This window comes from Buteo buteo, chromosome 26 (assembly GCF_964188355.1).
Source record: "Buteo buteo chromosome 26, bButBut1.hap1.1, whole genome shotgun sequence".
In the NCBI taxonomy this organism is placed as follows: domain Eukaryota; kingdom Metazoa; phylum Chordata; class Aves; order Accipitriformes; family Accipitridae; genus Buteo; species Buteo buteo.
Window position 1 is genome coordinate 3,565,368 of NC_134196.1, and position 109,110 is coordinate 3,674,477.

General features: G+C 37.6%; 1 protein-coding gene across 4 annotated transcripts; it reads left to right on the forward strand.

The window, feature by feature from the left end:
• Positions 1-10,970: 10,970 nt before the first annotated feature.
• Positions 10,971-106,013, forward strand: CDK17 (cyclin dependent kinase 17). 4 transcript variants are annotated; one of them, XM_075057855.1, is made up of 18 exons: positions 10,971-11,520; positions 50,162-50,310; positions 54,872-54,910; positions 64,578-64,742; positions 71,211-71,344; positions 88,007-88,132; positions 92,077-92,133; positions 92,737-92,851; positions 93,381-93,475; positions 94,331-94,393; positions 97,534-97,657; positions 98,451-98,571; positions 99,116-99,213; positions 99,528-99,633; positions 100,433-100,475; positions 101,672-101,762; positions 101,997-102,074; positions 102,501-106,013. In XM_075057855.1, exons 2-18 carry the CDS (start codon positions 50,193-50,195, stop codon positions 102,536-102,538), a joined length of 1,611 nt encoding a protein of 536 aa, XP_074913956.1. In that variant the 5' UTR covers positions 10,971-11,520; positions 50,162-50,192; the 3' UTR covers positions 102,539-106,013. The 4 variants fall into 4 exon arrangements, with proteins under 4 accessions (XP_074913956.1, XP_074913958.1, XP_074913957.1 ...); XM_075057856.1 differs by lacking the exon at positions 10,971-11,520 and adding an exon at positions 12,304-12,479; XM_075057857.1 differs by lacking the exon at positions 54,872-54,910 and having other exon boundaries at positions 10,978-11,520.
• The last annotated feature ends 3,097 nt before the right edge of the window (positions 106,014-109,110 follow it).

Sequence of the window (109,110 nt, forward strand, 5' to 3'; positions counted from 1 at the left end):
AGAATCAAGCTCTGCAATCAAGCTATTTCCTGATACGCATCTCTTCATAGCTCATGTCACATGAGTATGTTTTAACAGGATAAATTGAAGCAAAACAAGTATCTTAATTTTACTTCTCTGGGTTTTGAGAGAAACAGGAAATACAAAAGGAAATTAATACATCCAGCACTCTTGGGTAATAATTATCATAGGAGCTTGAAAAACAGTCACACAGAGAAGAATGTATGCAGAGTCAGAGACCACAGTGACTTCCCACACTGTGAAGTTCTTTAGAATTACTGAAATTATACACAAAGTAAAAGCTCTTCTTTCTCAAACAGCCGCCTCGATGTCACTTGTTTCCACATTCTGGCTTCTGTCGCTGCATCCCACACTCTCTCTGTTGCTAAGTGCTTTAGGCTTCTGCAATATGTTCCAGCAGCTCCCTGTTTCTCTCAGATCTCCAAACATGCTATCATCTGAGAGCAGAATGTCTAGGTTTATCTGACATGGTAAGAAAAAAAGATTAAACTGTACAAATCACAGCTTCCTGAAGAACACGAGAATTTTCCATACCAAAAAATGTCTTTGTAATCTTGCATGCTCTTTCATAACATTTTGTTAGAACATGTTTTCAATTCACAGTAGGATATGTGAGGGATGGGGGCACATTATGGCTCCTAGGAGTAGCTACAACTAAACCTTGACTGTGACAGTAGCAGCACAGAGCACACAGGACTTGCAGGAGCTTAGATCAGTGTTGTCACTGAGCTATGCAAATAAGGAAGCTCATAAATAAATGGAAATCATAGGAAAAGTGAAAAAAGAAGAAAATACAACAGTTAAGAATTTATATCGTTTTGTAATTATATTAGTAAGTATTGACTGCTACATCTATTCATCATTCTGGCTTAAGCATTGTTTGGTTTCTTTTACTCTTGTAGCAGGCATGTAGTAGCTTCCATTTAGGAGACAATTATATTGTCACAGTTATTCACGCAGCAATGCCTGTCTTTTTTTTTTTTTTTTTCTTGGTGGATAGGCATCTTACTAAATGCAGCTTTCAGTCCATGTGCCTTTACCCATCTTGGGGTACAATTCCACAGCTCTCCCTGTATCCTTGGCTATGGTACCAGCATGCCTACTACTGTGATTGCTGGCAGATTTTCCTGTAGCTCTTCCATTCAAGTTAAGATAAGCAACATTAATAATGATGAAAGCACTGTCTTAAAAGCTAACATATATAATGAAACTTGGTGCACATCCCTCCTACCAGATGCAAGAAACATTCTAGGTACATGTTTACGTTAGATTTGCCATATCCCAAAGCCAGCTCAAGGTACAGGCAAAATAGGCAGTATTTTCGTGAGAAAGTAATTCAGCACATTAGGAGTGGATCAGTAGAATGAAACAGTTGATACCGAGGCACCTCATTTTTCCATGATATGTGTTTTGGGGGCTTATTCTGGATTATATTTAGCCTGGTCCCTGAAGCCAAACACCTCCGCTACACATGTGTTTCAAAGCTTTCTGAGGAGAAGAAGTGTTAGGTATGTGCTGGAGGACCTTGTGACTGTGCAGCTCACACGCTATTTTGGAACCTACTGTCCCCATTAGCACTAGGGTGCATGTGGAGCAGATTTGAAGCAGAGCTTCTGTTTTAATTTCCTCTTTAAGGAGTTTAGTTTGTATGCACCAAAACCACTCTGAGAACTGACACACCACCTGGTAAATGGAGACAATGACAGGATTTTCCTCCAAACTGCACTATTGCTTTGAGACAAATTGCTAATGTAGACACAGCCTTTGACAGCTGCTGAGGGCAGCAATCTGCCAATTCCGCTAAGGGCCTAGGAGAGGAGACCAGCTGCTTTAGGCTGAATCTCTTCCCTTCATATAGACCACCTTTCAATATCGCTGCGGGCCTTCCTGCTCTCCTATCAGTGCTCTGTCTTCTTCCTTTTCCCACATCCATGCTCACCACCAGGAAAAGATCCCTTATCTGCCCCATTACCATCCGTGTGGAAGGTAGAGGAAGCAAACTGTGGCTGCTGAACGATGATGCAGGCTGTAGAGCGAGGACTGACAACTGCAGAAGACCTGAGCATGGAGATGCCGTAGCCAAAGAGAACTGAGGGAAGAGCATCTCTAGGCTGGGGTGGGCAAACATAGGTTGTGAGAGAAGGGTGTAAAAGCCCCCCGGCTTCTAAAACTCTTCTGCTTTTTTTCACACCTCAGCCTCCTAAAGCATCAGCGGCGGTTCATAGTACCCTAACATCCCCCTGGAACAAAAAAAAAGACCATTCCCAGTGTCCCCATTTCTTATTCTGAAATAGCTCGCCTGCCAGTGCTGCAAACTTTGATTAACTACACAAATACAGAATTTTTAAAACCATGCTTCAGCAGATGCTTCCTCTCTGCCTCATTCTCCCCACAGAGAGGGAAAGAGAGTTTCTTTTTAAATTGGCCTGGCTTCTCCTGGTTCCTAGGCCTCTTCTTTGCCTCCAGACATGTTCTTTTAATAACTGCATGCTGAGACAAGAGATATCTTGACTCTGTCTTCATTCCCTCAGTTAGTCCGGGCCTGAAACCAAAACTGATAACTACTCTTCCCCTTAATCAAAACCTGAGGTAGGATGTTCTGTTGCTTGACATCTTAAAAGCCTCTGTGGAGGGCCAGGATTAGGACACCCTCTCCTCTACAGTAGTGTTAAATAGCCTGGGTTATTCTGAATCAGAGAAGAATACCAGCCAAGGCAGACATTACTCTCCGCTGGGATGCAGCAATTAATAAACTAAAAAGCGGTCTAAGAATCAGCTGAAAAGCATGTCTTGTCCCTTTCTAACTGGACAAAATAATAGCAGGGCTCCCACCCAATCTGGGGCTAAGGCCTAGGTCAAACACGTAAGGTACACATAGCCCCTGCACTATTCTTTGCTTCCTGCTTCTTTTCCCCTGACGCATCGGTTAAACTAAGTAGGTTTTACAGTGTAGTCATATGCTTAACTTGCTAATAATCAGCTCAGTGTAAATATCGACGCGGTGCTGCAGAGAAGCTCAAATGTCATTGTAATCGTTGCCCTGGATCAGTTCAGAGAGCACGCTGCGCGGGGAAGGAACAGAGAGAACAAAGTTAAGTGCCAGAGGACAAACAGGGGCCCTACAGCAACCACGGGAGAGCAAAAAGGAGAGAGGGAAACCAGTAAGAGAGCTGGTAAAGCTAGGGTCATCTGGAGTCGTCCAGCTGGACTCTGACAGGGTGGAAAAGTAGTGCCCAACAGAGCAACTACAGATCCGCACGGGGTGACACCAGTGATAAGATTGTCAAGATTTTTCTATGTAGAAAGACTAGGAAAAAAATCAGGCAGTAGCCCAAACAGTTTTGAATTCAGCTGACAATGGCCAAAAGCAAAGAGTGTCTGTTTAGTTCATTCGCTAGTATCCAATTAAAACAAAACCAAAAAATAAAACCTCAGCTGTAACGGACAGCAGTTTGACATCTTTGCTGATATGCTCCCACAAAGGCCAAGGAATAACGCAGGTAGAAGTGACCTGTATCTCACATGTAAGGAGATCAATCTAGGAAGCACCGAGACATGTTGCGTTGCAGCGCTGTGCCCACTACAATTGTGGAAAGACAACCTTCCCTTTTAACTTTCCCTTTATTCCCTTTAACAACTACAAGTGTCTCTTTAAGGGTAGTATACAGAGATGCAGTGTATTCCCTGAACTCTATTCTTGGTATGTTACTAAGATACGACTGTTTCTATGGAGAGCTTATTGGTGGGCAAAATAAACTGTTTTGATGAATTATAAAGAAGGTAAATTCATTTTTAAAACAAAATATTGCATGACAATGCTAATGACACGAAGTCACGCTAATATCGAACTTCAAGTACATACTTCCCTCCTCTTTTTTATTATTTTTCTTTTTAATTTCTAGTAGACATTTATCCTAAATTCTGTATGGTCTACAAACTGCTGGAAGTTAATATCTGTCCTGCAAAATACTTCACGAACTGTAACAGCCACCTATGTAGTGGCTACAAAAGCTCCAACTGAACATTTGCTTGTTTTTAAAAGCTAAGTATAACAGTACAGCAATTTATTGTGGATTATAAGTATCTACATGACCATGAATATGCCATGTTGTGAAGTGAACAAAAGAGCTTTGAAACAAGAATGGTAAAGGCAAAGAAGGAGAGAACAAATAAGTATGTTAAATAAAGCTCAGCATTTAATTTTAACATGCTTCTGTGGTAACAGCTAGACTCTACAGATGACAAGTAATAGATATGTGGGGGTTTGTGGCATTCCTGCTTCTTTCTTGTTTATAGCTCTAATTATTTTATACTGTGCTGAAACAGACCTTAAAAAATGCTGTGCTTGACTTAGAGAACAGTTTAGTTGATCAATCAACGATTTGGCAAAGTAAGTAACAAGAAGCTACACAAAAAGAAATCAGTGAGGAATTCCACGATTAAACCAATTGGAATTTATGAGTGGCCTCTTTTTTTTTTTTATCTTTACATCTGTCAAAATTATTCATCTCATTTGATGGTGCACTTTGATCTTCTCGATGTCAGAAATATTCCGTATGTTACATACTAGTTTAATCGTCTCTTTTTTTTGGTTCTCCATAAGAAAGCCAGCCCAGGATCAAAATTCAACCTTAAATGCACATGCAGAAATGTAAAGTTTCTCACTGGCACCTAAGAGAAAGCTTTTCTTTCCATGAGCAGGCAGAAGCTGCCACCTATACCCTTCCATTTCTATGCCACCCTTTTTTCTCTCACTTGGTTGCAGCCTTCCCAATCTAGCACCAACATATGAATATACACACGGCTGCCTTAAAGCAGGGCAATTCATAGGACAGCAAAAATTAGTGAAGAGAAGCCTGACTGATCTGGCTGTGCTGATTTAAAAAAAATTACAGACTACACCGCGTTGTCCCTCCCATCTGCCAGAGGGTACCGTCCTTGTAGGAGGTGTGGCAGAAGAAACTATAGGCATCTGACTCACCTGCCTCACTGCCCTCACTAGTGGTTAAAGCTAATTGCCACGCTATACAGGGAAACAGGTATGGTTCCCGTCTCCTCTCCCTCAGGGTGTAACAACTTCCAGCAGAAGGGTAGGGCAACTAGCTGGGGCAGTAATGCATTAAAAAGTAACGTCTTAATTCTACCTATCTACCCTGCATAGTTAGTGTTGCTAAGATTGTAAGAGAGTAAAAGCCTTTGGCCTAGACTGCCAGATAAAGCCCTACATCTACTTACCTCCTAATTTCCGGCATTCTTTTTCTGTATCTTTTCTCTTGCATTCTCTTTCATCCATCCTGCCCCCCTTCTCTTACCTTAGTGCTTGTTTTGCATAGACAATCTGCCACTGACATCTCAAAAGCTGCCATTATAAACTTGAAAGCAGTCCTGACAGCCAGCTGCCAGTGCACAAAAAACTCCAAAAAGTAGCTGCTCTGAGCATGCACAGGGATCTCTAGAATATATAAGGAATTGTCCGCACATCAACAACACAACTATCGTGTAGCCTTGACTTGCGGTGCACAGAACAATGTGCGCAGTACTCATTCCTCCCTACAGTAACCTATGTTTCCCTCAACCCACTTCACTCTGTCCCCAGATTTCCTGTACTTAATGTTATCTCCAACATCCACTATGTATACTGGTTCTATTTTCATGTGCCTTTTCTCATACTCTTCATATTCTCTACATCACATTTTAGCTCCAGTCCCACTTCTTTTATTCCCGTGTCTCTCCACACCCTCCTGTCCAGGCTTAAAAACATAAATTTGAGAATGATCTGGTTTCATCTTCACTGGAATAGATACCATCTTTGCTAGAACAAACTTCATTTTTATATAACAGGATTATAGGAAATTAACCAGGTGTCATGACTGAAAGCAATTTCACTTAAGTCCTAAAACTCTCTGGAGAGAGCAACCATTACAATAAGGAAAAAATCAGAACTTTGACACCTATAATCTTGTAACTGCAGGAGCCTCTGTGTATTTTGTGCTTTATTTTCAAAGCCACTAAGTACTTTGAATTGGTAACAGCACAAATGTTCTGAGACACACTGATGGCATTTCTAATCAATTCAGTGAGTAATGACTGCAAATTTCTATGAAGCAATTTACTTGCAATGAAGAAGAGATGCTTGCTATTCTGTCCAAGACACTGAACCTGCATGAAAGAAACAGAGGAGCAGAATAGAAGCCTCTTCCCCTGCCATTTCAGATTTCTGTCTCATAAAGGGAGAAGTGAATCCCTGAAAGGTACTTGAAAAGGAGCAGCAGCAGAGGTGTGCATACACAAGTGACCAGCTTTCATTACCTGCAGATCTTCATTGTTTTGCTGAAATTCTTTTCACTGGTTTTAGTCTCCATCACAAAATATAAATGAAATATCAAAAAAAAAATCTTTCTTTCACGAGGCTAGTGTTTCACAGTGACCTATGCTTTACTGCAGAAACCTCATTTTTAGACAATCTACAGAAAAAAACTCACTATTTCCTATCTGAGTATGATAATTGTACTGGGTTGGGGTAGGCCTAATATCTTTGGTTTTGAAAAGCAGGATGTCCTGCCTTTCAGAGCAGCAGCAGAGAAATAAAGGAGTGTCTAGCCATTTGTTTGCAACCTGGGCAGAAATATACAGAAAGAGTCTCTCTCCGTGCTATTAACTTCCTTCTAAAAGGATTAACCTGACTCTTGCTGAAGTCAGTGGAAAGACTTCATTTATACTAGTTGGAGCACTCTCGAACTACAGAAAAACAAATCAAGAAAAATCAAGCAATGAAACTAGATTTTCTCCTAAAACAATGCCCCATATCCTAAAAATATGCACAACCGGTAGATACTTTATATGTCCAAGTCCCAGAAATGCCAGATATAAATAAAAGCATCCACTCAGATATTGTAAAGGCATAAATTATTATCTATATGAATGACAAATAATCTTCAAAATTTAGTGATATGATGTGTAAGGAAATGAGAAATAATATTTAAGTAGCATTTTGATAGGATGTGAAGTTACATATGGGAACTGAAAAGTTAAGCAACATAAAGGAATAGGAAGAAAAGAGTGACAATGGTATGTCATATGTATATGTCATGTCATATGTAATAAATATTTATATGCTATAAAATGACAAAATAAAGAGATAAGGGACAAGCACAGGGTGACATAGACCTTCCAGTAATGGTAATTTCTCCAGCAGTTGGTCAGTCCCCAAAGACCAGCATAGCTACACAAATGCAAATCTCAAGTGTAGATGCTGAACACCCCATTATTTGCACGTTGGGAATTCTTTCCTGCTTGCCAAACAAGCAAGGTTTACAAGAACAAATAGTAGCTTTCCCTGTTTCTGTCTGAAATGTACAGTGCAACTAAGTCAATGACCAGTTATCAGTTACTCAAATCATGGCAGAAATGGCTACAGTTCTTGTTAGCAGAAGTAGTATATCACTTTTTGTTTCTTGCAAGGGTGACCGCCTTCTTGTTGCTACTTCCTGCTTCCATTCATTTAAAGAGGAAGGGGTTTGGTCTTTCAGTGACATTACAGAATTGTGAGGATTTTTTAGCCTAGAGGCCTGCAAGTATTACTTCGTCCTAAATCCAAGTAACCTGGACGATACTTTATATGAATATCAGCTGGGTATAAGAAAGCAAGAAACTATCTTCATTTGATTATTTTAAATGGATTGGAGACTTGCTTAGGTGGAAGATGATCATTACAGAAAGGAGTGCAACACAGACTAATATATAAATAGCTCATGCTGTGAGCAGAACAATAGCTCTGTTTCTTCCCTCAGAGCACAGATACAATTAGTTAGAGGATATTGCTTTCTTCAGAAATTTTTGGCATCCAATAGACAAAAACAATTGCATTTCAAAACAAAATATTGTATTTGAAAATCATTTCCCCTTTTAATTACCTGCCAAGACTTTCAGTCTTTCCCCTGCAAATGAACACATCCCTTGTAGTTGAGCACAATGCTTTCCCACACTGCTGTCTGGTTGTGAGGTTGCTGCTGCGACACCAAATCCTGAACTTCGCTCTTGGCAGGAAGGTAACGGCTTTCCACATATGTTGTGTTAAAAATACATATGTTGCTGTAAGGTTTCCATCTACCATTATGTGAACTTCACCGATTTAACTCCTATACTTTTACTGTCACAAAATAACTACGTCCTTCTGTTCAATAAATGCAGAGGCAAAGCCAGTGTATTCATATTCAAAGCAGGAAATCTCGGTCCCCTGACAGCACTGTATTCCTACTGCTGGATTTATATTCTAATGGCTGATGTAGATTTCATCAGATTGTCCAGTGGCAATAATTCATTCCATGTAACCTGGGCATACTCTGTTCTCGCTGGCTTAGAGAGCAGACCCATTGCACTCACCAGCCAATCCATCTTAAAACTAGTTTAAAATATTAATAATCATGGTTAGCTAGATGGAAATATGATTGATTGCTACATATTCCACTAAATAATAAAACAAATCAATAGCTATAGTTATAAAACCAGACTCAAGGGATAAATTAATCAAAATCAGTGCCTACGTTTCAAACTTATGTCTGTCACTCAGTCTTGCTTCTGCACTGTCTTTTGCCCAGATGTGAAAATCTTTCTCTGAGGGCACCAGGTAGTGGTAGATACAAAGGCCAAATGGATATCAAGTGTTACACCGTTACAGACTCTTCCCTCTTAACAACTCATTATTCTCTTCATTACAAGTGGAAAACCTTAAAATACTCTCATTGCACTGCAATCAGTGTTGACCCCTTATTTCTTGGGTGACTCATCCTAACTGCTCATTTTTTAGTTTCTTCTTTTGTTTGTCATAATTGTTTTTCCTGTCATAACAGAAGTATCAATGGCAGACACGGATATGTATAAAGTAAAACAAGCTATTTTACTGATATTTTTAATACTTGAAAACAAAACCACACCTTCATAAACTTCCAACCCACCTTCTCCCCGTACTGCGTTTGTGGAACATAATTTACTTGGACGTGCTGCAATAAATGCACTCACTGCTGCGCTGTCTCAAGAACCTGTTTTACAAATCATGTATATAATAACAAACTTGCACACAATCATTTACAATGATATTACTTACCCCAAATAGCCTTCAAATTGAATAAGATAAAACACACATCATCTTGTTAGCATTCAAAGATCAGTAGAACTGGCAGGTCTAGCAAGAACTGGTAGGTACTGAGCTTTAAAGGAGATCCGTAAGGGCTATCTTTGCATTACCAGGAAGTTCAAAGCTTGAATGTCTGCTTTCTCTGTGTTATTAACAATCCCACAAGGTTTGCAAAGGGAAGGTAGCTATCCAACGCCTTGAAAACATTAAAAAAGACCTCAGTAATCATGTTTCGTCTCTATAAACATCAAGTTTGTTTCTGAGTCATATTTACTTCTTTTTATCCTAAACCGATTTCACCGAAAGTCTACATCAGCATGAGCAACGTGAATTTCTGTGCATGTAAGAAGTCGTTTCCTACTTGCACTCCTTTTTTAGGCAAGAGCAAGTGACTTCTGTTTACTGGGAAACATACTTGTCTGTGTTCTGGTTTGCTTGTGCTGCTGGAAGAGTGCAACGGAGCTGGAAGCAGGGGAATTTTCAGCTGGCACTGCTCCTGCGAAGACAGCTCCCACTTGGCCTTACTGTGGAGAAGGACTGGCTAGAATGAGCTGCGCGTGGAGATCCTCAAGATCAGGGGCTGCTGCAAATTAAAATACGCTCTGTTCTCCACCTAGACACAGCATAGCGCAGACCTGCCTGCAGAGCGACGGAGCTTTGGCCTCCCTCAGCGTATACAGGAGCGCGGCGAAGCGAAGACTCGGAAGACCTGTGAGTTAGTTCCTCTTCAGGAGCCCGTGACGTGGCCTGACACAGTCAGTCAGGAACCCTGCGGTCTGCACGATGTCGGGAAACCCGTTTTGAGAGGAGGCCCTGTGGTCGGTCGTGACACTGACCTTCAGCTGACAGAGAGTAAGCAGGCATGCAGCGAGGATTAGCAGATGTCCAAAAGGAAAAAAAAACCCAACAATTTGCCAAATTCTGCCCCAAGTGTACCTACGACCTGGTACTTGAAGTTCAAACCCGTGTCGCTAAAATCACTTAAGATTTAGCCTTCCTGTTATATGTTGTTCTTTGTGTGGTGGAAATATGAAAACAGCAGATAGTGCAGAATAACTGGCTCACGAGACTAGTTTTTAGCTTTTGGGTCTTGTTCAGAGCCTGAGAAATTTAGGGGTGGAAAGGGCTGAGAAGCGAGGGAACGCAGGCTGGATCACTGAGGGGAAAAGGATTCTAGGCACAGGAAGGAAGCGCAGTCGGTGCTGGCAGAGCGATGGTGAGGAAGACAAGAGGGATGGTACAGGCACCGCCAGTGCAGGAGACAAAGGAAAGAAAATACCACAAGAATAAATACGGGAAGGATGAGTTAGAAATCGATCTAAAAACCCCCATGGCTTCCCTTAACTTCAGCTACCGACTCCTCAGCCGGCGGTGGGGGGAGCAGGAGGGGATGCCTTTTACCTCAGAGATGAGCTCAATCCCCCCCCCCAAACCAAACCCAAGCGGGAACACCGCCGGCACCCGAGGAACACGAAGGGACCACACGCCCCTTCCCACACTGCGCTCCCCGGGGAGATACCCCCCCCCCCGCCTCAGACGACCCCCGGCGGGCGGCCTGCGGGGCCGCGGGAGCCCCTGCCGGGCAGATCCCGCTTCCTCCCGCGGGAGAAGGAAAGACAGCGCAGGGCAGGGCCGCCTGAGGAGAAAGACAGCAGCGACGCCCGCCTCATCCCGGCCCGCTTTGGCGGGCTCCCGCCCCGCCGGGGGCATTCCCCACAGCGCTGCCTCCCCCCCCCCCCCCGGCGCTCCGCCCCCCACCCCCGCCGGGCCGCTCCCCGCTCGGTCACCGGCTCAACCGGCGCCGGGGACCGCCGCCACCGCTAGGTGTCACCGGCGTCCGGGCCTCCCCCGCGGCCCCTCCTGCGCTCTCCGGCTGCCGGCGGGGCTGCCTCAGTACGAGCCTCCGCGCTGCGAGCGGGCGGAGGCGTCAGCCCGCAGCGGAGACGCGAAGCCCGGCTCGGTTCGCTCCTTTCCCCGCGGCCCACGTTTAACGTGAGGCCCATTTCGGGCCGTTCTCGGCACCGCCAGCGACCCGGCGGGCGGTTCCCGAGCACGGCCTGCGGCCGCTCTTCGGCGGCGGGGAGCCGCGGCAAGGCGAAGGCTGCGGCGGCGGCGGCGGCGGGGGGAGCAGCCATGTTGGAGCGGGGAATAAAGTGACTTTCCTCGGGGAGGGAGCGCGGCCGGCGGCCCGGCGGAGGCGGCGGCTCTCGGGGCAGCGAGGGGAAGGGAGCGGGGCGGGGGGGGGGGGAGCAGCTCGGCTCCCGGCGGCCGGATACCGCTCCCGGGCGGAGGAGGAGGAGGAGGAGAAGGGAGAAGAAGGGGAGAGAGGAACCGCCTCCCGGACTCACGAAGCTCCGGCGTTGCTGGTGAGTTGTGGCTGCTCATTGTCTCCCGGAGTCGGGGTGCGGGTCCGGCCCGCGGGGTTGGAGCCTGGGCCCGCGGGGGGGCCCCTCGGCCTGCGTCTGCGTGGGACGGTCGCGGAGCGGGCTCTGTGTGTGGGTGTGAGGTGAAAACGCGGCCCCGGAGGAAGGTGATGGGAGCTGGGGCGGGGGTGCCCCGTGAGAGGGCCGAGGGGCTGCTCGGGGAAGGGAAGGAGCTGGGGGGGGGGGCCGGGGCCGGCAAGGGCCGCTCTGCGCCCCCGGGCCGGGCCGTGGGGGATTTCCGCTGCCCGGTGGCGGCTGGGAGCGGTTCCGCGGGGGCCGGGGCAGCCCCGGAGGGGCGGCTGAGCCCCGTCTGCGGCGGGGGTTGAGGGGGGGGGAAGGCGAGGGAAGCCGGGCCTGAGGGTTGAGGCGAGGATTTGCAGCTGGTGAGCACCGCGGGGTTTTTTTGGGGGGTGATCCTGCGTTGGTAACCGTCCTTTCCTCACCGCCTCCTCCCCTTCAAGCGAGGCTGCTTTCTCCTGACAGCTCTTCTCCTCGCAGCCTCCGCACGTATGACACATTCGCTCCTATTGCAGGTCTGTCCCCCGTCCCCCACCCCCCGCACACCCAAAATATGTGTAGGCTTCTGTGCGTGGCTTAAGAGTTGTTGTGCCTTGAGCTTTGAGTTCGTAGATGACAGGATACGTGAACATTTGCTGACCCTGAACTTCTGTGAACTCCTCCCTCCCCTTCCTCTCAGATAGGTAATGGCTTGAGCCCAGGGAGAGCAAAATGGTTCTTGTCTCGCAAGGATGAGGGAAATGAGGTGGCATTAGGTGTATTTTACATTTCATGGCAACGTACTACACCCACCGGCTCCAGGACGGTGTTCATACGAGTGGATTAGCTGCTGCGTTAGAAGAATGCTGACCTTGATCCCCTTTGTCTCTTCTGCAACAATTTCGGTAGCTGGCTGGAATTGTTTTAAACTCGTTGCTGTCTTTGGCACTTTGCTAGTGGTGGTTAACAGTATTATGGGTGTCGTGAGGGAAACAGGGCTGAGGTATATCGTAATCCAAACTAAAAAAAATTTAATTTCGGTGAATATATGCGGTTTTTTTCTTTTTGTAATTTAACAGAAGATCAGTAGCAACTTTCTTGTAGCTATCGTGGCATAGATATGAGGAGAGGAAGCCTGGTTTGACATTTTTCCATTCCCACCCCTACCTCTCCTTTTTTAGTTGTATTAATTGAACTGGAAACTAGATGACCAAAGCTTAAATACTCAGAAGATGTGGGGCAGAAGAAAACATTTATGAAAGTAGACTTAGCACCAAATTCAGGTTTGTTTTCTTAAAAAGTGAAGTTGGTGATCTGGTATTTTATGAACTGATGATGTTAAATAGATCGCCATATTGCTTTGTTGTAGGAATTCTGTATACTCATACGCAGCTCTTGTTATTTATGTCTGCACTTCAATAAGTGGTGTGAGAGACTTGTTTTGAATAATTCACACAAAAGTAACCGGTATGAAAACGTGAAATCATATGTTTGAAATGCGTAGTGAAAAATTTCCTTAAAAGTTATCTCTGCTTGAAAGAACAAACTGAATTTTCTTCAACATAGAGAAACCATTATAATGTTAACTTGGCATTAAAAGGGCCACTTAAATTGGAAAGATGAAAGTATATTTTTTGATGGTGTTATTTAAATACTGCTTTGACAATAATGAGTCTGGCGTACAGAAATCTTTAGGAAGGATAACACAGTGAAGTTCATACCTTGCATTTGCATATTGTCTGGTGTAGCCCTGTGTTTACCTGGGATTGAGCTCTACACAAATCAGTAGGTGGGGTCTGCCTACATCCATATCGAAGAGTTTGCAAATTGGAGCCTGTGTTGCCTGAAGCAAATTATAGTTTGAAAGTGGCGAGTCATTTATTTTAAGCTTGGCTAAGGATGTAGTCCATTAATTGATCTTTTTAATATGTAAAATGCCACTAATGTGTAGTGAAATACTTGATTTATAATTCCGCATATAATTAGATTGAGAATAACTGAAAACCAGAACAGGGCTGTGTTTTTCCCCTGAATGGCTCTGGCTTCAATTTCTGCTTAACGCTGCAGTGTGAAAATATGATATAGCTTATGACACGGATGTTAAGATGTTCCGTATGCCTGTGTTATTGTTACAATGTGGAGCTCTTACAGTAAAACTATGCAGAATTTTTTGAACAGCTTACTAACATACAAAGTCTTCTAATTTGTTAAATGACTACCTGCTGCTAGAAGAAAAAAAAAGAATGTTTCCCTAATCTTAATAAGTTTTGGTACAGTACAGTGTATTTGAGTAACTGCACCTAAAAAGTGTAATCAGGAAGGGCTTCGTTGGAGACTGATTCAATGAACAGTCTGCATTAAAACCTTTCCAGGAATTTGCTTTTCACCCTCTTTTCACATTTAATGGAAGCTGATGATGTTTTGTGTACTGATCAGCTTTTATTTGTTGGCCAAGAACGCTGATCAGCTGTATTTTAAAAAGGCATATGTACTAGTTGTGTCCTTATTGAATGTGTGATCTGGTGCTGTGTGAAAATAGACAAGATTATGTCTAAAAATCAATATTAATAAAGCTTTTCTAGTGTAAACTTACTACAAGTTGCTTACAATTCTTAAATTACAGGTATCTTAACTTCTTAGCTGCATGCTTTTAATGCTTGCTTTTTTTATTTTTGCAGCAAGCTTTGAATATGTATCTGCTGAGGCAGCTGGACACCACTGTAATCAGTGGCACTTCAGAATTTGATATAAAACACTACTCCAAAACTCTAGCATGTAAAAATGCTTTTAAAATGCCAAATGTTTACTCGACAGTTATGCTTCACATCTAAAGAACAAACTAAACCAGTGTATTGCTGGTGAACATTGTCTTTTTTGCGATGCACATAATTACAGCAATGACTTTTTCCTTCTGAGCATAAGAACCGGGAAATTTTTTTTGTGCCTGTTCACAAGCTGATGTAGAGGCTACCTGAATTGGATGTTAGAGGTAAAAGCATTTTATATTTAAATATTCTGATCGCTAGGCAGTAATTCTGATTTACTTTTTAAAAACTTTAAAAAGTCTAAGACTAGGGGGCTTTTTAATAAACTTACTGCTGTGTATACCTTTTGGGGCCTAGTAATATTTTTCTCCATGAAGCAGGGAAGAGCAGATACTGCTTCCTCTGGAAATATTGGATTCCCAGAAATGCCCACTAATGGTGTGGGATGTTTTCTTTCTCCTGTGTATTTTGTGAAGAGTCGCGACACACTTTTGACAAAGTTTCTCTGAAGAGTGAGAGATAATGTTTGTTTAGACAAACGACTATTTATAGTTCTGTGTTGAATAGAAATCCATACACGCGCGCTCTTAACTAACCTGATGGATTGGCAATTCCTCCAGAGTTGTTGGTTTCCTGAACTCCTTTTAGCGGAGATGTCAACTGCAGAGTTCAGTAGAAGTGGCTAATTAGAACATCAACAAACAGTGGTTTAAACCTTGAGTGTTCAACCACTGATGTTGACAGTCACAAGGAATAAACAAAACTGGAACTTGAGCTAGTTTGCCAACTTGGAGCACAAGAACGTAAGAAGAATAGAAAAGAGTTCTCCTTTAGTTCTGTGATACGATTACATGGAAAACAGTAACCTTAATGGATGCATAGATCAGGTAATTTGCATCAGACCAGCTTTTGATACGTCAGTCCTTGGATAATAAGGCTTTTGCCACTTCCTTGGAGATCATTATACCCTATATCTGACTGTATTATAAAATACCATAGACACACTGATACTGGAAATCATTGTAACTCTGTGCTTCACTGGCATATTTGGGCTTTAGTGATCTAGTGCCTGTTTTTAAAGGATTAGAAATTTCTTATAATAGGGAACATCAGGTTACCAGGGGTACGATGTTTAAGCACAAATGTTAGAGAAAAAAGAAATGTGTGAGTAGCATCATTAAAAAATGCAGCAGCAAAAGAAATAAATGTCAAATCACATTTTAATTTTTCATGTGGTGGGGCAGAATTAGGCATAATGGTTTTAAGAAAAGGGAAAATACCAACTTTGTAACATTTTAAATAAACACTTGAAGGCTTCTCTGAATTTCAGAGCAATTTTCTGCTTGCTTATTTCTCTAATACCTTGAAAATACAGTAAGCTGAAGAACAGTTTTATCCTAGGTTTTGATTATGACCTTTTTTTCCTTATGTTTTTATTTATCTTTTCTGGAACACCTAGTTGTGCATATATTACAATGAACGAGGCTGCGTTATTATACCAGAACAAAGAAACGACATGTCTTTCATTTACACTGTTAGCTACAGTTCTTGCCTGTCTTTGTATTTTAGGTTGGATTTGCTAGGTATCTTGCATAAGTGAAGGTTACTCTGTGCCTTCTAATCATATTTCATTTAATTATAATCTATACCTTGTAATTGTACGCCTTTCTCTGCTGCTGTTTTCAAGGCTTGGTAAAGTTGCACGATGGTCTCTGATTTTTAACATCTGCATTTTGTCAACTTCACTAAAGATACTTGCATGCTTTCAGTTTGTGTTAAAGTTGGCAGGATCGTGACTTTCTCTTCTGTGCTCAGTGGACTAGGGCACTTTGCAGGCATGTAGCTGTACTGATATGCTTATATCGTAGTGAACTGCCATAACCTGCATAGTCATATTTCAGAAATGTTTCTTTCCAAGTATTTTTGACTTCCTACTCTTACCTTACTGATTTGGAAGTATCTTGATTTGTTGGCATTTTGTTCAGGAATGTGCAAGATGTTTTTATACAGCAGTCATTAAAGGTAACATTTAATGAGGTTTACAGTAATGGGTGCTAATTGGTGCTCACTAAAATAAAGATCTTTGGGAAGTATGGATTTCTGAGAATTAACAAAGAATATTGCTTACCGGCAAACCCATTGCCCTGTAATTCAAAAACTGTTTGGCTTAAAAAAAGACAGTGGCCTGTAGGAGTAGAGAAGCCAGTTCACAACAGTGTAAAGAAGCTGAAGTTGAGTTACGTGCATCTCATTCATAAGGGAAGCTGAAGCCTGCAATGAGGAAAACCCATGCTGTCATGGACTATGACAATAAGGCAAAGCGTGTTTCAGGAGGAACATGAATTCTAATAAAGCCTTTAGCCTGTTACATATGATAAAGAAAACGTTAGCATTTGATGATCTTCAGAAGAGGTCAATGTTTATTAAATACTGCTATATTCAGACATAAGCCAGATGATAGTCCTACCTGATGCTCTGAGACACTTCCTAAGAGAACCTGAGGGTGTTAAACAGCTGCCACTGAAGTTGTATGGTACGAATTGTAAAAGCTGATAGGGCGCTTTCTGGAGCGTTAATGCTGATGGTGTTTTTCAATGTGTTTTGGAACACTGAGAAATTATGTAATTTAGCACAACTTAAGGTTTCTTTCAGTGGTTTTAAAAGTTAGTAATATGCATAATAATGGTTACTGACAGAGCAGGAGTTTAAGTACAGGAAATAACTGTTGTTCAGCATATGTTTATAGAAGACTGATCTTGTGGAATTAACTTCTGGTTCTCTTGATTAAAGACTTTGTGTGGTATAATTTTGTTGATGTTGCAAACAGGCTTCTCTGAAACCTTTTGCTTGGCTGTTACGTAATGTTTTGATTAAGGAACTAAAATGATAGATCAAGTGTCTACATATGAAATGGTTTAAAACCTGGCGGATAATGTGAATCAAGTGGTTAACTATAAATAGTTGCCGTTACGTAACTGCATATGATGAGGGCTCCTCATCGACCAAGTACGTTCATGAAGGAGCACTGGGAAACCTGCTCCGTGCCTGCTGTTGGGCATTGCCACTGATGAAGTGAAAGCCAGTGAAAATTGCTGATCGTTGTTGTAGCACGCAGAAAACTGGGAAAACATAGAGGTACTGCAGAACGGGTCATTAGCACAGGGTGGATGCTTGGAAAAATGGCAGTTTCCAGGTTGTTTACTTGGTGTGGCATTTTATATCAGGCTTTAAAGGATTGAATACAGTCTATTAACTTTATAAATAAGCTAGTGATGTTTTGTAATTAACACAAATATGACCAGCTATTATTTGCTTTTAGTTGGGAATTTATTTTATAAAGCTTTGGAATAGTTTCTCATGTATAATGCAGAACAGATATTAAGTGTTGATCTGCATTCAGTATGTGGGTTTTAGGGAAAGCTTTTATTTTTAAAAGGTACTAATAATATAATTAATAATTCATTAATAATATACAAGAGGAGGATAATCAGTTATGAAATAATAGATTAAATTTTATTATATTTCCACCAGTTTTCTGTATATCTTGAAGCAAAGTTGAATTTCTAAATGCAGAATTCGTAAACATTCTGTGTAGGCCAAAATAGTTGTGGTCATATATGTGTTCAACCGGGGAAAATTAAAAGCCTTTTTTTCAGTCTGTCCTTAGTTTATTGCAAGAGCAGCTTCCTCTGTTCTTTCTCTCTTCGTCAAGGTCTGGTTGTCATAAACAGCAGTAGAGTATTTATATATGCAGGGGACTTGTTTCCTTCTTAAGTACTATTCAGTCTTAAAGCTCTGTCATAAATATCTTACTAAATTGTATAAGTGTCTGCTTGTAAAATGTGAAACTATTTCATAATTGGCCTTATTTATGTTTGCTCTGAAAACAAAATACAAAACTTAAGTCTTCCTGTAGGACTGTGGGAGACTAAGCTTGGGCTGGTGCTGCCTGTGAATAACTTTGTGGCTCCCCAAACAGTTTAAACTGGCATAACTTTGGCCCTGTTGCTTACAGCTGTGGTTATTTTCCCTTTTGCTGGCTGCTGCTGTCATCCCTGCGCTCCTGCCTTTGTACTAGCAGGTGTCTTGTGACCATTTGACTGTATCAGGGAACCGATGGAGGTTATAATAGGCATTTGGGTTCAACTTTACTTTTGTTTTTACACAAATAATGGTCACTTTCTGCAGAACCGATGGAATAATGGAAGTTTGTAATTATTTATTTTTTTTAAATATCCTGAGCAGATGGGAGGGGAAACTTCCTATTGTACAGAGAGGAAAGGTGGTCCTCAACTGCTAAATATATCAAACATATATGCTCCACTGAAGTCTTTTAAAATTATGTGTAACAGCAGCTCAGAAGCTTATTTTGGTACTGAAGAAGAAGGGACAGTGGGGAAATAATTACTGATAAATCTTATAAAATGTATTCCTAATTTTAAATATGGGTACCTCTTTGAGGTGGGACTTATGAAAGGAAATAGGAATTTTGGTGTGGAAATTGTTAGTGTTGGAGGAAAGAAATCTAAGGAAACTGAAAATGATATTTTTTTCTTGAATATAATATTTTAAAACTGAACTACATAAGCTGAAATAGAGCTATGGTAGGAGTTCAAAAACATTCTGGAATAGGCAACAGTGAAAAAAAAAATATCTGTTAATAACTATAGTGGTCATATTTTAAAGGGGCCCAGTAAGGGAGTTGTGCAGGGTCCTTGTGTTTTCTGAAGAAGTGATCACCTCAGGGGAGAGACAAGATGAGATCTTTGGCTTCATTGAAGCTACAGTTTGGATTTAAATCACTGAAATTTACACTAAGTGTTCTTGAGAATAATGTCCTGTACAATATTCGGATAAAGCAATTTCAGAGGCAATTCCAAAAGTTTAAGATTCTCCATAGTATTTCATTACCTTTGTCAGTATGATTCAGTAGGTTGTGGCAAAGAAGCAAAATATTTTAAAGCTTATGCTATTTACCTTCAGGATTAAACAAGATAAACAGCTTACAGTGTTCCCATTTGCACAAGTCACAGTATTTTTAAACCTGCTGCTTGTAATTCTGGGTTGTTTATCAGGGAATGCAGTTAACCTAAATGTTTTATTGTGGCTTGTTTCTGATACATCTCAATATAATTCTCAAAAGCAAAATGTTTGATCCATAAGCAAAAAAAATAGCTTTAAAGTGTGTTTAGGCAGAAGGCCTTTTGTTATTAAGCATACTCTTTTTTTTCTGGGCAGCACAGGAGAAACAACGTGATCGTGTATAGTAATTAGTTTGCTCAGTAGGTATATGCTTTTCTTGAATTATGCATTTTAGTATTTTAGGAGCAATACGAAGTAGATTATGCATTCTGAAGGTATGGATTTGATATGCTTTGGTTTTAAGCTTAGCTACTGCATTTTAAAACATGTTTGGTTTTAGTTTGCGTATAAAATGCAAAGTGTTGAGTGTTTTTAACAGCGTGTTCTGAACCTGCTTCCTTTAAACTGGGCTCCTTTTTTTGCTGGGCAGGGGGGGTGTCTTACATAATAGGAGTTTTGGTTTCCTGGTATTTATGAATATTGCTAGTAGTGGAAGAGGTAGACATTACTTGAAGGATTTAAGTCATAAGTTTTGTCATTGTTAAAAGTTATTTTGGGGATGAATGGATAGCCAGTGATGATTTGCACCTGTAGCTATGTCTTAACAAAACACCTATATTGTTTTTAATCATCTCTTTCTAGGAGTGGGTAAGTGTAACAGTGAAACCTGGATTTTTTTTCAGTAAATAATTTATTCACATCTAAAATACTAATTGTGCTAGATTGACTGATTTGGTGTTTGGTTTTGGGGTTTTTGGGTTTTTTTTTTTGTTGTTGTTGTTAAAATGTTCATCTCTGTAATCAGTAGAGAAAAACAGGTTCAGAGGGTAATCCAAAGATCTTCATATAGAGCTGCCTCTCTTTCCACATTTACCTTGGAGGGAGCCCATCACAGTCATTGTTTTTATATTACAACATTACAGTTTAAGCTGAATTAAGTGCTTGCTTCAGAATAATTTTTGCTGCATGAGTAAGCTGAATAGGTTTCCACTACTATCTGGAAGGTCCTGGAGGGAAGAGAGAGGGCAGGAATTACACAGTTGATGGTGAAGAAGGAAGAGAGGGTGGCTGGGAAATGGAGCCAAGCATTTTCTTACTGGTGGTGGGAAACTGTGAACTGACCCCAGAATTGGTATGAAACTTTCTCCTAAGTGCCTCAGGTGCCTAAAGATGAATAGTGTGAATACCCCCTGCAATTTATGCAAATGGGTCTTTAATATGTAAGCAAGAAAACATGCAGGTTTTTCTTTATTCTCCACTTCTGCTTGCAGGTGCTTAGCGTGAATTAAAATGCCAGTCATGTGAGTAGTAGTGATAGTACATTTTAATGTTGAAATAGGTTTCTGAATGATCTGTTTTCATTTTATGTCTCGTGGCAATTTCAGAAACTAGGGTTGCAAGGACAAATAAAAATGGTCTGGTTTTTTGTATTATGAGAACCTGGTTCTTAGAATATATATGCTCCATCATAAAATAAGACTAGTGAAGATTTGAACAGATACTACACCTGCAGTTGATGTTCATTTTTGACTTTGTAATGACATTACACTGCATTAAGTTAGTTGTAAATTTACATCTTTGATTGGATTGTCATATCGGCTTTTGGTAACTGAAATTGTATCTTAGTTCAGAGTTTGTTTTTTGTTTTTTCTTGGAAGATAGGATGTGAAATCTCTATTTTACTTGTATATTGAGAATTATTTCCTTGGGTTGGTTGACATTATTTGCCAAGTTTTATGCTAGTTTAGATAACCTGTTGAAGATGTTATTTTAGGATATAGCTGCAACAGGTTTTGTGTAGTGTCCTTGGCCGGTTTTCATGGAAAGTAATGCATCACTAGCTAAAGAAGTATGTAGGGATGGATTATGTCAGTTTTTGATTGGTTAACTTCAGGCTTCTTTAAGATACTAATCTCCAGGGTGTAAGTGCTGAGGACATTTTGAAAATCAGCCTTAACAGTGTTGGCTGCAGAGACATGTCAACAGCAATAATACCCTGACAGTGTCTGAAAACCTAGTGGTATAGATTCTGGTAAGCATTTCTAAGAAACAACTGGAGGAGAAGCAAAGATGGATCTGTAAGATACTGGTAAGCCAGCTCTACACTAACACAGTAGGCTAGGTTTCCCTTTTCTATGGCTAAGTGGTAACTTGCTCTCTGTCTTTTTACACCAATGTAAATGAATCTATCCTGGACTATTTAACCTACATTAATGCTTTACGTTTCAGTCTAGGTAATTTCACTGGTGCCTTTCCAGTTGTATGTCAGACAGAACTAACACATACGTAACCTCACTGCTTCCAGACAGGCCTGAAACACAGACTTGGAAAGCAGTCCTGTTGACTGTCTTCTACAGGCAATATTCTCTCTCAACTATATTGTGTATACAGAGCTTCCAGTAGTAGACTATTTAAAAAAAAAAAAAAAAAAAGTCTTTGTCGCCTAAGAAGGAAAAAAACCTTAATTCTCTGATAAAGCACAGGAAGCAAAATTGTTGACAGAGAAAATTCCTTTTCTGTATAGTCACTTTTATGAGAAGAGCCACACCCCAAAGGTAATATATTTAACTGTTAGTAGATCCTAGTGACATAATAGAATTTTTTTCACTTGTATTCAGAGGTTTAAAAGTGATAAAGAAAATAAGTGGGTTAACATCCTTTCGAAGTTATTTGTGGTAGTTGCCATGTTATTTGTGTTATGTTAATTTAAAAATATTTGTCTGTCTGTGATCGTAAGAGGCTTTGGAAAAATAACATGTTCCGTTTTGTGCAAAAGTGGGAGATGTTTATGATGGTTCTTTCATCTTGTTTAACTCCTGACAAAGCTCCTTTCACAGTGTGCACAAGCCTTGCTTTTTCTGCTAGGTAGTAATATTATTCCAGTTGGATTGAGCTATCATGGCTCTTTATCATAAAGTTTAGGAAGCTTTTTGATTAAGCAGTCTGAAATGCAGAGAAGCTTCACTCTTTTACAGCATAGAGATGGACTTGTATTTTTAATAATGTCCCTTTCCTTCCTTGGGTGAATAGCTTTGCTGTATTTTTGAACCAAACCTTAGGGTTAGCAGTGGTTTTGTTGGGTAGCAAAGGGGATGAATTCAGGTGTCAGAAGTGAGAGAAGGAGTGCCTAGCTAGGACAAAAGGAGACCTTTCCAGGTAGGGCCTGGCATTCTGGCACGCTGCATCCAGAATCAGATATTGCTGGAGTGTGTTCTCATGAAATATTGGGAACCTGGTGGGGCTTTTGTTTGGTTTTGGTTTTAAGCCAGAGGAAGGCCTAGAGGTTGTGTTAGGGCTTTGCTGTCTATGCCGTCAACAATATTTTGATCTCAAAAGTCAGACATCTGTGTTTATGTAGTGAAACACAGCGTATGTAAATCTGCTCTTAGATCCCTGTACTGCAGGTTTTCTTTGAGAGGATATGCTTACAGTATTATTCATGATACATGCTGATTATGTGTTCTAAGGATAATTAAATGTTTTGAACTTTAGTAGGCCATAGGGATGTATTCAGGTATCCAGGTTTTTTTAAATTCCAGTCATGAAACACTGTAGATTGCATAATATAATGTTGTAGAAAAGCTAGAGGTGATTACTGGATGGTGCTGTTCATTACTCTCAAACACATGCTCTGCAGCATCAAAAGTTTTATGACAGAGGAGATTGGATTGAAGCTAAGAAATGTTTTGGATGTCCTGACATGTTGTCTTGTAGTGATACTAGTTTAATCTTATCCATGGTTGTGATGCAATTTTTCGTTGACCAGGCCTTCAGTAGAGCACTCTTCACTTCTGTGCCTCTGTACCCATGAACAGAGTGCTGGTCTCAGAATTATGCTATGAAATGCTTTGTACCACTTTTTTTTTTAAATACCTTGAAGCTTTAAGTGTATGAAAGTTAAATATTGGGGATTCCAATAATAAGGTTTAAACTTCCTAAAGGCAAAAAACAGCCTTTCTCCTTAATTTCCAATATAGTTTTGTAATCTTTTTTGTCCATCAATATTTTCGGAAGTGCTGTGTTTCCTAAAAAATGTAGTAGGGAACATCACAAGAGGCATGCTACATTGTTGTTGGACATTTTTATATGTTTAAGTCTTTGCAGCTTATCTATTTTTTTGTCCTTGTCTTTTTTAGTAATTTGGATACTACTAGAGATTATTAATATTTGAATTTTATATTTTTAAATTTAATTTTAGATTTTTTTTTTAAGAGCCCTTTAGAATAATCTTCATCTGCCTTGCTCATCAGATGGCAAAGCTGATGGTTGGTGTTATTTCACGCATCCAAGATCACTGAGTGGTAAAGTTAGCCATAGAATCTTATTCTCAGCCCAGATTTTCCTTGCTTTTTCTGTCTTTCCTACATATGTGGTGCAGAAATTTATTTAGTCAAATAATTCCATGAGATCAGCTGTAAGAATTTGTATTACTATAATAAAGATTGAAACTTGTAGCTTCTGATCTGTTACTTTGCTGGCTTAATTTTTGGTTTGATTTATTTTAAATGATTCGTTTTAAAAGGATACTGATGTTTCAGTATGCAGTAATACAGTATTTAGGGCTAGAGTCTTCATTGGAAAATTATGTATTTTAAACTAAGTTTATAATTGATCATGTGTATTTCTTCCACCTTGCGTAATTTCCTAGAGTGGAGAAGCTATGTTTGAAAACAGTGGAAGATTGGCCTGTAGAATGATTTAATTCTGTGTCATTTTGAGACACTACTTAGAGACAGCCTATCTATTATATTGAAGTTTTTTAAATGTTGAATTTTGTTTTAAAAGTGGTGTGCAATTGTCGTGGTTTAACCCCCAGCTGAAACCAGGACAGCAATCTAACTCTAAATTCAAACAAATAAAAAGAGAAAACATCATCTATATTAAATGTTAATTAAATTAATAAAAAATAGAAAGGCAGCTGATGGGTAGAAGGACATTATGACCTTGTCGGAAACAGAAGGTATTTAGGATTATAATAAGCATTAGTAGGCTTTCTGTACCATAGGCCTTTGTACATTTTGTTTAAGAGATCTGGAAGTAACTTTAATAAATGTGACATGGTTTTAGATTTAGTTTGTCTTTTGGACTAGTGAAAGTCCTGCTTGTGATGTATTTGGAACTGTTTTTACTTGAAAGGTGCAACAAAAGTTTCAGATATTTCTTTAGTGAAACACTCGCATATATTGAGAGGAGGAGATTAAAAATGCAATTTTATGGCTGGGTGAAATTTGTATATAGCAAATGAGATGTAAAGAAATGCAACTACATTTTCTTCACACATGCAAAGGCATGTTCTGTAAGCAATTTCTGCAGTTACTTCTGTTGTGCACCTCATGATTAGTTAATGTACATTGGGCATGTTATAAATGCACGTCTGACATATCAGAAATCATAAATACTTTATTCAGTATTTTCACTGCTCATTACACAGAATTGCATAGCAGCACTTGAGAGAGTAAATGAATTCTCTTAAGACCTAAGTGCTGTCACCAGCAATATCTATGTGTTTGTATTCTCAACTGCATGGGCCATACATGGACCACTTTTTAAAATAATCCACTGTGTGAATAAAGAATATTCAAGTCTTTGTCATGCTAAAGTAGAAGTTTAATACAAGCACTAAATCAGTTAAAAATACTGATCTTTTTTGATAGTGAAACTGCCTCTCAAATTAGACATCCTGTCTCAAAACACCAGTATTAATCATTTAGTAGGGTTTAAAGAGAAAGTTCCTTTTTAACAGCTCTTTGTAATTATTCAAAGTTAATTGTTTATTTGAAAGGGTGAAGTGAACTTTCGTTGTATGAAATGGTGTACAATGTTAAAATTAACCTGATCTGTAGCATGTGATGTACTGCTTATCAAAATGATGCACTGTAATTTAGGATCTTTCAATGAAAATAGCAGTATCTTCAAGGTGGTTTTATTTATATAATCAGATCATCATAAATAATCTGAATTAAAAACAAAGTTTGAGGCCCTTTTACAGAAGGTTGTGCCTCTCTAGTAGTACAGGTATCTGGAGTGGCATAGCTGTCCCCGGGGTGTAAGGCTGACAGGGGTCAGGGCATGGTGGGTACCAGGCTCTTTGTAGCTTGGCTGTGCCAGGGAGTGCTGTGGCCACCATCGCTCCCCTTCTGGTGGCTCTAGCAGGTACGTTCTTTAATGATAAAACTAGCTTACTACCTCAAAGCTCAGAAAAGCGTCTTAAATTGCTGCATTAATCCTCTTCTTTCTAAGAGCAGTATTTGGTAAATTCCTGTGTTCCTGTCTGTATTCTCACTAACGTGGTCATTTGGTTTTCCTAGTCGGCAGATGTACGCTATAAAAACTTAATGTTGGTACCTGTCTCTAGGGAAGAGATCAGGTTGACAATATTGTGAGCTACAGGCGAATGAACATTCATATTTCACCTGTTTGTACCGTGTCTGTTTTAAGGATAAAAAGAAATTGCTGTTTAAGAGTAAAAAAGCTTTGAAGTGAAAATGTATTACTGTCACCTCCGAAAGTCATTACTGACTAGATAATATACCAATATGGATGGGATCCTTTTGTGGTAAGATATTTCCTTAGTTAACTCTAGCTGTCCATATAAAAGCTAGTAAATCTGTGTGTTCTTCTGACATCTATTTTTAGTTCATGAAGTTGTAAGGTGAGGCACAAACAAAAACTTTGCTTTGATACTCTAAAAAGGGTTCTTGAACTGAGGATTTGTGCCTGGCATTATCCCCTGCTATTTGACAGATCCAGTGGAAAAACTGATTGTAAGTCAGGTGTGGTAGCACTGCTAAATGTCTTCATGTATGAAGTCTGGATAGATCTGTGTGTGTTCAGGACCAGGCTGTTCTGAAGCTGAACCAACTTGAGTAATTTCTTTTTTTCCCCTGTTGTACGGTACATGAGGTTGAAAGTAACGGTAGACTTTTTCAAAAGTGAACTGGAAATAGCCATGCATAACACTAACTCTGTTTGCTTTAGCCTTGTCCCCGCGCTGTGTTTTGCGTGCAGTGTGGTGGTCATGAGGCTGGAGTAGAAGAAAGATGGCCTTTTCCATCGCCTGGTGCTCCAGGGCAGCTTTCCTCCTCTGCAGACTTCACCAAAGGAGGATTCCCACAATAGGGCTGCCAACAGGGTGGTAAATACCCAATGCTTTTCTCTCTGGGTGGTAGCTTAATTGAATGCCTTTTAGAAGAGTTTGTGATTAGTCATCTCTTTCTCCTACGTCAGTGATTTGCTGTGAAGCTATCTGCTGTATATGCTCGTTGACCTAAGCATTAATGTGTTGAACTGCTGTTCATCAAACATGTACATTCCAAAAAATTGCACATTTTCAATTTGTCCTCTAAGGTGTTTTGCAAAGCATGTGTAGTGTTTACATATTGAAGGGAGATGGTTAGGTCTTTCAGTTGACTTGGTGACTAAATTAGGTAATTCTCACAGAGGATACTTTTAACACTGGTCATAAATGATCACATTAAACCTGTTTGTTACAAGCCTAATTAACAAGAAACATTTGTTCTGCACCTACCCCTCGCATCCTCATTGTGTTTTACTAAATGTCAGTTAGGATAATACATAATTAAAACATTTTGAACAATTTCTCAAGTACCATAATAAACTGTGAAACAAATGATGTCAATCCTGTAAGTTATAAGAAAACAAGCTGCTTTTTGGCTTACTGGGCTGTCTTGAGGAAATATATTCAATAAGAATTTTTGCTGGTGGTTTGCAAAATGTGAGCTGCAGTAGAAATGAAGTTCCAGGATACGTTTGTTGAGCAGTAGGTAGAATAATACTGTTTTGGTAGTAGTAGAAAGACTTTGATCCTTATTCTTGCTTTTATTTTGTGAAGACTGAGTATGAGGGGTTCAGCATGGTACTTAAAACTAGATGTGGTTTTGCTACGCCTGAGAATACAAAGTTGAGCAAGGCTTCTTGCTAGTATGAAAGGCAGTATCTTAAGTTTCAATTCTTTGCCTCCCCTTATTTTTTTGATGTTCACTTTGCTCTGTATTACTGTGAAGAAAATACAGTAATGTGTATTTTAAAGAGATGATACAAGGTGTAGGGTATATTTCAAGTGCTCAGAAATAATCAGATTTGGCTTTAAAAGTGTACTTGGCCTCTGCTTATACCAACTGCCTTGGGATGCCATGTGTATGTAGCTTAGTTTAATAGTCTTTAGATTTCAGCTTGGTTTTTCTCTCAAAAAGCTGTGTTCCTTCTACCAAATAAGAGTTTAGTTTGACCTACTATATTTTGATATTTTACATCGTCTTGATGGGACACACATGAGCCTTTAAAAGGTTGATTTTCTTTATATTGGAATTTCTAATCAACTAGAAGTCTCTTCTGCTTGGCTTTCTTACTTGTCTCTTACGCTGTCATGTTTGAATGGTAAGCAAGAGCTAACCTAGTCTGGAAAGAAGCAGGATAGCTGGTTTATGTAACTCTGTTGTAATAGATTTATGCAACATGCAGAGAGAATGTGTAGCAAGAATAGGCTTAAAAAGCATTGGTCCCAACCTTTCTTTGCTTTGTAAATCAGATTTGAATGTTTAACATACAAATTTAATGACAAATATATATTTGAAAAACAAATCAATGTTAATTTTATTAACCCTGTAGATAGGGTATGCTTTAAAGGGATGAGAGAGGTTTTTATTGTGGAGTCTTGTTGGAGTGATCAAGAAGTGAGGAAGGTGGATGTGGGGAAAAAGGACAGCTTGTATAGATCAGTCAGTCTCATCCCTAGGGCATCCTGACTGTGCGTATGTGTCTGACATCCAGCATGTGAACTCTGCATTTTTTGCCCTCTGATGTCTAATATGGGACAAGTAGTAAATTTCATGTTAATTTTTAAATCTTTCAAGTTTGAAATTTAGAGCTTTTTCTAGCAGATTGTCAGGTACTTGTATATTTAGTTGCTTCAGCTCAGAAGTTAAATGTGTGAATATGTTAATTTGTTCCCTGTTAAAGGGAGAAGGTGCTCTTCAGGCATCACTTTATCAGGTACCGTATAAATGTAACGGCATGAGTCCTGTTCTCTACATGAGTCTTAAGATCTTGTATGTGTGTAGGTATGCAAGCTGCATATAGTTATGTTTGCATGTTCAGTTTTTTTTTTTTCTAGTCTCTTGACACTTTGTAAAGTTCTTCAAGCTTATTCCAGGTACAGACTGATTCTTGGGAAGGTAGCTGATCCATACCGACATAATTTATGTTGCATGTGGGAGGTGTGTGATCTTTGTTACGGAGCTGACTGGAGTTCATGGAAGCACATCATGGGGAATTACGTGCTGGGAAAAGAGGTACCTCCATGCTTGGTTTATTTCAAATTTGCCTTGGTAATGTTTGAATGCCTTTGCTTTTTTGCTGTCAAAATGTCATTATTTGGATCTTTCCCAATGTTTTTGTTCAAGTGATAGGAAACAGAAGGGAAGGAACTAATTGGTATGAGTCTGGAAAACATGCTCTGAATACACGTACAAGCATTTGTACTTTCTTATCCAGCCTTCCAGCGTGTGAGATATGTGACGGCAGAAGCATCATTCTGGGAATGTAGTTAGAGCTCTTGGGGAGTCCAAAATGTATTTTCATCCTTATTGCCGCCGAAGGAAAGTGTGGGTATTTCTCTCCTTATTCAGATTCTCTTAAAATCTTGCTTTATAATGAAGAGCTTGACTTGCTAGTTCATTAGTAATTGCTACCTCCTACCATCTCTTTTGCCTGAGGGGGGTAGGATTGCCTCCTACACCAAGGAAAAAAAAAAAAAGAGAAAATTAGGTAGTGATAGAGGCTAAAATTAAAAGAAATTTGAGAAGAAATAGGCCAGGTTAATCTCTAATTCTTTAAGAGAGCAATTTTTTCTTTAGATTTTAGGTGAAAAAAAATCATTCGTTTCTTGATAGTGGTATCTTTAGGGGGCCGGGCAACACCGATGTTGCTAGGCAGAGAATATTTCCACATAGGTCATCTGCTTGTAGTTGGACTAGCTAGCATGTATTGACGTTACACATTTGATTAAGGCATTTCTAAGTGGAAAGGTACCTGCAGTTCAGAAGGAGTTGCACCTGGTACCCTGGTTGCCTCGCAGCAAGAGGCCAAGGCACTTGCAAAACTTAGTAAAAACCTAAACTGTGAAAGCTTGTAATTCTGTTTGTGCTTTGGCATATTGTGAGGACAGTATAGGTAGCAAAACTTGAAACAAAACCATGAGCGGAAATAGTTTGTCACAACTCTAATGTGTTGGCTTGCATATCTTTTTCATTATCTCGGCTTTCTCTCTGCACTGCAGTCACAGCAGCAGTGATACTTGAGCTGCCTATAAAGTAATTGGTTTGCATACTGCTACCAACAGCAACAGCTTGTTGGAATTAGTTGTGAAAAATGTTATAAAACTTTCTCTGAAGTTTTCCAGTCACCTCTGAGACTTGAAGCTTTTTATTCCCTGCAGCTTAAAAACCTTTCCCTTTCACTTTTCCATGTTCTATTTGACTTCACTGTTCGGCAACAGGAATAATTGTTTTTTCAACAGTTAATCTGTTTCTTGGTTTGTGAATTCAAGTGATCAGTGAATGTTTATTTCCCCTTCACCCCAGGAATTTGCTATAGAATTTGAAAATACAATCTAAATATGGAGAATAAAAATAGTCTATGATGTGCTGAAGTTGAGGTGTTTGCTGAGGCTGTGTGAAGCAAGACCTTGTTTGGAAACTGTGTGTTTTGTTGGATTGTCATCACCTGTTGTCACATTACGAGTTTTCAAAACTAAAGTAAAAGTATTCCTCTGTCAGTACTGAAATACAGTATAACAAAATGTTTTATGGGAAATAATATTTTATAATCATTGTAATATTCCTCTCCCTCTGCTGTTGTCATGCTAGTAGGGTGTTTTGTTTTTTTTTCTTGTGGGGGTAGACAGCTTATAACTGTGTTCAGAGAAGTGTATGAGCTTAAGTGGTCACGATCTCTGTTTGAATCATCAGTAAGAGTTATGTTATAAAACAGGTTGTGTGGCATTACCGACACTTTATTCTGGTGAACTAGAAAATTGCTTGTAACTTCTTGCCTTTATACCAAGCCTTCTTTTTTTTTTTTCCGCATCTGGAAAGTCAGGTAATTGGTTTTTAGGAAGTAACTTCTGCCTTTTTTCTTCTTTATTTCTTTAATAGCTTAATTATTTTGCCTCTTCCCTAGATGACAGGTGTCCACAAGCAGGATGACCATTAGCATTAATTGACTTACATATTGGCAGTCTAATGGCAAGATTGAGGTATAAGTTCATATGGAAAAGACAAATAATATTCATCAAAAATAGAGAGGGAAGAAAAAGCAATGCATTTCTAAATGTGAAGACTATGAAGTTTATTTGTTTAGATTCGGATGACTCCTAAGATTTTTAAGGTTAAGGCGTAACATGAATACATTTGTGTTGATTCTCCAGTCTATATGATAGATCAGTATTGATTCTTGGGGATGAGTACTTGGGGTGAATATTTTGATGGTTGATAAAGAAATTGATTCAATTCAATATTTCAGATTCACTATTGATGTGCAAATTACAGAGTATAGCCAGAAAAGCTAAAGCAAATGTGGTCTTTATTTTTCAAATGACTTAATTGTGTATATCTTTGCTATGATCCCTGTTCATTTCTTCAGCTTTTCTTTACAATAACTTACTTAAGTTTGGGAACTTCAGAAAAATGATATGATTTCTTACATGTTTCTTATGTATCCTGAAACAGATAGGATTTCCTACGTAATTCACTCAGCATCTCTCAAGATTAAAAATAGATCTGTGAAATTCTTTCAGTTTTTTGGCAATTTCTCATTGTAAACGTGCAACATTGGATATTTTCATTTCAAATACAAATTGTAGCCAGTGTTTAAACAAACTTTAGCCTAGCTTGAAAGTGGAAATTTTTAAAATCAATGCTAGAAGAGGAAAAAATCAGTACTAAAAGTATTTGTAAAGATTTCTGCCTTATAGTAGGTAATTTCTGATGCTTTCAGTAGAAACCTCAGTCACAAATTACTATTTTGTTCTTTAGATTTCAAATCTTCATTGTAGCTTTGCTTATTTGGCTGTGTGTATTTATTTACATGTAGAAAGGTTACCTTAGGCAGAGCAGGAGAACTTAATGTCTCATGTATCTAGTGCAATCAAGAATAAGCTGTGACACACAAGGAAGAGTAAACTAAAGAGCAGAAATGCATATTAAAGTACACTTACATAAGGAGAATATTTTTAAACTATGCTGGCTTAGCGATGTGGATTTTGTAAAGGCACTCATATGGTCTTGTAAACACATGCAGTTAAAAACTAAGATGGTCTTATCTTGAGCACGAGACTTGATTCTGTAGAGATCATGGAGGGCTGAGACACTAAATCCATTGTCAATGCTCTTCCTTATTTTGCTTCAAAGGTTTGAGGGTTATTTACTGGGGTTTTTTGTTGCTGTTTTTACTTCAGAGCCAGATTCAACTTGCATGCAGTTTGCAAGAGCTTTCACATTTTCCTTTTTTAATGCTTTTATTAAAAAAAAAAAAAAAAAAGAAAAGAAAGAAAGATAAACACACACAAAAAAATCCCACTACCTCTAAGGCATACTCAAGATTCTGAAAATGCTTTTCTGAGCGGTGTCCATCATAATGGAATCTGGATCAGACCAGAAGCAACTGTAAAATGCATTTACTTCCTTCCATTGTTAGAATAGCAAGATGTGAACTTCTAAATATGGCTTTAATATTTGATTATACTATTACATAAGATAAAATAATCATAGAGTAGGTAATGGGGAAAAAGATGGAAAAACGGATTCTAAAACCACATTCACATGTTACGCTTTGAATCTGTAGCAAGGTAAACTGTCCTGAAAATTGTCAGGAAAAATGGGTATGTTTCTGTAGTATTGACTTACTGACCACTTTATACTGTTCCTTTTTTGATGTTTAACTATTCTGAACTTGTTTCATGTTTCAACTCCTTGAAAACTTTTCATGCCAGCATTGAATCCCAGTTTGTCTACTGCATGACTTAAATGATCCCTACAGAGAACTGGAGATTGCCACATACATTTGTCCTGAGCAAATCCTTCTTTGAAGATTAGTATATGAGTATACTGTTTACATTATTTTCTTTCCAGAAGTACTGGTTTGATTGCATACTTTTCAACAGTAGCCATGCAAATACAATGACGGAAGTTATGATTTTTTTCATGTTAATATTTTTCTTGTTAAATTTATCCATTTGAGGCAAAATGGTGAGACTATCTACCTTCAGGGGTGAAAGCATCGAGTAGCTGGTTAATGTCAGTGTCTGTACTGCTATATATTTTTTCCATTCTTTTACATATCTATTGTTTAGCCATACCTACTTTTATATATAGTCAAATACTGCAAATGTTTTAAATAACTGTACCTTCAGTAATAATACATTTATTTCCAAGCAGTCTTGTTTTGTCTCTTGCTGTTCACTGAGGCTAAAATAGTAAAAAAAAAAAAAAAGTTAAGCATTGAGAAAACAGAAGAATCAACACTAATCACCATATAGCCTTTAACTCCAGCGTATTGCTTTTCATAGTAAAGAGGAATCTTTCTTGCTCCCAAGAAATCAATTCTGTTGTTAATATTTAGGCTTAAGGACTGTGTTATTGTACAGCTGTTAGTGTATTTATCTTATTTTAAGGATTTAAAAAAAAAATTGTTGCAGGTTAGTAGTTTATTGTATTGGAAATTTTAGTTGTAATTGCTTCAAAACCAGATAGGAATATGCATTGTGACAACTCTGAATTATGTAAAATATCAAACCTTCCTGTCAAATTGGCTGAGTCACATATTTCTTTCAACTGTGGTTTTTTTTAAGCTATTTCAAGTTTAAGAAAGTCCTATGCAGGGTGCAAGATAATTAGAAATAATAGCACACTTCAGTATTTTTACTTGAATAGTTTCAGCTGCATGAAATTTAAATTGGCCATCTAGGCTAAGGGGCTGAACACAGGTGGCAAAGGAAAATGATCTACTTCCTACTTGAAAGGACTACTCTGATTTTACAGGCAAGGAAATACAGTTTTAAAAACATAGACTAGAACAATTCAAAATTTTTTAGAGCAAGCTGTTTAAGAGCAGTAGAATACATGATATTAAAACTTAAGTGGTTTGCCTTTGCTTTAAGTTATATCTGATTTAATAAAAAAAGTAAATTTTCTTGCAGCACACACTGAAAATGTTAGCTAGGCCGTGTAAGAAAAGTTTGCGTACTGTTCTGTTTCTTATTCTGTGTAAGAGTTGTCATTTGTTTTTGTGCTAGCATCCTCACATAAATCATGGCATGTGTCTTTTGCTGTTTCTGAAAAGGAAAGAAATTGTTGTTCTCCCTGCAGGGGATGAGTTACAATTAATTCTGTTAAGGAGCCATTTTGAATATTGTCTTATTTCTGAATACAACAAAATTACTTTTTGGGTTTTCAGGGCTTTTGATAAATCTGTTCTTAGACTTTATTCTTTACTGCAGTTTCCCATGGGCTGACTTCTGGTTTCATCGCACTTTTGTTTTTTTCACCTTCTTTGAGGATGGGATAAGTAAAGAGAGGAACAAAATAAACTTGCACAGTATATTTGTGTCTCTGAGGAATTAGACCATTTTCTGTGGTATCAGTAGGCATCATTCCTTTGACTAAATGTTCAAGTGTTTTTTAGATAGTAACACTACATTGACTTAAGGCTTCCTTTGTGTACAGTAAAGGAAAGCAGAGATCTTTGAAGCTCTGAAGATCTTGTGTCTCATTCCCTTTTAAAGATTAAAACCTGCCATAGGCACTTAAGCGTTCACTAAACTGGATGTGGCAAGTCATTAGCATGTTTTGTGATAGAGCAAAACTGATGATAAATCTTCAACCTTTCTTGCATTATTTTTATAAGAAGACTTCACAGCTACAAACTAGCCCAAACTTTGTCCTTTACTCTTCTGTGTCCTTAGGAGTAATTTCTGAAGGAACAACCCCTTGAGACTAGACACTTCATAGGTATCTGACTAATTTTGCAAAGTTAAGTAAGAAGTAATAAACATGGCATTGAGTAAAGAGGGGAATGGTATCTTGACTGAATGCTTCAATTCTTGCTCCTATGCAAGACAAAGCCTCAGTTTCAAGATGGTCCTGTGGAATAAGAGGTGTGGTTCTTAAACTTTTCTTTCTTGAAAACACTCGAGAACTGGGAAAGTGAACGTTTGGGAAGTAGACAATTTCATATTTTACTATGAAAACTTCCATTCACAAGTGAAATTTAAAGCAAGCCTTTTAGTCTCTGAGGTGTCTTACATTGGCCTGATGGTTCTCCTGGAAGTCGTTGGGAGTTTTAATGTCTTCAGTGGGAGAGTAATTCTGTCTATGATAGAAATCAGAAAGAAAAAAAAACAAAACCCACAAACAAAACTTACTAAATCAGGTCATGATGGAAAGATTTCTTTAAACAAAATACAAACTAACCTGTAGTTGGACTTCTTGAAAACAGTTGTTTCTTTGATGCCTAGAATAAGATTGTTTAGGGGGCCATAGGGTTTTTTGGTTGCTGTTTTACTCTGGAACGCTGTCTGTACAGCTAGTTCGATGTGGGCTCCTGTACCTCAGATTGGAGCTTCACCTCTAGCAATAGCGGGTTCATTCATTACTCTCACTGTGGGATCACCCATCAGTACAAACTTGATCCAGATCAAGCGTAAGCAAATAATAACACTTCTGTTGACTTGATCAGAACATGCAACAATGCTGCTTTTCAGCTTTGTGGTGGCTGTGGTGGGACAGCTGATCCTCTGTTCAGCGTAGGTTTGGAACAGAATTACACTTACGAAGTGTTTTGAACAGATTTGTAGAGAAGCCGGAGAGCTCTGGTTCTTTGCATCATGTGAATGTGTGGGTTTTTGATCTAGTAATTAGGCAGCCTAATACCCGGGTTACTGTCTTGAGATGTAGATCGAATCTCTGTCTTTGTTTTCCCTTTTTATTCGTGAGAGAATTTGTTGCGCACAGCTTAGTCCAGTCCTTTCTCTCACTTCTTTTCTTTTCAGTACCTTGTGAGTCTCCTCTGTACTTTGGTTTCTCCTCTCTTGACATTTCATAGTTTGTATCTGTCATTCATTGCCCATTGCAGTTCCTTGCTCAAGCTTCATTTTCCAGTGGCTCTAGTTGCTTTATCATGGAAACATGAATGTATTTTTAGCCTTTAAAATTGTAGATTCTGGAGTAACTTCCCTAACAAGAGCAAGCTTGTATGTACTGCTTCTGACATGTAATTTGCTAACAGTCTTTTTTAGTAGACGTTTAAATACTGGTAGGATACTAGCAATGAAAATAGCTGATACTTTTTTTTTTTTCCTAGGACTGCATGGTCATAGAACATAATTTCTCTTCAGTAGCTCATGTGCTTTAATGTAATTGAAGACTGATAAGCTGAACAGACAATTGAAGTAGCTTTCACATAAATTATAATGTGGACAGCAAAGTACAGGTTGAGCTGTTAAACAATAATCATCACAATGAGGTTAGAGTTGTGCTTTGATCTTTATAACCTGTGCAGTTCCTCTATGTTTATTTGGTTGCTTGCCACCTTCAGAGATTTCTGTATGAGATTTCAGGATCAGTTTCTTTTATGTTTGTTTGGTTTCAGTAACAGTATTTTTTTTCCTTGTTACTTCTCTGAAAATTGAAATGGACTTTTTTAGCAACGCCTCTTTAATTTAGCAAATTCAGTCTTGATTCTTGGAAACCACCTTTGCTTTCATTAACTTGAGTATGTTTTCTATTTTTGTGTAAAGCAAAAGTGAATGTGCTTCTGCTGCAATTTTAGTCAGACAGAAGGCACTTCATGCCTACCACATTCGCTGCCATCATCAAGTTTCTCCTACAGCTCTTTTCTCAAGAAAGTTAATGAATTCAGAAGGGAAATATTTCATAATCACATAACAATTTGTATGTGTTTTTTCTTTCTTTGTGGTCAGTAACTACGTTTTGGACCCTGCTTCCAACAGCAGAGATAGCTAAGTTGTGAAGAACCAAAGCTCTCTTGATTTCTGCAACAATTTTGTAAACATTCATCATCTTACTATATTATGTCATTAGTTTAGTTCTGTAGTGGATTCTATTCTCTACTTTTAGTTTTTCATAATCCAGTTGATGTCCTGAGCTCTTAATCTGCGTGCTGTTGGAACCTCTCCAATAAGTACATTCATAGAGGTGGAAAGTGTAGTTGTTGGGATAGTCTTAAGAATTAACAGAAATGACTAAAGTATCTGTGTACCTCCTTAGAGCTCTTGAAATTGGCTCACTTGTGTTTTGTGGGCAGCAGAAAAAATAAGGTAAGGTGTCCTGAGAAGTTCCAAGCTGAGGAGTTACTGACTGCAGTAGAGGAAAGAAGGAAAATTAAAAAAAAAAAAAATGTGGTTCTTTATTATGCAGAAGGCAAGTTTATGCATGCCTGACCAGATAAAGGAAAGAGGAGAGTGTCAACCTATAGTTCTTCTTTGGCAGGGAATCTTACAGTCTACAGTCACCATAGCAGTACGGTGACAGAAGAACCTGAACTACTAAACTGCTGAGGCAATGAAGATCATCTAGAAGAGCTAGGAAACCCCCAGATTATGTCAGAAGTGCTTCTTTAAATACTCTGGTAAAAATCTCTTCAAAAAGTGTTACTGATCACCTCTACTAGGGACATACCTGCATCAGAGATGGACAGTGGAGGAGTGGTGTATTAAGTTTCACCTGCTGTAGGGAATAGAAGATACGAATATCCCAAAAGGCTGTTGGAGCAGTGATATGGTCCCAATTGTTTGAAATGACAATTAAAAAAGAAGAGTCCATAAGATTAATCCAGTCAACTGATACCTGACTGTAGTATTTTTTTAAGTGAAATATCTTAATTTAATAATTTTTAAAGCAACAGGATCTGGAAATAGAACCTCAATTTCCTCTCAATTCCAGTACATTTAGTCAAAGGGTATGGCTTGTTCCAGTGACTCATTCTGATGCAAGAAATGGTACTGCTTACAGGATTACTGTTAGAAATCGCACCTATATTATATGTACCATGTCGGGAAGAAAAAGGTGAGGGTTTATTATGCTGTGTAAGTATACAATATACCTTTAGGTGGGTTATCAACTGGACTGCAATCCAACTGTTTCTTTCATATGATTAAAATCAGAAATGGCAGGAACAAGAATGCTTCTGAACAGTTCAGCTGAAGGAAGCATGCACAGTTCAGTAGGCAGAAATAAATCACTTCTCTATTTCCTTGTTGTGTGGTTGCTATAACCAGGCCTTCATTAAAACTACAGTTTCTTTGTTACTAGCAAAGTTTGCTTATTGTTATTGCACACAAACGTAAAGTTGTCTTAATTGTGTATGTGTATCTTGTCTCTATGGGAAGTAAACCTATAGTTTACTGCAGTAAATAGTAATAGTGAAAGCCTCTCCCATTCTGATTTACTGTTCAGCTGATGAGAATTTTCAATCTCAAGTCTTGTTATAAAGGTGTACTGAAAACATAGAGTCCAGGGATATAAAAAATTAAGGCTCACTGCATGGCAACAGTCTGGCAGATTTTTTTTCTGAAGTTTTCACCAGAATGTAAGAGTGCAATAATTGTGTAAGGAGAATCTTAAAGGGGATTTTTTTAAAGCTACTTAATTTAAAAAAAACTTCTTCAAAAGCAAATGCAGTTCAGTTTTCATAATAAAAATAATTTAAGAGCTCGTTTTATTTTCTTCACAGATAGATCTGGTTACCAGGTGTCCTGAAACTGCATTCAAGATGCACGACTTAAATTTCAGTATGATAGTACTTGATTATTTTGTGCTTTTACAAATCACTAATGAGGCATAGATGACTAGTCCTTTTGAAGACTTGCTCTTGGGTTCCCTTCTATTAAATAGAAATGTAGACTAATTTTAGAGAAAGCCAAGCTATAGATCTAAATTACAAGTACTGCAAGTGACAGCTAGAAGCTTCTTGGACTGTTTAATTTCAAGCTTAAGGATCCTAGTTATCAAAAGGAAGTAAACTGCAGTGGGAGGATTCTTCTGGTTATTCTTTAGCATACTTGGGTATGTTGAAAAGTAGCATACTTGGAGGTAAAACGGATGCAAACTTCCATTAGAATGCAGATAAATTTATTTTAAACAATATTTTGGAAAAGGATACTGTTTCCCAAGGCTGTTGAACTGGGTAATTCAAGAACAGCTCAAGTACTTGACATAGAAACAGTAGTTTGGTGAAAGAATAGCATATCCTAAAGTTTTAAAGAAATAGGCCTTATGTTATAGCAATCAAAATGCCGTCTGTCACTCTTAGAGATGACAGATGACATCAATTGGACTTTGTATCTCAAAGGTTGAAAGACAGCATACTAGAGCAGGGTTTTCCGAAGGTTAAGGAACAAAGCTCTAAATAGCTAGTGAGGAATAAATAAATAAAATATCCAAATTAATTACTAAGATAACATCTGTTGCCTTTAAAGCTTGCTATAACCAGGCCTTTGCATACTAATTTTGAATGTTCATGGTGCTTTAACCTGGGTTTTCTAATATGTGTATCTTCATCCCAGCACATAGATTCCAGAAATTAAAAAAAAAACACATTATGGAAACCAAGTAACTGAAAGAATGTAATGGGGGAGGGAGGAAGGAATTAGAGGAGGTTGGACGGCTCTTTTGCTGTAGAGAACTAGGGGTCCCACATGTCCTTGAGCAACTCAGTTCTGCCTGTAGTGATAGGACAAGGTGTAATGGCTTTAAACTGAAAGAAGGTAGATTCAGACTAGATAGAAAGAAGGATTTTTTTACGATGAGGGTGGTGAAACACTGGCACAGGTTGCCCAGAGAGGTGGTAGATGCCCCATCCCTGGAACCATTCAAGGTCAGGTTGGACAGTTGAGCAACCTGATCTAGTAGAAGATGTCCCTGCTTGTTGCAGGGAGCGTGGACTGGTTGACCTTTAAAGGTCCCTTCCAACTCAACCCATTCTACAGTTCTCATGGTACTGGACTGTTTTGAGGGTTATCTCATCTGTTGACATAATAATAACAGTTAGGGCTCTTTTTTTCTCCCCTGGACTTTTACAGCAAAACTGCTTCAGTACTTCTAAGTGAAAAACTTATTTTCAGTACAGATCTGTATCAGACTATAGTACTAAATGTTGCTGAAGATTCTGTAGGGAATGTTGAGTCTCTGTAGAGTCAGTGATTTAAATTCACCTTTTCATAAAACACTGTCTGTTTGTGAGACAAATCTTACGGTTTGGCAGATTTATCCAGGTCACTGACAGCAGTAGCAATATCAGCCTCTGCAACATGATTAAGATCCAGAATGGGAATTAGTTTGCTGTGGAAGGGATTGGCCCACTGTTAGCCCTTGGCAGGATGAGACTGCATAAGCGTTGGGCTCTAACAGCAGAAGAATGATAGTGTTTGTAATTCAGAAGAAATTATGTTGAAGACAAACATAAAATTTGACTTCTTTATTCTGCCAGAGAAACAAAAGAGAGCAAATGGGTCTGCCCAGTACCAATACGTATTTGGGAACAGTGCTCTGTACGTATTGTGTGATCCGTTTGCTGCTGCTTTACAGAGATTTCATAATAAAATACCCAGTTGTCCTTACTCTGCCTTTAAGCTGTAGCTTACAGGATCCTAGAGAAATTCCGCTTTGCCATGTGTGTGCGCACCTGCTTTTGTTGACAGTATTGGTGTTGCTTGCCTGGTATTAGTCACAGTTATTTTACCTTTTTCAATTCTGTTAAAAAAAATTCTGGAGACCACTTGACTTTCAGGTTTTGTTTGCTAATTATTCATGTCTGGTTTAATGTTATTGACTGACACTAATAGTTGTTACTTTCCCAGGTTTCCTGTGTACTAATGCTGCCTTACTAATCTGTCCTTTACTTACAGATACTTATTTTTCCACTTTTACTGGTTGCCATTTTTCTCCTCTTCACTGAATCTAGCTCACATCTTGTCACTGTCTCAATTCTGTATAACCTTTTTTGTTGTTGTTTCTTAATTTTCCACTGGTCTCTGTCCAAGGTCCAGTAAACTTGCTTGGATACCTTCAAGTAGAGAATTGGTTACACTAGGGGAAGGTAATGTAAAGTTTGAGTAGTGTCCTTTGATGTGCTAGATTGTTTGCTTAGTCTGGGAGGGAGGTGGCCTCTCAAACTGATTAACCAGTCTCACCCAAATTATGTATTTGTAATTTAGTTCTGCTTAGTTTCAGAATTTGGGAACCCTTGGGCAGCCTCAGTTACCTGGAGGAAGAGCAATATATAAGATTGTGTGTAAAAGACAAGCAGGGGAGAATTATCTGCTGAGGCAAAGAAAAGGAACATCCAGTGATATAGAATGATCTTCAGTCTCCAAATCTGTTAGTCTCCATGTAGGGTTCTTGGTTTTGAGCCAACAGTGACAGTTGTGACAGCTTGATGCATGGCAATTGCCTTATTTTGTATGTTTAAATGAAGATGTACCTTTTTTTTGTTCCTGCCCTCCCCCGCTCCTTGGAAGTACCCTGAAAAATACCTTTTGTGAGGCTTGGCAGGACAACTTAATTGGGGAGTGGGATGTTGCTGCAGGAGAAGCATAGAGACAGAAAAAGAAGAATCCGCATGTGCCTGTTGTGCAGGGGGAATCATAATGGCCTGAACCTATTGCAGAGGATAAAGGCACTAGCGCTGAATGCTTTTACTTTATTTCAGATCCACTGGTTCTTGTTTTCCTGTGTCATCTTGCCTTAACAGCATTTGCTGTTGTCCTTTATTTTGTTCACAGATTGCATTTATTTCAGATCTCTGTTTTTGAATAGCTAGGCTAAACAAGCTTAAGGCAAAACTCCGCAGTTTTTCAGGCTACTTTTCTGGTACACAACAGTTATATTACACTGCTCCCAGTGAGGACAGTCTTCCCTTGCATTTGATGTGCACTAGTGATCAGTGTTCTACTTATGTGGAGGTATTAAATTGGCTTAAGCAGGCTCTTGCTTTCTTCTCTGCCTTGTAGGGCATGTTGCCACCACCTTTTTGTTGCCAACATAACTATTTGTAAAGCCACTTGGCAAACATATGTCAAAACTATTCTTTCTTTCCCAGGTTGTCAGCTAGATAATCATTTGCATTAGGAATAGTGTCTTTCTTATGTGTTTAGTATCCTTGGCAATGGATACGGAAATGATCCATGTGTGCATATCCAGTTGACCATTAAATGGCAGCATGAACACTTCAGATGGATGTAGCAACATTTGTAACAGAACAAATTGGTCCCATGCTGGGACATCTTGACTGCTGTGTAAAAATTAATACAGCAGAAAAAATGGTAATTGACTCATTGTTCAGAGGTTTTCTGTTACTGAGGAATCTCTGAAGTTGTACCCAGTTAGAGGATTGGAGAAGGGAAGAAAAGACAATAATTTGTGAGTTTTTAAAAAATACCAAATCAGAGTAATTTATAAGTTTAGGTGAAAGACATTCATTAATTCAAACAAATTTTTGAACCATAGTTCAAAGATTCTTCATTACAAGAACAAGTTTGTTTACTGCCCCTTTGGAATTGTCTTTAAAATATCTCAGTAGGAGTATTACAAGTACTCAGCCTGACTCTGAGAAACTTGTTTAGGCTGTTGTTTCAGTCAGTAGTTACGTTTTTAGTTGTAACCAAGGTATTCCACCTCTCTATTGTTTCAGAAATAGTAATAGTACCACAGCTTATTATTGTCAGAAATCTCTAGAAAAATACAGAAAACAGAGGACACTGTTAAATCTTATGCATTAAGTAAGTCTCCAAAGAGTCTGTTTTATCATAGCAGTTTTTTCTTAATGTCTTGTTTTGTGTCTCAATATAATGCCTTTAGTGCATCAGATCTTAAATGTGCCTTGGTATTCATGGGAAAAATATGCATGTATGTTGTCAGTACTGTAGAGCGTGATCTAGACCATGCTGCTTACGGTGGCTTTTATTTGCCAATTGAAAATTCTCCCTGTGTTGCTATGTTATGCTTGCTTCCAAAAAAACCCAACAAAACAAAACCCTCAATTACTGTGAAACAGCTTTGTTTCTCTTGCCTTTTTTTTTGTCTTCTGCATGCACATAGAAGTGTAAGAGGAATGCATCCAAAGCTGTCTGTTTTTAAACTGTTCCTGAGTCTTTGATATTACACATATGCACAGATACGTATACATACAATAATTATGGAAAGGTTTGGTTTTACTTTTGCCTTATAGGTTTTAACGTAAGACCTTTCTGAGTTGTTTGGTGGGGGTTTTTGTGTTCACACTATACAGAATGTGTATTGAGGTTCAACAAGTAATGAACCCAAAAATTTGACATGTGGAGGAAAAGTTGTGAGCTGTAAATCTACAGCAATTGTACCAATTAACCATAGAAAATTAATTTTTTATGATGGTCTTCATTTTGTCTGCAGTTTTAATAATTACAAAGCTTTTTTCTTGGGATGAACTCTGTTACAGCTCTCACTTGGTGGTTAATTTCTAGGCAGGCCATGATAAGGTTCTTCAGCAGCTTCCTCAGTATAATTAATTTCTGTTTTAAGAGAAAAAGGCCAAAATCTTTTTTTATTTTGTTTAGAAACTTGTACCACTGATCTTTGTTTATCCAAATCAGGAGTGTCTTTAGTTTTTATCTTAGTTTATATTGCTATGGTGTATTTATTGTGTCTCTTAGTGCTTGATTCAAGAATATTGAAGTAAGTTAAAACCTTTTCATTGCCTCAGATCTTGGGCTGTAAATGTAATTTTTTTGTGAGCACAACAAGAAGCAATGGTTGAAGACTCTGGTCATGGAAGTTCAGATGGTTATAGGACAGGTGATGCTAGGCTGAGAGCTACTGGAGGGTGAGAGAAGGTTCTTCAGTATAAGATTCTTTGAGTTGGTGCCTGAATCGGGGGGGGGGGGGGGGGGGAAGGCAAGCCTTTAGTTTTTGAAAGTCCATACCTTTTATTGAGAGAATTGCTCAGGCTTTCAAAAGATTGCAGATACTTTTCAGTCTTAGAACTAACATTGTTTTCTTGAGCCTAAAAGAGGTTTTCCACTCAGTTTTCTTCCAAAGACTGGCTCGTTTGCAAGAATGAGGAAGATGGTCCCAGAAGTGATGACTGCAACGTTGTAAATCTGTCACTAAAATAATCTTGGTATTAGGGAGCAGCAAGCTTGGGTATTTTTATAAGGGTTTTTTTCCTTCTGAAAACTATATTAAGGCTTTATGCTTATTAATCAAAGCTAGTAAAATTACAGACATTGGGTTTGGTTTCCAGTGCTTATCGTATCTTTTGAGATGGAAAGTTCTGTGGCTCTTTGGAAGTATATATGCTGCATTAATGTAACCTTCTGGTTTTTGCCTTCCCCTTCAAGAGAAAAAAAGACTTTCAGTTTATAGGTCTGACAGCAAATGCAAGAAGCTTTGCTACTCAGCTCATTCGCTTTGTTGGCTTAAATGTCAGCCAATTTAACCAGACTCACACTGTGTTTTTTCACTTGGCTGTTGAGAGAACAAAACCTTTGATAATTAAGGTGGATCTATTCATCAGTACAATCTATCTAATTTAGGGAGATGTATCAAATAGATCTATGATTCTATCTATCAAATAGAATGTCTCTATTGATGTTGCTATTTGATATTGCTTGTATATATATGGGGGAGAATACGTGTGTACATTTTAAAGAATGTAAACTTGCTGTCATTACCTAAGTGAAACTTGAGTCCAAGAGAAAGAAGATAAGCACAGGGTATGAAAAAAGGACTGCAAGATCTGACTGTTTTGGCAGATTAGGGATTTTTCTTTCTTTTAAATTCTGTACCAGTAGTATAGTTAAATATGCCTGTAGTAATGATCAACATATTTTTCAACTTAAAGGATTATTTTTAAAAAAAAACTTTCTTTTGATTTCTGTCCTTCATTACTTTTTAAAGGCAAAGGGATGGGGGAGGGAGGTGAAGATAAGGAAAAGTATTAACAGTCTCAATTAAATTAGGACAGGCTATTTTCCATATATTTGTTCACAGAGGTTCTTCCAGTTGATGATCTAGATCAGGAGCTGAATATAGATGCTCTTACTCACTTTGGGAGGAGCCTCTTTGCCTATATTAACTAGGAAAACTAGCCTCAGATAAGAAGTTAACCTTCGTGAATACCTTTCTACCTCCAGTTTTCAGTAATTGTTTGGCTGTGATTCTATAAATATGTAAAAAGGGGCTTCGCCTCAAAAGTTTAATTCTGTATTGAATATTGTTTTATTCATAAGGAAAAGGCTGTGAGGGTCCTTTTGCCCTTTTTTCACTGGGAGGTCAAACTAGGCTGCGATATTTGACTTCACAATTATTTTTCTTTCATCAGTAACAAAGGTCTTGTTTGTCAGATGTCACTTACATCTGTACAATGTTAGTTCTTTGACCTAATGCAGCATAAAAGGTAATAAATTTTTGAGTAGCTCTGTTCCTGACAAGACAGTCTAGTTGGCCAGAGTCGTGTTGTTTCTGAAGACCTGAGTGTGGAAAAATGCAGTAGAAATTTTTTTTCACCAGTGTGAACAAATGTGAGTTGAGACAAATACAAAGAACAGATGTAATGAGTAATATGCCATATTTATAATCCATTCTTGTCAAGTAGAATTGTGATTGTATGGAAGTGCATCTGTATTAGATGAGAATTTTATGAGTACTCAAACTGGTGGTTTATAATCATAGATAAATTATCCATGTATTTCTCATTATTGTAATTAATAGTTTGCTCTGTATTTGATGTGCAACATGCTTATATGATCAATAGCACTTTTTTTTGCTTAATTTGGTAGATTGAAAACAGTTTAATAAAAATAAACACCATGGAAAGCTGGTTTTCTTTTTAGATTAAGGGTACAATATCCTTGACAGGTGTTTCCTGTTTCTGTTTTTAATTAATATTTTTTGCAATACTCTAAGGTTTCCAGACTTCTCTTTCTGACATAAGCTTGTATTATCACCTTCAGAAATACTTACTCTTAAGTTAGATGTATCTAAAATTATTAATGTAGCCAGACAAATGAATGATGCATAGTTTATTATGTGCTTGAAAATATTTAACAGACCTGTAACTGGTGTAATTAAAATGCTAGTGGAAGGTTAAATTATTGTCTGTTCAGATTTGAATGATACAGTGAATGACACCATGGATTTTGAGAATCAAACAACTGTAATGCTGAGGACCATATGAGAGAGAATGTAATGATTCTTGTTATTCTTGCTTCTAATTTTGGGGACTGTTTTTACTTTTCAGTCGGTAATAGCTTACTTGATTTTCCATCTTAGATCATAAAAAATGTAAGTCACTTGACAGAATCTTCAGATCTCTTCAAAGCTCTGCCACAGTATACCTTTTTGCAATTTTTTTAACTATCTTTACGCAGTTTGGTCCACTGCTGTGTAAATGTACCCATTTGGTTGTAGCGATTTTATGAAACGAGGTTGAGTGTCCCACGTGTTTTTGCACCTCGTCCTGTCCTAGGAGTTCATATGGAGTGCTGTTATCTGCTTGCTTCCATGTCTTATGCCTGTGGCTTTAGTTTGTTAACCCATCCTTAAGGGCCATGCTGTGTCCATGCTGTTGTTCAAGTGCTGCTGTTACGTAGGGTTTCGGTTCCTGTCCTTTCCTCCCGCTTTAGCGGTCGTCTTCAGATAATGAGTTTTTCAGAGCAAGAACTGCCCGTAGATGTTTGGAAAACACCTATGGCACTGTAAAGCAGCTTGTAAAAACAGTCAAATAGCAACTTAAGTGTGTATCTAAGTGGAAAAGTAATTGTAAAATGCTTAATCCCTATGTAGGTGCATCTTAATGCAATATAACATCTGGAAACAGAGGAGTCAGCACATAGTCTGATCCAAAGCTTATTGAAGTTGAAGGACAGGTTCCCATTGACTTCAGAGGGCTTTGAATCAGCAAAGTCTTAGAGAGCTTTTGCTATTTGTGACCCTCCTGAAATAAACTGGCTAAAATTTAAGCTATTAAATAACTTTTGAAAATTTTAGCTGAATTTGTTTGAACTTGCAAGGATTAAGCATACAGCATATGTTAATTGTGTGTAAAGATCTTCTGCATTCCTTTTTTCACTTTAAAGGTACCAAGGGTCTGGGAGCTTGAAGGGAGTGGTGGCGTTTTTGAGAATTTTAGCTCTCAGCATTACAAGGCCTCTGATTTTTGGTGAAGAGATGAGTGCGGAATCTAGTTGAGTTATTACTTTGGAATCAAAATGCTTTAATGTCTGTGCTGTATATCTAGGGTGTTGTGGACATCTGTGTGTGCTAAATGAGAAGTGCTCTACTACAGGCGTTGTGGGAGGGATTGGTCTGATATAAAGGGAGCCAGAACCCACCTGTTCTAATCTGATTTTACCTGGATGATTTAAAAACTGTGGAGTTTGTTTTCAGAACGGTGTTACAGAGATCACTTTTAAATGACATTGAGAGCAAAGCAGGAGTTTAAGACTATTGAAACAAACTGAGTTAATGAATGTTGGAAAAGACTTCTACAGGTTTTAAGGAGAAAAATGTGTATGAAAGGTAAATTTTAGCACAGTTTTCAAGGATTAACTTGTGTTGCTTTTAAAGAAAAAAATACCAGCTTTTCAGGGTTAGGGCTGGAGATGATTTGTAAGAAGCAGCAGTTCTGTTAATACGTTGTTGCTTCCTTCATTTCATATCTGTATAAGGATTGAACAAGTATGTCTCTGCCAGCTTTTCTGGGTTGTATCAGATAGTACCGTATCAGATTGCTTGTCCTCATTCTGTCTGCAGAAGGCTAGAATTTGCATTAGTTGCATTCAAGTGTATGCATCTATCTGCCGTGACATCTAAAATATTTGATTTGGGTACAACTTATTCAGAGTAGATAAATTTACAGAGTAGAATAGTCAAGCCCTGGGCTCTAGTCTAAAGCTCAAAAATAAAAATGATAATGCATGCTCTTCTCAAAATTGGTAAGAATTTGGGGGAACATCAGAAGTCTTACTCCATCTAATCATAGCCACGAGATGTATATTACTAATCAAGTAACACCATTTTGGATTTAAATTAGATTTACTGTTAAATGAAGAAAATAAGTATGTATCTGTTACAAATTGGTGAAAATGAGTATCAGATAATTTCCCTTTAATTTTGTTAAACTGAATTCAAATTGAGTTTTCTGTGAAATTGCTGTCACTTTAGAGAACCAATGCTAGCTTTGGCTTGTATAGATCATATTTTCAAAGCTCTCTTCACTGAGACCTTACTTCAAACTAACAAGAATTAGCAGGTTCTGCAACTTTGGCCAGAAGTGTGAATAAAGAAGTCAGGAAGAGAATGCTTGTGCTTTAAGGGAGGAAAATTTGGTTTCATATCAGTGAGCATCTTTTCCATTAAAAAGACTGAATTACATTTCAATCAAAGGAAGCATTCACTTACACATGGATTCCCACTCCTGATTCCTTTTTACTGTTAAATTCTTTCAAAATCAAGCCCTAACTTAATTCAGTATCTTAGTAAAAATGGTGCTTCAGCACTCCATGAAACCATCCTTTAACAGGAGAGATTTTGTAACTGTAGTTAGCAAAATGCTTGCTTTTATATTAGCTTGAGATTTAGAATGTCTCTTGGATTTTCTAATCCATGTGTCTGTTAATTTATATGTAATATTCTTCAGCAGCAGATTTTTATTTTTTTTATTATTAAAAAATTGTGTAGGCTTAAATATTTGCAAGATCAAAAGTCAGGAATAGCCTGTTTCCATATAAAGGCATCTGTTTTTTCAGTTAGTGCCCAAGTGGAAAATTGGAAAGAAATTGTTGTGCTGTCAGGTAGCGTTAGGGCATTACATAGCTAAAAATTGCACATATCCTTTTTGAGAATAATACACATAGGAAGATGCAGGTTTCATTGAACAGTATAGGAGAATTGAGTAAAACCACATATAAAGGATGTGTCCTTCCTTTTTTTTTTTTTAAAAAAAACCCTAGGTTTTTAGGAGAAACATAGGTCATCGTTTTGGAAAAGTTAAAATAAATGCAGAAATAAAGCAGTTTCAAGTAAGGTCTTTAAAGCAGGTCCTGAACAGGAAGAGTAAATGTTCTCCTTGGAATGTTCTCTGAATGCAGTTTCTTAACAATAAGAATATCCTGCTTTTGAGAGAGAGCGAGCAAAATTATTCATACTAAGGTGTGGCTTTATTGCACATACAACAGTGCATTACAAGGGCAGTTTTGAAACTGCTACATTAACTGTATCTCCAGCAGATATATTTTTATTTCCTACATATCTGTACCCAGTGCCTGACTATTTCTGCCTATAGTAGCTGTGGTTGTCTAAGATGTTATCTTGTTTTGTAATCTACCTCTTTCCCCTTGGATGCAGTGATTGTACTGTTCATCTCAGACTTTGGGACTCAAATCCCAAAAGTCATCTTTTATCCATCCTTATGTGTTACTTACTGTCCTGGGCAATCTAGTCTTGTGACAGTTTAGTATATGTATGCATTTTACCACCAACAAACACTTCCAACTTGTTCCACGGATTTGTTCTCCTTTTTATTATGTAGCATGTACAGAGTAAGCTATGCAGTTGAAATGTGTATACTTAAAGGGCAGATGTCAACATAAAAGTAACCATATTCACAGTCTGTTATGATGTAGATCTTTAGCATACTACTTCTTGAATTTCTCTGTTTAAAGGAGAACATTGAGGGAAAATTGATTTTTTTAGAATTTTGTATGTGAATTACGCGTTTTGGAGTGCAAAGAGGCTGATGCAGGAAAAAAACATACGAGCACCTCAGACTAAAAAGTATGCTGTGCTTGTGTTTGATACTGCCTATGTGATTCTTGGAGGCTGTGAGCAGATGAACAAGATCTTGTGAAATAACATCTAGGGTGAATTGTCCATACGGAGTAACGAAGGACAGAATTGTGCTTCTTGTCATGTAAGGGCAAACATATGGCACACTGCAAAGTTCACTTAACATCTTAGGCTTGTGGCAACATGTTTGTCAGGCTGGACCTTTGTTATTATTGCTTGTTTCCTTCCCGCTTTCCATGGAGAAAGTGCCTCCTGCTTTGTTCCCAGTTCAGTCTTACTGCCTGACTGTAGAGAAACGTCCATTCTAGCCATCGTTATCAGGCCCAGGCTATCTATTTCCCTAGGTGGGATCGGGTTTGAGAATTGCTTTTGTGCTTAAGGCTTTTAGGTTGTTCCCTTCCTCCTTTTGTGAAAAGGGCAAAATATAGAGAAGTTCAGTAACTTCTCATCCGTAAACAAACGGGCTGAAAGAGAGAAGAAGGTTCCAGCCACTGCCTCCTCCTCAGCGGGTTTGGTGAAAGAAGCTGCGGAGGAGGCAACAGAGCGCATATCATCAAGTTTTCAGATGATTGTTTGTTTTATTATTGGATTGTAAAATCAGTGATCAAATCAGCTGTTTTGTTTTGTTTTTTTAAAAAACAAAGATTCTCATTTTCCCTAACAGAAATAAAAAATGCAAAAATGTATGGGCACCTACCTCTCAAGACATTCTTTTTCAGTCCAGTAGAGGAATCTTGCTTTAAGGATATTGTTCTAAGGATAACTTGCATATTGACTAAATTTTCTGTAAGCCTTCCAGCATTTTTATGTGAGGTAATTAAATTTTGTTTTCTGATGAACTAATTTTTTCTCACTTTTTGCTTTTTAATCTTTTTTTTTCAGGCTTCCTTAAGCCAGACTTAATATTGATAGAATGAAAAAGTTTAAGAGGAGACTTTCCTTAACCTTGCGTGGAAGCCAGACCATTGATGAATCACTGTCTGAGCTAGCAGAACAAATGACAATTGAAGAAAATAGCAGCAAAGATAACGGTAAGCATACCTTTCTCTTTCCAGAAAATTTAGGGATTTTGTCAGGTTGGTTTTTATTTCAGTTTTCACAATTGCATGGACTTCCTCACTAACCTTTTCTTTTGGTTTATCTTACATTTGAAGACCCCTATTCTTTTAACAGGTTGATATGTTCTTACATATTGGTTTGGTTTGCTTTGATATTGAACTGTTACACAGCTAATTATCCAAAGCTACCTGAGTTGATATTTTAATGTGGTGTGCAGCAAGGATCATAGATGCTCTTTCAGTAAATAAACCCATTATTGTATGAATTTAGTGGGTCTCACATCAACTTCATATGGCTTCAAATTCAGTTTTTTCTCAAAATCATTATTCAGTAGTATGATTGATAGTAATTGCTTAAGTATTATAAATAAAACTGTTTACCTTATCATTGGTGATGCAGTGCACTAGTCTGAGAATTCTGTCACCTCTTCATGTCTCTGAATAGTACTTCTCTTCAGCAATGTGAAGGCAACTAGAAACACTCAGGGTAACCAGCTTGCCTGTATATTCTTACACAAGTCTTTGGCTGATCCCATAAACGTACTGGCTGCTGTAAAGTCCACATTTATGATGATATCGCTTTTGAATGCAATTTGCAGTAATAATGATTGGAAGAGATTTTGTTGCTTTGCTTTGTTTCCTGGGTTGCAGCATTTAAGTCATATTTCATCTTCTGTGGTGATTAGTGTTATTTCTTGCTCTGCTGTCATCTAAGATTTTTCTCAAGTATAGAGTGATCTGAATCCCCCCACCCCCTTTCACACCAATAAATTATTCTGAATTTTCCCGCTGAAAACTGACAGGGAGGGCTGGGAAACTTGAGCAGAAGTAGATACAGTGGAATTTGCCCTGCAGACTTCTAAAACCCCGTCCAAGATCTGTTGCATACCAAGCTTTTGAAAGTTGAATTTACCTTTGGCAAAACAAAGCTATTCATGTTTTTCATTTTTACCCTTAATCCCTTGTATATTCATTGCTATTGTCCTGTCTTCATCATGGGCCATGCCCAGTAGTTTTGAAAATGATGTTTATTACAACTTCTTATGCGTTGATACAACAGGTCTACTCTGAAACAAGATTTGTAGTATTTTTGCACTGACATCTACTAAGTACTTTCTGAGACACTGAGCAGTTGTCCCACATGGTTTCGCTTGTATTAGCCTTTGTTACTGATGTATATTTTGTTCAGACCTGTATATACTTGACAGATTGATCTCATTATGCAAGTAAGTGCTAAGAATATTACTTTTACACTGGGAAATGAGCATGAAAAATTGTCACCAGCATCAGTGAATGTAGTGAACTGGGTTGCTGAATTGATTCAGTTGAAAGCTGGATCCAGGAAGAATAAAAAGATTTTACTCTAAACTGGACCATGTTGTGGGTGCCACTTCAAGGGACAGAGGACACAATAACTTGTTTCTAGAAGCATGAGCTTATGCCATCTTAAACCATGTATGAATCTATTTGCAGTTTGTAATATTTATCTTGAGAATTAATCTCAAACAGCAATACTTAGATATCTTCTGCATGTTTGTCATCAAACTTTGACAAACATAACTTCTCAGTAGATATTTAAAGTGATAAAAATACAATTCAAGAAAATGTTTCTAATTACAAATTCATTATTTAGCCTTTAGTGCTCCTTTTATTTTGCTTTCCACGTTATTTCATTGGCCAAAAGGAAGCTTATATGCTAATATTGTGTGATACAATACATGCTATGCTTACAACTGCAAAATGTCGTTAATGCCTTAGTAGAGTATCTTTGGATACACTGAAGTGTTGTTGATCCTCTTGAAGGGAGGAAGAATAATAAATATAAATTGTACTTTTACTATGCATAATCTTTAACTCATCATCTTCTGTAATTTTAAAAAGTTTTACTGACATTTGCTTCCTTTTTTCTCTTAGTTCTAGAATGCAGATATTAGTCTCTGTCCTATCTTTGATCTTGCAGAGATGAACAGGTTACTACTTTGTGGATTTTTGTTTTCTTTTGTTTTTCCTTTCCTTTCCAACCCTACTTTTCTTAGAAAGTAGAATTGGAAAATGCTTGCTACACCAGCTAGTCCTGCTTTTCTAAACGAAGCTTTAACTTTCCCACAGATCATGATATTTTGGAAGGAGTATTTTTCACACAGACTGTAGGAATCGGGGTTTGGGCAACAACAATTGCTGGAAAAAGCAGTCAGGAAACACGATCTCTATTTTGGTGAAAGACAGTTTGGTAGAGAACATAGCCTGGAAAAAAATCCTTCCATGGACGTTATTTTAAAAAATTTCTTACAGACAGGTGCTTAAATGAGAAAGGTTTGCCTCGACATCTTACAAAATCAGAGGCTAAGAAGCCTGTACTAACTGTAAATATCCACCTGAGAGGGTGTAGTCACTTGAAGAATAGTTTATAAAGTGATAGCTGCATTAAGATCTTGAAAGTGTGTCTTTTACTGCGATGGTGCTGATCTCAGAAGGCAGGAGTAACCATCTCCCTAGTTTTGCTTTTAAGAAGAATAAACAGCTCCTTTACCCTGTGGGACAGAGAAGCACAGATGTGCCCAGTTTGTAGGCTTTGGATCTGTTCTTAAAGGAACTTAAAAAGCACAGTCTAGTAAATCAAAGGCAAGCCAGTATCTTGATCTACAGAGAATCAAAGTCAGGGATACAGCCAGTCTTCAGAAAGTGGTTCTTACCTGATTTATTTTCAACCATTATTACATCATGAACTTGAGAAAGGAGAGTCGAAGGGCATTGCAACTGTTCTTCTCACACCAGAAGGCAAGGATAGACCCTGAACACTGAAGGCCTTTACAGCAGGATTTTATTCCGTTGTTGTTGTCCAACTTTGTTTTGTTTTATTTTTTTCTTCCTGGCAAATCACCCATCTCGTCTCCTGTCATTCCATTCTGATGGCTGGGTTCACTGAAGGATATAATTTTATACACGCTAGCTTTTTTACTTTCTGGAAAATGACTGTATTACTGGGCTGGACAGGTTGTAGAGGCTACATCTGTAGAAAACCACATCTGTGCTGACCTAGGATCCATGCTCATCTCTATCTGATTTTCACAGACATGTCCTGTAAAATCTTTATAAGAAAGTTCCAGTTCAGCGCTGTGATTCCAGATGTACATCACATGTACATAGTACCAGGAACCTTTCCTCATGGTCACCCTTTTGCAATAACCTGTCTTGTTCAGCCCCCGCCAAATGTTTCCTCTCCCAGAACAGTTGCCTCTGATTTCAAATAACCACTGCTCCTCTCCAGAGACCCACCTTGTCGCTAGCTCCAGCTTTGAGTGGGTTATTTGAAGATTTAAAGAACAGTACTCCTAATGCAGAACAAATTGTCCTGTTTGTAGTTCACAGACATAAAAATAGATATATAACTTTTGATTTCTTTGCAGTGCATTGATACCACTGAATCAGCTAACCTTTTGTATGCAATCTCATTTCATATACAGCCTCCTTTATTGCGTGATGTCAGTACAATCTCAGTATGCAGCACTCATCCATCAGCAGCAAAATGGGATTAGCAGGGATCAACCCATATTGTTCGATGCAGTAGCACAGAGCTATTGCACTGAATGTAGAATAACAGACAGTTTTGGTTTTGGGTTTTTTGGAACACCATCAAATTATTTAGTGACCAGAAACCTATATGTAATTAAATCTGCCTTAAAAATTATATTCGTCATAATTGGCTTCTGGGTGAGGAAGTATCGCCAAACATAACGCCAGATGCATAAACCATAAAAATAAAGGGACCAGTGAAATGCCTAATATACATCTGAAGCCTTATGAACTGTGGACTGTATGAAGTATACTTTGGGCTATTCTTTTATCTAAGTACAGAAGCTTTTCGTGGTCTCTAATGTTTTAACATAGAAAAGCAATTAGTTGGATTTGTTGTTTCTTTTTCATTCTGTCTTGGTTCAAGCACACTAACAACGTGCCAGCTCGCTTTTTTAATTCTAGGTTCTATCTTAATATATGTATTCAGATTAATATTAAAAACACTAAATGGTAATTTCTAGCAGTTGACAACTAAATTTGCTCCTGAAATTTTTCCTTGCCATTGACATACTAATGAAATTTGGCTAGAAGTAACATCCAAATCATGCATATTTAAAGCCCAATTAACTGTAAAATTTATGCAAATACTTGAAATACGTATGAATATGCTCTCTAATGAAAGCGAAAAATGTGGCCTTATTGTCTAATATTATGACATTATCACAAACCCCAAGCATGCTTTTAAGAATAATTTCAAGATATCTTCAAAAATATGTCCACAGCTCTTGCATTAATATATTAAGTAACTTGGAAAGCCATTCTATGTTGCCAGTTTTTATTTTTATATATAGATATATACACATATACATACTAAACCAAAACAAGTGAGGTTCTCATAGAAATGGCTTCATGAATTTCTAGAATAATATTTATCTTCATTTGGTCTGTTTTAGCTCAGCGATGTGATCATAGGATCCAGTCTCACAAACACTTGCATAATTTTTTTGTAATTTTACAGGTGTGAGTAATAATGGAAGGATCAGCTACAGTAAAGTGCGTAAGTGTTTTTTAGGTTTAAGGCCTTAATGACTAGTTAATACTCTGATAAGAGGAATGAATGTTTATAAAAATTGACACATTGCAATACTGTCTCAGAACATCCAAATGTCTTTGTAGTTGTAGTCATTTCATATAATCTTCAGTACAGCTGAGAAACTCCCATTCCATCTGCTATGTGTGATTCCTTGAGTATGGAAGGAAAACAGTGTGTTGCAACATATTTTCAAGACAATGTTCTTGAATTGAAAATATGAGCACAGAAATACTTACTGGTAATAAATCAATAACACTTCTCTGTTGATTTTGAAGGAAACTATCAATATAAAAATGGGGGGGGGAGAATAAAATGCCCAGAAGTGCTAGAGCTCATTCTACAGCTACAGATTAATGCAAATAACTGGCAGTTGTCGCAGTTAAATATTGAACCTTGTACTGTCCCTTACACCGTACTGACGATTTTTTATTATAGTCTGTATGTACACTTCTGTGCTGTGGCATACATCAATTTTTGTTACTACTGTTCAGTATAGTTTCTCCATCCCACATACACTGCACGACATAGTGTTCTTTCTTCCCTTCTGTTTTAATTTGCTTCTTCCCACAAAACCTGGAGGCTCTATTCGTGTGTGGAAGTGCTTATAAAGTGAAATGAGCATGGAAATTCAGTGCCTGAAAGCATGCTGCAGAGACCCGTAGTCTCTCATAAGTCTGCTCATAAGTGTTTTCCTTCTCAAGCAGAACACGGGTTTAGCAGGAGAACATGATGCTTAGATGCAGAAGTGGACTCTCTAAATACACCAAATTTCTGCTAGCATAAACTTACTGATGGATATGTAGAGATTTCTTCTCAAACGGCATGCAGATGGGCTTGTTAAGTACAGAAAAGTAAAATACACGTAACTAGCCAACACACAGTTATTTCTGAAAGTAGGGCAAAAAGGAGCCATATCCTCTGTTTCCTGATGTGGTTGGCAGTGCTGCCTCACAGATGTTTGCGTTGGGAGCTACAGGGTAGTTGTGTGTGGGGACGCAAGGATGGAGGCCAGGGATACTTGTATCTTGGCTACGACACTGACTCACACTGATTTAAATTGTACCTGAAAGAGTGTTCTGAAGGATTTAGTGTAGTGTGATGCCTTCTGCAGTTATGGTTTTTAAAGGGAAGATCAGTAACTGGTGATGGTGTGTCTTGCATACATGATTGGAGGTATGGGACTGCCGTGCTTATGTTCCAATACATGTTCTGATGACCAAAATCTTTTAAACAGTATGAAATACATAAATCTCAAAGGCAGGTTTTTGGCTTTGAATATATTTCATTTAATTGTGATCTTCTTTGTCTTCATACCTAGACTGAAGGCAAAACCTCATGGTATGTGAAGTCAACTTTGAAATGCCTTTTTGTAGTGTTTTTTACATGTCTTGATCTCCTTTTTTGCCTTGTGTATTATCTCTTGGTTTTGTAGTTTAAGCAGACTCTTTGGAAAAATTTCTGTCCTTTTTGCCCCAAATTTAAAAAAGAAACAAAAAACTTCACAGGACATTACAGTGCCATTTTAATCATTGAGATACTTCATTTCTGGCATAAACTTGAAGACTGTGTTTCTTTAGGTTTCTGTCAGCATATTTCTTCAAACGTGCTACCGATATTTTTTGCCCTGTGTCTTCCAAGTGAAGAATGTTTGGTCTGGACATGACTGCTGTACTCAAATGGATTAATTTTGAGGAATGGGAGGAATCCCTTGAGGTTCTGCGAAGCTTTTAATATTGTAATAGTCAATAGTATGAAGGTTTCATCTTATTATTTAATGAATGAATACAGTTTTAAGTGGTATTAAGTGGTTGCTCTGTTTTTACAATGACTTAATGTTTTCCTGCGTATCACATAATGGAGTCCAAGGAAGCAACCCCATAAAATAGTGCATAAATATACAGTATTTTATACAGTGCTCCTCATGCAGCTCCCTGAGAGTACAGATACAGCAAACATATAGCTGCTTTGGGTTATTCTTCTGTGGGAGCTATCACCTGCAATCAACTAATTTTACTGAGTGGGTCTGACAGCCTTACAGCAGTGTAATAAATATTGTACAGTGCAGCATACCAGCTCGTAAGATGTCAGAAATTCACCTGCTTACATTCTACAATTTCTGAAGAAATAAAGGGCTTCTTGACAACAGCTTCTTCAGGAAAGCAGTTTGTTCAAACTATTTTGTATTGCAAGTCCAAAAAAACCCAGCCTTTATTGCCAATAGACTTGTAAAAATTGTGTAATCATTAATAGAGCATACATTCAGATTAGTTAAATGAATTTGTAGTAGATGATGGCAAAATATGATTAAGCTATACGACAGTAGCATTTGAGACAGTCGATACTAATAATTTTAAAAGGTCATCATGATGCATTGCAAGCTTCATGAATGCAAGGCAGTTTAGGGAATGAATATTTAGTTTCACATATACAGAGTTCTGACACTTGCCCATTCTCTATCAAAATGGAAAAGAAAAAACCAACCAACCAACCTTGGAATTTTTCTGGAGCAAGGGTGAGGTCAAGGTGGGTGGAAAAGAAACTGCGTAGAGTCCTGCCCTATAAAAAAGGGTAGCTGATTCTCAGGACATTTAGTGAGATTTTGTTACAGTTGAGCCGGTCCAAAGTCAAGCTGCAGCTAGAAGTGGCAAGTGAGGTTCTGCCTCCACCCTTCTGTCGACACCCGCGCTCTGCATGCCCTGTGATGATCTAGTTCAAAAACCTAAATCAAAATTACACTTCTTTTTTGGTAGGGGAGGACCTTGAGCCACCTTTTTGGTAGCAGCGGTGAATTGTGGCGGGCTTGCTGTCACACAAAAGTTCATCCGTACTTAGAACATGGAGCATGCCTGGGTTCAATCCCCACTACGTACCCAAATCAGAGATCATAAATGTCTCCAATATCTGTCTTATTTTGATTAGAAAAAATTCCTCTTGTGTACCTTATTTGTGGGAAATTAAAATACATATTTATGATGTGGTTTCCATGTCCAGAATCGATAGTGATTACTAAATAATACATTTTCTTGCAGACTTATTCAGCTCTATCAGAGATGCTTGATTTAAGGGAAAATGTCACCATGTATGACAGGTGATTTTGATTCTTTATTAAAGCTAGCTGAAGCAAATTCCATTCCAAAATTTAGGCAGTGAAATCTGAAAGCCGGCTTGGTCTTTTTGTCACGTAATAGAGATACTCGTGGGACATAAAAAAAGAAAAAGAGGTACTTGAATATGTGGTATTATATATTCATAAAATGTGTTTTAAAATGCATTTACACTCCTAATGAAAACACTTTCTTTAATCCACCAGCTGACTGACATGTGACAGTATGTCAGTTGCTAAGGCCTTGCATAGACATGCCAGGCAATTCTGCAGGCTCTCTGGAGCTCAGATTAAGTAAATCCAGTTAAGTAAATCCAGCACAGGAAAGAAAGTGGTGGTGTGGCTCTTTGTTAAGATAGATGGACAAGGAAAAGAAACATTGGGGATTTATTGAAAAATTACTTAACTTGGGAGTAATTTCAGGTCAGAGTTTATGATTAATTTAAATTGCAGTTAAAGGAAAAAGAGGAGACCTCTTTATAAGCTCATAAAATAGTTGGTTTTAACTAATTCCACAGACAAGCTTCGTGGTTATATACACTATTGTTCTACTTGACTCTGGCAGTTCTCATAATTATGAAATAAAAAAATCAGTTCCACTTATGTTCAAGTATAAATTTCTGTCACTTCACAATTGAAAGATTTCAGCGGCTCATTTGAGTTATTTTCTGTTGTTGTATGTTTGTTAGCATTGGTGTTGGCATTATTTCAAACTTATCAAAGCAGTGGTACCTTACTGGGTACTGTATTTTCGTAAAATATATGTGTGTATTCTAAAACAGATCAGCAACATAGTCTAGCAACTCTAACACTATTAGCCAGGCTGGCTGTATTTTAAACAGTATTTTCTTTGAATAGTGCTGTTGTAGTTATTTTGCATTATGCCAATAATAACGGAAGTTGGAATGGTAGGATGCGAGAAATACAAGAAAATGATCCAAATTAAATAAAACGGCAGCTCAGCATTTGCCAAACTTGAAAATCAAGTAATACAACAGTGCACAGTCACCATGCATTGCCCAATTTTAAACCTTGCTGAAGATGCACACTTAAGCAAGATAACATGGATGTGGCATTAAAAAAAAAAGTATGTGTGTATATTATATGTGTGTGTGTTTGTGTGTATCTATATTTATATATAAAATTTTTAAAAAGCAGGACACATTCATATTTCAATAAGTGTTCAGAGGCATTGAAAAGAAAACCATGTGTTCATCCTGTACACCAGTATAATATTTATAAACATTCTCATTCAGAATGTTTGACTCGTAACTTCTTTCACATTTGAAGACTAGATTTGCGTGATAGCTTAGGTTGCATAAGAAATGTAAGAATTGAAATTGCATTCCTTGAAAGATGAGTCAAAGATGAAGTTATTTTCTAGCCAAAATAAGAAGAGAATATAATAACAACTGACCAAATACAATTAAAAAAGAACCACTGAGAAGTCTCTCTTTCGGCTCGCTTTCTGTATTTGTAAATTTTATCAGTTCGGAATTACAGGTTATAGAGCAGGGTGAGGAGAGAGAGCTAGAGATAAATAATTAATAAGGCCCTTGCTGGAATGTTGTGCCAGCATGAGCCAACACGAGCGAACTGCCCAGGTGCTGCAGAAATCTTGCTCCGTAAGGACGGCTGGAGTTGTGCCTGTCTGTTCTCCAGTCTCTCGAGGATGACATTTGAGGGCAGGTCTAAGATTAGAGCCCAAAATATAACGCTATTTCCCCAGAGTACCGTACCGGTTTCTAGTTCAGAGACTTCATGAACTAGGCAAGTCTCTGCGCAGTTAGCAACCCCGAGCAGATTTCTTGTTCAGTCTCCCCTTGAGTCTTGCAAGCGTCTGATCGTCGCGTAACATCCTGCGGCGAGGAGTTTCCACGGACGGCGTGGTGTGAAGAACCAACTCCATGTGCCGTATGCAGCCTGCCACGGCTGGCTTTTTAGTGAACAACTCGCTTTTATGCTGAGGGTGGGGTGGTGGGTGCCGCTGATTCCTGGGTGCCCTCTTCAGCCCTCCTGCAAGGCGGTGGGTTGTATCATACTTCTGCAGTCTTCATCTAGTTGGGAGAGGAAGACCAGAACTGTGCGTGATACTCAAAATGCAGCAGATCCATCCACTTGCAGAGCGGCACAGTGATTTTTCTGGTGGTTTTCTACTGCCCTCTTAACTTCTATCATTTATTTTGGCTGTGGCTGAATATTAAACCAATAGCACCATGAAAATACCTACTGTGGTACTGGAAACACTTCCATCATGTCAGCTAAGCCTTTGAGCGGTTACTGCGTTATATTTACCAAGTACAGTGACACTAACGTAAGGAATGTTTGTGAGTTTTATATAGGGAAACATTTTTTTTAGAGACAAACCAAACCTATAATCAAAGAGATAAAATTATAAGAAGCAGTTTATAGATGTTTGTAGTAAAGGCATTTAACTTTTACAGTTTTGACTCATCTTATTCAAGACCAAGCAGTTGCACTAAATTCACATCTTAAAAACTGCAGCGCTACCCTTTAAATGTAGTGATTCAACATATTAATAACCCTGAAAAAAAAATGAATTCATGTGAATTAAATGAAATTGTAACTTAAGAAGAATTTCTGGGACCTCTTTGGACAGAGGGAGTTAAATACTTTTTTTAAAAGCACTTTCCTTAAATCTTGTATCTCATAAATGCACAAAAATAATAATAAACAGTCTTGTGCATTCACTTCCAGCAAGACTTTGCTTGCTTTTCAATATTTGTTCCAGCTTTTAGCCATTACTGTCATGTTTGCAGGGAGGAGGCAGCACACAGTGCACAATTCATGTGAGTGTTTCTTTAAAAGTTTCTAGCATACAACAATGCGAACTTAACTGTATCTAACAACAATACTTTTCCAGACCATAAGCCTGTATGTTATACTATCATAAAATGCCATATGATCCCTCTTTTTTGTCAATTAATGTGTACTAGGATTCTAAAAAACATTTGTAAGTATTAATGCCTCTCTTAGTCAGAAGTATACTAGTAATCTGAGAGTTTTTATAACCTTCATTTTATTGTTGGTAGTTATGCATGTCCTACTAGATGACCTAAATTGTTGTTGCTAAATTTTATAATGGGCTCCATAATTTAGAACAATACTTGTGACAGTACGGGAAGGTAATAGTTGCCTATGATGGCAAAAGTTATTTCTGTATAATTGTATCTTATTATGTCAACCGTTTGTCTTTCATTTTTATATAAATTTGCTGTTTCCTTATTAATGTGATCTGTGTTTACCCTTATATTTGAGCTGCGTTTTTCATATGTTGGGATATTTTAGGAATTTTCTTTTACACTGTAAAATATGTGCAAACCTACCAGTGCTGTGAGGAAAACAAATTTTTTAAACAATCGTCTCTGTTCATCACACTGTCACGTTAGTAATGAACATAAAGCTCGATCTCTGCTTAGTGTATTCATGAACTCAGGCCTTCTTTACACACTCCACAGCTCATGGAGGCAGATTAGTTTTATCGCGAGTAGACAAAAGCCATAACATACAAGGGAAATGATCAGCTCTGTGCCCTGTGAATGCAGCTATAGTCCACATGTGTGCCTGCGCTCCAGCGTGGTTAATGGTACCGGCATCCTCAGCGGCCGCGGATGTATGGAGGTGGGTATGGGTGGCCGCGGCGTGTACTGTCACGTTCGCGGGCAGAGTTCTGCTTCCAGCCCTATGGCCCTGTCCCGTCACTGTGCTGCCGTTGGTGCTTCTCGACCTTTATCCTGGCATCTTCAGTTTCTCATTAGGATGAGAAAAGTAATGTTTATTTTGATGCAGAATTTGCACACACACGAGAGACTTATCTTTCCACGGGAGATGCATTTTCAGTAACCAAGCATCAGTCTGTCTCCGCACTTTGCTCAGGGTTTAAGTTACCCTCCAAAGTGTAAGGCTATTGACGCTAGTGGCAGAGCTAAAAAACGTTTGAGTGATTTTTAGCAGTATATTTCTGTATTAACAACAACAACAAAAATCTGAGAACTTTCTTCCTAGCTTTATTATTAGGGCTTCAAAACAAAACAAAACAAAAAACTGAGGGGCTTTTGCTTTGCTTGGTGTAGCAGGGCCTGGTCAAAGGGAGGAGAGTTTTACTTCCCAGACTTCCCAGAAAAAACATCTCTTTGAGTTGGCTCTCTTCTTTCATAAAAAACTTAGTTTTAGAAACGATTCAAATGCAGTAGAATTACATGTTTAATATATATTATTTATTGCTTATATATGGAATACAAATGAAGTAGTAACTTTAAAATTATGCAAACTAGCCACTAAAACCCACCAGGCATCATAGTTGTAACCGGTGATGACTGTCTCAACAGAACAAACTATGTACTCATCGGGTATTTGGATTTTCAGTGCTGCCATTCATTTGTTCAGCACTGCGTGGAAACTCAGCATGATGTCTGTAGTCTAGAAACTAGATCAAATCGAAGATCAGTAAGAAAGTTGGAAAGCAAAAAGCAGATTTTAATATATAAAAAACAAAAGCAGTAGTTGTGCTGTATGTGAACCTGTTTCCTGTCATGTGGAAGTAGTAATAGATTCTATGCAAAAATTGATGAGGAATTTGCTACCTGCTGCCCTAGGATAAATCTGCTGTTGAAGGCACACAACAAGGAAGCTGATACCACCCTTAAAAGGGTTGATGCAACGTATTAGAAACAGAAATAAGGATTTGGGACAGAGATGTGCAGAGTTTTGAAAGTGAAGACGCTGATCGTACTTCATGACCATTATACACAGATGTATGGTGTATTTTTCCTTATGTTCACCCGTGTTGAAGCTGCATTTATGAAGGATGCTAACTGAAAGATGCAGGCAGGTTCGTGACAGTGCTGATGTGTCCTTTCACATACTGTTTTCTGCTTGAGGCGTTGGGGTTTTTTGGCTTTTATTTTTTTCCCTGAAGCAGCTGAGTTAAAAAGGTTTTTTGTCTTACTGTATTATGTTTAAAAAATAATTATGCAAGAAATTTTTGCATATAAAGTCACTGGCCTGTCCTTGGGTAGTTCTGCCAGACCAATCATAACAATATATCCTAAAGGTTTTGGTACACGTGGGGATGGAGAGGGGTTCCCTTCAGGATCCTGCTTTCCTTAGCTTATTAGGTATCTGTTGCTGGTTTTTTCCTTCACCATTGAAATTCTGCTTTTCATAAAATAACTTCTCCTAGCTATATTATGCTTCTTATCTTATTTTGGAAGGGCAGGCAAGATTTTGGGGTCCCTGCATGTGAGAATATAAGTCGGGGTGATGAAGGAGCATCCCGGAGTGCTCCCTGTCCCAGCAGGCGTGAGTGAAGCTCTGAGCGGATCCAGCTGCCTTTCGCCCTGGGACCAGTGGCTCCAGGAACACTCGGGAGGTGCTGCTCGGTTCAGTAGCGCTCGTGCTGCAGTTGCTCAATGCGTGGTTGCTGCCTTTTCTGTCTTCTGAATAATACCAAACAACACGTATCTGTAGTGGTAGTAAGAATCAAATAATGGAAAAATGAATCTAAAGTGTTCTGGCACATCCTCTGGGTACTTTTTCTGTAGTAAGAGTATTTCTTCTTTAATTTCTTGTATGAATGACTTCCTCAGTGGTTCTGAGAAGTCCAGTTTTGTGACAGTCAATACAAGCTGACATCTATTCTGCTTCTTGTTGGGGTAAAAAATCCTCTGTGTTTTTAGAGTTAGACTGCTGCTAGTACCATGGCAATACTTGAGTGCTAGTCCATGTGTGCAGAGTCAGGTTGCTGAGACAACACTAACACTCAATTTCTGTGCACATTTGTATATAAGATTTTAAAATTTTTAATGTTTCATCTTTTTTAGAAAGTGTTTATCAATAATAATTTTTTTAAAAAAATCTTGCAATCCTGGGTTTAAGTCTAACTACAGTGAACTGTTTGAGACACAGTCCAATAGAAAGCCAGAATAACTCATTGAATACTTAATTATTCTGATACCCTTTAAGTTAATAACTTTTAATTATGGCATGACAGCTCTGGTGGGTATAGTCGGGTATGTTTCCTTGTAAGGATTTCCACTTGCTACTAGTGACCCTCAAGAATTTTGAGAGGGAGAATATTTCCAAAGGCTTATGGTTGAATTTGCTCATGTGAAATGATCTACCAGCTGGTCTTTTTAAATTATGGTAAAGATGAAACATTGTGCAATAAGACAAATCATTAATTCAGAATAAAATAACTATACTGATATTAAAAGCTATGTTCGGGTTTTATTCACATTTTTAGACTGTATGTTCAGGTCATTTGACAGAATTTAGTCAAATGAAATTTGGGTAAGAGTAAATACCATGTTTTGTATTAATTTGTTAATAGAGAAATGGCAGTAGTATGATGGTCTACTGTTAGTATGAAAGAGAATCTTACCAGAGTGGTGATTTCCTGTCTAGTAACTGTTTTTTTCTTTTTCTTTTTTTTTTTTTCCTTCTGGCATGTTCCTGACACTCCTACTTGCTTGTGGGAATGAATATTTTGATCCTTATGAATTGTAGAGCCGATTGTGAAGAATGGCAGGCCTCCAACGTCTCACAGCATGCACTCATTTCTCCACCAGTACACAGGATCCTTCAAGAAGCCCCCTTTACGGAGACCACATAGCGTCATAGGGGGAAGCCTCGGCTCTTTCATGGCAATGCCCAGAAACGGGAGCAGATTAGGTAATTTACTGCCTTGTTTGTTTAAGTTCCTTTTTCTATGAAGAATAATGGCTGTATTGATTCTTAGCAAGAGATATGGTTATTCTGATGCTTTAATAAATCTCTGGGAATGCGGTAATCTTTTTCGGGAGTTGTTGGAGAAACTTGTTTTTAAGGTACTGAATGTCTCTTAAGGTTTTCAGGAAGAAAGCAGTTGCAAGAACAGGCGGTGACCCATGAATTTTTGACAAGTTGCAAAGTTACAAAAGTTACAAAATATTCTTTCTTAATACATTGCAAGAAACCTGTGTGTCTGTCTCAGTTAAGCATTGGTGAGAACTACAATGAATTGAATATGATAAAAACAGAGAATAGTCATCCTACATGTGGAATTTAAAAAGAACTGGTATATTATTTAGAGTTCTCATTATTATAAGAAAAAGAATTGTTTTTTTCAGTGATAAATGAAGGCAACTCAACTATAATTATCTTTTTGTTGTGGTCCCGAGCTATATTTGTGGTTCTGTGGGGCAAATAAGTTACAAATTCTTTTTTCTTCTCCTTCAAGTAATTTGTCATGTTGCTGCCTCCAGTCACCATTAGTGTTTTACCCTGCTTTTATGTTATTTTAAATTGTGCTTAATTAATTGATACTAGAAAATGAGAGCAAGTCATAATTTAATTAGAATTTTATGAGTTTTTCAATCTTCTGCCCTCCTTTAGAAGTGTGTGATAAACTGATCTTCAAGATTAAACTATGAGTCTTCAAGATAGTAGCCAAACCACTTATATCCTTCTCTGCTGTAATATTACTCATTATGTTCAAAACCTTGCCTTTTTACTGTTTGTGCTATCATTCAAACTGAAAAAAGAATTCTGTCCTCTTGAATGGACTTTTGCAGCTGTTGTTACCACAGAAGAAAACAGGTTTTAGTGTGTACAGTTTGACTACCATATCAATTCCTGATTTCACTTAAGTCCTACACACTTTATTTTTTTTCTGCTTTGCCTAGCCAAGCTTTGCTTAAGTTGCCAAGGATCTAACAAGAAGACAAAGCTTAAAAAAAAACCAAACAAACAAACAATTGTGTACTTAAAGAAATCTCTGGTTAGGATTTAGTCTTGGATGGATTACTTTTCAAATCAGATGTATACAAACTGTGCACAGGAACAGCAGGTTGCATACTTCTGCACTCTTGTTCTTGTGTGTTGCCTTTAAAAACATTCTATAGCATTTTAAAATGTAAATCTACCAGTAACTTAATCCTCTTCAAAATTTCACTATGAACTTCAAATCAGCCTTGTCATAGACAGTTTTTGGTTTCTTTTAATGATTTTTCAGTTTTGTCAAAGCTTTATTTTTCACCTGAAAAAAATACTTACATATTAAGTATTGCAGAGGAATGCCATCAGTTTTATTTTTCTCAGGTGATCAAGTTTTATAAGTGATCAGGTGTTTAAATAGTACTCATAATTTTAATATGTTAGTCTGTAGGAAGTGCTATAATAACTTGTTTTAAATAGCTAGAGATTCCTGTAGAATTTGTAATTTTGTTGAAGTAGTATGGAATAGATTTACTGAATGTACGTATGTATATATTAAACCTCGCTTTTTGCTTTGGATGCAATGATGCCATTAATGTTGGTGGGGGGTTTTTTTCCCCACTCATTTGATGCAAATTTAAGCTACTTTTACATGTTATCTAGTGGTAGATAGCGCAAGTACGAGCATATACAAGCATAATTACTAATGTTCTTTCTGCTCCTTCTTCACATCTTTCCTGCTTTTGTTCCTGCCATATGAGAATGGTTATTACTCAGCAGGATGCTGAGGTTTTCTCTGTTGGGATGACATCAGAAATGAAACGGTCAAATATGCTATACTACATGAGACTTTTTTTCTTTGCTTTCTTCATTCATCCTCTTTTCTTTCCACTTTTCCCTCTGTTCTAATGATGGAAAAATGCTATCTGAGAGATATCCTTGAAATATCACAAAATCATGGCAGTTAAAGGATGGTTATTTGGTTAAAAAACAGATTAAAACAAGACCTGCCACAGGTACATCTTCATGCTGCTTGCTTTTGAATGAGATTATCAATATAAAAATTGGTTGAGAAGCCTGGGAGGATTTTGGAGTTTTGTTTGCTTTCTGAGCACTGAACATGAGTTCCTGCTGTTTTGGTTGTTTGCTTTCTGAGCGCTGAACATGAGTTCCTGCTGTTTTGGTAACGTGTAAAATCCAAAAATATTTTTTAAAGAATTCCTACTTGGAAACATCTCTGTTAGCTTTAGGTTTTGTAAAATGTTTTGTAAAGACAAAAATTCTGAACTGATCTCTAAAAAGTGTGCCTTTGTTTAAAATTTTGTAGTCATTTTTAATTTAGTATTCAGTTATCATGATGATTTTAAATAACATAGATCATTCTCAGGCCAGATTGTGAATCAGCCATGCCACTGATGCAAATGAAGGTCTAGCTGAGTTTTTTTTAGCTCACGTATATCTATACAGCTTCTAAAGTCTTGCACCTCCAGAAACATTTAACTGCTGCAGTCCATCGTGGAGCCAGAGCTAATAAACCCTTTTTGGACCTGACCTGGCTGAATGCAGAGCCAACTTAGTTGTCCTGGTTCCATTATTTATATTACTGGGAACACTGGGGAGACGCTTGCAATGTGCAAAGCCAACTGATGCTGATCCTTCTGGTGCACCTCGGTAGCAGCCAGGGGAGAGCTTATCCTGATTTTGCCTGTTGTGTTGATAGAGTTATGGAGAAGTTTTGTTTCTTTGTCGTAAATACTGAAATTGAAAGGAATGATGTTTCCATACAGCTTTCATACTTTGGTAATGTTAACAGCAAAGGCAATTTTTCACTGTGGCCTTCCTCAATTTGGATTGTTATTACTGAATCTAATCGTAAGCTGTAGCCACTTCATAGAAAAGTAAGCTTTGGAAGAGTGCACCTTGGAAGGACTCCAATACGCAGGTCACGTGATTATTTTTGTAATCATTTGAAATAAGATGGAAAGATCATGCAGTCTGACTCACTACTGACTAATTAGTGGATATTACTTTAGCTCACTTGGAGGAGTTTTCATTTGCTGCACTGTAGGTTTCCTGTATGAATTTCTTCTGTGGTGCGTTCCTCCCAGCTGAAACGAGGACAGCCTTTTCTTTTAAATGTACTTCCATAGTTTCCCTGTTACATTGTAGTCATCCACAGCTTTTCATTACATGGCCATACTGGATATTTAATTAGATATGTAGAGTACATTAACATAAACACCTGTGTGAGAGAACAGCTTGCGTATTCGGTGAAAGCAATTCAGTAAATTCCTGAACTATTAAAACCTCTGAAGACCATGCAAGCTGGCTTTGGTGCAGGTAAACTTGCCTATAGAAAAGCTTAGTGAAATTAAGGAAATATTTGCATGATTTTCATCATTGCTTAATCAAATATTATCATCATGCACCTGTGTAAAATGATTAAAATGACTAAGCTAATGCCTTATTCCTGGGTTTATGCTGTTAAAATAATGAACATAAGGCTCTGCTAATGTCTTTTTAACTGAATAAAATAAAAGGACACATTTATATTAGATGATAACACAGTCAAGATATTTTTAAAAAGCTTAAAAGTATCCCTATTTAGAATATGATTAAAACGTGTGCAAACCCTTGTAGATAGGAGCGGTTGGGTATTTAGCCCATCAGAAATTTAGGCATGTGCTTAGTGATAGATTTTTGGATGCTACAGCCAGTATCCTGCTTAAAGCCTTTTGGTTATGGGTATGTAGTTTATCCAGACTTACCAGAATTAATCATATCACAGCAGTATTCAAAATAGACTGACCATCATCTTATTTAAGTCTGATATACTGAGTTTTTAACTTAAGTGGTACAGACCCACTTTGTCTTTACATTACTGATTTATAAAGAGCGAAATCTCCCTGCACGTATGTTATCTGCCCTAAATGTATGGGTTTGTGTTACTAGTTCTTGAAATAGTCCCTAGCTGTGTATTACTGCATAGGTGGTCATCTTAGTAGAAGAATTATCTTTGTTAACTAGGATGCTCTTTGTAGTTCTGAGAGTTGCATTTCAAAGTGTCATTTTTTTATAATAATTTCATAATACATATGCTTTTGTGAATCGAACATTGTATTTTAAGATAAAAAGTATGACAGTATCAATCACATGATTACTTTAGTAAGTGTCAGTCTTTTTTTAGAAAGAAATTATGTAATTGCTCCATGGCTTAAAATACAGTACTACTTTAACTTCGTCAGTCTTATTTTGTGAGGTTGCCCAGATAACTGTCTCTTGTCTAGTTTCTCTAAAGAAAATAGACTTTGGGGCCCAATCAATGGGCTTGTACTAACATGAGGATAAATAGATTGGGGAGCAATTGTCAGTAGCTGTTACACTTAATTTTACGAACAGAATCTTGAGAGCTCTAATTGCTAAAATGGATTACATGACCTCTCAGAAAAGTATTTTAAAAGAGGATTTTTATTGAAGAACTGATACAGTGAATGTGCTGTTTGCCAGATACAGCAATGCTAGCACAACAGCTTTGCTGTGAGTAGTGTTTTCAATAATGCTTTTACATTACTAAAAATAATTTCCTACAGTTTGCTAGATATTTTTAAAAAGACAGCTATCAAGTGACTACAGAGAGTGAAAGATTTCTTAGCGTGTTGGCAGAAGAGAGTCACATTTTGTCTGCTTATACTAAGGGTAAGGCTGATCTTTAGGGACCACTTTCTGAAAATCTTCTCTGGTTCAAACTGTAATGCCTTTAGAAGGACTGATGAGTATTTACCTTGTTTGAAACCAGAAGATTGCTTCTTAATATGCAAGGAATGCAGCTTATTTTTTTCTTATTCAGTCCAAATCTGAGCATGATTTGCAGGGAAGATTCTGATGCAACGAGGATTTTTAATTGAAACTCAATTTTGATCCTCATTGCTGCTGGAAAATTTGCTTTGTGCATGAGATGAATGCTTAATTACAGTACTTTGAGTTAAAAAACATGGGGCCAATAACTTAGGAGTTAATCTTTTTGTATCCATTCTGTTTTCTGTAAAAGGAAATTCTTTGTACTGAGGAAGAATTTGATCCTTTGAAGTCTACATGATTCTATGTTAGCCAAACTAGACAAACATTTTAGAAGATGTGCTGATAACCAAACATTAGCCTGAAGGTGTTTTGTTTTTTGTTTTTTTTTCTAGAAAATCCAGCTTTCTTGCTTGTTGATAGTGATTAAACCTGCATTTTCTCTTTTGGTTTTGTTATTGCTGTAATGCTGTGCAAATGTTAAATATTTTTAGGCATGTTGGTGGTAAGGCTGAATTGAGCTCTGTGTGTTTTGCTAATACTAGCATTTTTTTAGGGGTAGAATTCTGAGATTTTTAGTTGTTCCTCTGTACAAGATAATGCTTAATACCAAGGATCAGGAGAGGGCAGGAAAACTGCTGTCTTTTGAAGCACCTCCTTTATATGTGTAAGTATTTAATCTTTCTAGTAATTTGGAGTTCAAATATTTCAGCGGTGATGATGGAGCATTACTCCTAGTGAATTGCTTGTATCACCAGTTTCCCATTGTGTGTCCTTTGCAAGTCATTTGGCTCTTAATGCTATTAATGACACCACCTTGATCATCTCTTCATTCATTACCATGTTTGTCTTCCGAAGTCTGGAAGATCCTGTGGTGCTTAAAAGTAATGTATATGTATATACATAAACTCTTTTGTGTGGATGAATCTAGAGGATTGTGTTAAAAGTACCAATTTCTGTTGACATGAAGATCCTGCAACATCACATAGTTTGTTACCTAAATTCCTCCATAACGTCACAGATTTCATTTAATTGCTCCTTAATATCAGGTCCTCTGCTGAATCCACTTGTACATTGTAGGCCTCTATTTAGATGGTCAGAATATGTCCTCTTCCTCCACACATACACACCAGTGGTTTTTATATCTCAAGTGTCCATATTTGGCATTTCTGAAAACAATACCTATACCTCTCAGGTTTTTTTAAGCTTTCTGAAGATACGTTTAGGTTGCTAACATCAGGTAGTCTGATTTGAAAACGTTAAATATTCTCAGTAATGTTTTATATCCAAGAGCAAATAGAAGAGGTAGCGAGGGAGTTCAGGAACTGAAGCTGTGAGGGGAAGGTGGCTTATAGGAATTAAAACTGGGATTGGACTGTCTATCTTTTGTTTTGGAAAATTGAGTTCTCCTGCAAACCAAAGAAGAAAAATAACGATAAAGTTTGTGTAGAAGTCCTATAAAGTAATCTTGTTCATTTTGTGGTTCCTGAGCCATAAGAAGTATATCAAGACTACCATGAGTGTGATGAGTCTTTGACTTTGCCATATAACCCAATGCACAGTAATGATACAGTTATTTTCCATCTGTACAAGAGAGATGTTTGGTGGAATACTGATTAACTGTTTTCAATTCTTTGGATTATTTTTAAGATATTGTTCATGAAAATCTGAAAATGGGGTCAGATGGTGAAAGTGACCAAGCTTCTGGAACATCGTCTGATGAAGTTCAGTCTCCCACAGGTGTTTGTCTCAGAAACCGGATACACAGACGAATCTCAATGGAGGTAATTTACTTTTCATATAAGGATCATTAAATTGACAAGAGAGTTGGGGGTTGCTTTAATTGTTTGTTATAACTGGTTGTCTTCTTGATCAACTGTAACCGTTCTGACATAAATTTCATGCAGAGAGCATAATTTTAATATCACTTAAATTTCTGTCTTCATTCGTCATGCAGAAATCAGATGGTTATCTTGCATTGTTTATGAGCTGTTGATTTTGAAAATCTAAATATATTTTGAAACTTTGATTTTGGGGAAGAATCTGTTAAGTAGCATTTGATTATCTTTTTGTCACATTCTGTGCAATTCACCAAGTATGTTCAAGAAGATATGCTGTTTAGACATTTTTTACTTAAGACTGTTTTCTAATCTTTGTAAAACTAATGCTACAGCAGCGATGGTCCTGACTGCTTCAGCCTTTCCCTCTCTTCCTGTTTTTTAATGAACGGAACTTTACAGGATGGTAAACAAAAGGAGGAAAAGTACCTTATGAATAACTGTGCACATAATTTCCTTTATTTATGAGTCTCATTATGAATACTAGCCACCCTTGTGCTTGCTTTGTTGTCATTTCCCTTGGCGAAGAAAAACAGAACACTTCCCTGTTTCTTGAGTGTATAAAAGTTACAGTTATAACGATGCCTTTGTGACTTGTGACCGAAGCATGTAAAATTTTTTAGTTGCTGCTTTATAGCATACGTACCAATGTGCATAGTTTGTAAGATTTTAAATCTTAGTTCAAAGCCTGATCTCAAATGCAGGATTGGGGAAACAGATCTGGATAAGTTACAGTAGCGTGTACGTGCCAAAAATTTTTTATTTGTGAGGCGTTCTGTTATGCTTGGAATTCCAAGACTCCAAGAATGTAATGCTGATATGATTCCAAGAACTTGTGAATTAGCTGTATTAATTATTTATATCGTTTCTTGCACCTGGGAGATTTTGTCTTCAAATTCCTAAATTTGTATGTTAATCTCAGGTTTGATCTAAAGACTGTTAAACCATTTATTTGGGAGAACTAACGTGGGTCTATTGATTTATGCAGGATGCTTAAATTAAGGAGAAAAAAGTAATTGTGAAAACTTGCACATGAGAATGTATGCTGGAGAAACTAATAATCAAGGAAATTATTTGAAAGGATTATTTACTTTTTGTTCATTGTCCGTTTCCTCTGAATTTTGAAATGCACATTTAGAACAGGAAAGAAATACGGAAATTAATGACACATAATGAAATTGACAAACTGAAATGGAAATGTGTCGTCTTCCAGAGAGGGCTAAGAATCATTAAAGGATTCTCTTTTAGATTAGAATTCAAGATGGTCTAAAAGAAATTACAAAAGAACTCAGTGATTGTCATTAAAGTTCAGGAAATTCCTGTGTAATTTTTCAGAAGGTGTCAAATAAAAGCATCTTTCCATTGGCCTCTTTAATTGTGAAATAATTCTAGTATTACTGTTTAAGAGGCTTTCAGAAGCTTTTATATAAGTTTTGTTTATCCAATGCTAATTTTCTCATTTTTCTCCAAATTCCAAGTGCCTGTTTCTGATTGTTGAAATTAACATTATTTCTTCATTAACTGGCTAAGTCAATGAGAGCACTAATTTTTGGCAGCTACTCATGTACATTCTGTGAGAACTGTAATGTTTTCCCCAAATCACTTCAGTATTGATATGGTGACTTTTCCAATAAGGTTTCAAGCTAATGTCTGCGGACATTCTCACTTCTGAATTTTAAGAATGCTGTCATTGAGTGATGGTTTTGGTTGACTTAATTTTACTTTTTAGAAGGGCTTTGTAGCTGAGTGGGTGGGGGTTTTACCTGTTTGTGCATTCCACAGGAAAAAAACGATAACAATCTTTGTAGCTTTCTTTAAGATACCTTTCTAATCATAATCTTTTCAGTCAACTTTCTTGTTTCCTAAGCGAAAAGGCCTTAAGTGATTACATCATCTGCCAGTCCTTCCCTCCTCCTATTTTTCCCATGGGTCATTTTCTGTCAGTTTCGACAGATGGATAGAAATCTCAGATGCTAATTTTGTATTAATTTCTGTGAAAAAAGCTCTGCATCGGGAGAGATTGCTAATGCATCCACTGCTAGGAAAGATGGAACCTTTATGAAACACTACAGTATCCACATATGAGTTGAGTCTCAAGACGTACATCCATAGAAAACCAGGTTTTACTGTTCGTGGAATGAGATCACTTGCTTCCTCGGCCTTTGAGGGAACCAAATAAAGGTTTCCTCTTGTACCAAATCTTGCCTTCATGCCTTGGGTAATTTGTGCCATGGAGCTGGCTGGTTCAACAGTAGTAATTGATTATGTAAAGAGAAAGAAACAATCTTTCTTGAGACATAAGTTTCTATTATTTCAGTTTTGTTTTGCTGGTTTGTGGGCATCTGTCATCTCTTGGCATTGGGTAGCCTGAGGCCATATTGCCTTTATAGTTGCTTAGGATGAGTTACAGCTGTGTGCTACACATACAGGTTGGAGTAAATTAGAACATGTGTGATAGTGTGTTTTTGCTGTAGTCTGCTGAAGTCATTAGTCGCACTTGAAATCCATTGTAGAATGTATTTGATTAAATATACCTAGTTGGATAAACTCGGTAAAGCAATATTCCTCGTTCTTCCGCATTAAGATGAATGTACCTGTCACATTATGACTGTATCCTTTTTTGTGTTTAGGTTGGCCAATATTCACGGTATATGTAGTATTTTTGTACATAATTTCTTGGTTATATATGTTTGTTTCTCTCTGCTGAATTGACAGAAGTCCTGATTTGTTTTGAAGGTAACTAATTGGGTAAAGCTGAAACCTTGGAGCAGTCCTTTTTACTTCTAAGAACTTTGTGTATCAAACTTTTCATGCTCAGCTTGAACTTCCTCTGAAAATTAGCAGCCCATCAAAAAAACCCTTTTTTTTTTTAAAAAATGCTTGCTAAAAACCATGCATACTATAATCAAAGTGCTAATTACCAATACTGAATATTAGTATTCCTGGGATGTTATGTACATTAGAATATACATTTTGATTCTTGGTGTCCATCCCCACTGCAGTGAAGCGCATAATAAAGCTGCTTTCTCTGTAATTGTTAAATAATTCAGAGCTACAAATAAAATTGTACTGTTGTTGAAGAGCAGACAGATTCTCTTTTCCAGAGTCTATGAAAAATTTTGTTGGGAAAGAAAACCTGATCTTTCTAAAATTTTTTTATACAAAGATATCCTGGAAAATAGACAAGTGCAAAACAGACAACAGAGATGCAACTAGAAAATGTGTTTGTTGTAGCAAAATCTCCATAGAAATAGAAAGCTAAAATTTCCTAACCTTAAGTTGACCTGGTTTAGATAGGAAATCATCACGCTGCAGTGTAACCTAAATATGAAGCATTTTAGGTATGAAGTGGTGATGCTTCAATGAGAAAGAATCCTGCTCCACAATGAAAAATGTGCTGGGGTGAAAACTTTGCATCCTCAGTAGTAGCCATGGAGATACCAGCTTTCAGTCTGTCATCCCCCCCAAATGACATAAAACTGAGGCCAGCATGACTGTTGCAGACAGGGAGATGATACGCATTTGCTTCTGAATTTGACAACACTGCGGTTGTGGGACTAGATTTATTTTTTTTAAATGATTGTTCATTGTTATCATGTGCTTAGAAAACAAAGAGAACATACCAGAATCTCATTGTGTTGCCTAGATAAAGTTTATTTTGCCTGTAATCCGCAGGCTACAAATGGTCCATAAAGCAGTTGCTTTTTTAAAATTTTTTTTTCACATTCCTTCCCCTCATTCGGGAACCATGCTGTCAGGAGATGCAAGCATCTATTGTGTGAGGAATTTGGCTTCAAACAGCTGTTAGGTTTTAATTAAAATGTCTACTAATCTCATGCTAATATTAATGATTACTTAGTAAATCAGTAAAACTGTTTATCAAAACAGATGTATGGAATCATTTTTTTCAAGCAGCAGAAGCAATACAGCCTAAGAATGAATACATGTGTGTCTGTATTTTAAGTGTAGGTGCTTTCATCATGTAATCAGAAACGCTTCTCCAGATCGTGGAGTTACAGCTTAAAGCATTTTCACTTTGATGTGCTGGAAAAGAAGACATGGGCAGTAACGCATTAATATAAATTCATGTTTCAAGCCGTAAGTGTTCACTGGGGGCCCTGTGCCCCTGCACTGGATAGTGAATGCTTCATTATTAACTGTGGTGGATAAAAAATAGGGCGAAACAGTCTGTGCAAATTGAAACATCTGTTTCCCTTTCCCAGAAGTCCAAGGTCTGTCAGTTATCTTCGCATGTGAACTGGCGGAGGGCCATAACCCACTGTTCGCCAGCCTGTTTCCCAGATATTTTATCCTGAGAAACAGTTCTTATCCGTCCGACTGTCACATTAGTGACAGGAGCGTGTTCCAGATCAGGCTGCTCCTACCACACTGCTATAGGGTGTAATTCTCTCCTGGGAGGATTAGCTGCAGGGTTAGTGCTTTTAGCTGAACAGAGAGAAATACAAAGGCTATGAAGTTATCCTGTAGTCATGTGTGTGTTGTACTGGTCACCTTCCAAAAGAAAGAACGTCGGTGAGAAGTAAGTTTTTGGTGAGCTCTAGCCCTTACCAGGGGTGTGACTGGCTCAAGGGTCTTGACGCAGCCTGAGTAACTTGATCTGCTCTTGGTCCAGCTGGGCAAACGTACCTTCTCCAGAGAAAAACACACAGAATTCACTGATGTTTTTCAGCTGACGTAGTGCTAAGATTTTCTGTAGGCTTCAGATTACACTGTGGTTCGTAGGTCTGCATTCACACGTGCAAATAGGGCACTCTTGGCTCCGTTCAATTGTTTAAATTCTGGAACAGCAGACTGGATGGCAGTACTGACCCAGGCTTTTGGTCACGGGCACTACAGTATTTTGTCCTGTCATTAGTTTTGGAAGCAGGAAGCACTATATCAAAGACAGCCTGAGCATTCAGCCCTACGTCTCTTGCCACTCGAGAGGCTCCCGTGGATCCCCGGCAGGCATTAGCACACAGCGCCTTATTATTTTTGTAAACTCCTGCTTTCAAGTTCACATGAAGCTTGATGTTTTTGAAATCCCTCTTCTAAAAACACAACTGCATATTCTAAATTACTAGTATGGTTCTGATGAAACTGATGGACCTCCTTTTTATCGATTTGATTAGCAGACTTGCATTTCCTCTGCAGAAGAAAACTGACATTGCAACAAGAAAAATAATTTCAGCTTGGGTAACAGACAGACTTCTTTAACCTGCCTTTTACTAGATTTTCTAGGGGTAACTGTCTGTTATCAACAATTGATGCTTTTTTCCCCTTCTGTTGGGAACCTTTGTAATCCTGATGCTAAAGTTCTTGCATTCCACTTGCAAATGCTACTTCCCTTAGAAAAGTTACTGCACTAGGCAGTACCCTTTCTATAAGGATGGAATATCTGCTTTTTTGGCTTTGCTTTTTCATAACTTGGCTTGCCTTTTAAGTTCCATTTAAGAGTAGTCTGCTATCATATTGGATGTGTTCAGCCACCTACAAAACACATCTCTAGTAATCACTGGAATGCAGTAGATGAGAAGTCAGTACCTGGGTGCAGTTTCATACCCTGCACTCCAGCCTTGTTATCCCGTCCAGGAAGGTCAGATTTCCAGTTTCCATATTCAAGAAGTTGGTTTATTTTTAATTAGCCAGTTTCTGTATGGGACTTTCCCTTTGGTACTTGCAGCTTTGTGTTGGCGTGAATGGTTTGTGTTAGTAATTAACATTACACAGAACTGTGTTAAGGGTCCAAGTTTGCATTTTTGCAGTGATACGTTCTGTTTTGTTTCTCATGGTGTTTTTTCCAGTTCCCTTCCCCTCCACCCCGTTCTTCTTGTAAGCTGATAAACTTTTGCTACCTTTTTCTTTTGGGCACTTTCTCCTACTACTCTGTTGCAGAAACTGATGAAAACATACAGAAACCTCTGTTTAAAAATTAGGAAGGTGTAGTAGTAAATGAGGCAGAGCTTGCTTTATTAGCATCTGTTACTGCCCAGCACCTACCACTGAGTCAAACAGCCATCAGACCCTGGATTTCAGCAGGGTTTATGTTGAAACTAATGCCACAGAGTGGTATCTTCTTAGGTGATAATTTAGCCAGACAAACAAAATCAGACACGATCTTTTTATGGTTGTTATTATTATTTTTCTTATTCTTCTTTATAGTCTCTAAGTTCACTTCTTTACAAGCTCTCTGAGATGCAGTAAAATAACAAAAAAAAAAAAAACACGCAAGAAGAATTTTGAAGTATTTCTGGCATAATCTGTCACAAATTTCCTGTGTATTTATGCACTTGATGAAAAGAAAATAATATCTCATGTTTGAGCTTCATTTCTCCTTTCTCAGATTTTTCAAAACTGGTTTTGTGTCACATGTATTTGTTTTGTTTTGGTTTCACTGGTTGTGAATAGAAGCTCTTGGAATGCAGTTTCTGAATACTGTATTTGTGCTGAAAAAGTTTCAGCCTTTCACCTTAAAACTTCTGGGATATATGAAGTAAATAAAAAAACTGCCTGTGTTCTTCTGGAAAAAGAATGAAAGAGCAATTTTTATTCAGCTAGTTGAGAGTCTAAGCAACATATCCATGAAATTCTTGTTAAAAGTATTTTGAAGAAGAAATTGTTCAGAATTCATATTTTTGATGGCTTACATGAAAAAATCCTATTGACCTGTAATTCTAATTTTGTGGGTTCAAAAATACTAACTGTTACAAACATTACTGAAAAAATACTTAGAAATGTCTTTTCATAAGTTTTTCGTTGTGATAAATTAGATAAAAGCAAAGCTATCTGCTTGCAATTCTGGTATCTGTGCTTTTAAAAAAATTTTATATTTTTATTTGAGTGGCCATAGCTACTGTAAATATTGGCGATAACTTTCTTGAACCTTCTGGCAGTAAAGTCCTTGGTTTGTTGATTGATGGTAGCAGACGTGCTGGGAAAATGTGACTCCTAGTCCCAAAATAGAGATTAAACCTTAGAATTCTTAATAATATCAATATTACACTGATTGTACTTGGCTCCTTGTCTTTTCCTAGCATTTCAACATCAAATCTGACAAACTATGTTTATGTTGGGGAGGGGGCAGAGAACATGCAGTATCTGTGGTCATTGGTATTTCTTCTGGGTCTGAAACAGCCTGTGGACTCAATCTCATGATAAAATCCCTGAAATACTTTGTGTACTTATCTGATTAGCATATTGGAAAAACCCTCTTGATTTGATTGATGAATGAATTCCATAGTTTGGGTCATTTCTGTCCCAAATACAAAAAGCCACCTGATTCAGTGCTCAAAATTGATGCTTTCTTAAATTGTGTTGCATTTTAATAGACTGGCTGAAAATCAGCATGGACTTACAGAGTGAGAGGTAGCAGTGATCCTTTGTGGATGGGTCTTAAGATTTTCATTATTGCTTCTGACAGAAGAAAAATTTCTTTGATGGCCCTTTCCTCAAATTTAACAGAATAGTAGTTGATTAATTGTGATTGAGTGTTTTCAGTAAAGTAACAACAGCATTCAAGTATAAAGGAAAAATGGAGTATTCAGGTGTAAACCATTCTGCAGAAGGCAGAAAAAACAGTCTGCATCACAATGAAATTATAGTTACACCTGTCAGTTGAGTGGGGGAACAATGATGGTTTTATATACCTGTAAGGAAAACTGGTATAGATAACTCATCCCAGCTGTTAAAATAGTCTTTTTGTTTACAGTAATAGAGGCTTATTTATAAAGGTATTAAAATAGCATGCTGCAAGGATGCGATAGGTTTCTTTTGATGGATGTGTATGCTGGTGTTTTGCTTCAAGACCTTGGAGGTCTACAGGGCTGTAACTAAAGAACAAAATTCTCTATAAATATATTCTCTGATTTGGGGTTGGGTTCTTTTCTGTTTGCTTTTGCCTCTAGCAGTCTTGTTGTATGTCATAATTCTGTAGAGGATCCAGTTGGCTTTGACTGTGCTAGCTCTGTCACTTGATAAAAATGCATTAAAATTTGGTAAGGCAACCTTCAGAAAAAACTCCACATGGTATTTGATACTAAAATGGTACAGAAAGTACATGCATATAAGGTTGTATATTAGAATGTTTAAATTCTCATTGGCATAAGCAAATGTTTTTCAATTAATTTGTTTGCTTTGTCTATCTCAAAGTAGCACATAATACACATTTTTATTTAAAATATGCAAGGAAAGAATACTATAAAAAGTGGAATTTTTAATTTTTTTTTTACAGTAAACACGTCATGAAGTTATATGATGTGGCTTTTTAGATCTCATTAAGCATTCTCCAGTGAACAAAAGCACTATGACTTATTAGTGAACAGCTTGTGGTTGCAGCTGACATGTCTCACTGGTGCTCGCTAAAACTGGTGAGAAGGCTAATTCAGACCGATGCTTACACAAGAGAGCAAAGCATTTCCATTTGATCTATAGTGGATTGTTTGGGCTGTCAGACCTATGTCTGTAGACTTAGAAGAACAATTCTTTTTCTTTGTGAGGCTGTAACAATTTTATTGATGGAATTTAACAATATTAACTCTTAAAAGATAAGCTAAAATTTCAGGGAGAGGTGAAGAGCTTGTTGTCTGCTGCCTTATAGTAAGTATGTAACTTAAATAATGGTCTGGCTGGAAATGTAACTTACCACTAAACGGAAGACCCAAAGCAGTAAGGATTGGAATATAAAGATGCAGCTTGGCAATATAGTTTGTGTCGTCCACTGACTACCTGCTCCTGACAGAGCCAGCTTCCTTCTCCTCTTGGCTCCTAAACTTGCATCCTCAGATAATTGCTCACTCTGTTCTGAAGGGGTAGTTTTCTGCCAGTGGACTTTCTTACACCACATAGCTGCGTCATTAGCTTAGAGCCTGTTCTCCTCCAAAAAGCGATGGGAACATCTGGCCACAGGCAATGAAACGCCAGGTTTGGAGGTAGTCAGCTGTTATATTAGCTAAATAAAACATTCAAGGAATAGTGAACTGAGACTGATGCTGTCATGCTGATGCTATTGTGGTTTTCCCTTCCAGTTTTGCTGGCGACTCGTTTGGTACTACAGGATTGCCCTTATTTTTGCCTCCTACTGCTTCACTGGCAGAAGCCCGAATCTTTCTTCTCTTGCTGCAGTTGTGAGTGCAGTAGCAGCCTGAAACGGCCTAGCAGTTGAAAGATCGATGGCATTTGTAGCCCGATAGATTTGAGAAAGATTTATTATTGCTACTGCAGCAAGAAAGAAACAGACTGCGAATTGGCACATTTGTTAAAGGATAAAAATAAAAGTAGTCTCAGTTTTTCTTTTTCTGCTTTTGTAGCGTAGTGAGAATTGGACTCAGTAAGACCTCAACAAATCCTTCCCTGGGGCAGTTTGCTGGTTATTTTTTTTCTTATTTTTGATAATTGTTACTCTGTTTTGTGAAAAATAATGGTGTTTATTGTCTAAATGTGCGATACAGATCAAAGACACGATGACTTGAGTCATCAGAATACAGACTAAAAAGTGTGAGTATTTCAAATTGCTTCTTTTTAGAGCAGTTATAACATGTAGAGTTCAAACGTTCTATATCCTGAGTTAGAATCATCTTTATTTCACTTCAGTGAAATTTACCAAAGCCTGTAGTGCATCTTGGCAAAAAATAAATGGTGAGGTAAGGAAAAACAGAAGTTGTTGATATTAATATCTGATTTAAAAGTGCAAAAAGTTAACAGTGTTGCTTTCACAAATAAGAATAGGTTCATTCTGTGGAAAAATATACTTTTTTTGACAGGGTTTAAGAGAAGTGAAAATTGATCTGTTGACCAGGAATGAGACTTTCTGAAAACTGTCACTCTGTGGCACTAAAGAATATTATATGGGCCGAGTCAAGCAATTAGAAAGAGGAATAGCTGGTGAGTTTGTGTTACGGAGAATAGAAGATGAGAAGAGGATAGATAGTAAAGGAATAGAGTTGTTTGAGAGGCAGACGTGAAAAACAGAATGTGGTAACAAAATTCTAGTATTACTCTTGTGAATGGCTTACTGTGGGTGGCAAGTCAAGAAGCTGATATTTGCAACAGTATTTTGGGCTATCTAAAAGGGGACCAGAAGTAAAGAAATAAAAAACGTTGGGATTTTTGTTTTTTATTTCCAAGTATGTGTGAGAAGCAGGAGGTATTTTGGGTAGGCTTTTTTTTTTTTATTTGGAGGACATATTTGTTTACTTATAATGTTAAATTGCTGAGCTCACAGGACCTGCAGGATTTAAGTTGAAACACCTGCCTCCTTTTCTTGTGCCCAAGCATAAGTAGTCGGTGGTAGACAGAACATCCCCATCAAGTTACAGCAACAGGGTTGGATGCTAGCCAGGTGAAAGAAAAGGCTCGACAAAGTGTAGCTCTTCTCAGAGCATTTGCTGTAGCTAGTGTTAGAAATAGATGGTAAAGATAAGCACAAGTTGTGGTAGTTTATCTCCACAGAAAACAAAGTGATATTAGTGTCACAAGTGCTTAAATGTTTATCTGCCATCAAGCAGAGTAGGACAAATGTGATTCTCATTTCAGGCAAATTATAAAAATAGTATGCATTTCTCTGCCAGTAATACCAGTAATAAAGCAAGACTGAGAATAAGCATTGCACATAGGGATAGAAAATGTGGTTTTGAGTTGTAGAAGGAGGGGGAAAATGCCACAAGCATTCTGGTTACCCTAGCAAAGCAAATGCTGCCTGAATATATTCTCCAGAGTGTATTCTGGAACTGGATCAAAAAAGAGCTCATTAAGCAACATACAGTTAACTGTAGGCATTTGAGCATTTAACAGTACTGCGTTTGCTGAACACTGATACATTTTGTTCTAAGTTGACCCTAAAGATAACCATAAAAGAATCAAACTAGAGAATGTTATGATTTGTCAAGAGCTTTTTCATAAATCAGACCTCATTTGGAAAAATAAATCTTAAGTGACATACAAGAAAATACTATAATTTTAATTTTCTAAAAGATAGTTTCTTTAACCTGAAGTACTTTGTTGTCCCTGAAAGCTAAGGTTTTGCATTCCAGTAATCCTTCGCTTGTTAAGAGTGACAAAGGAATGCACCCAGATTCCCTCTGCATAGTTGAGGGTCTGTGTACACCACTTATACAGGTTATGTTTAAAAAAGGATACGTAAGATAACATAGGGAGTTATTCTAATTTACTACCTTCAGAAAAATGAAACAAAAATTTAAAATATTCATAAAGGGGTGCAAAAAAAGGGGTGTTAAAAATGGACATGAAACTCTGTAGTTTTGACAAGCTCAAAATCTTAAGTATCAAAAATTAAAGAACGTAGGGAAAATTCAGTCCTGCCCTTAATTTTACTTGCTTCCTTTAAACAGCATTGTAGCGGGATCTTGTAACAGCCTGCATTTTTAACAGCCTGCTAATAGTTTCCATTATAAAAGGTTTCTTGGTTTTAGTAATTTTCCTTGGTTTAAAGGTTTTTTTTCTTTTCTTTTTTCTGAGAAATGCTAACACGTCATTAGATTCACTCGGTCATTGAAATTAGCGTGGACAAAGTCCTCTGTCCAGAGTGTGTCGTTTTCATTGTTTCACGGAATTCCACAGAGGTTTTCAGAGAATTAGAAATTCTTAAAAAATCGCTGTTTCCTACTGTGGCTTGCACTCCAGCCTGGCGTCGCGCCGAGACGGCAGCAAGCCGCGGGGTTCGGAAGAGCAGGTTTTGCGACTGCTAAAGCGGCAAGAGCGAGATTGCAGCGGGCTGGCCGCCCCAGCAGCACGAGGGAGCGGAGATGGCAGCCGCCTCCAGACTAACACAACGCTGGGATTCATACGCTGAGGCCAGCCGGGAAACGGGTTGCTTCCCCCGGGCTCAACGGCTGACCCAAACTGGCCAAAAGGGCTATTCTGTACCATCTGACGTGGTGCTCGGCGGTAGAAGCTGGGGGGAAAGAACGAAGAAGAAGGGGGGACGTTTGTGGCCGTGGCATCCTTCCATCGCTCGGCTGGGAGCGGGCTTGGCTCTTCACCGGGATCAGCCCGCAGCGGGGGAACGAGTCTCTTGCTGCCGTCGGCTGAACGGGTTGGCTTACGTGTCGGCAGACTGCCTGGTCTTCAACGCTCAAAATGGGTTGGTGTGTGGTAGGGTTCTTGCTTTTCTTTTTAACGTCGTCTCAGTTACATCAACTGTGGTTTTCAACTGTATCAAACTCAGGTAATTTTAGTTTCCAGTTTTTTTGTTTAGCCACTAGGAAATGTTGTGCTTATTTCTCTCATGCGCATCTAATCAGTCCCCTTTCGTGTTGCTGTATAGCATTTAATTACGATTGCTTTCTTTTCCCAAGAGGTGGTTGCTTCAGTTACTGCAAAAACTGGGAGGAATTGAGGTGGTACAGGCAAACAAAGCATAGTAATTTCTGTCTTTTAGGTATTTGGGTTTGTAGTCTAAGTGACTTCCTTGAATTTTGCCTATTTTAGGCAGTTAGGTAAAGGATAATTATAATACAAAGATGACTTTATATATGTGACTTTATATATGTAACTTTATATATAATCTTTCAAATATTGGTGTTATAAAAGGCTTCTGACTAGTAGGTAACAATTTTAATATATAGTTTTAAAAAAGAAGTCTTGGCTCAATTGACATTTCAACACAGCCAAATATGCACGCGTATTGCAAGTACAGTAGTAGTGTAGATCGTTAGGAGGAAAAAATCTATAAAGTACCTGATGCAGTTTCCATGAAATCATTATATTTTCCTCTCAGAAAAGAAACTCTCTTCAGCTCTAAGGAAATGGATAGTGTTTTGGTTTTATTTACAACATGACAAAAATTTAGCCATCTAAATTAGCACTAAATACATATTTTTTGAGGGGAAAAAAGAGAGCAATTACTGTCAGGTATTGTCCATTATATTACGAATGTAAGTAGAGAAATTATATTAAAACCAGATACTACAATCCTGAAAAAAATTTGCTCCCTACTTTTCCCCTCGGGTTGTGTTGGGGGGGGGTGGTGGTTTATGTGGTTTTTTTTTGTTTTGTTTTTTTTTGTTTTTTAAGACAGATGTTGGGGGGGGGGGGGAGCTTATTGTTGTTGTATAATTAAAGTAGACCATTGTTTGTGGGTTTTTTCCTGAAACGGGAATAGATTTTGGCCTTTGCATCAGTACGTAGTTACTTCAGACAGTATCTGTATTAATGCACTGTGGGGCACCAAATGTAAGTTTACAGCTTAAGCTCAGTTTAGAACTGAGGATGTCACATGGATCTCTGAAATAAGTCACGGGGGGGGGTTGTAATTGCCTCTTGCAAAAATGGCATAGGCAGGGCTTTTGAGAATGAAGGAAGGGAAGAATTCCCTAATAGAATTACAACCAGCTCCCATTATAATATTTTCTGGTACCTAAAATATTGTTATCTCCAGTTTTTTCAGTAGCTGGACTCCAAAGTAATGAACCCTTAGTAGCTGTAAAGCATCTTAGACTTGTTTTGTTTCTCTTCCTCTCCATTTCAAAGAGGTACATGTTTATCGATGGCAGGCGCTGTGCACAATTAATGGCATAATTTTCAAATTGCCATCACAGCTTAAAGGCTGGTTTTGCTTCCTCCTTCCTACATACCCATCAAATTCATACGCTTGGAAATGCTTCTTCGAGGCTTTGGAGCTAGGTGTGAAGCACCACTTTGGCTGCCCCAAGGATGAGTGCTGTGGGAGGAGAGAACATAGAGATGGAGAGCTTTGAGGTATAATTGACAGTATTTCATAAAGCCTTTGAGTTGTAGTCCGTGACTTCAGTATACCTATAAACAGACTGTTAAAATACTTTCTGTGAAACAAGCACTACGGGACAATAAGAAGAGAGCACTACAGCAGGTTTCAATGCTGTAGAGTTAATAGATAGGAGTAGGAGAAAGCTATTTTGCCACAGGGTATATAGGATAATGATGATATCTACTGCGTTCAGGAAGTTATATTGAAAAACTCAGCCTGGTGCTCTTTTTTTCTGCTGACTTGGAATTTGTCTAATTTCTGCTTTATTGTAAGTTCTTGAGCAACGGGAGAAAGAAAATCAGGAAATTGCCCTACCGTAGACCTGGGATTGCAATAGGAAGGTGGGGTAGAGGCTGGATGCTGGTCCTCTTCCTGCCATCCCCGTCTTGTTCCAGCAGCTCCATGGTTTCCTGCTGCAGGGAGATGATCCAGCTGCTTTCTTTAAAGCAACATGGAGCTCTTTCCTTTGTGCTCATCTGTTTTGATGAGCTACCTGAATTTTCTGAAGAATGCAATAAATTATAGGGTGACTTTATCGATTTATTTATTTTTAAAAATCTGAAGCCCTCTTCAGTAGGGCAGAAACATTTTGCTTTTCAGATGACTCTAACCTCACTGAATTTGAGTTGCCTGTTACAAAAATGGCATTACCAGAGCCTGTCAAAAAGAAGAAAAATTCTTTAGTGGAAAATACTGTTTTTCTGTAGGGATTACTGCTAGCTCCTGTTATAATTAATTAGCTCCTCCAGTCTCCCAAAAAACACACGGGCAGTTTTAAAATTGCCGATGTTTTGCAAAATCTGAAATACCAAAGTTGAAAATTAGTAAAGAAATTGGAAGCTGCCAAAACTGAGGCATCCTTTTGTTTTCTTTTAATTGAACTTCAAAATGTTGGTCAAAGCTGCCTGTGAACAGTACTTCTTTTGTTTAAAGACAATTTAGAAATTCTGCACAAAATAAGAAATACAGACACTGATTTTTCCACTTAGGCAAAGAAGCTGATGTTGGGCAGCAGTGTAGAAGCTAACAGACTTTGTGCTCTGTACCTAAGGAGGTGTGAGGAGCAAAAGGAAAACAGGGTCAGCTGCCAGAAGTTAAAGCTTTGTTGGCATCTCTCCAAAAATTTCCGCCTGTATCCAGTGGCTGTAGTGAATATTGTATGGAGATCAGTCATCTGGGGGATGTATATTAGCACTTCAGTCCTACCTGAAATTCAACTAATTGCCAAATTACTTTTTTTTTTTAAATACATATTTTTAACTGATATTTATTTGCTCAGCTGTTGCTCCAGATGCATGTACGGATCATGCATATACATGGTTCAAATACATTATCAACACTGAAAACTTAGCAAGTTGTCCACCAAGATCTCAAGTCCTGAAAAGTGTAATGATCCAGTTCTTTGGCAGCCTACGCCAATTTAGCTGCCGGCTTCCCGGGCTTGCCCTGCTGCTTCTCTTGCCCTGCGTTCAGGCTGTGAGCTTGTCTGACCTTACACTGAACCTGTTTGGAGCACAAAGCTGGCAGGAAGCTCTGTACTTCGCCTGGGATAGTTTCTCGATGATTTAGCGTGCTGAAATAGTTCAAAGCTGCTGCAAAGACACGAGTAGAAACACATGGCCAAGCCCGAGGGGAACCGAATGGGGATGAAGCTGCCAGCGCTCAGGTTAGCTTGGGATGCCCAGAATTCAAAGCTGGAGGTGATAGGTGAGATAGAAGAGGGTAACATCAAGAAGAGCTTACTGCCCTCAGGTCGGTATTGATTACATCTGGGGTCCACCAGCAGAAATCTGGAGTGTCCCTCTTCTGCTGGAGAGAAGTGTGAAAACAGTGGCGGTTTCAGAGATGTCCTCTTAACTTCAGGGTAGAATCTGGGGGGGTGAACTGTGTAGTTTGATGCTGAGCATGATTTTCTTTACTTGGATAGACTACCTTTACTGAACAACAGTTCCTGTTGTTTTCGAAATTACTTCCTATTTTTTGGTGAGTCTGGATATGTTGCCCCTTCATCTCTGTGGTGGTGACTGGCCACTTAAAGATAATATCTGATATTTCTTTTTCTGGCACATTTGATTTTAAAGCCAAACTAAAAATTTAAAAAATGGTAAAAATCTGCAGTTGTCCCCCAAAAAAAATCTTTTCTTTTTTTTTTTTCCCCCCACAGTTGCTGAAAGGTGAAGTAATTTTGTTTCCCCCTTATATTAGAAATAATACATGTTGTTGGAAAAACTTCTTGGTGAAAAACAGAATCTGATGTAGGGGAAACTGCTTTTACATAATGGCACTTTGGTTTTCTAAAGATTCTGTAGTAAAGAGTTTGAAATAGAAAAATGTATTAACATTTGTAATAGTTCAACTCTAATAATGAAGTGATTCTGTTTTGTAAGGCTGGACAAAGGGAAATTGAAGCAAGTTTATAACTTTTAGTAGTCAGAGAAGGAGAGGATGATGTATTTTGAATCATGAAGATCTCTTGTTATTCTAATGTAATTACTATGTGAAAAGAAACATATTTACCAGCCTCTGAATTCTCAGTGTCTGGCATTCCAGGCATGTGTAAGTATTCAAGTAAACTGAATACATTTATCCACAATGTAATTAATTGCATTTTAATATTTTGTTCCTTTTGTTAGAGTAATGATTTTGTAAAGCAATTACTATATTTAACCTAAGCAATTTGAACTATTATTAGAAGAGAATATGCCTTTTAAACAATTTCTGTGAGATTACTTATTTTTTGTTCATATAAATATTTCAGTTTTAAATAGTAACACTGTAAAAACAGTAACACTACAAGTATTAAAAGATGTTACAGGAAAGTCTGAATTATACTTGACCCTTCTCTTTTTTAACATTATTTACTGCAGGATTTGAACAAGCGCTTGTCCCTGCCTGCTGACATCAGGATACCCGATGGCTATCTTGAAAAGTTGCAGATTAACAGCCCGCCGTTTGATCAGCCAATGAGTCGACGTTCTCGTAGAGCATCACTAGTAAGTGTAATGCATCTGCCTTGCTAAACCAACCTCTCGGATCTTCAGATTCCATTAAATGCAGATGTCTGTATACCGTAGGTATGATTTAGCTTCATTTATACCTTGGCCTTTATGTCCTGAACTTCAGTGTGCACCTGTCAAAATCCACTAAAGAATTTCACCCTTTCTTTCACTTTTCTTCTGCAAACTTGGCCATGTCATTTCTCAGTGAAGGTCTTGACCCATTGAAATCAGTGGCTAAACTCAGCTCCCAAAGTGCCTGCTTAAATCCTTTGGCTTTTTAGAGCAGCAATGATCTGTTTGAGCAAATTGGCCCCATAGTCTTAGGTCAAGGCTGGGGCTCTCATATGATATAGTAGGAAGGCCCTAAAGCAGCATAATATGAAGACAGGTCCTCCTCACTGTTCTTTTTGTATATGATAACAAATTTTCCTTCTCAAAATTGCTGTTGAGATGATAGTTGGGTTTGGTTTTTGTTTGTTTGGGTTTTTTTTAAAGCATATGTGAATTCCTAAGAGTATGAATGAATAAATTCACATATTCCTTTTTACATTATTGGGTTATTTTAAAGACAGTCTTTTCCTTGGATAAGGCAGAATGAAGATTCCTGTACTGTAATGATAAATGCTAGAAATCTTGGATACTCATATAAAATATGCACATCCCTGAATAGTCAAAAAAAAACATTATTGTCTTATTTTTACAGAAATTGCTACATTTCAATCATAATTTGATCTGTTAGCTTTCTTAATCAAAGTCTTAAAGAATTGCTAGGCCATTACTGACTTCCTGAGCAAATTAATTGGTGAGAAATTCTTTACAGAGAAAAACTGGATAGGTTTATGAAATCCACTTTGTTCTTTGTTTTCTTGATTTAATGGCTCTTTTGCTGAAAAATAAATATGAAAGTACATGTAGTGAATTAGTTTTATTAACTGTGAAATATCTTTATTTTATTCTTTGTGAATTAACAATGTCTATAACAAAGCAATGGTTGAGTTTCATCATGTATTTTTCCCCTGAAAAATTAAATTTAGTGTGCTAGACTAAAGCTGTGATCTGCATGTTGCCTTTTACAAGAACAGTATTAAAAGAAGAAAAAGATTGGATCAAAGCACTGGAAGTAATAATAACGTAGCAAGCTTAAATATTTGTGCCAGAATTTTGTAGCTCATTAACCACATAGTTACTGATGTAGCACTGAACTGAGGAATAGACTTCCCCAAACCTCTCTTTTCAGATGCTGGTGAAGTCCTTTTGCAGTAGAACCTTTTTGGTGGAATACAGTATTTGAGGGCTGGGGGGATTTTCCTGTATATCTAAATCCCCTTGCTCATTTTACGTTGAGCCCTGAGAGCAGCTGAAGTTCTGAACTCTTTACCTTCTAGAAGACAGACAGAAAAACAGTGCCCTCTAATGAATATGGTGTGTGTATGGAATCAGCTTCCTGTGACAAGGTTGTTTTGTTTTGCCTTTTAAGCCCTGAAAGTGTTTTTAAAAGTCCAAAATGAAACCTATGAGCAGTGCGGTGGTATGCAGGCACACATCTGCTGCATTGTCCTTTCATGATTTCAGAGTAACCTTTAACAAAAAAGAAATTCAAGGACTCATTATTCTGAGATTGTCATTGAAAGCTTTCTAGCAGACTGTTAATTACAGTATATGAATATTGTGCTCTGCTTCAAAGGCATGTCTCTTTTCAAGGCTTAGTAGGAACTGAAGGAAGAAGGCTATAAAAAGTATCAAGTGAGGACTTGTTCTACTTTAGGTCTGGTGGTTTTCTTTGAAATACAAGAAAAAAATTAGCTTTTACGGTAATTGTATTTTGTGTGTACGTGTGCAGTTTTGCATGCACAGTAGCATAGGTGTAACTCTTATGCACCAGCCATTAGATGTAAGAGACCATAAATATGGTGCATCAATATCTCTGTATAAGTCAAGATACAGATGTGTATTGCAGAAAAAAATTAAGTAGTTCAGAAATTATTTTGAAGGAAAAGTGAAATTGATCTTACTTTGAGGAATGTAAAAATTAGTTTTTCTTATGAGTGGTAGGCAGCCAAAATGTGATTAAAAAATTAAACACATTGAAAGGCAGGTCATGAAGAATATCTGTCCTCTGTATGTAGGAAATATTGTATGATTTTTTTGTCTAAAGAAGATACTGAGTTTATTAGTCTTGATGAACAACAACGACGTTTCTTAGAAATCAGACTTTTAAGTTGTATTCCAGACCGTCTGGCAATAACAAGGCCCATGGCTATGAGTTCTCCTTTGGTTTCTCCTGTAAACTAAGCAGCCTATCTTCTTAATTCTCTAATCTACTACTCACTTCAAGATATGTTTGTTTAAGTAGGCCAAAATGCACTTTGGAAACATAATATTTATTTTACTAACATTGTATCTATATCAGTGGTATGTTTAAAATCTCACTGGAGTTATAAGAGTTGTCAATATCAACTTTGCTTGTATTTCGGCATAAACAGCTTGGTTTCAACAAGCTCCTAAACATGCTTCATGCTACAGTATCCTTATGCAGTTTTAAAACATTTCAATTCTAACACTAAATTAATAAAGCAGAGTTACTCTTAATACTATGTTAACATCATTATGTGCCTATTTTTTCTCTTAGGTATGTTAAATTGTTTACAGACAAGATCTTACTTCAGATGTGTTTTCATGCATGTGTTCTGAAAATTAAGTATTAATCCAACTGTTCTTAGTATACCTTCATATTATATTGTTGCCAAACTGAATACAGTCAGCAGTGTTTATGTTAGACTGTGTTACCATGAAATAACATACAATTTCAATATCCATCAGATTTTAGGAGCAAATCAACATATTCTGACTTGTGGACAGAGGTGCTGAAGCCAGTCTGGGGACACAGTATTGTTCCTTAGGAAGAAAGAGCAAGTGGAGAGCTATTTTGGAAGTGGAAGGATGTGGTAATGGTAGGGAGGACACCTGGCTTTTTGGTCTTAGTGTATGTTCAGTTGTCAGTAAAGCAAAACCCCATGAAGCTTATGGATTTGGGGGTTTGACAGGATACAGGCTATATGCACTTTGTAAATTAGTTTACAAATTGACGTGTTTTACATGTCTACTTTCAGCATTCTTTACGCTGTAAGAACAATGTAAAGCTTTGCTGGAATTGACAGTGGTCTTACATAAAAATAACTGTAAGAGATAACTGTATTCAATAAGAGAGTACCAGTGGATTTGAACAGGAAAAGAGTAGTGATCTTGCAGTCTTCAGAAAACAGTGTTAGGTAGGCAGGCAAACCCTCCTGGCTTGCATTGCAGAGCCAAGTTGGTGGAAAAAAAAAGAGAAGGAGAATAGGTTCAAGTAAAATACACAAAAACTTGAAGTTAAGAGCCACAAAACATAAATTGTTGAGACAAAGCCGAAGCTTGTGGAGGAATGATGTTTAGGGATTTTACTGGCAGAATTTTAGACTGAAAAGCATTGATAGGTCAGAACGGGAGAGGAAACCTGGAGCTGAGATCTTGAATGTAGCAAATAAGTTGTTTAGAAAGAAGCAGCAGCATGTGGTTATGCTGAGCAAGAGAAAGGATGGAATAGTTTGAGATTACTTCTGTGCTTTAAGCTATAACAACCTCATTAGCAGTGATCAGATCAGAAGAGTGGAGAAGACCTAAGTAGGAGGTAGGGTCAAGCGGGGTTTTGGGCCAAGTGTAACTCAGTACATAGTCCTTCCAGGATACACAGTAGGCTGGTGAACAAGCTGAGCATTAGGCTTGGATGCTGGGACGCATTTATATCATAATATGCTAAATTGTTCTTAAAACGGCAGAATTGTGCGGTGTTTGGTCAAGTACTATCAGGTATTTTTCTGAAACAAAGTTTAGCTTCCTGATTAAATGATGTATAAAGTATTGAGTCTTAGTGATTGATTTTCCATTTCTTTTCATTGCAGTCAGAAATTGGATTTGGAAAAATGGAAACCTATATCAAGTTAGAAAAGCTTGGAGAGGTATGCGTAGCTTTCTTTTGAAATGATTACTGCTTTGATGATAATGTGTTATGTAAAATTTTATATAAATGTTAACTGAAAATCTCCATATCCCTCAAAATACCCATTGAATTTATTTTTTCAGTAAACCAAACATATTCATCATGTGTAACAATGTCAGCACTACACAAATGATCTATGCATATATAATAAGCAAAACGTAACTGCAGCGTAGTGTAGAGATACTTTCAGAAACATAACTGCAGTGTAGCGTAGAGATACCTGAGCTAGTTTTAATCAAATAGAGACTTGCAAAAGGGTAAATGATCCCAGCAGTGAACATAACGCTACCTGATCTGACTTCTTCGGTAGCCATATGGTGTATAGCTTTCCATGTAATTTTCAGAGCTGTTAAGTATACACATCCCTTGTGTCTTCTGTGTGTTCAGACCTGTGCTTACAAAATATTTTTGTAGTTTTACATATATCAAAAGAAGACAATGTAAAAACTATTCATATCCAAAGTAATACCTCTTAGAACCTCAGAAGTTTATATTTTCTTTTTTAACTTATCATTCAATGAAGGAACAATTTGTAAGAGTTTCTTCTTTTTCCATTTTGTAGGGTACTTACGCAACAGTGTATAAGGGGAGAAGTAAATTGACAGAGAACCTGGTAGCTCTGAAAGAAATCCGCCTGGAACATGAAGAGGGAGCACCATGCACTGCCATAAGAGAAGGTGATAGTTTTTTGGTTTTTTTACTACTTAGGATTTCACATATTTCTAGGGGTTTTTTTGACCAAAGTACTGTTGGTACATGGAAAAACATAGGCTGCATGGGAGATTAATGAAATTGGTATTAGTTTTGATGAGGGAAATTTTAGTCTAGACATATTAAGAGTTAGTGTTTCAAATTTATTTACTTTATGGTGGGTGGTTGTGTTCTCAAATGCAGTGTTATAAATGGATGATTTTATATTGGACTATTAATAGTGAGCAATTTTCAGGGATTCAGAATATGTTTTAACAAATGACTACTTCTGTCTGAAATATATAATTTAGGAAATATTTACAGTTTGTTACTCCAATGTCTGTTTGGTGTTTTGATTAAATACCTATCTTATTAACTTAATCTATATGAGTATTATGTTCTTAAAAATAGCTTTTTAATTAAAAAGTAGCTTATATGTATGAACGTGCTAGAAATGCATGTACTGCTCCTGTGTTTTGCATTTATTTATTTTATACTTACAATTCTCTTTTGCAGTGTCATTATTAAAAGATCTGAAGCATGCAAATATTGTTACATTACACGATATTGTACACACAGACAAGTCTTTGACTCTTGTTTTCGAATATCTGGTAAGTGCTTAAACAGATAGCAAGCTTTACGTTCGGTTTATTGTTTCTAAGTAACACAGACATAACAAAATTCTGTACCCTTTTTAAAAATACTGGGACTGTTACAGTTTTCTCCTGCATCTAGAATCATTCAGCTGAAAATGAGAACAGTGTATTCAGTTCTTAAATTGCTGTAAATTAGTAAGTACTGTTCCAATCATTTCAGAGTTTCATTAATAGCAGTTAGTGGTGATCTACCTGAGCAAACCATCTACTTGTACCAAAATCATTCACTGTAAAAAAGGATAATCACACTATTATTCAAATAATACTTTTCTGTTATGATGCAACTCTCGCAAGTTAGCTAAGGAAAAAAGCATACTTTGAAGCAAACAATACATTCCATCTTTTTGTAACAACCTTTTCAAGCAAGTGTCCACAATTGCATACCTCACTTGCTCGCCTCTTCCATTGTAGACTTTTCACTTTCTCACTGAAGCTTTACCTAATTATATTTTTTGTATAATATGCTGGAATATATAAGCATAATAAGAGGGATGAAAAAAACTCTTTACTTCCAGTGTAAGTGGAGACTGTAGCAATTCCATAAAATACTGTGGCGCACACAAGATGAAGGAGAAGGGAGTAACAAATAATGTTGTCTGAGATGATGCAGCTTACTGGAAAACGGGTATTTATAGCCTCTGGAAAGCCTGAGATTTTTGCATGTTCAGGCTTTTAGGTTTTTTTTGTCATTGAACATCTTTTGCAGAAAACTCAGTTTTCTGGTGAATTATTTCCGTTCTAACAATAAATAATATTCACCTAATCTGTTCTCCTCAATTTTACTGAACAATGATGATGGTGTTTTGACAGGATAAGGATCTGAAGCAGTACATGGATGACTGTGGTAACATCATGAGCATGCACAATGTAAAGGTGAGTGTTCTCAATGACAGTGGCTGTCTTCCAGCTTTCTCTGCTCTAAGAATTTCAGAGAACTTAATGATGAGAAGCTATATGGTTTAGCACTTTTTTAAAAAAAATAAATTAAGAAATTTAACTTCCTTTTTGACCTTTGGGCCTGGCTTTACTACATTTGACATCAGATGGAGTCTTTCTTTTTGGTTTTGATGACTTCTAAGTGTTTAAAGCACTGAAAACAGGAGATTATGTAACTTTATATATAGTTTTCATTCTCTTTGAAGTTACATATTTAAAATTTAAAACTTCCTAAAAAACTAATACATTCATAAGTCTTCTGACCTCTTCGTGTCCTTCCATTGTTTTATACTCATTTATTAAGTCTGTAGTTTGGTATATCCTCAAATAAAATTTATATATGCACACCGAGGAAAATGTAGCCTCAATCATGAATGTGGGTTTGGATGCCACTGCCTACCACACAAGTAAGGAATTAATAATACCTATTTAAGAATGAGTGATGCTCATCTTTCCATTAGTAACGAAATAGAAATTATTTTCTTTAAGGTTTAATTGTCTGTTGCTTTTAACTATGGCTGTGGCCAGGTCAAGTGACTGAATTTCCAAGCTGGCCTGCTGAAACTAACTCAGGTTCAAGCGTTACCTCTTGTAACAAGCAGGTTTTGATTTGGAAAACTGGAATAACTGTTTATGTTCTTTAGTACTTATGGCTTTACAAACAAGATTCCAAACAGAGGACAGTAATACCTTGAAATGAGTGAAGTTGTCCAAGGAGGCTGGGTTACCAGTAGTGCCCTGCTGTGTTGCAGCCCGTGCTGGACTGTACCTTCAAAACCTCTTCATTAAGCCATATGTAATTCATATAAGGTAGATGTGTTTGAGAAACTCTTCCAGAAAAAAAATAACTTTAAGCTGTGATCCTAAAGAGCAAAACCATGAGTGTGCACAAATGGTGGGAAAATTACTTGTATTCTTATACAGCAGCACATGGCGCAAATGTGGTTGACAACACAATGTACTAAATACTGTGAAGTGATGAGTTTTGTGTGCATTCCAGTAGAGCTGTCATCCTTGGTTTTGGCTTAGTTGCATGTTGAGAAATCTGTTCTTAGTTGAATTGTGTATGGGATTCAGTCTTAGATATTGGTTACTGTTTGGATAGCTTTTTCTTCTATTCTGTTGTCACGTTGCAGTAAGTATCTCTAGGGAAAGACACCTGCCCTTAACCTACTCTTTTTGTTTCCTTTGAAAGTCTACAAAGGGAAATTCTGTAATTTGTATCTACTGCAGAGAGACAACAAAAAACATAATTACGCTTGTGTTTTTAATTAACTACAAGTTAATAAGTAGTGCTTTAAGCTTAAAAAAATGAAGAAAAGCTGTAAGTGGGAAACTGACTCCTGTAATAAGTGCAGTTAGAGAACAAGCAGAATCTGCTTGTGGTAATCTCAGCTAAGCAGAGGAGTGTTTTTCCCTGTTTGCCTATGATTTAAGCTGTGCTCGAAGAGCAGATTTATACAGTCAGTACTTTTGGCACTGGGAAGCCAGAACAGCTGCTTAACTGTGGTAGCTGTAGGTGCTTACCTTAAAATAACTGGGGGGGTTAGGTCATTATTAACGTTTGAAAGACCTCACTGTCATCAGTCTCCTCACATTCCTCAGGTAAGCCTAGGTTTTTTGAGTTTTAACAAAATGAAGACATATAATGTAAAGATGCGTGAGATGTCTGCAGGTATTACTGTTTCAAACAAAATTTCGAGCTAATACATGTCATCCTGTGCATTTCCAAAAGGATCCCTGCCAGCTGTGGTGAAGATGCACAATTTCTGTAGAATAGTCTGCTTTGCCTTCTTGACTAATCCTTGCAGTACCAGTGCACGCTAAAGATGGCTATCGATTTCCACAGCAGTCCTGTTAATATTACTTGGGACTGACTACCCCTGTAACTGTATGGACATGAGTAGATGAAACAAAACCTGTTGCTTCTCATTCTGCTCTTTGAAAAAGAAAGAAGGAAAGAAAAAACTTCATCCCAATTCCTTTTTTTCTAGAACAGATATATCCCACGTAAGCAGACTGAGAACAGATGGATGTAAACCATGCCTGCTGTGTATTTGTCCAGTTTAGGAAAAAGAATTTGGTGGTGTTACCTGGTACAGAAATAAACTGATGTGTTAGAAAATGGTCGTATAAAAACATTCTAGTGTTTCTCCTCAGAAGTCCTATTACATGCTGTATTTGTCACATTGGTAAACATTGCTTTCTGTAATGCTCTACATTTTTTACTTGTACGTTTGATCACCTGTACTGACTGAGGACTGTTGTGGGGTAAATGCCAGCAACAGCTACCCAGAAGTCCCATGTTTAAGATCAGGCCCTTTATAGATACAGAAACTGCAAAATAGTAGTTCTTAATGCAGTGATATAGTAAACTTGCTTGGCTGCCCTCTGCTAAACCTTGCTTCATCCCTTTCTACTTCTGTGTCTATATATGTGCAGCATTAATATGCATGACTGAAGTTGCTTGCTCGGCTTGCTGTTCCAAAGGACTAAAATAAACCTGTGTGTGTCAAAGTGAGGGGGTGAATGTAAATGCCAGAGGCAGTTGGGCTGTTTTAGTATCCTCATTTCCCCATTTCTGCATGTTTTGTGAGCTTGTGAATCCAAGTGTATTTTTCCAATAGCACGCTAAAACGTTCTTTACATATTTTTGCACAATTGGATAGAAAGGATGCAGAGCTGCATTTTCAGAAGGGGTTCTGTGGCAGAAGGGAACTTGAGTATAGTCACTTACCTTTAAAGACATTAGTGTGGGGAAGAGCACTGGTAAATGCTTAGGTAAAAATAAACAGCCCTGTGGTTCTCTTCAGTTAAGCAGAACAAACTGCTCTTAAAATCTTTGTTGTAAAGTATGGTGTTAAAGGAGTGCATTAGCATAAAGGGATTTTAACTCTGTAAACAATAATGAAGATGTTCAGAATGTGTTCATATGGAAAAACAACTTTTTGAGAAGTATTTTTGTCCTGCTTACAGTACAGAGACTTAACTCTGCAGTGCCCAAATGGGCTGTTATAGTCATGTAATTTGTGGATTAACATTTTTAGTCTAATTTATATAAATGTTCTCTTTTGTAGCTATTTTTATACCAGATTCTTCGTGGTTTGGCATACTGTCATAGGAGAAAGGTATTACATCGAGATTTGAAGCCACAAAATCTACTAATTAATGAGAAAGGAGAACTGAAGCTTGCAGACTTCGGTATGGCCTGAAATTATTCTGTAATAAGTATTTTCTTCACTTGGCAAAAGAGAGATATGTTTCCTCTTAAAGGAAAGATGAGAACATTGGGTGTGTAGTGAATTTGTGCATTCTCAGATGGAAAATGAGAGTCAGCCTTTTACGCGATATTAGTAATCAAAGTAATAAGTGTATAGGTAATATTGTGGCTTGACTTGTGGTTTGCAGCTATTCTTACAGCTTCCTTTGAATTTGACGCTTAGTCAGATCCTTGAGGTGGAGCTCACGTTGCTTTTCCTAACGCTCCACAGTCACTCCAAAGCAGAGTAACCATGATGGGAGAGAGAAGGAGTCTGTCCATGTACTAAATTGTCAGGTGTTAGTCCATCACCAATACACCAGGTTTTCCTTTGGGATTCCGAGTAGAGTGGAGCATTCACAGTTTCCCATTATCTTCTATCTCAGGAAGGTCCTTTGAAAGTTGTGCTACCGCTGTGTTTTTCCCTTGTGCGTGGATGAAAGTTACTCAGAAGATTGCATCTAACATGATAGACCTAAATTTTATTGAAGATATTACTGACAAACTGACAGTGTTAGGATGGAAAACCCCTGTTCATACTACACTGATGTGGTCTGTTTCCACCGTTTCATTATTCATTTGTTGCCTTCTGCCTTTTGCAACATAATTCTCAAATGGAAATAGTGTGGAAGGGTTTTCACAGGGGGAGGAGTCATATTGATCTAATGCTTTGTTGTTTTAATGAAATTTATAGGAGTAAGCTGCACATGACTCTTTATTTCCCTTTTTATCAAGGATTGGCTAGAGCGAAGTCTGTTCCTACAAAGACCTATTCCAATGAAGTTGTCACGTTATGGTACAGACCACCTGATGTTCTCCTTGGATCTTCAGAGTATTCAACTCAAATTGACATGTGGTTTGTATAGCTTTGTCTAATTTAAATTTTTGTTTTCAGTCAAGTTGAAAAAATGTCAACTCTTTATTACTATATAGTAGCATTCAAATACTCATCCTTTGAATTTTTGAAGGCTACAACTGAGTTAGATTTTTAGAAGAAGGATTGGCAGACAGGGAAGATGCTGTTATTTCTCGCTGAAAATGCAGAGTACCTTTTTATTGCTTAGAGTAAGCAGGCATTAGGCCCACAGTGTTAGCGAAAAAAAGCAAACATGTTCTCCTAATGATGTGATAACGTGGCATTTTACTATGAACTTTAATACAATTGATAAACTTGACATCTGAAGGAAGAGCGTGTAATATAGCTATGACATAGGTTTTGTTTAGTCTTTCTTAGTTCTTTCGTTGTTACATATCTTTGAAAACTATTTTTAATAGCAGCGTGTGGCTGACAACTAGCTTAAGTTTGTTTTAGTTGAAGAGAAATCACAGAAGTCTTTAAGAGCTGAAAGCTTAAATTGTTGGATTGTTTCTGATTTATCTTTTTTTCTGTCTTTATAAAGGGGCGTTGGATGCATATTTTTTGAAATGGCATCAGGAAGGCCTCTTTTTCCTGGTTCGACTGTTGAAGATGAACTGCACTTAATTTTCAGACTTCTGGGTAAATGGATACTTTTAGCAGTAATGTTAATGCTGCATGTTTGTTCTTCTAAGCACTTTTTCCACAAGAACTGTAGGTCTTTATCTATAAATAATGATATTTTATATTGCATTATAATTAAGGTTAATGAGTGTACTCCTGATGATGAATGATTGAGCTGAGTGCACAGCTGAGTTTGTACAACATAAGACTCATTGATTTTTTTTTTTTCTTTCTTTCTTTCCTGTTTATATTACAGGATTAAATGCTTATTTATGTCAAAGTTGTTTCTTTACATTTTTTTAAGTTGAATTTTTTGCTTTTTTTAAATGCAGGAACCCCATGTCAAGAAACATGGCCAGGCATTTCTTCCAGTGATGAATTTAGAAACTACAACTTTCCTAAGTATAAACCACAACCCCTCATCAACCATGCACCAAGGTACTTTGTGTTTTATTGATAGAAAATATGCATCCCTGTGGCTTTGCATATTTGTAAATGTGAACATGTTTCCAACTACAGTATGCTACTGAATGCTGGAAAACTACACATGAGTTGTGTTATTGTGAGCAGACAGTAATGCAAAGCATAATCCTGGTTATCGCATAATATGCGATTACTTTGTCTAGTATCATTTCAGGTACCTCAGCTCCTTAATGACCTCTAGAACCTCAAACTCTGATTAATAATGCCTGCATAGTAGGAGTACTCACACAGCACTTCCTAAATAACCCAAATTCTCTTCTGTTATATAATAGGCCCATTGTTAAAATGGCAAGGTTTCCTTGAGCAGTCTCTTGAAATCATTCTAAAACCATTATGAGGAATTTGAAGGGTCTGCACAGTTATTATAAATAAACTTTATAACAAAGACTACAACATTTTTTTATTGACTCTGAAGAAAAAGATCTAACATTGTGTCCTTCTAGTAAATGAGTAGTGTTAGGCTTTAAAAAAAAAAAAAAGTTTTTTTGCTGAAATAGATGATCCAGGTCAATCTAGTAAATCACAATCTAAAGCTCAGGATTTGTCTGTCCCTGGTGTTTTCCAAATAGTCTTGTTCTGAGGCGTTGGTACTTGTATGTATATACATTAACATGCAGAAAAGTTGTTTAGGTGAAAGCATTTCCATGTTTAATTAGGTTTGATATCATTTAGTGAAGTCAGTTTCTTTGCAGGTTTGCTTTTGTAAATACAGTTCAATAACTGTTTTAATTTTTTAAAATATCTTTCTTTTTAGGTTAGACACAGAAGGAATTGAATTGATAGCGAAGTTCCTTCAAGTAAGATGTGTTTTGCGGCTATACTTTATAAAAGTGCAAGTTTAGAGTTTTAATATACTATTTACAAAATGTATTAGAAGCTATAGTATCTGTTAGATCTATCTCAAAGTGGAATATGCAGCTGAATCTGTAGTGGATGACAGATTTGGGAAGCATGACAGTTTTGGGAAGCCTATGTACTGTAAAAATTCAAAACCTGATGTTTAATTTTTTTTTTTCCCCAGAAATTATTTCTTCTCTCACTACTTTTTGTAAAAATAGAATTGATTCTATGTTAGCAGTTCCCTGAAAAAAATAAATCTCTTGTGAACTATGGTATTAAACCAGAACTTTTAAATACAAATATTAAATTTCTGTAACGATGAACTTAGCTTACTACTAGAGAAGCAGTTACCAAGGTGTAATGTTACCCTTTGATCTTGCAAAGTGTATTCAAAAGGTAAAGTGGTATGCGGGTTTAATCTTTTAATCTGTATTAAAAATGAGCCAGAAGCAAGAAGAGGGGAAACAAGATGGAAGGCCAACTCTTAAGTCTTCAGGTAGATGCAGAAGCACTGTAACTTCAGTGTTAAAAATTCTTAGTACGTAAGGTAGAGTGCAGTATGATTTAAATTCTACATCAGGTCTTCATCTATTTACACATTGTGTCAGAACAGTACTTGCAGTCCTTGTTTGGACTTTGTTCTTATTTGTATACAGCTTTTTAAATGTCGGCATCTTTGTCCAAATGTGCACATATGCCAAGCAGGAGACGTTTGAGCACAGATGGAAGACCATGTTGTCTGAAGTTCCATTTTATGCAAAATGCTGCAGCGTAGGCCATCAAATTAGAAAACTTTTTTGATCTCATGTAGTAGCATTTCATTGCAATTTAATATTAGAACATAATGTAGCAGAAGTCTGTCATCTAATCATTGTTACGTCTATAAATAAAGATGAAGTATATTTTTGACTTGCATCCATTTACAGCAGTTATTTTGACTATTTCAGCAATCTTGTTATAAGTTGTTAATACTGATTTAGATAGCATATGTTAGATTTTCATGTGTGAGATAAAAGTAATGAAAATAAGTTTGTCCTAGTGAGTTGGTGAGAAATATTGAGCAAGTAGAACTCTATTTCTCCTTTTGATGAAATCACTTGATGCAAAGAGATTTTAATAAAAACAGCTCACTTTTATCCTTTTATGTTAATAGTATGAATCGAAGAAGAGAATTTCAGCAGAAGAGGCCATGAAACATGCATACTTCAGAAGTCTTGGAACAAGAATACACACTTTGCCTGAAAGTAAGAGCAGTAGTAAAGTAGCAGAGTATTGTTAAGATAGTACATTAAAGCTAAGTACATTGCTTAAGGAAAAACCCTCAGATCTAATCTATTAAAGAAGTCTGGTATATACTGACTTAAATATTTGGGAATAGGAAACATTTTTTTATCTAAACTGTATGATTAAGAATAGAACTTTGTTCAATAAAGCATAGTTATGCTTGGGTATGAATGAATTTCTTTGTTACATTCCAGGTGTTTCAATATTCAGTCTAAAAGAGATTCAATTGCAAAAAGACCCTGGCTTTCGAAATTCCACTTACCCAGAGACAGGTATGGAAAGCTCAGTATTTTCTCATATCTGCAAATGGAATGCTGTGCCAGAGACATTTGGAACTGAAAAATACTTTGTTAAATTGGTCTGTGTGAATGTACTGAAACAAATATCAGGAATTATTTGCTCAGATTCCTGTAGAGACATAGAAGTTAAATGCACAGAAGGAGGTGAGTTGTACTAGAATGGGCAGAGGGACTATTAATACGAGAACATCGTGGTGTTTTAAACCATTACTGTGTGGGTGTTGAATGGTAGCAAAGTGGAAAAAATTGCAGTAAGTGCAGTTGAAAGAAAGATGCTGATGCTGGTTTAAGCACAAAGGATATTCTCTCAAAATAGAAAGACAGAAGATGCAGATAATAACTGAATATTCTGTTGTGCGAATACTTCAGTTTCTTACCATGGTCCGTGTTCTGTTGTAGGACATGGGAAGAACAGAAGGCAGAGCATGCTTTTTTAAAGTGGGCGATGCAGAGTCAAGCCCAAGCCTATCCTATCGATCAAGGACTCGGATCTGAAGGCAGTGCTCTCTGTTGGTGGACTTGGAATCGCAGTTTGTCTACACTGTCCTCTTCACAGTGGAGTCTTTTTATTTCCAACCTGCAGATTATGTTTTTATATTTGTTGTCACAGTGTGACAATTTTTTGTACAGTTGGTTTTAAGGTCTCCTCTGCCACTAGAGCCAGTAGGTTACAGCTGTTGATGTAACTGTAGCTGCAATTTTTGTGCAGGACTGAGAAACACAGTGCATTATTTATTGCGGAATCATTGCTGCTAAATAACTACTGTCTGTATAGTTAACACAACAGTTCCATGCCTGAAGAAGTTGCAATGGCTTTATAATATGTGAATGCATCTGTTTCTCTTTATAAAATGTTCTACTGCTGCGGGGTTTTTTTGTATTTCTTAAACTGCAGTGTTTTCTGGAATGTAAACATAGCTTTGCTTGGCTATAGGTGAACCATCTTTAATGCTCTAAGTTCATGGCACTTAATTCCTTATTTAACATTGGAAGTATGTGTTGAAATAGTTGAAAAATTATAATGCATATTATGTTTTTGAAAAGCACATGGTGTGAAAGTTGATTCAAACAAGTGAAGAGTAACTATTATTTGCTCTCGGATCCTATGTTACTTATTGATAAATCAGAGCATGGAGACGGGATGATAAATTTTGTCAGGCTCACTCCAGCATAAGATATTTGCACATTATTGTGCATATGGGGCCTGCAGAAGCAATGACTTGCGGAAGCAATGACTTTTTTACCTTGTTTTTAACTTAGAAATACAAATAGTAAAAAGGAGATTCATAATACGTTGGACCCTGGCTTACTTTTGAAATTTAGAATTTCATTACAGAGGAACAGGACAACTAATTACAAGAACATGGGAATTATGTCACACTTTTCCCACCTTGTTGCTCTCTGATTTGTGCATTATTCACTTGAAATCAACTGGAAAGATGCAAGTTTGTACTTGATAAGAACTCACTATACTACAGAGCTTTTACAATGGGAACTTAGAGAGTTTTTCAGATCTTAGATGTTATCTGTTTACCAGAGATAGTAAACATGTTACTACTATGCTTATGCATCTCAGTGAGTATCATAAGTACACCCTTGGTGATGGTTACAGTATTTTTAAGCATTTGTGTTCACCTTTATGAACCTATTTGTTTAGTGCATCTTAAAGAGACTGTAAATCTTTATTGGTATATTTTGAAATGGTCATGTAAATCTTTGGCTGGTATATCATGAAAATAGTCATAGGTAACTTAATTTTTCCTGACATTCACTGTAAAACATTCAGGGGTCCTACCATTTCTGTTCAGGAAATCTTGTAGTTTATTGTTATTTAACAGTATTAAGTGAATTTTTGTATATTTCATTTTAACTTTATTTGTGAATAGTGATTGTGGCATGTTTGGGGGTGTTTTATTAATATTTCATTGATACTGGTAAATTTGAATTGGGATTTTTTTTTTTTTTTTTTTTTTTTTTATTTTCTGGAAGAGAGAAATTCACGTGTAACAGTGACTGTTGGACCACTACTGCTTTTCAGCATTTGTAAACCGGTTTTACGTTAAATCTTGTAGACCTAACAAACTGCTGTTATTTCTAACTGACCGACCTGTATTAATATTGTACTTTTGAAAGTATAAATATTATGTGGAATTCTTTGGTTTTGTTTTGAAATTTATAATAACAAAGGCCCTGTGTTGTTAAAAATACAGACTAAGTGAACTTGCGGTTCTTGGGGCATTGTTGGAATTGTTTAGTTAGATCTGCGTGTTGTGGGAGTCATCGGTTTTAACTTTGGCCACTCATTAGTTCATGCAACGCAGGAGTAGTGGCAGTGAAAAGTAATGTGACTCGGCCGCGACGGAGGCCATTCAGGATCTAATCGTAAATGTGGTCCACAGTCTAATTATTGGCAAGCAAGTCCTGCGTGTCACACGGTATCGGAAGTCTTGCCTAGGTCTAGGAGCGTAATAAGGTCTCTTGGATTTGTGCGTGGGTCTCCCACTGATAGCAGCGGGAGCGTTGTGTGTGTGTCAGAGGCAGATTTGGCACTGATGGAAAAACCTTTGTCCTGAAATAGTTGTTATATATTTTTTTATAGTTGCTATGGATCTGATCTAGATTTTATACTGATTAACTTTGTAGGAAAACGTTGTAGACGTGATGGTGTTGAAGAAAGAAGTATCAGAAAAGCATCTCCTTTTTTTACAAAAGTAGTGAAGATATAGAGTAAATGTTCACTGTGGATAAACGTGGGATTTAGCATTTCTAGAACAGTAATACTTTATAGGTCATAAAAGAACAAGTAATAATGTGACACTAATGAGTAAAGGACTTAAAGGTTTAACTGGTAAAATGAAGTGCATTAACAAATTTATAAAAGGGATCAGCTGCAGCTAACAAAAGGAGGTTTCCATTTTAAGTAGGAATTCAGCTTTTTTGTTACAGATGAAAAGATCTTCCATAAAATTAAAGCACTCTGTTTATAAAGAGATTTTTCTAAGGACCTGCAAGTGAATCGGTTTGCTTCATTAGGAGGTAGCTTTAAAGAATGTTTTTCTTAAGAAACTTGGCATCTGTGGTCGAGCCGGTTTCTTTCTTTCTTTTAATTGTCTGTAATTGAAATTCCTGCATCAGCAGAGACAGTTCTGTGGCAGCTGCCTGCTTGGGGCAGTAGACAGCGAGTCTGAAGTCGCTGGGCATTTCTCTGACATTTTTTTGCGCAGTTCAGCGTTCTGCCTCCTCGCTGACAGCATCAGGTCCCTGAGAACTGTAGGCAGTGTCGGCCTTTCGGGGAGAAGACCTCAACCGTGGCGAAAAATAAGCAGATAGTCACTACAAATGGATGACTTTGACGATTCGGTACGAGAGCCTTTGCTTGAAGATGAACGATCGGTTAATGAGAAATGGCCTGCAAGTTGTTGCTGATGAAGTAATTCTTTTTAGAAGATCCCCGGCGTATCCCATCGGCTCCGGGGTAGGAACGCCAAGGTGCGTGTATAGGCGCGTGTCGGAGCGAGGCGGGCTTGAAGACAGGGAAGAGGCAGGTGGGGGTGAGGTTGTGTTGCACACGCAGGTGAAGGACGAAGGGGAGCGCGGGCGGGTGGGGGACGGCGATTTACGGGACAGGACGGAGGGGGAGAGCGAAGGGGCAGACCGGCTGCTCGGCAGTGCTCTAGCGGAACCTGCATCTCAACACAGCTCTGTTATTTTTGTGCTGCTTTACCACAGCGTTGAGTAGCCAGAGTGTATCCCTGAATTGGGCAACAAAAGTTAAAATAAACAATTATTAAAGAATCTACATACTTTTGTATTTGTAAATCATTTGAAAAAGTGCAAGGTAGCATTCTCTGGGCCGCTTGCTTGTTGTTTGCGCACGAGTTTTTCAATGTAATAAAGGTATGTTGTTTCTGGTTTGCGATGTGAAGATGGAATTAAGGTTAAGAATACATTCAGTTATTGAGGACAAAATATGAGAAAAGGTATGTTGTAAATATCCCCAAGCCAAGTACCATAAACCCAGGAAATACATGGAATTAAGGTCAGGGTTGAAAGAAATCCAAACAAATTACGGCATGGAAATACACAGCTATAGCACATAGTGACACGGAATAAAAATTAGAATTTACCTTGTCTGTGACTGTGTGGTCACAGGTATGTGATCGTTTTGTCTGGTCACTAACGGACAGAGTTGAAATAATTTGTGCACCTTGTTAGCACGTTTCAATACCTTTTTTCCCTTAGTAAAGTTTGGCTTTGAAACAAATGCAACATTTCTATGAAATTTCTTAATTTTGGGGGGGAACTTGAATGCTTACTTTTTACAGATTATTTTTATTTTTTCATTTCGGAGACTGGGCTGTTAGAGATTTAGTGCTACTGTTTGGCCTATGTGTGGGTCAGCAACATCCATGTGTCTCGCCAACATCCACGTCAGACCAATTTAAGAGATTGACAAGATAACAAGTATAAATTATAGAACATAAAGGGAGTACTGTACAAGCGTTTAGCTAATTGGTACGTTGTAAAGTAAGCTCTGGCTGTACAGGTAGGACGATTCTGAAAAGTATAAAAGCCAAGTGGATACCTGGGCTTTGTAATTCATACCATACAGCCTTTTCAGCTGAGGAGTTTAGCTGCACAGAAATCACACTCTTGTTCTAGGCCCTGTGTTGTCAGAACTGGGATTAGAATTTAGCTATTCTAGATTTTTTTTTTTTTAATCTTTTATATGTGAGTTTCACTGGGCTGTACTGTGCCTTTCTCTTTAACTGAAAGAAAAGATTAATGTCAGTGGAAAAACGTGTACATGACAATTTTCCATTATTTTCACGTTTTCTAAAATCCCATAACTCACATAAGTTCTGTAATATTTGAGCCAACTTAAACTGTGAATGCACACATATGCACATACTTACTATTGTAAATAACTGTTTAATTTATTGTCCTGGCTGCATCCTCCAGAATCACTTAAGAAGCAGGCCTGCCTGAGCAGATTGCTTTTATGGTCCTCCTAATGAAATACGAGTGTTGTTCAGCTCAGATGCCACGCCATACCTTGAAACACATTTTTCCCCGGAGAGCTATGGAGTTCCTTCATTCGCTGCAGCGCGATCTTCTTGCGGATGGAATTGCCGTCGCTGCGGATTGCAGACCGGGGAGAATTCCTGGTCCCTGTCCCCTCTCCAACGTGCTCTTGCGGAGCAGCTCCCTCCAGGCCCCCCGCGGCAGCGTTGGCATCGCCTGCTCCTCCTCTTTCACACCCTGAGCTTGTTTTTTCAAAGACATTTCTTTCCCCTCTTCCATATCCTTCTCCTTAATTTGCAGGAGGTGGCAGCTGGCCTGGAGCCATGTTAGGAATAATTAAGGTTACGTTTATCCATTCGCACTTCTTGCAGAGTGAACGTGAACTGATGGGAATCTTTCAAGAAAAAAACCCCACATATCCTACCATCCTCTCTTCTAGGATGCCTTTCTACAAATACCTCGCCCACCCACCCGAGGCAGGCCATGATGCTGATTGCTCCAGAGTCGTTGCTTGAGGTTCATTCTCCTTTATTCATTGAAATAAATTTATACTCCTCCTCACTAATGCTGTCAATCTCTCTGCCCTCAAGAAATAGGTTTGTACTCCATCTGTGTAGGCAGAGCACTCGCATATTAATTGGTAAAAGCAGTTACAGTTTGGGGCCAAAAGGGATTTCAAAAGTTGTAGTTTTCTGATGACTTCGTAGAGGTATTCTTAAATCTGAGTGACCTGTGTTTGTTTATCCTACAGGATATAGACACAGTCACAAGAAGGGAACAGCGATGTCCTTATGTAAAAGACTGCCTGTACTTACCGTGCCTTTTCTAAATTCATTTGGTGCTCATGATGGCTTCTGAAGATGCTTCCTGTAGGCACAAGACCATACAGCCTCTTACTCTAGAGAGACTTGTTCTGTTGAAATTAAATGCTCTAGTCTGTTTTCAGGGACCATCTCCCCTTTAAACAGTCATCTCGTTGACAGTTCGTTACTTCTTTGGTAGGTATTTCCAGGCTGGCAAGTGCCTGTCTGATGAGACGAGTTTTATTCAGACAGAACAAATTGTTCTTTGTTGACGTCATGGACGCGTGTCAAATCTTTCTTTTTATGTAGCTTGTTATCACCCATCACTCTTTTCCCCACCTTTGTAGTTCTCTTTAGAACTGAAGCCACTTAACCTGTGCCAGGGCAGATGTGTGCAATCTCTTGGCAAAGCTACCCAGTAGCTGTGGCCCTACTGGTGGATACTTACTTTTCTGAAAAAACAATGTAAAGGTAAGCCAACAATAGCCTGATCATGCACCCAGCCTATATAATATTGAAAACGTTTTGTGTATTGCTGAAGTGTGAATAAAGCATCAATCTATCCAAAAACTCCCTCAAGTATGATCAAATCGCAATTACTACCAAGAATATTGAAGAGAGAGCGTAACTCCTGTTTTGTTCCCCAGGACTGTTGGCTCGGAGCGTTCCATGCCAGAAATATTGACCCTTTCACAGTATTTATTTTAAAAACATTTATTTGATTTTTTCTCTACAGTTAAAAAGATATCTGTTAATAAAATTCAATAGAAAATTACCAACAGAATGTTTTCTTTGAAGCATAAGGCATAACAGTCTAGTGTTTTAGGTTAAGTGTTGGACTTGAGAGACTGGACTTTATTTGTATAAATTCTTCCCAGTAGGAAGAATTTTTGTTTCACAGTACTGACCACTTTGGAAGGCAGATTTCATTTTGACAACCTTTTTTTTTTTTTTTTTGATTGAAAAGTCAACTAGCAAAAGAAGATGTGTTCTATTGTGATTTTTTTATTCTCTCAAAGATGAGAAGACAGCACTACTGTACTATTTCTGGGTGTGTTAAGTTTTATTGGATTCTCTCAGATCCTTTACAGTAATTTCTTGAGAGGTTTTTTTTTTTTCCCAGAATTGCTATTTTCTGCTATCTTTAAAAGAAAAACAAAGTCACTCAAGGGGCAGGAGGG

Excerpts from the sequence above, each read along its gene's own strand:
- CDK17 (XM_075057855.1), top strand. The coding sequence starts at position 50,193 with ATGAAAAAGTTTAAGAGGAGACTTTCCTTAACCTTGCGTGGAAGCCAG. Across the intron at positions 98,572-99,115 it reads TCAACTCAAATTGACATGTG|GGGCGTTGGATGCATATTTT; the intron begins GTTTGTATAGCT and ends GTCTTTATAAAG. Across the intron at positions 102,075-102,500 it reads TTCCACTTACCCAGAGACAG|GACATGGGAAGAACAGAAGG; the intron begins GTATGGAAAGCT and ends GTTCTGTTGTAG.